The 143,324-nt window shown below is 52.1% G+C and overlaps 1 protein-coding gene and 1 long non-coding RNA gene across 2 annotated transcripts; one reads left to right on the top strand and one right to left on the bottom strand.

Annotated features, from left to right (window-relative positions):
* Positions 1 to 51,073: 51,073 nt before the first annotated feature.
* On the bottom strand, positions 51,074 to 126,084 carry LOC140594788 (uncharacterized). The gene is made up of 3 exons (XR_011996099.1): positions 125,914 to 126,084; positions 58,698 to 58,756; positions 51,074 to 58,457 (listed from the first exon to the last, which is right to left on the bottom strand). It is a non-coding gene; the product is annotated as an uncharacterized lncRNA (long non-coding RNA).
* Positions 126,085 to 127,545: 1,461 nt separating this feature from the next.
* FOXF1 (forkhead box F1) lies at positions 127,546 to 131,619 on the top strand. The gene is made up of 2 exons (XM_026004859.2): positions 127,546 to 128,655; positions 130,146 to 131,619. Exons 1-2 carry the CDS (start codon positions 127,680 to 127,682, stop codon positions 130,304 to 130,306), a joined length of 1,137 nt encoding a protein of 378 aa, XP_025860644.2. The 5' UTR covers positions 127,546 to 127,679; the 3' UTR covers positions 130,307 to 131,619.
* Positions 131,620 to 143,324: the final 11,705 nt, after the last annotated feature.

Here is a 143,324-nt window from a genome sequence, read left to right as displayed (position 1 = left end):
CACACATTTTTTCAGGACTATCCTTTCCTTAGGTGACTATTCCTGGGGGCTGGTCAGGAGCAAGGAGGTGGTTGGGCTATGCCCGCAGCAGACATGGCTTTGTCCTCAGAACAAATGCTCGGACATGACTGCTTATTCTCATCAGTGCTGTCACTGTGCCCAGCAGGCACCTGTACACAGGCAAGGGCAGGGTGGCAGAGATGTGGCATTTCAGTGTGGGGGAGAAGGGATGCCCGGGACACAGGGCTTGCTCAGGTCAGGTGGGGTGAGGAATGGCAGGCAGGGTGCAGAGGGGACCGTGTGGCAGCTCCACGAAACAGCATGGGTCCAGCTCCTCACCCCAGCATCGTGCGGCTGCAAGTGTCAGGCGGCAAGAGTGAGAAGGTCCGGCCACCGGCCGGAGTCACGGCTAGCATCTCTTGTCATCTGTGACCCCCTGTGAGGGGATGGGGCTCAAACACCAGTTGGGCCCAGCTTGTCCCAAATCGATGCAGCAGGTGGCTTAGTGAGAGGGCACCTGGAGGTGAGTTCCAGGGCACGGGGCTGGGCCTGGGGGTGGGGAGGGGTCCCACACCCAGGGTGCCGCAAGGGCCAAGGCCCTGGTATTTCATCCCTCATTCCTGCTCCCATTCTGGCACAGATGCTATGCTGGTAAATGCCCAACAGCTGGCTCTCCACGCCCCGTGGGTACATGGTGCCTGATTCCCACCACACTGACTTCCGAACAGAGATGCAGGGCCTCTGAACACAGCTGCTGGAGGCCCAAGCTGCTGGCTCCTGCACGCACTGTCGCTGCCACACCTGGTATGCAGTAGGTGCTCAGCAGTTTCTACAATAAGGAAAATATTTCTTCTTGCAGGAAAAGAAATCGGGAGGCTTAGTGGCTCCTTAGAGCCATCCTTCTATAGTGATGGAACTGGTCTTCATGCTCATGATCATATTTGGGATGCCCCCAAGCAGAGCTCAAGACGATGGCTTGATCTAGGAAGTAATTCCAGGAAGCACGGTGAGGAGGTGAGGGAATAAGGTGGCAGGACCACCGTGCCAGGGTGCTGGGTGGGCAGTGGGCTCAGCCTCCCGGGACCTGAGATGGCCTCTGAGGAGCAAGAAAGCTGCAGTGTCCCTTGGCAGCTCCTGCCTGTTGCTGGCTGAGGCTTCCCTCAGCTTCTCGAGGTTAGATGGACCATCAGGTGGAGGAGAGGGAAGCCAGCCCCCCAGGTGCCTCCCCACAGGCCAGGGGGAGGTGGGTGGCCCCCGTCAGCAGCCACGGCAACATCTACGCAGACCCCATGGCCACCCAGGCCCAGAGAGAGACAGCCTCCTTCTCTGGCTTATATATGAGGGTCCAGGGGAGGAATCTCTTCTCCCAGAAGTCCTGGTGTGGACAGGGCTGAGCTCCCTCTGGAGGCCCCAGGGGCGGGTCCTCTGGCCCTTTCCAGCCTCTGGTGGCCCCAGACGTCCCCAACTCTGCCGCTGTCCTCACTGTGGTCTGTCCTCTGGCTGGTGTCTCAGAACTGCCCGCACAGACTCAGGACAGGCTAATCTTGAGCCCTACTGCACTTATATCTGCCAGACACTGTCTCTGAGTCAGGGCATAGAGACACCTTTTGGGGGACGCTGTGCTCCCCACTGCAGTGGCAGCCCATGTTGGAGAGATGCCACTCCGCCGTCTCCTCTCAGATCCTCTCCGACTTCCTTCTCGAGGCCATCACCCCCTGTCGGGGCCGTCTCCCCATCCTGAGCTAGCACCCTTGCCCCCTGGACACTGGGCCCCATGAGGGCTGTGTCTGCTTGTCCAGCGCCTCCCCCAGGGCTTGGCCTGGCTTCCCTAGTGTGCAGCGACTCTTTGTCCTGGGGAGAGAATGCTCAAGCGAGTAACAGAACTCAAGTTCGGGGCGAAGACCCCCCACTTCCCAGGGCACACACTGCAGATGGCAGCTAGGGTTTTGCTAGTTTTCTTTTTGTGAACCATCCCTTTTTGAGGAGCCCTAAAGGCAAGTCCAAACAGCCTTCCCGCTGAGCACGGGCCACCAGGGCAGCATTTCCATCCAAAGATGGGCCCCTGGGGATCCCTGCGTGGCTCAGTGGTTTAGCACCTGCCTTCGGCCTAGGGCGTGATCCTGGAGTCCCGGGATCGAGTCCCATATCAGGCTTCCTGCATGGAGCCTGCTCTCCCTCTGCTTGTGTCTCTGCCTCTCTCTGTGTGCCTCTCATGAATAAATAAATAAAATCTCTAAAATAAAACAAAACAAACCAAAGATGGGCCCCTTCCTTGGGCCTCTAGTGTCCAGCGAGGTTGCAGGGGTCCGGATGGCTGGGTGTGTGCAGGTTCTCAGAGCAGACCCCTGAGCCTGCAGGAGGAAAACCCCAGACCCCCATCCAGCCCTGCTTCATAGGCCACATCTCCCTCCACACCCAGAAAGGAGCTCAGGACGCCTGTGGCCAGTTCTGCAACACCGCCAGTTTCCTGTCATTGCCCCTTAAAAAAGAGAAAATTTCATCGTTTTAGGATTAAGTAATCAGCATGCCATGTATTTCTCCAAACCACAATGGCAGGCCTGCTGAAGAGCCGGCATCGGCCCCAAGACAACAGCAGGCCCCACGGCTGAGCCTGACTTGGAGCCCGGGGAAGGCGCAGCTGCTCCAACCAGCCAGGCCCACCTTGCCAGCTCGGCTGGTGGCCGGAATCTGGAAGGGAGGGACGGGAAGGGCCGGCCTCAGAGCCCCTGTGACAATCCTCTCACTTCTCTGGGCTTGAATTTCTCCTCCATAGAATATACAAGCAATGGGAGCATGACAAGCGCCATGCTCCCTGCCGGCCAGACCCACTCAGGGCGCTGACCAGACTATTGCAGTTAGTCTTCATAAATGGCAGGTGCTACTTTCACCCCATTTTACCCAGATATAGCAGCCAGGGCTCAGAGAGGCTGAGGAGCTTGCCCGAGGTCACAAAGCTAGCCATTACCACAGTCAACTTTAGAGCATTCCATCCCCTCAGAGAAAACCCTCAACCACTGGCAGTCACTCTACGAATCTTCCTGTCTTCACGCCCCTGCCTATTCTGGATACTTCATAGAAATGGAATCATACACCATGTGGCCTATGAGTCTGGCTTCTCTCACTCAGTACGATATTTTCACCCACGTAGTATGTGTTGGTCCACCCTTTGGGTAGCCACCTGCAGCCTGGCAAGAGAAGACGATAGAGATGACCCACAGGCAACCCCCTGGAGGGTCTGCAGCAGAGCAAGCACGGCTGTCGCTGCAGCTGCTGCAGCCCTGACACCAGCTGACCATCAGGCACTTGGACGTGCAGAGGCAGCATGGCCCTTCCCACTGAGAGTGGGGCTGAGGACCCTCCTGACTCTGTCTGGGTGGATTTTCCTGACTGCCCTTGATTGATAGAGTCCAGCAGCACTGATACTAGGCCGGCTCCAGGCCTGGCCTGTAAGAGAACTAAAGTCTCCTTCCATCCACTGGAAGCCCCAGCATGGCCAGCTGTGCTTGCCAGAGCCTATGTTCACCACGTAGGAGGGAGGGAGCCTCCAGCCCTTCCAGCTGCTCAAGTCCTCCCAGCTGAGCCCCAGACATCACAGAGCAAAGGCAAAGCAAACTTGCTGTTTCTTTTCTGAATTTCTGACCCACAAAGGAGAGAGATATGGTGATGAAAAGCAATTATTTCCTGCAAGTCACTGGGTGTTGGGATCATTTGTTACACAGCAATTGGTAAATGTAACAGTGAGCATGGTTGTCTGCTACAGTCCATTCTTCTGGTCGCCAAATATTCCTTCTGCTTCCCCCTTCCCACACAGACAATACACTTAGCTCCTCTCTGCAAGACAACCACAAGTCCCACCAGGAATCCATCCCAGCTGGTAGCCCAAGGTCTTTGGGGACGCATGCTGGTCTGTACAACAGCCTCAAACATGGAGATTCTAGGTGGAGCATCTGAGTCAGGACAAGTTATTTGGCCTCCATCCACCTGGAAGGTTCAGAGCTGCAAGATGGGGAGGAGGGGCAGGATACCCCAGTCAACACTGCCATTCAGAAAGAGGAGCTAATCTGAGGCATTTTTCAAATCCATTTGGGAAGCCCTGGAAGATGTGTCCTGATCAGGGCTCCCTGGCCCTTGCTCTCCACACCATCTGAAAAGTTCTTCCTGGCCTTTGATCCTCCCGCGCCCCTCAAAGTAGATATTGGGGATGTGCCCTCTTCAGAGGCTATACCACTTCCCAGGGCACTTCCTGCCTATAGAAGGTTGAGGATCAAGCCTTTCGTTGGCAGCAAAACTCTCACGATAAAGCCAGTAGGCTTCTTGTCTAGCTGATTGCCGTCAGTCTCACGAGCCAATAAACAAGCCCACTTGCATTTCAAGACACAGTGCTCATGAGGACATATTTCTCTGCTTCGTCGTCTTCTTCTCTTTCTGGAACTTGTTGGGAAGCTTCCTTGGGAAGGTCTCGCCATTAATCTCTGCCATGAGTCACTCCACCCGACTGAAAGGATTTACGGGGCCGCACACCATTAGTCTGTGCTTGGCCTGGAGAAAATGTAATTAGCCAAAATCAGTTTACAAGGCCTTCCAGATCTTTGTCTCTCAGAGTTCCTCCAGCTTTGCTCTTTCTGTGGCTGAGTTGAACGGCATCTGGATTTTCAATAGTGCAAGACCTTTGATTCCCTTTCGTTTTTGGTGTAAACAAGATATTTTCTTGAGCTTGTCTCTTTTTTACTGTACTTTGCCAAGTAGGGCCAATCGCAGCATATGTGCTTTGTGTTATGCTCCAACCTCTTTCTCTAAAGATGCATGTTCGTCCTGTATGCCGAGTTCCTGCAGGTTTTATCAAACATCTGCCACCGCATGTCGCAGGTTCCATGCTTCCAACTCCAGCCTATCTCCTCATCCGCTGACTGCTGAGCAGATGCTGCATGTTTGAGGATTTTGTGATATCACCATTCCCCACTGGCATCAATTGCTGTATTAGTCCAGATGGGCCAAATCATGCTTTGGGTACAGAGTGAGCCCCCAAGTCCCCATGGCTTAACACAACATAGGTTTCTTTCTTGCTCATGATCACGTCCAGTGAGGGTCAGCAGGTGCTCCCAGTGCTCATGCAGGAACCCAAGTTCTTGGCAATACCACTGCCTTGTAGCTGTGAGGTTTTCAAGCAGCAGAGAGGCCAGCAAGAGAAGGACCTCAGGGCCTTCCACTGCCTGCACCGGGATGTGGCATGTGCTGTGCATATCCTGCTTCACTGGCCAGAACTAGTCATTCCTGATGACTGACGACCGGCCCCACAACTGCGGGGTTAGGAAGCACTTGGGACCGAATGGCTGGTGGGCACTACTGTCTCTGCCACATGGGCCTCAAAGATGGGACAGGACACATGTCCTGTGGCTTTCCAGAGCTGGCAAATTTCAGAGGGGCAACTTTGACATAAAAATGAGCTGCCTATCCCCAAACAGCCAAAGCAGTCTTGAAAAAGAAAAACAAAACTGGAGGTATCACAATTCTGGACTTCAAGCTATATTACAAAGCTGTAGTGATCAAAACAGTATGGGACTGGCACAAAAATACACACGCAGTACAGAATAGAAAACCCAGAAATGAACTCACAATTATATGCAAAAAAAAAAAAAAAAAAAAAGACAGTTTCTTATATGGGAAAAAAAAAGAGTTTCTTCAACAAATGGTGTTGGGAAAACTAGACAGCCACATGCAGAAGGATGAAACTGGACCACTGTGTTACACCGTATGCAAGAACAAATTCAAAACAGATTAAAGACCTAAATATGAGGTCTGGAACCATAAAAACCCTAGAAGAGAGCACAGGCAGTCATTTCTCCTACATCCGCTATAGCAACATTTTTCTAGATATATTTCTGGAGGCAAGGGAAACAAAAGCAAAAATGAACTATTGGGACTTCAAGATAAAAAGCTCCTTCGCAGCAAAGGAAACAATCAACAAAACTAAAAGGCAACCTATGGAATGGGAGATGATATTTGCCAATGACATATCTGATAAAGGGCTAGTATCCATAAATCCATAAAGAACTTACACAATTCAACACCCAGCAAATAAATAATCCCATCAAGAAATGGGCAGAAGACATGAACAGGCATTTCTCCAAAGAAGACAAACAAACAGCCAACAGACACATGAAGAGATGCTCCACCTCACTCGGCATCAGGGAAATGCAAAGCAAAACCACCATGAGATACCACCTCACACCGGTGAGAGTGGCTAAAATTAACAAGTCGGGAAATAACAGATGTTGGCGAGGATGCAGAGAAAGGGGAACCCTCTTACACCGTGGTGGGAATGCAAGCTGGTGCAGCCACTCTGCAAAACAGTATGGAGGTTCCTCTATCAAACCTTGGCTTCTTGGGGGGACCCAGGAAGCCCCAGTATTTATAGCTGCAAGAACTGAGCTCCCACCGAGGTCAAAAAGATGGAGATAGGGGATCCCTGGGTGGCGCAGCGGTTTGGCGCCTGTCTTTGGCCCAGGGCGCGATCCTGGAGACCCGGGATCGAATCCCACGTCGGGCTCCCAGTGCATGGAGCCTGCTTCTCCCTCTGCCTCTCTCTCTCTCTCTCTCTGTGACTATCATAAATAAATTAAAAAAATTTTAAAAAATTAAAAAAAAAAAAAAGATGGAGATACAGCCAGAAGGGACTTTCTAATTATGCAATTCAAAGAGTCACAGTTTCTAAAACAAAACAAAACAAAAACAAAAACAAAAGGCATCAGAGTTTCTGGACTCTGGAGGACTGACACCACCACAGCTGTACCTGTCACCATACCTTCTGGGGCTTGCACACTCAGATCCAACGACCTTGACAAAAGACTCTGCTGGAGACCCCTGGGCGTATCAACATGAGTCACCAGGGCTTGTGTAATCTAATTCCCACCCTCCTGTCCCTGTCTCCCCAGCTCCCAGGCCTCCACGCCCTCCCAGGCCTCCCAGGCTTTGCACATGCTGTTCCCTCCTCTGCAACACCCTTCTCCCCCCTTGAGCTCCTCTTCCTTTATCAAGAACCCATTGAAACTCTACCCCCATCCCCTGTGACTTCATGCCCAACAGTCCCCAGCCCTGCTGTCCTCCTGGGGGTCTAGGATTTCCCTCATGTCGTTGTTCTGTAAATGTTGGTCACCCCCAGGACCAGGAAGCCCTGCACATGAGCTGGGCTTTAGCACACGCAGCCTGCATCCCCACGGCCTCCCACAGGCTCGGCACGAAGCACAGGTGGGCGGCGGGCTGCCTCTGCAGCACTCTGAGTACTTTATGCCTGTGACCCAGGAGCTATTTTCATAATTTCACAAAACTTAATAGAAATTGCACACAAGTCAAAATCAGAGTGACTTGGAGGTCAAGTTTCACCACTCTGGGAACCAGTCATGCTGATTATCTCATGCTCTGATTGGCTGCCATGGTTCGAGTCATGAATAAAGAACGAGGAAGCTGCTATCATCTGGTAGCAAAAAAAGGGTTTCAAAACTTGGGATCCGAGAGGGTGTCCTACAGAGGGGGGTGCTGAGGCCCAGAGCCTCTCCTCCAGGGAGCTGTGCCACAGACCGGGGAGAGCGGACAGCTCTGGTATTAAGAGCTTTTCAAACAAGGCTGGCAAGTTTTAAAGCGACCCAAATATAATAAAATATTATAAAATGAACTTGCTTATTTCTGGGATAGTAGTGATGAGCACTGTTTAGAAGTGGCTCTAGGGTAAAATGGGTAGGATAGACTTGCAGGCTGTGGCCCCTGCCTGGGGTCACTGTCACCGTGGATGAAGCGGGGACTGGAAAAGGCTGGAGCTCTTGCGTACCTGGGCTCAGCCCCCAAAGGAGCTGTGGCTCAGCAGCACCCAACGATGTCCTCAGGGAAACACTCTTCTTTGTGCCTGTGTCCTGCTCAGTGCTTGAATGCCTCCCCCCGATGGAGAGCTCACTACAGCACCAGCAGGTGTTGGTTGGTATGTTAGGATAAGGGGTGGGATCCATCACTGTTTCCACTCTTCTCTGAACCTTGTCTCCTCTGGTCTCCCTGCTCCCAGCAGCCCTGTGGGGCTCTTCTTATTGAATCCTTCACAGACAGACACCAGGGCTCACAGAAGTTTCTAAATGACTGCCAGAAGCAAGTGGGTCTAATGCCAAAGCTCAGCATCCCCTAAGGATAAAGCTGAGTCCTTGTCCATCAGGAGCCTTATCCCCTTTATGCAGGTGGTCATTCCTCTTCCAGGGAGGAGGGAAACAGGACACAGGTCTCCGCCTCTGTGTCCTCTCCTGGCCTGATCCCTTTGCCAGGGTGAAATATGAGCTGCAAACAAACCATTCCCAGTCCGGCTTTGGTCTGAGATATCTCCAAGTTAGAGTCATTTTCATCAAAGGTGAGTTTGGATTTTGTTTATTTTGCTTTGTTTGAGGGCACTGGAGCAGGGGATCCTTTGGTGCTCAAGGGGGTAAATATGAATTTATCTAAAAGCCATGCAAAAGTGTTTCATTTCCCAGCAGTGCTGCATAAAGGGTGCACTCGGCACGCATGTGTAAAAACAGTGAGATGTCGTGTCAGTGAGCTGTGTCGTGCTGGTCCTAGACTGAACCCCAGGACAGGACGCGCACGAGGCGCCTCACGGAGCACCCTGAGGAGCAGCTTCTCCTTATCTTCACCACAGCCATGAGGCCCTATATGAGCTCCATATTTAAGTAAGGAAACTGAGCACAGAAAGCTAAGTTAACTTTCCAAAGTGGGGAAATCAGATGGGCTTCCCCCAAGCCCGCTGGACACATACGATAAGAATTTGTTGACCAAAACAACAACCAAACAAAACACGAACAAACAGAACGGAAAGGTATGATGTGGGAAGTTAACTGATTATGATCTATAGTATTATCTCGTATTTTATAAGACATTATGTAGTTTTATAACTTTTTAAAGCATATTTTTGATCCTGAACAAAAAACAATATTAACATGCAGGCGCGTGCTTGCACACGCACACACAGAAATCACTTCTTGACTCAGCACGCACTTGGCTGAACTCCTTGGCCCACGCATCGCTCAGAACTCGAAACATCCTTTCTGCACCAGCACTGACCCGGGAATTGAAACAGGACACTGAACCTCATTAACGAGTTCGGACCTGCAGTGTCTCCACTGAAAAAAACATTTCCACTTATCAGGAGATGGCATTTCCTCAAGGGACACGAGCAAGCGTCACGCTGGAGGCGTTGCTGGCTCCAAGGAGAACTCAGGCCATGCCGTCCGCAGCAATGCTGTGCTCGGTGACACTGTCAGCATCCTCTGGCTGCCGCCACAGATGGCCACGAACGGGGTGCTTAAACCACAGAAATGTGTCTCTCACAGCCCTGGAGGCAGGGGTCCACCATCAGGTGTCGCAGGGCCACGCTCCCTGGGAAGGCTCTGAGCAGGGGTGCTTCCTGCCTCTTCCAGCCTCTGCTCCTGGCCGCGTCCCTCCACCTCTGCCTTTGTCCTCACATGGCCTCCCTTGTGTCTGAGTCTCTCCTATTCTGTGTCTTGTAAGCACGTGTGTCCTCGGATGCAGGGCACGCTCCAAATCCAGGGTGATCTCATCTTGAGATCCTTAACTCATTTATATCTGTGAAGACTCTATTTCCAAATCAGGGCATATTTACAGGTTCTAGGAGTTGGGATGTAGACATATGGTTTGGGGGGACACTGCAGTGACCATGGCCAGATCGGACTTTCTCCCGAGAGAGAGGCCCAGGAGGGCGGCCAGCTCATATGGTTATCCCCACCTGCACTGCTTCAGTGTCACCCCACTCAGAGCTGCAGAGTCTCTGAAGCAACACATGAATGAATGCATGGCTTGCTCGAGGTCACAGAGCCGCCCACAGGCTTTCCAGCAGAGTCCAGGCTTTCAGGTGACCGCAGCCCCCGGCTCCGTGCCGTACCCAAGGCGAAGCGGCTAAAGCAGCACTAGAGCAGGTTGTGGGATTCGGTCATCAAAGAGGGACCCCCAGGATCCCAGGGGCACCTAGTGGAAAGGAAGCCCAGGCACCTCCAGGTCCAACCTTACCTGCCAGATGACAAACTGAAGCCAGGGAGGGGCAAGGACTTGCTCAGGCCACCAGGTCAGTAGCAGGGCAGAGTCTAGAGTGCTGACCCCACTCATCCCACAGATACCCACCCCTCCTCCCCACCTCCTTATCTGCTCCCTCCTCCCCTTCATCTCCTCTGCCTCATATCAGCCTCTTCCTCCTCCTCATCACCCTCCTCCCGCTCTTCCTCTAATCCTCCCCCCTCATCATCATCACTTTCCTCATCATCACCTTCCTCCTCTTCTTCACCACTCCCTCCTCCTCATCCTCTCTTCATCCTCCTCCTCATCATCGTATCACCCTCCTCCTCATCATCCTCCTTCTGCTCTTCCTCCCTTCCTCCTCATCATTGTCATCATCACTTCCTCATCACCACCTTCCTCCTCTTCTTCATCACCCCTCCTCATCATTCTCCTCATCGTCATCACCCTCCTCCCGCTCTTCCTCCCTTCCTCCCTCTCCTTGTCATCATCACCTTCCTCCTCTTCATCATCACCCTTTCCTCCTCATCACCCTCCTCCTCAGCATCATCATCCTCACCCTCCTCCTCCTCCTCCTCACCCTCCCCAACCAGGGCAGCTCCCATGAATGCACTCTCCTCCTGCCGGGTTCAGAATCTCGCACCCATCATCTATTTCACTTCTCCACCACCCAGTACTTTGCCCACCATCCTTTTCTTCATTTTATAGATGGTACCACAGAGGCCCCAGGGAGGAAATAACTCCTCAGCATTCTCACTTTTCACAGTAAGTAGTGTAGCCAGGATTTCAGTTTAATTTGTCCGATTCCTAAACCAGAGTTCGGGGCCAGGGGTGCACAAACCATGGCTCGTGAGGCAGATCTGGTCTGCCGCCTGCGGCCGCGGCCAAAAGCAGGAGAGTTTTCACGAGCGCACGTAGAGTTTAATTGGAACACGGCCACACCCGATCCTTAACCTATTGCCCACAGCTGCTTTCCTGCTTCGAGGGCCACGCTGAGCAATCGGACAGAGACAGTACGATTTGCAAAGCCGAAACACTGACTACCTGCCCTTTCCCGAGTGTTTGCTGAGCTCTGATCCGTACCGCTTACACTACACTATCCTATAATACTCTATTAACTATACGCATCGTTGTAGATGCTGCAACTCATACAAAGATTTAAAGGCTTGGCACTTATGATTTCTCAGTCCTTTTACGTTTGATTCTCAAGTGAAATCACTAACAATTAATTTACCAGGAACCAAGCACTTCCTAAATGTGTTGGCCTCCCCCTGGGGGGGGGGGGGGTCCTACTTCCACAGCTCCATTTTCTGAATGGATGATCCCCAAAGTGGCCAAGGAAGATGGAGAAGGAGAGGGAGGCAGAAGAAACTAAAGAGCCTGACCATTGGAACTGCCCACGGTATCTGAATCAGAAGGTCCGTTCATGCTGATTTTCTACGTATGTCAGGAATTTTAGGCCAAAAAGCGACTCTTCTACATCAATAGCGCATCTCCCCATCCCCAACGGGAAATGACATTACAAAAGGCGGAAAGGACATCAGACACGCTGGCTTGGCAGCCACATGTTCATGTGGGATTACTGTCAGAGTTCAAAGGAAGGGCTGAGAGGTGGGGGCCCCGCAGGGCAGCATCACGGTGATGCTTTTACCTCGAGGGACAATGACAGCCTGCTCTGACCGGGCCACTGGCTTCCTGACGCCCACACCAACCTGGCAGAGAGGCCTGAGAGGCTGGGACGGGTGGGCTGTGCTGCCCCTGGATGCTACCTGTTGCCCACATGCATCCCTGGCCTGCATGCCAAACAGCATTTCCAGGCATGGCAGTGTGCACTGTGCGCTGTTCCCAGGGCAGGCCTGCCCTCTGGAGCTGCCTTATTCTCTGGCTTGGCCAGGTAGGAGCCATTGTGGCTCCCCTTTTGTGAAGGGGAAAACTGTGATCACTTGATGTGCCTGCTTCACAAAGTCAGGGGAGGAGCCACAACCCAAACCCACGCAGCTCAAACCCAGAGAGTTCATCAGGATAGAGACTGTGCTTAATGCACTATGGATCACCAGCTTGTATTAACAGGATTGATGCTAACAGCAGCCAGCACTGACTGGGCACACAGCAGGTGCTAGATACTGGTCTAATAATCCTTAAAATAATCCTGGAAGACTAGTCCCAGGGACCCCCGGGTGGCTCAGCGGTTAAGCATCTGCCTTTGGCTCAGGGTGTGATCTCGGGGTCCTGGGATGGAGTCTCCCATTGGGTTCCTCACAGGGAGTCTGCTTCTCCCTCTGTCTCTCTCTCTGTGTGTCTTTCATGAATAAATAAATAAAATCTTAAAAAAGAAAAGAAAGACTAGCACCATTCCCCACAGGGGCTAGGTTCTGAAGCCAAACTAATGCCTTTGAATCCTGACCCAGCCTGTGGTCCTGAACCAGGAATCACCTGGCTTCCCCATGTTCTGGGTTCCTTATTTGTTTAAAATGGGATAATCAGAGTAGCTACCCAGGAGAATGCTGGAACCAAGTCATAGCAGCTTGTAAGCACTTAATAGTGCTCGTAAGCACTATTAAGTTTTGATGAAATTTAAAAATTTTCCATGATTAAAAATTAAATTATGTACAGTTAAAATTAAATATATTATGAAAAATAAAGATAATGAACACTCAAAACATCATTTCCAAAGCATTTTACTGCATTTTTACTATTATAGTTGCTCTTTTTTTTTTTTTTTTAAAGATTTTATTTATTTGTTCATGAGAGACACACATAGAGAGAAGTAGAGACACAGGCAGAGGGAGAAGCAGGCTCCATGCAGGAAGCCCAACGTGGGACTCGATCCCGGGGCTCCAGGATCATGCCCTGAGCCAAAGGCAAATGCTCAATCAACTACTGAGCCACCCAGGCACCCCTATTATCATTGCTCTTAGTGTATTTACAGCTATTGAATCACTTAAGCAGAAATAAGTACTGAGTCACAGTGACACCTCTTCCCAACTCTGTGCTCGGTGATCATGCACTGGTGGCCTGGAATCAGCCATAGTGAGAGTGTTTACACAGGGAAGCTGGCAGATGCTACGAATCATCATCCCCCCTCTCCTGAGAGCCACTTGTTGAGCATTCTGCAGCACACGGCTACAACTACCCCCTAGTCAGCAGGCAGTATGCTGTAGACATTATTCTTGTTACTGTTGAACAAATCACTGAGTTTAAATAACCTGCCCAAAGTATGGAAGATCCAGACGTGATCCCAGGCATGGCAGCTCCAGAGCTTAACCAGCAAGAACTCGAGGCCCACCACAGAGTAGGGATCAATACAGGCTAGTCACATGACCAAACACTAAGCTCTCTCCAATCTGCTGGCTGCAGAACTGCCCAGGGGACTTTGCTAACACAGACTCCTCACAGCATCTCCTATGCTGGGTCCCAGAATGTGTGTCTTCAGCATGTCCCAGAGGCTCAGATTCTGGATCGTCACTGTCTCCACTGTCAGCCTCCATCCCCAGCCTGCTGCCATCCAGCCTGGCAGTGACTGGTGGCTGTGGATAGGGAAGCATATGGGGGTGCAGGAACTCCACTGCCCTCTGCATGGGCAGAGGCCTGAACCAAGAGGGCACCTGAAGATGGAGCATTGTCCAGGGGCCTCCTCCTGCAGGGGTGGCAGTGATGCTGATGGGCTTAGGTTATCTGGGGCCACATTCACACATGAATCACCCACGAAGCAGGGCATTGTGTGTGCATGGTGTTAGAAAGTTTACAAAATATGGCCACATCCCTTTTGCTCTAGTATCATGATGACCCTATGAGATCATCAGAGGAAGCACCAAGTCACCCCCCATTCAGTGGCCACATGGAGCAATGCCTGAGAGTGAGCACTTGGGTCACATGGGCACTGTGCAGTTGGTGGCTGGTGGTCTCACTCAAGTCCTTATTCTCCCTAAATCTGCCTTCCCATCTATAATGGGATGAATAAAAAAAATCGATCCCATAGAGTTTTTGTGAGTATGGAATTTTAACATGAAATTTTGCCCAAGTGGAGTTTCAGCTTAGGGTGGCAGCAACTCCCAACGTTGGTGATGTACTTTAGAATCATCTGGGGAGCTTTTAAAAAAATGACATTGCATCCCACCCCAGACCAACTGAATTGGAATTGTGATGGTGACGGTAGTGATGATGGTGATGATGATGATGGTAATGGGGGTGATAGTGATGATGATGGTGATGATGGTGATGATGATGGTGATGGTAGTAGTGATGGTGATGATGGTAATGGTAGTGATGATGACGGTCATGATGGTGGTAATGATAATGATGATGATGGTGATGATGGTGATGATGGTGATAATAGTTATGCTGGTGTCAGCAATGTCCACAATAGCCAAACTGTGGAAGGAGCCTCGGTGTCCATTGAAAGATGAATGGATAAAGAAGCTGTGGTCTATATATACAATGGAATATTCCTCAGCCATTAGAAATGACAAATGCCCACCGTTTGCTTCAGTGTGGATGGAACTGGAGGGTATTATGCTGAGTGAAGTCAGTCAATCAGAGAAAGACAAACATTATATGGTTTCACTCAGATGGGGAATATAAAAAATAGTGAAAGGGAATAAAGGGGAAAGGAAAGAAAATGAGTGGGAAATATCAGAGAGGGTGACAGAACATGAGAGACTCAACTCTGGGAAATAAGCAAGGGGTAGTGGAAGGGGAGGTGGGCGGGGGGATGGGGTGACTGGGTGACAGGCACTGAGGGGGGGCACTTGACAGGATGAGCACTGGGTGTTATCTTATATGTTAGCAAATTAAACTCCAATAAAAAATATACAAAAAAAAACCAGTGATGCTGGTGATGGTGGGATGATGATCATGGTGATGGTGCTCCTGGTGGTGATGGTGATGGTGGGCATGGTGAGGATGGTGAAGAAGATGATTATGATGATGGTGATGAGGAGGACGAGGATTGTGGTAGAGATGGTGGTGCGGATGGTAAGGATGGTGAGGATGAGGATGGAGATGATCATGGTGATGGCAGTGGTAATGATGGGGATGGTGATGATCATAATGATGGTGGTCCTGGTGATGATGGTAAAGATGATAATGGTGATAATGGTGGCAATGATGGTGAGGATGCTGCTGGTGGTGGTGATGGTAGTGATGGTGGTGGGGATGGTGAGGATGGGAATGATGACGATCATGGTGATAGTGGTCATGGTGGTGATGGTGATGGTTGGGATGGTGAGGATAGTGAGGATGATGATTGTGGTGTGGATGGTGATGGGGATGGTGAGAATGTTAATGATGGTGATGATAATAATCATCAATTTCCCCTTCTCTTCCTCTTCCCTTGAACATTGTCCTCCTGTATCTGCTCATGGTTCCTTCACTCACTCCTTCAGGTCTGTACACCAGTCAGTGCCTCCTCCAGGGCCTTCACTGAGCACTCTGTACAAACTGGTGCCCCCATTCTTCAGCAGACCCCGCCCTGCTACTTTTTTCATTATGTGTCTCTAGCTCATGTTACGTCACACATCAGTTTGTGTACTACTGACGATTTCCCCAACAAATTGTAAGCCCTTGTGAAATCACAGATCACACACCAGAGTTTCTAGGTGACGTGAGGAGCTCAGGCATTTATGCCCCTCCTAACCTCAGCAGTTTAGGGTCTGCCAACATGTGGGGCAGAGCAGGCTTGGGGATGAGAGGCAACATCAGGCTGGGAGATCTGTGTGCAGGGTGTGGGTGTGGTGAGGGTCAGGAGGCAGGAATGCCCACACTGTGGGCACTGCTCTAATCTCCAAGTGTCAGTTCCTTCTCTGTAAAATGAGCATACTTGTAGTACCTAACCTGTGCCATTCACTCACAAAACAATAACTGGCACACTCACAACTACCGCCATGTCTATCCCTTGGACTTCTGACACAGGGCTGGACACCCAAAGATGGCAGAGTCTATGCAGAGGTCAGATCTGGTTAGGGGTGGAGAGCAAGCTGGGGTGCAAGCCCCCGCTCAGCCTCCGACTGGGTCACCTGAACCAGATAGCCAAGCTCACCTAGCCTTAGTTTCCTCTTTTGTAAAGTAGATAGAATTGATAAAACCACCTTATCTGGCTATTGAGAGGATGAAATTAGATGTAGCATAAGATCGCTTTGAGCAGTAATGTCTCTTCAAGCTCAGAGAGGTGATAAAAATCAGTTTGGTGAAATTCTCTCCTCTTGGTTGAGCATAGACTCCAGAAAAAGTAAGAAGGAAAAGGAAAGAAACATGAGAAAAGGAAAAGGTAGGAAAAGGTAGAAAATGAAGAAGAGAAAACTTGGGCATGTGTGCACACACGCACACGCACACCCACACACACACTGATATGCACACATGTGCGCTCACTAACATAGGTGCACACACACACTGACACTGTCACATGCACATTCACACATGCACAGAATGACACACTCACAGATGCTCAGTGACATAGGTGCACATGCACACATTCACTGACACACCTTCGCACATTGCACACATGGACACACTCACTGATACGGATGCACACTGAGACACACACACTGACATGCACTCACACACATGCACACACACTCACTGACACAGATGCACATGCACACTGACACACATTCACACACACACAGATGCACACGCACAATGACACACAACCAAGACACACATGCTGACACACTCACACTGACTTATATACTCACATACATGCACACACGCACTGACACAATCATTGATGTGCACACTCATGCATGCACACACATGCACGCACACACAGGCCAACAACAGGACCCTGTTGGCATACAAACAAGGTGGGGGTAGCCCCAAAGCCTTTCCTCTGACAGCCAGTGGCGGCAGTGATGAATCCGTGAAGATATCTAAGTTTCCACTGTTTTAATTAGAGACCCGGGTTCTGAGGCCTCGCAGCTGGCGTTTCTGTGCTGCGTTCTGTTGCCTGACAGAGAAAAATGTCTTCACTAACGTCAGCCAAGCTCTGCGCCTGACCTGAGCGAGCGAAACTTCTGGGATTCATAAACTTGTGGTTTCTGGGCAGAGTGTCGTTTGAACCAGGCCTGCCCCCCGGAACCAGGGTGGGGGCCACCATCACTGGCAGGGAGCGGGGAGAGAGCCAGGACCACGGGGTGGCCCTGGGACTGTGTGGGGGTCCTGAGCCTAATCCACAGGTCATGGAGTGTCCTGCGGTTTATGACTGAGCCCCGCTCGCAGAGGCAAGTGCTCTGCTTTTCCAGGACAATGCCTTTGATTGCAGAGTGTGTGCTCAGGGTAATTTAATTTATTGCTCATCTTCTGCCAAGTGATATTTTACGATGCTCTATCCAATGGACATGCAGCTGGGCAGAGGCTCTCTCCATCTCTCCCGGCTCCCTGGCGGCTGTCTTCCTTGTGACTCACTTTGAAAAGAGGCAAGATGGGTGGTGGCGGAGAGAGAGGGTCCCGGTGTCAGGCGCACCCACGTCTTGCCTCCGACCCGTCCCGCAGTGCCTTGGACTAGGGTTCTTTCCCCGACACGGCCTTCTCATCTGCAAATGGCAATTGGGAGGATATTGGTTGTGTCGGGAAGTAGTGGGGATCGAACTAAACGATGAGGAGCGGAGACGTAAAGAAGTTGCTAAAGTAGGGAGGACAAGAAGGCCCCTGTGAGATCCCAATAGGCTTCTGGAGGAAAATGCCTTCAATGTGCAATAAATGCTTTATATGCAGCATTGCCGAGACCACCCTGGAGCAACCCGGATCCCCCCTTTTCCAGAATGGATGTGAACTCGTCTCTGGGGCCCGTTTGAAAGCAAGTGTCTGGCCGAGTCCTGCATGGCCTCGCAGCATTCTGTCCCGCGGCGAGCGCTAATCTTTCTGTCTACATCTCAGGGAAGAAGTCAAGCCCTAGCCCGTGTACCCTGCACATAGTAGAGGCAGTGGTTGACAGTATGTGGCATGCTGCCCACACCGGGTAGGAGAAAAATGGCTGTAATTTGGTTTACTCATTGACCATGAAAGACGTTACCTCTGAATCATGAGTCCAGCCAATGCTCAACCTCCTGACCTAAAAACAACTCAACTCGGAAGCACACACATAGCAGAGTTTCACAACAGGGGTTGATGGCCTACATTCTTATTTATTTAAAAAAAAAAAAAAAAAAAACCTTGGCCCAGATTGTGTACATTCAAGATGCTCAAATGATTATTGCAACTGATACTTTTGGCCATACAAAAATTGAATGATCAAGCTGCTTCCAAGTAACTTAAATGTGTCCTAGAATAAATCTTAAGAATATTTATAGGAATACAAAAATATTGGTCGCCCAACATGGTGAGATTCACAATGTCTGGCATCCAATCCAAAATTTTCCAGTATGCAAAGAATCAGGAAAATACAATCTATAATGAGGAGGAAATCAATCCATCAAAAATAACAGAAATAACACAGACAATAGGGTTAGTAGACAAGGAGGTTAACAGTTACTGTGACTGTACTAACTGTGTACTAGGGCCTCTGCTCAAGCCCTGTCCAGCTAACAGAAGGAGTGGTCCTGAGGAGAGAAGATGGGCATCATGGGGATGCTTACACCAGTTCCCTGGTCATCAGGGACAATGAGAAGTGTTCTGGAAGGTCCAGAATGAGGGGAGGAACAAGTAGATGAGGGATGAGGGAGACACAGAGAGCTGCACATGACCCTGAGAGCTCCCACCCTACACCTCAGTCTCATCCCCAGAAACCACATCAAAAGATGTGCAGAAGGGAGACCCCAGCACTACGTGTCAAGATGGACTCAGGCTTATTACTGGCCAGATGCCTACCTCCTGGGTCTCAGGGGTGGCCCTGGAATTGGAACTCAGAGCCAATGGTGTAGTGAGAACTACATGCCCAGCTCATGTGGAGCATGCAGTTTGGGGCCTGGATACGGGGACTGCTCGCTATTCAGCACCTGCTCTCATCACCCCTGACATGACACAGTCCCACTGTCACTCCAGCTACTCAAAGCCCAACATTAGCACCGGCATCTTGCCGAGCCTTCTCTGCAGCTCAGTACGGGCCCCAGGGTTCTGATAGTCCCTGTCTTCTAGGATGATGTTCAAAATATTCATGGTGCAGACACTGGCCTCCTGGAGACCCTCCTCTGCCAGGCCTTGTGCCCCAAACTCCAGGGTCTACGTATCCAAGATGGTGACAGGCAAGCACTCAGAAAACTCAAGGCAGAGGCTGTTTACCAACCTATGTGGAACTGTGTCGATATTTTAGCAAGTGATAAGGCTGGATTGAGGCATGCAGGCTCTCAGCCCCAGTGGCAATGTGTTCTCATATTCTCTGACTCACCAATTTCCCCATGAGGACCCTTCCCAGCTCTCAGCCATGAGGTTGGATGTGGCTGGACCCATGTCCAATGCCAGGGTAGCCATTTGTCATGGCAGCAATGGACACAGGGCACCCAAAGAGAGTCAAGCTTGAGACGTGTCGGGGGCCTAGAGGATTGCTGAACTGGCAGGAAGACTGGAGCTGCCAGTCATCACCTTTGCCACCCCTTCGGAGGGACTATGTCCTGACAAATTTCTCACAGAGGAAAGCAGAGATGAGGAAAGGAGAGAGGGGCAGCCTGTTGATCATATCACAACACCTGGATCCAGCAGCACCTGAAGCTGACATGCCCTGGCCTTCTTGGGTAACTGAGCCAAGATTGTTTGTCAACTCAGCCAGGTTGAGTTGGGCTTCCTACCATTCGCAAGTGGCCAAGACTTCACCCATAGAGTGACACCCCCTCCAAGTCCCCTGTGTGTCAATACAAAGCCCATTCCTCCCTGTGGAAGCCCCTCCAACTGGAGCACTTCTCCAGTCCCATAAACCCGGATCAGGGGACCCAGAGACTCCGACGTGCACCTCTCTTCAAATCTTTATCATTCAGGATGTCTCTCCGCAGGGTCCTGCAGGGGATCATGACAGCTGGCAGCTGCATCTGTGGGGAAATGGGCAGGCCTCTCCCCTTTCCAGTTAAATGTCTAATTAAACTCAAGTGCTGAGGCCCACGACCTGAAAACATTAACCACGTTCCAGTGTCGGGTGGGGGCGTTCACGCACCCCAAATGCACCAGGAATGCACAGAACCTGCAGTCAATGGGCTGGGGCTCCGAGAGGGACCATAGTCCTAGTGTTGGTCGCATCCCACTCTGCACTCCCAGGGCTGGGCTCCAAGGGGTTCTCTGCAGCAGGCACAAGGGGGGGCACCATCGGGGCGGCAGCACCAGTGTGCAGCTGAGCCCATCTGTCCTGACCTCAATCCCTGTCCCCCTGCTGTCCTCTTCCACCCGCCTCTCTCTGTGCCCCCACCATGCTCCCTCTCCCATCTCTCCCTCTCACCTGAGGTCTCTCTTTCCCTCCTACTCTCTTTGCCTTGGTCAGTCTTGTGACCAACCATGGGACATGCCAGGCAGGGCTAAGGACCCCACCCTGGGGCTTCTGTGCTGAGCCATGTCAGGCTGCTAAATGATGCAGCAGGGGACCGGGAATGGGGGCCACACCGTCCATCTTAGCAGATCCTTGGGGGCCCAGAGAGGAGCTCTGGGCTGACTCTAGACAAAGCCTCAGTCTGGAATGATAGCAGAGCCTCTAGACTTTTAAGGCAACTGCAGCCTGCAAATATTTGGGGAAGAACCCCCTCCCACTGACCCTCAGGCTGCCCTTCCAGGCTCTTCCTGTGTCTCTGGCCTCCACCAGAGCCTTCAAGGTCTCATCTCTGGAGGCCAACTGACCAAGAACCAGAGCCTGGAATCACCAGAGCCCGTGTCCCGTGGCTTAGTGACCCCATGTGTCTCCCAGGGCTGTCATGATTACATAGCATAAACTGGGGGCTGGAGACAACACGAACATATTCTCTCGTGGTCTGCAGGCCAGGAGTCTGAAATCCAGGTGTCACGGGGCTGTGCTCCCTCTGAGGCCTCCAGGGGAGGATCTGTTCCACGCTTTCCTTTCAGCTGCCGGCAATCCTTGGCGTCCCTTGGCTCGCAGACACATCCCTGGGTCTCTGCTTCTGTCGTCACTTGGACGTCTTCCCTCTGTGTGTCTGTCTTCCTGTCTCTCCTCTTCTTATAAGGACACCAGTCATTTTGGATTAAGGGCCCGCGTCCTCCAGAATGACTTCATCTTACCTAATCACATCTGCAATGAGCCTATTTCCAAATAAGGTCACGTCTCCGGGAAGGACATCCAACCCGTCGCGTTACTGAAGGCAGTGTGTGTGGCGGAGCCGGGGTGAGGGCTTGGACCCCGCTCTACAACTGCTGAGAAGGCTGCTCTGCGTCTCTGCGCAGGGATAACCGTGTGCTGCCCGGGGAGCTCAGGGCCATTTCCCTGGGCACAGAGCCCGCCCACGGTGGACACAAGCGCTGAGGAGTCAGCATTCTCCGTACACAGCACTTTGCAGATGACCTAGGACATGCCAAGTGGCCTCTTCAGTCCCTGATCCCCTGATCACCCCCTCTTCCAGCATACTCCTTGGCTTCCATCTGTCTGACTGCTGTTGGGGAGAAGGAGATAATATTGGGGGTCCCAGGAAGGCTTTGGGCCTCGACAGTCACTGATGCCCCTTCTTTGGCCCCAGACGCAGATTCCCTGAGAGGACACAGGAGATGGAGCTGCATCCTCACAAGGTGGCCAAGGGGAAGAGAAGCAAGGGCCGCAGGGGCAGGAGGGGGCCTTCAGAGTCGGGGGTGTCCCGGCAGAGATGCTCCAGCAGCGAGCGCTCCAGGCCCCAGCAACCCCGGCTGGGATCCCAGCCCCATCTTTGACTCAGCCTGCTGTCGGCTGTTTTGTAAGATGGCAACATCATCCCGAGTCACGAGACAGTTGAGGCAGGTCAGTGGATTAATGACCTGTGATGTGGGCAAGACGTGCTAACCCGAAGTTTCCCACCTGGCCATCCTCTCCTGCACCAACACCACTGTCAAATCCCATGTGAGCAAGAGTGACATGGGCAGAGGCGGGGCACCCAGCCCAGGGAGGCGACCCCATCCACAGGAAGAGGCTGGGAGAAAGGGGCCAGAGAGAGATGGAGAAGGAAAACCATGTTGATGAGGCTGGGTGGAGTGCTAGGGGGTCTCAGCCATGAGAAACACCTGGGAGGATTCAAGATGGGAGGGAATGTGTTATGGGATGTGCTGCTTTTGAGAATGAATTGGCATCCATGGGATGACCCAAGAGACATATATGAAGCAGGGGCCAGCAAACGACAGCCAAATCCAGGTTGCTGCCTGCCTTTGTAAATAAAGTTTTATTGGAACGTAGTCATGTCTCTGGCCCCTTTGGTGTTACAGTGGCAGGATTTAGTAGTTTGTCAGAGACCCCCTGCAAGCCTGTATGGCCTATAAATCCCCAAATATTTACTATCCACCCCTTTGAAGAAACAGTCAGCTGGCCCTGAAATAAAGGTTAGAATTCCTTTTCCTGGATCACTCTGTGCAACCAGATGCTGCTTCCTGGAAATGTTTCATGCAGAGACCAGGCACCTGCAACCCTGGAATGTATCAGGGCTACAGTGTGGGAATGACTGGCCTACACACCAGGTGAGCTGGACACATAAAAACGGTGTCCGAAGACCTTTCCTATAGAAAGAAAGGAACAGGCAACGGTTTCCTATAGAAACAAAGGAAAATTGGGACACGTGGGTGGCTCAGCAATTGAGGGCCTGCCTTCGGCTCAGGGCCTGATCCTGGAGTCCTGGGATCTAGTCCCCCATCGGGCTCCCTGCATGGAGCCTACTTCTCCCTCTGCCTCTCTCTCTCTCTGTGTGTCTCTCATGAATAAATAAAATATTTTTTTCTAAAAAAAGAAAGAAACAAAGGAAAATAATGGCAAAGAAGAATGAGGAGGGACAGAAGGTGCAGGAATGGAAACAGTGTCTCTCCGAGGTGTGGCCTGGGGTGTGGCAGGCACGCAGCAGTGCACAAAGATGGGACACTAGGCTGCTCATCTGAGCTCCATCACGTTCGAGGTCCCCACGGTTCCCTGCTACACCAGGCATCCCCCTTAGTATGTGTTCCTTGTTCGAATCTGGCCCTGGCACTCCACCAGTGCAGGCTGTAAAGAGAGGTGGAGTTTCCGTCCCTCCTCTGACCTGCGTCTTAACCAGACCATAGTATCTGAGAGCTGCTGCTCTGGCCACAGGCAAGAGAGCCTGCCATCGTCAGAATCTCCAGGGCATTTCACACCGATGCCCAGGGTGTGGCGGTGGCCAGGGGACAGGGGAAGGGACAAGCAGCTACTGGCTGCTCAATGGAGTTCTAGAGAACTTCCTGGAGGAGGAGGCTTTTGATCTGGGCCTTGAAAATGGAGTAGCAATTCATGCCACAGCCTTGAGGCCAGCTGAGTCCCTCTTCCTGACTTCTTCCACGCTCTGACTGGGGAGCAGGGATTCAGGCAACCATGTGCAGCGGTACGGAACACTTAATGCTGTCACTAGGTCCTCTGAGAGTAGAAGTGTACACAGAGCAGACTCCTGAGGCTGGCTGAGAGGCTGGGAGGAGACAGGCCTGGACGGGCAAAGAGAAAAGAGGGGACAGTGCAGAAATAAAGAGGAGAAGCCCCAGACACAGAGGACTGGGGATCCCAAACTCTTAGCTTAGTTTAATAGTGTGGCTCAGATGTGCCTGGCATTTCTGTGTCTCCTATATAACCCTCACAACTCTCAGGGGGGTGCTATTATGTTCTCTGAGGCTCAGAAGGAATCAGCTCGAGGGCATGCAGTTAGGAAATCACAGAGAGGAATCTGAACCCAGGTGGTCTGGCTCCAGTGTCCTCACTTGAACACCTGGCAAGCCTCACCTGCATTACCTGCCAATTACCGACAGGATTTTCTGACACTAAGAGGTAGATGCCCATAGGGCGATGTCTGCTCGTGGCTTCCCCCAGGATCCCTACCAATGGGAATGACACTCAGAAGGTAGGAGTGAGGGTCCTGGCCAGGCTGCACTTAGCCACCATCCAGCCATGGCGCGGTCACCTCTGTCAGCCCACATGTGCCCCAAGTACCTTTGGTCCTTCTGATCTCTGCCACATTTTCCCACAGGTAAGAGGGGACTCTCAGGTTCATTGCCTCTCCCTAGCCTGCACTGCGGCTGCTGAGTCCCCACCTCCAGGGCATTGCCTGCACCTGGCACAGAACAGGTGATCATTAAATTAGATCTTCTAACCCTCCCTGAGTATCACCCCCACACACACTCCACTCCCATCGGGCCTACAAGGGACCAAGGGCTTGGACCCCACTTCTGAGAAGTCACCAGCTCCCAGCCCTGGACCAGGCTTGTTTGTGCCTTCAGGGAGCGCCATATCATCTCTAAGAGGAGAAGAGAGGCACTCCTTCCCAGTCACCAGCCGCTGGCCCCACCGGCAATTTTCCATTCTGCCTTCAGAGTGGATTGAGACCCAAGTCTAACTCCAAGAGTTAAAATAATACACATTCTATGATGACTAATATGGGGGGAAATCCAGTGCTTCTCAGGAAATAATATTCCACAGGCTGTGTTACCTTTTGCTGGGAAACTCCCAGTTCCCACCAGAGAGACGAGAAAAGCCATCCATTTCCAGGCAGCCGAGCTAGTGCGGGACCCAGGCCTCCAGCCGTGGCACATCGGCCGCACTCGGAACACCTGTCCTCCAGCAGGAACAGACCTCTTCCAAATAAACACACAGCCTTTGGGAATGAGGCCTGGCTGGGGAAAGGGGTCCATCCGCCCCGCTCCGGATATCCTGGACAACAGTCAAAACGCTTCCTTCCACTGTCTCAGAGAAAAATGGCACCTCCGTCCAGCCAATTCTTTTTTCCTTTTTGACTGGAGAACCACTCTGAGAATGCTTTCCAGAAAGCCAGAACAACCTGGATATATCTTCTGGACTTAGCAGGGTCTATGGCTTTTTTCATTCATTCCTCTATTCCTGCATTTATACATTCAACGGGTCTGTATTGAGCCAGGGCAATGGGGGATATGATATGGGATGGGGTCCCTTTCCTTGGGGTTCTTGCTGTTTTATCATCAACCCGGGCCTAGCAATGGCAGCTCCTTATCCACCAACTGCCACACTAGAGTCACCAGGAACCACACCTGCCAGCCCACCGAGCAAGAAGGTAGGACCACGGGACCCCTTGGCCAGTCCTCATGAAGAGAATGTGAGCAGACAGGGCCTAAGGACCCCGTTGATAAAGGAGCATATGTCACCTCCCTCCTGTCTACACACGGAATGCAGAGCAGTCCGATGTCTTATGGGGAAGGCAGAGCCACAAGGTGGCAGGAGTCTGGGCCCTTCCATGACTCCCCAGGAGCCCACAGAATAAAACCCATCACAGCGCCCACCTGCTGAGCCTTGTCCACCATCCCTGTTGCACCAGATGCAGCATAACCCCTTCCAAGACAGGAAGGAATCCAGGGAGCAGCCCTGAGATGGGCCTTGGTGTGTGGCCCCACTACCGGAGGTGGACCTGGGAGTGAGAAGCAGAAATCAGGACGAGGCAGAGGAGAAGCAGAGCTCAGAGATAGTCCCCAAAGGCCTCGGCCACCGCCATGGGGAGTTTGGAGCTACGCTGGTCTTTCAGAGCTGTCCCACGTCGGGCTGGGGCTGGGACATGTGCCCATGTGAGATCAGTCACTGCATGCAGCTGCCACACAAAACCAGGACGTGACACTGGTTGAGACACATTTCTCCTGCTACAGCAACCCCAAAGGGATTTGTCAGCCCCTGAAGGGAGGCTTCCCCCACTTCTTTCTCAAGGGGGCATCTGGGCAGTGTGTCCCAGAGCCCACCCATGCCCCGCCACCCCATCAGAGAGAACCAGTGATGGTCCCTGCATCTTGGGGTCACAAATTCCCAACTTAAAGTCCAGCAGAGATATGTCTGACCAGGGGGACCCAGGCCATGTGTCTACTTCTGGGCTGCAGGGAGGCAGGGACAGTGGTTGTCTGGAGCATCTATTCTGAGCTCTGCCAGAGTAGCCTACCTGGATCCAGGTAGCCACAAAGAAGGACAAGTGGTCAGTGCATGCACAGGCGAGCTAGGGGCAGTCAGGGGCCTGGCAGGAGACAGCTGAGGGGAGTTTAATACAAGGTGACTCTTAACAAAGTTTGTGGGGGGAAGTCACAGGGTGGTGCGGGGCTCAGCCTGGAGGCGGTGAAGGCAGTTACTAGTAGCCCAAGAGAATAATGTGTGCAGAGGGTCACCCTGGTGGCCCATGCACCCATGAGAGCTCTCTCCTCCCATCTGCCAAGGAAAGGGGAGTCACCACCTGACAGGCCCACATCTCTCGAAAATGAGGAAGAGCTAGCATGTACCGAGAGGGTTCACTCCGTGTCAAGCAACCTGCTGACACCTAACATTAATAGTCATTTATTCTCACACTAACCCCGAGACTGGTCCTATTCCATGCTGTTTGTGGCAGATACTCAGGGTTCTCTGCTTCTAGCCCTCACCCTGGCCCCTTCTGCGCATCGGCCCCTTTGCTCCTGGTCTTACTCCACCCCCTGCTCCCTGCAGGTGCTTCCCGTAACCACCTCCCAAAGAACTCCTCACCCAAGTCCTCATCACAGGGTCTGCCTCAAGGAGAGCCAAACTAGGTGAAGAAGCCCAGAGGGCTGAAGTGACATGGCTCAGGCCACACGGCCTCACCAGGTGGAGCAGCCAGGACCCAGGTCTGCAGGTCTCGGAAAATGGCAGTACTCCCGAGTTCAGAGACTCCCCCAAGCTCTGGGGCACGTACACGGTGAATGTCAGGGTTCCGTCCTAGGTGTGCCAGGAACGGCACACACTTCACTCTGCCAAGGAATGATCCAGAAGGAGCCTGGCATTGCCTTTTGGCTGGTAGTCAGCCCCGTTCATCCCTGGCCACTCGGAGTGCAGGGCTTCTGGTCCCCGTGCACATAGCAGATGTGTGAGGAGGGTCTGCCCAGAGTTGGGGTGGTGACTCTGGGGGGTGCCCATGCCTGGGGCTCTGCATTTGGTGCTGTGCTCCACTAGCACCCCAGCCCTGTGAGCAGCCGGTTAGAGACCCCCACCCCTCCCACCTTCCCAAAAGCAGCCCTGAGAGGGTCACTCCTTGGCCCAAGTCTTGGCCAGGTTCCCTGGTCAAAACCCCCACATCCCTGCCTCCTCCTCCATCACAGGCCCCTGTGTGGTCCTCATCTCAGGCTGGGGGGAGGAGGGGATGCCTGAGCAGGGACCACTGTACGCCTGCAAGCTGACACATATACCCGGCTGGCCTCACCTAGTGCCTCACCCTCTTACCAATGGGGAAACTGAGGCATGAGAGAGGTTGTGTGGCTTGCCCAGGGTAACGTAGCTAACAATGAGCTGGGCCCGGATTCCGTGGTCATGATATAAGGCCACTCCTGCACAGGCCACCCCTCCCGAGTGTTCAGAGAGCATCGGCCAAGCAGCCTGGCCTACATGGGACAGCGAAGGCGATGCAAGATGTTGACAAGAGCCAAGAATGGACAGAAGGGTGATCTTGGGGGCTTCCAGGAGGAGGCAGCATGTGAGCTGGGCTGGGACCGCAGAGAAAGTCTTAAATAGGTTGCAGTGACATGGCACGGCCTAAGCAAGGGTAGGAGGATGGCCAGTGAATCGGCCGTTTGCTGGAAGACCGTGCACCCGGCTCAGTTCTGGGAGATCGACCTGGTCGGTTGGGCTCCTGAGAAAGACAAGAAAGGTGGTTTTTCCAAGCTTCCCGATGGCAAGACACAGGAGCTGTTCATCAAGGGGGCCCATGTGAGCACCCATTTTTCTGTTGCGGGTTCCTGGGGCATTTTGAGTAGAGTGTGAAATCACATTTATACAGAGAGGTGGGAACCTTTCTGAGTAGCCATTTATCCCCCAAAATAGGTTCGCAAGTCTTGAGACTGTTGAGCCCATGAATACTATTTCACACAGCCCCAGGCTTCTCCGTCAGCCCGGGAGAGTGGGCCGAGGCTGGCTTCCCTTCTATTTGTGCCCTCCAACGGCGGGGTGTGCGTCCACCAAGTGGATGCATGTGTTTAGTTTGGCAGTGGGACGTTGGAAGGGGCTGGGAAGCCTTGGGGATATTTGGAACTGCTAGGGAACTGGTCATTGGCTTAAAACAAATTTGCATTCCTATACATCTGTTCCTCTGGGCCTGAGCTTGAAAAGGAGGCTTATTCATCAACCAGGGTGGAATTTGGTCCCGGGGTTACTGGCTTCCATCCCTCTCACCGGCCCATGTAATCAATCATGTAAATAGCAACTAATCTGCAAAGAACAATAGAGTCGTGTCCTGTGTTTGTAGGATCCTGGCATAGCCAGGGCTCCATGGGCAGCGGGGCTGGATGGGGTTTGGACCCAGACAGCAGAAGACCTCTAGAGTCTCACTACTCTGGATCGAATTGTGCTCCCCACAATGCATAGGTTGACATCCTAACACCCAGTGCAATAGCATTTGGAGGTGGGGCCTTTGGGGGGTGAGCACAGTCACGGGGGTGGGACCCGTGTGATGGGATTAGTGGCTTTATAAGAAGAGGAAGAGAGAGGTCATAATCTGTCCACCACATGAGGATGGGGGGGGGGGGGGGGGTAGGCGGCCCTCTGCAAGCCAGGAAGGGAGTCCTCACCAGGAACTGACGCTGCTGGTGCTTTGATCTTGGACCTCCAGCCTCTGGAAGTTTGAGGGATAAACTTGTGTTGTCTAAGCTCCCAGCCTGTGCTGTTTCGTTACAGGAGCCTGGGGGGACCCACACGCTGACCTGTCAGGACAGTGCCTCACACCACCGGAGGCCTGTGTCTCTTGTCACCCTGTGCTCCATGAGCTCTTGCAAGGTCCAGGTGCCTGTCATCTTCCTGCCCAGTCATCTTCCTGCCCAGTCACCCCAGAGGGCAAGGGCCTGGCCCACAGGCTTGAGGCAGACCCACCAGCACCACAGCAGCGCTCCAGCCTGGCAAGCAGGAGCAGAAGGGAGAGCCACCAGTGCTTTTCTGAGACGTGCCATGGAACTGCATGCCCCATGCTAAGGACACGGTCCCATGCGCCCACCAAGCTGATGGGGAGACAGGGTAGTGATGGCCGTGCACCCTACCAACACTTGCAGGAGGACTTTTGTCACTACAGGGAAAATGGGGAGCCCTCCCTCTGCCTCCACCCAGTCCTGCCGAGCCTCTCCAATGCTGATTTCCCATCCACCTGGGGTCCCCACTCACTGCCTGGTGAGACATCTCTCCACTCTCCGTGCTGCCCTCCACAGCGTGTGGGACCTAATCTCACGACCCTAAGATCATGACCTGAGCTGAAACCAAGAGCCAGACACTCAACCGGCTGCACAACCCAGGCAACCCAAGGTACATATTTCATATCTTACAGAGAATCCAAACCCGAGGTTCATGAGGTGATACTGAATCTCGCTGATAGCCTCACACTTTGATCATTTTTATCTTACTTCATTTTTTAAAATGCTGTCTTGAGGCCCTAAATAAATGTAGATCGAGGATCTGCAAACTTTTCCTTAATGCTAAGTATTTTAGGTCACGACAGGTCGGGTCTTTCTTGTTGCAGCATCTGGGCCTAAACCTCACTCACCCACAAGCTAAGCTAGAAATTCACTCCCTGAGAAACAGTCCTTCTCGTCCTGAAAGGATTTTGTGTTTATCTTAGGGGGAAGTTTGTCTTGCATCGATGGCTTGATGTAAAGGCAAGTGGGATGAACTTTATCCAGAACCAAAGCTCCCTGGGCTCATGCTTGTGCCACATGTCCCCTGAGACAGGCTGGTCCCCTTAGAGAAGCAGGGGGTGGTGTGGCATGCTCATGGCAGAGGGCCTGAGGGCCCCACGGAGACACAGAGACCTCCGGGAGCCCACTTTCCCAGAAGCCACACTGCGGAGTCAAACCGTGGGGGCTCAGTCATTCCGATCCCTGCGGTGGATTCGGATGGATGTGCACTCCGGCACCCACGGGCCTTCACGCTTCCACCTCTCCTTTTCTTCCCCGACTTCATTCCCGGATGGCCCAGCTTGGCCGAGGCTCCTGAGGTTTGACGTGTGCTGTTTGACACCCAGGTGACACGTTACAAACTCCAGGAGCCTCTGTCAGGAAGGCAAGACGGCAACGCGAGCTAGTTTCCTTGAGGCTGCGGGGCTTTTATTCCTAAGTCCACCCTTCCCATTAGCTGAACTTTTATAACTTGGAAGGAAGACAACAAGTCGTACACATTTCCAAGAATTCTTGAGGCAAGTTCCACAGAGTACAGGACTCATTAAGCATGTACCTAAGTCCCAGTTTGGGACGCAGAGACTTTAAAAGCCCCACAGAGAGCTGGGCCTGTGCCCCAGTGGCAGACCTGGGGTCGGCTCCGCAGCAGTCTGGCATCGCGGTGCGGCGGAGGACACAGGTCTGGGGCCAGGTGGCCTGAGGCCAGCCACGGCTCTGCCACTCACAGCCTGGCTCCTCACCCTCTGCGGGTCTTAGATTTCCCTCCGCAAAATGGCATAGGCACAGCGCCCGCTTCAGAGGGTTGCCACTGGGGTAAAGCTGTTAACCCGTGACAAGTAGTTAAGGACCACGACGGGCACAAAGCAAAAGCCCGGACCATTCCAGCTGCTATTTTTCATATTATCATTCTTCCCAGTTTGGATCGGAACCAGCCTGCCTCCACCTCCTAGACGGCCTTTCCCGTCCTTTCCCTTCCTCAGCCACTGTGCCTGGCGTTCTGGTGACCTCAGACCCCCGTGTGGCAAGTCACAAAGACCTGGTGAGAAAGGGCGGCTCAGGTGCTGGAGCTGCTGAAATATGTGTTATAAATCGGACCTGATTTACACATGATTCAGCTCATTCTATAAACGAGACCTGATTTGTTGGGACCCGGTCAGTTGTTCTCCCTCCCATGGCCTCATCCTTACTTATGTGTTCCCATACACTTTCTTTTTTTTGTGGTATAGGTCTTAAAAACAAAACAAAACAAAACTATACGAATAAAACAAATTAAGTGAAGAAAGATTAGAAAATACAGATGGGTGAAAACAGGAAAATGAAAATCCCTAGCAATGCCCTGAGCTGCGGGGAACCGCGGCTAGCAGGTGGACGCACATTCTCCCAGAGACATGTGGAAGATTCCATCAGCTATCTCTGTTTTTAAGACATGGCTTTTTTGATCCTTCTGAGAATTCTGGAATCCACTTTGCCCTTTTCCAGGTAAAATCCTGGGGCTCAGAATCTCTAAAGGACTTTTTCACCGTCACGCAGCTCACACAGCCAGGCAATGCCAGGGATACCTGAGGTCGAGTTTCTGGGAAACAAAATCCAAGTGGGAAACCTCGAGAAAGTGCTTTGCAGGGAGGGGGGGCTCTTGAGTGGGAGTGGGTGGGGAGGGGCTGAACCCGAGGGGGTCTTAGCGGAGTGTGGAGTGTGAGCAGCATCGCAGCTGGGGCCAGATCTTGGGCGTGGGTGGGTGCACAGCTTCCCAGACGAAGTGGCCCCCTTTCTGCATAGGCGCTCGTGCCCAGAAGGGGAGCTGAGAACTCTGAGCAGCCAGCTGTCATGGTCTCCAGGTGGGCGCCTGGCTGGTTAAGGGGATCTGGGCAGGACTACCCACCCCAGGCACCTGACATCTAGGCCAGTCATTATTTTTCTGTTCACCTTAGTCTCACTCTTGGCTCAGCTCAAGTCCGGGGACAGAGATGCTGCCACCAGGCCCTCCTGCTCTTGAGACTGGGCCGAACGTCTTGGCCTCTCCAGGAGCACCCCCTCTGCCTTGCCCCTGGGCCCAGCGTGGGTCTGTAGGAGATTTGTGGCTTCCAGCTGAGTTCAGCCCACGAGAGGCCTGGCCCAGAAGCCAGGTGTGGGAAGAAGGTGAAGTCTGAGGGTCTCTTTCCCGCCTCCCTCCCTGCAGGGTCTCCATGTGGCGGCATCCCTCAGGAGGCTTCAGCATCCTTGAAGCAGCCCTCCCTCCCCGGGAGCCCCTCTCTCCATTCCCAACTTTATCTTCCTATCTCCCAGTCCCCTTCGCACAGCCAGGTTCCTGTGGACCCTGCCCACCCAGACCTTTCCAACCAGTCCCTCTATCACTGTCTCCTGATCACCCAGCTAGGGCCTGACTGGCACAAAGTCTTGTGGTCCAGTGAAAAGATCAACGGATCCAGAAATAGGTGCCTCGAGGGGCCCAGGACCTCCCAACCACAAAGAAATAGGAGCAACCCAAGGATTGCAGGGGTCCTGCTCATGAGGACACTGCAATCACCGGAGGGAGAGATGGCTCTCACGGGGAAGAGCTACCAGCCCAGTGCCACCCTATGATGGGAGATGCTTGGGTTCCTCCAGCACACCGTTATGAGGGCTTCACCAGCACCAGGCCTCTCGCTAGGTGCTGGGCTGCCAGGGGAACAGCCAGGTGTGCCCTCCGCTGAGGGGGCTGTCATCCCAGCCGGCAAGGCAGGGTTAAGTGGCAAAGCAACAAACCAAAGAGATCATTACAGACTGTGACAGCTGCCCTGACAGCAACAGAGAGAGGGGCTGGCACCCGCGGTCAGCGCCAGCTGACCCCCAGGGGATATTAGGTAGCACGCAGTCGCAATACTGGATCGTTCACCCCACACCCAGAAGAACACATGTCCTCCCCAAGACGGAGCCTCTTTCAGTTCTGAGACTGAGTCTCTGTTCAGTGCTGACAGGCCTAGGCCTGTGACATCTCTCTATCACTGTCCCCCACAGTCCTGACACAGAGGGACGGGGCCGCCACCAGCCAGAGCTCGCTAGCACCATTCTCGCCTCTGGCGTTTACTCTGTTTCTGTTGTATGACACTGATATTCTACTTACAGCAGAGACTCGGAGCTTCCTTTGGAAATAAATGCATAAAAAGCAAAGAGGGAGTCAAGTATACGAAATGATTTGAGGTCAGGTAAAGTGGAAGCATGGCCAGATGGTCAAGGAGCCACCCTGGTTCCATGATTTCCGACCGTCTAGAATTCTATGGCCTGGGGATCCCTGGTGGCTCCGCGGTATGGTGCCTGCCTTTGGCCCAGGGCATGATCCTCGAGTCCCAGGATCGAGTCCCGCGTTGGGCTCCCTGCATGGAGCCTGCTTCTCCCTCTGCCTGTGTCTCTGCCTCTCTCTCTCTCTCATGAATAAATAAATAAAATCGTAAAAAAAAAAAAAAAAAAAAAAAAAAAGATACGTTTAGAATTCCATGGCCTGAAGCAGTGGTTCTCAAAGAGGGGTTCCCTGGGCCTATAGCCTTAGACAAGTGTCAGCCCTATGGATTCAGAAACTCCCAGAGTGGGGCCCAGGTGAGTGGGCTTATCAAGTTCTCCAGCTGATGTTCTCCCAAATATGAGAACCACTGTCCACGTCCTTGGGCCACAGGCAGTGCTGCTCCTGCTCAGACTGAACAGAAACCATTTAGAAGCAGAAATTGTGAACAAGGATTTCGGGGGGTGGCTGGACCTGACAAAGGCCTCGTCCATGCTGCTCAGGGACCTGTCAGGCTCACTTTACCCCATATGGAAGTTTGGGGCTTGCCAACTGACTCATGATGCCAGGCACAGTCATCCCTTACTCAAAGCCTGCTTTCTAGGTAGGAAACACCTACCTGCCATGTGCACTCTGTATGTGACAAGTGAGGTACAAATTCATCACCATGCATCAGGGCTTCTAAAATTTCCCACTGTGACCCACCCACTGGTAAGACACACTTTTTTTTTTTCTTTCTAGAGAGCGTGTGTGTGCACAAGCAGAGCAGGGGAGGAGCAGAGAGACAGGGAGGGAATCTCAAGGAGATTCCCTTCTGAGTGCAGAGCCCAGTGTGGGACCTAATCTCACGACCCTAAGATCATGACCTGAGCTGAAACCAAGAGCCAGACACTCAACCGGCTGCACGACCCAGGCAACCCAAGGTACATATTTCATATCTTACAGAGAATCCAAACCCAAGGTTCATGAGGTGATACTGAATCTCGCTGATAGCCTCACACTTTGATCATTTTTATCTTACTTCATTTTTTAAAATGCTGGTCTTGAGGCCCTAAATAAATGTAGATCGAGGATCTGCAAACTTTTCCTTAATGCTAAGTATTTTAGGTTTCAAGGTCATATGGTGTCTGCTGCAATTTCTCCAGTCTGCCCTCGCACCACACTCTAGGAAAGTCAACCACAGGTCTGGCAGGGTGTGATGTGCACCCCAGCTCCCCTTCAGGTCACATCCTCCTTCCCCCAGCCACTGGGAGAGCTGGCTATCGGAGGCACGCAGCCTAGTCCCTCCCAGAGGTGGCCCTCAGCTGAGGAGGGTCGCCCACACATGGGGACTGGTCCAGCCTGGGATTCAGGACAGAGGGGCTGTCCTTCTGCAGCGTTCCTCCCAGGACGGCAGCGTCATGGCCCCAGCCCCATCTAAGGCATTGTTCATGCCCTCCAGGGAGCCTCCTTCCATGGCTCAGGCCTTACCTTCCAGGGAAGCCATTGCCTACCAAAAGGTTCCAGTTGCTTTGAGAAAAACACTGAATTAACCTGCTTCTTGGGCTAGGGAGGTGGTCCCCAAAGTCCATGACTTGAGGACAGAGATATGGGCAGCCCATGGGGGTCCATCCTTCCCATAGGGCAAAAGCTCCTCTGCAAACCCAGAAGAGCCAGCCACAGACTATGGAAGTGCTGGAGCACCCATGGGAGAAACCTTTACATTGCTCCAGAGCCTCCAGTGTGTGGCAGTTTTATTAGGTGGTGTCCTGCCGGTTCATTCCACAGATGGATAATCCCCGGAGCATCTCCGTGCTGCACACCCACAATAGCTCCATCAGCTGAGAGAATACAAGTACATATCTTTCAAGTCCTGAGACTCAAGAGATGTGGACTGGGCAAAAGAAATGCTCTTGATTGTGCCTCCCACCTGGACCCCACACTGGGTGAGCTTCACTGCACTGTTGTCAAGTGGGAAGGGAGGTCATGGTTCAGGAACAGAATACCTGTTGTTTCACACAGGCAGAGACCCAGAAGTTATGGAAAACAATCACGAAGAGGGAGAGCCTGTAGGCAAAGGGGTAAACCCACTGTGGTACCTCCACACAGTTGATGCTACTCAGCAATTTAAACCAAACAAGACACCAGTGGGGCCTGCAAGGATGCAGACAGGCCTCTAGAACACCGTGCTGCATGGTGGGGAGCCAGCCCCATGGAGCACATCCTGTTTGGTTTCATTGGAGGTCAGGTTCTAGAACAGGCAAAGCCAGCCACCAGTGACAGAAAGCCAATGAGCAGCTACTTTGGGCTGGGGAGAGGGATGCAGGCTGACGGGTGGGAATGTGGGAAGCTCTAGCAGGGAAAGAAGCCATCTGTGTCTTCATCGTGGTGGTGCTAACAGAACTGCACACATGACCAAGCTCTCCAAGTCGCACTCCCAAGGTCTTTCAATAAAGCTGAGGAAGTCGTGAACACACGAACAAGTGATCTTTGGTGGTGGGATTGTGGGGGGTATTTGTTATTTATTCTCTTTTTATTTTCTGCATTTTTAGAGCTTTCTGTTGTTTTTAAACTGCCAGCCAGACTATCATCTACCTAAGGACAATGTGATGGTTTCTGAATACCTTTATATCCTCCTTTTAAGAGAGGGGGGCCAATTCCTCTCCCCTTGAGTGTAAGCCAGACTTAGTGACTCACTTCTAACAAATAGAATTAAAGGAATAAGGATAAGTGATGTGTGACCTCAGAGGCCTGGTCACCAAAGGCACTGTGGCTCCCACTGGTGTCTGATCACTCACCCTGGAGGAAGCCAGAAACCATGGTGTGAGGACTCAAGGGCCCCTCCCAGGGTGAGAAGCTGAGACCCCCCACCAATGGCCACGGAGGACCCACTGTGGAAACAGTTCCTTCAGCCCCGGCCGAGCCATTGGATAAGACCGCAGCCCTTGCCGAGGTTCCAAGTGGACCCCTGCATCTCTGGAAACACCCTGAGCACCAGCACCACCCAGCAAAGCTGATTCTGGGCTCCTGATCATCATAGACTGTGAGATAATAAATGTGTGTTGGTCTAAGCCACCAGGTTTGAGGTGATTTGTTACTAATACAGCCAGAAATATTGTTTTCCTCACTGTTGGCCTGCCCGCAGCCAGAACAGTGCCTGGTACATCATGGGCACTCAGATGAACAATTTATGGAATAAGTGAATATGTGAGTTAAACAATACTGAAAACAAACACTATCTTGGACTACTGTAGGATACCCTTACGGGAAATAAGACACCATTTGCTGTGGGCCTACCACATGCAGACATATTTACCCACATTGGCTCATCCATCCTTGCCCACAAGCCCTGAAATCAGTGGCTTCTCTCAGACCAAGTTTACGGATGTGGAGCATGAGGCCTCTACCCACAGCTCTCCCATGCCTGCAGTGATGCCCCTCCCAGCTTGTGGATGGGGCCTCAGGCACGGACCTCCTTCACCTCCAGAGCCTCTGTCCCTGAAACATGTCTTCTTCACTGCAGAATGATAGTTGGTGCATGCTCAGTTGAATCTGAAGACGGAATTATGATAGAAGGGAAGAAATGAAACATGGATGTGGAAGGTCAGCTTTCCAGAGGACACTGGGCACGGAGGTCATATGGCTCAGGCCCAAACCACAGGCTGGCCGTCACCAAAGCAGATTGAGCTCAAGGATATGACAGGTGGCTCTCACCGACGGGTTCTCCCTGTTTGTAATCACCACTGTGTAATGTTTGCTTTGCTTTAGACTGATTGCAAAGTAATATGGGTTTTGTTTGAAAAGATTAGAAACTATGAAAGATCATCCAAATTTCACATAATCGGCCTTTCTCCTCATCCAAGAAGACATCAACTATACATTTTGGTGTACATTCTTCTAAGCATACATGACATATAACATTCTTATTCAACAAGTATGGGAATTATAGGATGCATTTTCTATAGCAGGGCTTCTCAGCCTCGGCAATGCTAGCATTTGGACCAACCTGCCGTGAACGGCTGCCCTGTGCATTTTAGGGTGGCTGTCGTGTCCTCTGCCCATGCATCCCTGCAGCACCCCCAAATTATAACAACCAAAAACGTGTCCCGATATTGCCAAATGTCCTCTGACATCTCGCCCGGTTGAGAACTACTGACACTTACTCATATGCATTGAAAGGTTTCGAGCCTTTCAGCAGCTTCCAGCTCTCTTCTGAAATAATAGGCAGTTAGATCGTGTCTTATCAATGGTCATCCACCATAACTCTCACTGGGCATTCATGCAGTTTCCAGTTTTATTTCATTTGCTCTCAAAGCCAGAGCATCACTTGTGCATTTACCTCTGCTGTGGAATTCAGCCTCGGTGCCCTGTTTGGTCCAAAAAATATTTTCTTTCTTTGTACTGCAGACAGTGCTGCGGGAAGTCGAGTGGGCTGTGGCTTCTATAAGGAACTCACAGGCAGGAGGAACTGCTTTCAAAGACTTGGCAAGCGCGGCCTTCACCTTGCTGTGCGTTTCCTGTGGCGAGCGGGGGCCCTGAGATGCTAAACAATAGACCCTGCTAATAGGCCTCGGTGGCATGACCTCTTCCCTCACTGCTGGAAATCACTACAAAAAAGCTCAACTCGCTGTTCTCAACCAAACTGTTCAAAACTAATTTAAAACTTCCGATGAAGCCCGTGTGTTAAAATGGCAGCCTCAGGTTGTTCTTATTTCCTCTGGATAATTACAGAGTGACCGGTGGAGCTGGCCAGGATATGGGACGAAACTCCTCCATCAGGACTCCCCGGGGGTGCAGTGGAGGAGGCCGGGGTTGCAGGTCAGAAAGCCTGATTTCTGGTCCTGCTACGTGGGCTTGAAACACTCACAGGAGCCGCACGGGCCTCAGGCCCCTGCTCTGTGGAATGGGAATGAGAAGGCCTCCCTTGCGTGGCTCACAGGGATGCTGGGAGGATAGAAAGAGCACCATATCGGAGGTGCTTTGGGGCTGTGCCACCCTACAGGAGCACACACAACCAGGATGGTTATGTCAAGGAGCAGGCATGATGGGGCCCAAAGCTCCGTCCTTAGCTAAACTATACTGTTCCATCCAGGATCCAGGGCGGGAAAGAGAATTCACTCTTAAAAGTCAGACAGTAACAGGTGTTGGTGAGGACCTTGGTGAGACTGGTGCCCCATACTCTGCAGGCACGATGTAAATGAGACTGCTGCAGGGTCGGGTGGCAGGGGGTGGATCGTCTGGCCCTTCCTCAAACAACTTAAGGTAGGGTTGTCATAGGAGCCAGCAACTGCATGCTGAGGCATATGCCCAAGAGAAGTGAAAACATACACCCCACAAAAACAGGTACATAAAAGATTACGACAGCATTATTAGCAAGAACCAAATGGAAACGGGTCAGATGTCTGCCAACGGAGGAGGGGATAAACAAAATGTGGTCTATCCACAAAATGGACTATTAGTCAGCCATAAAACAGAAAACAAAAAACAAAAAAACAAAAAACAGGGCAGCCCAGGTGGCTCAGCGGTTTAGCGCCGCCTTCAGCCCAGGGCCTGATCCTGGAGACCCAGGATCGAGTCCCACGTCAGTCTCCCTGCATGGAGCCTGCTTCTCCTTCTGCCTGTGTCTCTGGCACTCTCTCTCTCTCTCTATCACATGAATAAATAAATAAATAATTTTTTTTTTTTTTTTTACTTATTTATGATAGTCACACAGAGAGAGAGAGAGAGAGAGAGGCAGAGACACAGGCAGAGGGAGAAGCAGGCTCCATGCCCCGGGAGCCTGACGTGGGATTCGATCCTGGGTCTCCAGGATCGAGCCCTGGGCCAAAGGCAGGCGCCAAACCGCTGTGCCACCCAGGGATCCCCGAATAAATAAATAAATAAATAAATAAATAACCAGTAATGAAGCACTGACAGTAGCCACCACCACATGAGTCCTAATGATACTATGCTGAGTGAAAGAAGCCAGACATAGAAGGCTGTGTGGTGTGTGATTCCAGTCATGTGAAATATCCAGGGCAGGTGAATCCTTAGAGGTAGGAAGCAGATCAGTGGAAGCCAGGGGCTAAGAGGACAGGGAAACAGGACAAGGATCACTGTGGGGGCCAGGATCTCTTTTCAAGGTGATGAAATGTTCTAAAATGGGCTGTGATGACAACTGCATGTATCTTAAAAGTAAGACAATGTATGTTGTTACATGCAAAATAATGTATTTTCATTTTTTAAAAGATTTTATTTATTTATTCATGAAAGACACACAAAGAGAGGCAGAGACATAGGCAGAGGGAGAAGCAGGCTCCATGCGGGGAGCCAGATGCGGGACTCGATCCTGGAACCCCAGGATCATGCCCTGAGCCATAGCCAGACACTCAACCACTGAGCCACCCAGGCGTCCCAATGTATTTTCATTTTTGACTTTTGGATAAAATGAGGATGACAACAGTGTATGTTTTTGTATATGATTCACCTGGGCATCCCCTGGTTCCTAGCATAGTGGGCAATGCACTTGCTCAAAAAATAAAGACTGTCAAATGAAAGAATGGGCAAGTGGATGAGCTGATGAAGGAAATCTTGCTGTATCTGGCTTGTTTAATGGTAATGCTCCTCTGGCGGCAATAATATGACACTAACATTCCCAGTCCCTTTCTTCATGGAATCAAATTCCATTCAGAATGTTTGTTTTACCTATTTTTAGCCCATTAATTTACCCAAAAGACAATAAAAGAACAATATTTATTTATATTTTTACATATTTCATTCATCCTTTCCTTCAGTCATTCATTCATAGAGCATTTACTATATGCTAGAGCACTTCGTGTGTATTAAGACATAAAATCCACACCAGCAATTTCTTCACGTGGGCTCCTTACTACCCCCATTTTACAAACGGAGAGACAGAGTGCCTAGTTTGCTCTAGTGACATAACTGCATGAGTCTGAAGTGATATGCATACAAGGTGACTCCCTGCAGCCCTGTCCGTAGCAGCAAAACATTAGAATAAAGTGTCCATGAAGTAGACACAACATACTTTGAGTGGAATATAACTTAGCTATTAAAAAGGAAGGAGGCAAATATTTGCAGATTTTTATGGAAATCTCTCCAAGAGACATTAAATGCAAAGAGAAGCAAGACTGAAAACAGTATAGATTGTACATTATTCTGTATTTCTTTGTGTAGGTTCTGGTTGTATCTGAAAGGATACCTGAGAGAACAGTAAACGTGGGTGCCTTCCAGAAGGGGACCTAGAGGCAAGGTGCATCAGTCGGGGGGGCTGCGGTAACAAACAGCCCCCACCTTTAAGTGGCCTAAGTAACAGAGGTCTGCTTTTCACCCACATCATGGGACAACCGGGGTTCTCTGCTCATACATCCCTCAGGGATTGAGGCTGAGGGAGCTTCCGTCATCTCAAACATTGCTGGCTGCTGGGCTGAAGAGAGCCCTGGAGGTCTTGAGCTGACAATGAGCTACTCCAGCCTAGAAATGACGTGCATCACTTCTGCTCACAAGCCCTTGGTCAGCACGTGTCACACGTCCCCTCCTGGCATGGGGCAGGCCAGGAAATGTGAACTGGTGGGTTGCCACAAGGTAGAGAGCTGCTGAACAGCATCAATGACCACTGCCAGGGACAGACAGACACTGGAGGGAGAATTAATTTCATCCAGAAGTGCTTTTAAACATTGGGACATTTTGCCATCTTACATGTAAATTCTAGGCAGAGACCATACACCCCACCAGGTGAGAGGAGGGGGAATTGTTGCAGGTCGTGGGCATCGGAGAAAGCAATGGCCGTCTGACTTTCCACCTGCATTTAAGGAGCACCTACTGTGTGCCGGGGCATGCCCTGCAATGGGAGTGTGCAGTGAGGTAGGACCTGGTTCTTCCTTGGCAAGGATCATAGTCGATCAGAGGAAAGAGAATTCTGCTGGAAGCCAGCCCAAATCCCACCTCTTCCCGGGTCTGCTCGCTTGCCTCACCTCTAACATGGGCCTCCAAATACCTACCATGGAAGGTTATGAAGAAGAATCTCTACACCAATGCCACTGAGGATCTGAACAAACGTGGATGGAGTCGGACTCTGTCGGCCCCATGAGACGCCTCATATGTAGAGACGCAGTGCCTCCCTCCACGAGGCCCTGACCTGTTCACAGGCCACAGGTTCACAGGTTCACAGGAGATGCAGTCTGGGACAGTACGCAATCTCATTTTTCTCCTTCCGTTTACTTCCTTCCTTCTGCTGGGGACCAACTCCATAGGGTCACCAGGCCATGCCTCATTCTGTTCGGTGGCATCATTTTGGGCCACCCCACTCAATAAACCCACACAAACCATATCAGAAGGCGTTTGTGGGGAGTAATCTGCTCAGTATCTCATCAAAACATTGAAAGCTGTAATTTGGTTGGGATGGGGGCATTTTAGGGCTGCAATGGGGAAGAGGGGAAATGTCAGAGTCTTGGGATTATCAGGATTTGGATTAGCAGGCAATTTCCTGAGTTCCCCGACTTCATCCGTGAGGTCAGAGAGGTCCGTTCCGAATGGAGCCCATTAATCTCCCTGTTGTGAGCGAGGAAACGTTGGAAGGTGCAGGTGTTAACAGTCTCGGTGTTATTTTTGGGAGAATGTGAATTGAACACTCACAGGAAGTGTACTATTCCCTTGCCAGCATCCTGGAGTATTATTTTAGGCAGCAGAACTGAGGCTTGTGAGCAGAAGCCGGCTTTCAACACACCTTTAAGGCAAGAAGGGTCCTTCACAGGCAAGAATTCTGGTACAAAGTTTGGGGAAATTAAAACAATCCATTTATTCTATCTGCAACAATGCTTGAGAAGGCCACCTGCAGGCCCCCCCCCCCCCAGGAGAGAAGCACCAACACCCTTGGCCAGGAGCCCCCTCGGATTCTGCAAAATACAGGGATCAATCCCAGGTCCATGGAAGGTGTGGGCTAGCATGGAACCACCAGCCAACAGATGAAGACCGCAATCAACTCAGCACGGACATATTTGCCTATAAGGGCTGTCTCCCCATAACTGGAGGAGTTTACTCTTTGAATGCAGGTAAGAAATTCTAAATTGCACATGCACAGAATCAGAGTGTACTTGGCCATCCTGATATGGCTCTGCTGGGGATGAGATGGAATGTTCTCTTTTGGCTCCTCTCACTGTACAGCAGTTTAGAGTCATTGTGAAAAGGAAAAACCTTCATGCCACACAGTCAGGCTTCATAACATCCTAGTTATGGGTGCTCTTGGGCAGGTTTCTGAACCTCTCTGGGCTTCAGTTTCTCCACCTGTAAAGGGAGGGTGGGCATGACTATAATGATGGTATCTACCTATATGGCTGTTGCATTGAGTGCATGTAAGTTAAGGCCTGTGTCGTCGCATGACAGAAGAGGCAAGAGGTCTCTTTTATAAGGGCACTAATCCCATTCATGAGGGCTTCACCCTTACAACCTAATCACCTCCCATAAGCCCACTTCCCATTACACCAGGGATTAGGTTACAACACATGCATTTGGTGGTGGGGGGTGGGCACATTCTCTCTACAGCAATGCTGATGGTGAGGCTGAGGGCCCTGTGTGTTTCTGTGTATGATACACACCAGAATATATACTGGGGATGGGTATTCACGAAGTGTGTGTGGGTGTGTGAACTGAGGCTACTAATTAATTAGATCATTTGTGGTTAGCTGCCAACCAGCAAGCCCCACTGAACAGATTTAAACCTCTCTCAAGGCTTGATGAGGGGATGCCTGGATGGCTCAGTGGTTGAGCATCTGCCTTTGGCTCTGGGTGTGATCCTGGGGTCCTGGGTTCGAGTCCCACATCGGGCTCCCTGCATGGAGCCTGCTTCTCCCTCTGCGTGTGTCTCTGCCTCTCTCTCTGTGCCTCTCATGAATAAATAAATAAAATCTTTAAAAAAAAAAAAGGCTCGATGGGAATCTGGGAGCATTTGGTGAAATCATGAGAACACAGCCTTCACAATGTATATTTCTCTGGCAAAGTCAGATCCGCAGCACATTTCCCAGGCAAAGAGTCAACTGTGCATCAGAAGACAGTTCACACAGGAGGACGGGAAGGAGAAGCAAAGAAAGAGCGTGATCAAAGTTGTTTGCTCTCCCAGTGACCAGTGAGACACACATGGGTTTCACCATGTTTCCATGATGAAGAAACCATGTCCTAGAAAGGCTAAGTGGCTTTGGTGGGGCCACCTGGGTGTCAGCAGCAGGGCCAGAGTTTGGACTCATCTACAAAAACCTCACCCCAAGGCCCGTCGAGGGGGATTCAATCACACTAAAGGACACAATGTTGGTTTCACTGTGTGTCATGGCCTCCAGCACCGGAGTCAGAATCCTTAACCTTCCTTCCAGCAAGTCTCAGACCTCTGCTCACAAGATGTTTCTTTGGGCAGATAATTAAATCTAGATTCCTGGGTCCTGGCCCCTCAGGTGTGCTGACCTTGGAGTCTGGGTGCAGGCTGGACTCTGCATTGCACCAAGCACCCAGGGGAGCAACCACAGGCCCCTTGCACCTGAGAAACACAGGCGTCCAGTCCACTGCCCTCGGTCCTCAGCCACAGTTTGGATTTTCCAAAATGGCAGGCAAGCAGAACCGAGTCAACTGTGGCTTTTTTGAGACACTTGATGTGTAACAGCACAAAGACAGGAAGGGATGGCTCAGGACTCAGGAAATGGAACCACAGGAGGACTGCACCATATCTTAGCCAAAACCTCACTTTAGGCCTCAGTCCCCTCATCTGCATGGTGGGTGCAATATGCCCTGTGCAGTTGGGATCCAGGGAGATGATGCCATGTGTTCGCCACCAGTAATCCTCATTCCTGAAACCTACAGAGTTCCAGAGAAAACCCTCCCAAGGCATGTGCTTGGCATTCTCAGAGGGGGCTAACTCGGCAGGCAGGAGACCTTGTGAGCTACACCCGAGCCCATCGGGACACACAGCTGTCCGCATGGAGGAGGCTCTAATTACCACGCTCAAGGAAGCAAATGCAAGATAAAATTACCACCGACTCCAGTCATAAATACTAACTTTCTCTTTTAACATTTTTACGATACTCCCTCTTTTCAGATGCAATAATTTACCCTAATGTGTTCCTCCCACCATGTTTTCTACTCATTTGACATCTGTTTAAATGTTGGGGCAGCAGGATGAGAGTAAATCACATTATGCTGATTACGTGTATTTTATTCTACTGTGCACCGCTGAGCCCACATCAGCCTCATGCGCCGGGGCTATGGCCACAAACACCAAACTCTGCTCTTCACATTATCTTGATGAACAGGATGTACATCGTAATCCCCACAAAGTGGAAAAATACCAAAATGCCATCAAGTTGGTCTGGCTGTTTTTTTAAGGAGTTGGAATGGAACATATTTGTCTCATCCCATTCAGCCAGGGAGCCATGAATCAGTGTCTAGTGGACCTGCCACTAAACACTTAACAGGAGAACTTTGGGAGGACACAGAGAAATGCTACTTGTTTTCTAAGATCACATTATATGGGAAAGTTTCCTGGATGGAATTCTGTTGAAGTCTGAAATCATTTAAAGAGCAAAAAGATGTTCCTATTGGGGGTAAGGTTCCACTGACTAGGACAAAACAAACAAAAACAATCAATGAGAGTGGCTTAAATGCACAATATTTTATTATTTTGCATAAAAGAAGACAGAAGTGGGTATTCCAGGGCTGGTGTGGTGCTTTCACAAAGTTGACCAAGTTCCAGGCTTCTTTCAGTCTCCCTACGTTGCAGCCCTCCTCCTTATGGCCCAATATGGCTGCGTGAGCTCCAGCCATCACATCCAAGTTTCTGACAGCAGGATAGAAGGAGTGAAGAAAGGCCATGTCTTTCCTTTTTTGAAAATAGATTTTATTTTTTAGGAGTTTTAGATTTATAGGAAAATTATAACCATGTCACAGAGTTCCCATATACCCCACACTCAATTTCCCCTATTCTGAACATCTTACATTAGTATCACACATTTCTTATAATCAATGAACCAATACTGATACATTATCAATATCTAAAGCCCATACCTTTTTTCAGATTTTCCTAGTTATTACCTATTATCCTCTTCCTGTTCTAAGCTCCCTATCCAGGATCCCACATGACATTTGGCCGTCATGTCCCCTTAGGCTCCTCTTGGCCTTGAAGACTGTTCATTCACTCTTTTAAGGAGACTTCCCAGAGATATCACAAGACACTTCCTTCGACTTCTCATTGGTATGAACTTAGTCCCAGAACAGTACGGAGCTGCACGGAGCTGCATGAGAGGCAGGGAGAGCATTGCTGGTAACCACTGCCCAGCTGAAAATGAAGGAAAAGATGGAGAATGGGCCTCAGGCACTGGGGATAATGGTCCTTGCTACAGAAGAGTCTCAGGAGACCACCCTGGCTGGCTTCCGCTTTGCTGCTGCAGTCCTAACAGCTCCATTTGTGGGGCAGCTGTCACCCAAGAAGGGTGAGTGATTACCCCAAGGCCACGCAGCCAGTCCCCAGCATGTGGCTCTTTCCACTCCACCAGCCTCCCCCCATGACCTCTTCTCTCCTCTTTGAGCTTATTTCTAAGCCAGTTCCAGCTGTCATCCTACACAAAGACTCCCTTTGGAGGATCCTCTAAGAGGGTGTCCCTCATCACTGGGCTGGGGCCAGACACCCATCCCGGGACCCCAGCCTGGATCAGATGAGCAGCAGATGAACTCCTCTGGGACCTTTGATCGAGCGTTTACTATATATATGGTGGGTGTTGTGCTCAGTGTCTTCCCAGGATACCACTCGGAATCCTCAAAGCAATCTCATAAGGTGAGCTTTATTGCTCTTCTGGGTCTACCTAAGAGGAGCCTGAGGCTCGGGAGGTTAACTGGCCCAAGGTCACAGTCAGCGGGAGATGACGCTGGGATCCAGGTCTGACCTGCAGGGGAGCCCTGGGTCGCGCTGGCCTGCTGAACGCCCGTGATACAGCGCCCAGGAGCTACGATGCAAGGGAGTGACACAGGCTCTCAGCCCCTGAGACACTCACACCCAGACACTGTGTCTGGAGGCGGGACTCGGTGGGGGTCAAAGCTGGGCCCCTCCAGCCTGGTTCTAGGGGTTCATTTCAGGCCCTCATTTGCACATTTTACAGCATTCTCAAAACCTATGACCTTGCTAATAGTTCTTTCTAAATGCCTTTGCTGCCGGGTCAGGTGGAGCTCCAACCAGGAACCCCGGGTGATCCAAGCAGGGCCTTGCTCCACATGCTTTACCCACACGACATGTCCTCCTGACGGCGCTACGGGCAGCCTGCGTCCTACAGCCAGGGACCTGTCTGGCCCCGGGCCAGCACTGCGGCTGCCTCCCTGGAGCTCACAACACCCCTGGTGGCCAGGCGAGGTGTCTATGTTGTCCCTGTTTGCAGGATGGGAGAACAGAGTCAAAGAGGCTGAATCCACCTCTTGGCGATGTGTCAGTGAGGGTAGCCTAGCGACTGGAACAAATATCCCCGGGTTCCAGGAGCTTAACCCTCCGTCACAGTCCAACACAGGACCGTGGGGTGGGTGCTCAGCTCCACGCGGTGGTTCCAGAACCCATTCTCTCAGGTCTTGGCATCTCCCGCTGGATGTTGGCATCACGTCAGTGGACGAGGAAGAGAGCCAGGCTAGATGTGCACACAGCGCTCCTCCCGCGTCCACTGGGCCCCAGTCTCAGGGTCCTGCCTGGTTGGGTGCAGAAGTGAGAAACACAGACCAGGGGAGCCCCAGCAGACGCCGCAGAGCGCCTCCCGCGTGGACGCTGCTGTGGGAGGCTGGTGTGGCTGGGGAGGGGAGAGTTGGGAGCATGAGACGGGGGAGCAAGGAAGAGGCCCCTCAGCAGACCTGTGAGCCTTGGCATCAGACACCATGGAAGGGAGTGATGAGAGCAGATTATCTGGCAAGCCCAAGGTCACCCAGAGAGTTACTGCAGCCACCAGCCCCAAGTGGAGCAGGACCTTCAGATCCTAGAGCTCTGTGCTCTTCCTGGGCACTATTATTCAGACCCAGTGGCTATTCCCTCCCCCGTCTTCCTAACACCCCCCCCCCCTCCACCCCAGGACTGTGCTTTGTCACTGCCAATTCTTCCCGGCAGTGCTTGAGACTCCCAGGCTCCAGGGGCTCGAGCTGTAGGTGGCAGAGCCGTTCACCTGCGCTGCCAGGGAGCACCCCGCAGGCAAGTCCCCGCAGAGCTGGCCGCGAGTCAGGCGGCCTTACAAATTACTCCCTTAAACCTAAAAGCTTCAGCAATCCCGGGGATTACGAGGAGGCCCGGCGAGGCCTTGTTAGGACGGGCCTCCGGGGGAACATGGAAGGTATTTACATTTGCTGAAGGGGCTCATTTCGGTGAAGGATGACAGGGCCTCGGCCTCAGAGAATCATGTGTGCATGGGCTTTTTTTTTTTTTTTTTTTTTTTTCCAGCAAACACTCAAGCTCTCAAGAGGTCAGATACAGTGCAAGGCAGAAATCACGCTCAGTTTCAGGCGGGGATGTTGTTGTGGGCTAACCAGGTGCCGGGCGCCAAGTTGTCTCTGGATTTCAGTGCCTTCGCAGTTTGGTGTCTGTGAGCTTGGCAAACATGACACCTGTCCCAGACACCTTTTCATGGGTTCCAACTGCATTCTGCAGGCGCCTTGCTGGATGTCTGCCCTGGGCACCTTCCACCACTCCCTCCAGGAACTGTCTGTTGCCCGGGGAGCATATGGCCTGGCACTTGCCCTTCTGTCCATGCACGGCCAGGAAAAGAGTTCAGGCATCATGGGGTGGACCGTTGGCCAATACTCACAGAAGCCAGTGGATAAATTTCCTTCCTTTCTCCTTGGACGGACTGTCCTGAGAAGCGGTTTGTAGGCATGGACTTTAGGAAGACGGTCCCCTAAAACTGAACAACCAAATCTCTTAACACCAAGTGGTGGCCGCTTCATCAGACCCTCCTGCTGGCTCCCCTTCCCCTCACTTCTGCTCTCTGGGATTTTGCCTCCTGACAAGGTAGTAGCACATAAGTGTTTGCCTCGGATTTTGTTTTCTGAGGAATACACACTCAGACCTCTGCACACTCACGCTTGTACACACATGGAACTGGTGGTCATCCTGAGCCTTTCTCAGTTCTGACAAGCAAGTCAAAGGGACTCTGGTTTTCTTCTACAAAATGATCAACAGCAGCAACTTCTTTTTTATGACCATGACTATCACTTCTGGGGCAGGGACTGACAGACTGTTCCCGAAGTCATTTCCCTTTCCTCCAGGGCACACGGCCCTCTGCAGTTCCCAGATGCCCTTACAGGTGGCAGGGGAGAGGACAGCCAGGTGGCTGAGTCATGGGCAGTGGGATATGACAACAGCAATGTTGACTGCTTCTGGGTCTGATCCATAAAATGCTCACGGGCAACCTTCCTCATTCTCCTTCTTCACCCACCTGCTGAATAGAGGGGTGTCCAAGGACTGGGAGAAGGGAGATCCAGAAGATGGAAGGGGGAAGTCTCCCAAATGGGAAAACGGGTGCTGGACTACAGCGTGAGCAAGAAAGAAGCTTCCGTGTGTTGAGCCTCTGAAAACGCAGGGTTGTGAGTTGCAGCAGGAAAACCATCCTCCTGAATGTGATCTACCAGACTGCATGGAGTGCATCTCTATGCACCATCCTATTTAGTCTCCACAGAGAAAGTCCAATTGTTATTAAACTAGGCTTGTGTGGGATGTGGGGCACACGCAGCAAATGGAGGGGGATCCTCCAGAATTTTAGCACTAAAAAGAACTCCTGCCACCAGAAAGAAGCCCACCTCCACTCTACAGATGAAGAGACTGGAGTTCAGGGAGGACCAGAGACCTACTCGAGGCATCACTCAGTTCATGGGAGTGCTGATCATCAGTCCCCCACCTCCCAGTCTCCCCTGTCCTAAGGCACTGGGGACTGGCAAGCATCTTCACAGTCCTTGGCTGTGTCTTCCAGGGGGACAGGGAATGGAGGCAGTGATCACAGAGGTAAGTCGGTTGTATCCTCGTATCCTCATCGGATATGGTGTCAAGAACAGCAATGTTGCAGCGAAGGGTATAGACGGGGTTGGAACTGGCTCCTCTACTAACTACCTGTGTGTCTTGGAGCAAATCTCTCCGGGCCCTAGGTCCTCACTTATAAGAGAGCTGGTCATGGAACCCACGCAACAAAGCTGTCGGGAAGCCTCAACACCGTTAGACGGGCCACCCCACGTCGCTAGCGCACGGTAAGCATCCAGCATCCTCTGTATTAGTGTCTTTTGAATTCATGAGTTGGCCCAGTTTCGGGACTATCCAAACTTAGTACCTCACACTATCCCTGCCCAGGCTCTTTGCCTTTGTTCCTCCAAAGTTCTCACCTCACTTCCCAGCTTCAAAAATCCATGGCCACCCACCGACTCCCCTCCCCCCTCATTAAACTAGGCTTTCAGGAAAAGATCTAGTATCAGTCAGATAATGTAAACCATCCAGACGCCTCGCCAGGGGCAGCTCCGCCCAAGCTTTCGATGTGGGGGCAAGCGGCAGGGCTTCCTGGGAGAGGTCTGGGGTCTGAGCCGGCAGGCGGGGGGCGGATGCAGAGGGTGGGGCGCTCCTCCTGAAGGGTCCAGTGAGCACCCCTCCCTGCCTCCTGCCCGGACACCGGGCCCTCTGGCCAGCATATCCCGGCAGGCACTCGTGGCTGAGTCACCGGATGGCTTCGGCCTTCTCTCCGACCCAAACTGAGAGCCCATAATACCACCCCAGCTTGGCTTTGTGGTTTTCTGTCTTGCTCATTCCCCAAAACAAGGTCCTCAGGAGGGGGTGGAGGCCTGGTGCACTATGATTCTGGAGAAGGGTGGGGTGGGAGCAATTATCCCTCTGGAGCCCCGAAGAAACTTTTTTTCAGAAAAGGATGTGGAATGTAATGGGGGAAGGGTGGGGGGAGACCTGCAAGATGCTTTACCAGAAAGTGCTGTCGGCCCCTGGGTTGGATGCGATCTGAGGATCCTTCACACCCATCGTCCATCCATTCAACGGTCATCCATCCACTCCCATCCCCACCCTTCCCTCTTTGCATCTTTCCTGGGTCCGTCTACCCACTCACCCATCCACCCACCTACTGTCCGTCTTGCTCGCCCATTGACTTTCTAACTGTGGAAGCATCAGATGTGGCACCAGGAACCCTGCACAGAGCAGGGCAGGCACAGACCCTTCCCCCCTGCCCTCGAGCTCATTGTCCAGGGCGCACGCACAAAGGTAAGCATTCGGTTGCTGTCTCTGTCCGGGCTCCCGCCACTGCAGACCCTGAGGGTGAGGAACGCGATGTATTTGGAAGATGACTCCAGGGAATACCCCTCGGGGACTGGAGAAATGAGACAAGGAAAAAGGGTGCCCAAGAAAAGGTGCACAGCTGAGCAGGCTGGGCCCCTGAGGGCAGCTGGTGGTCCACCCTGCCAGAAACCTCTAGAAGGCTTGTGGAACGTGACCCAGGGTCATCCCAATTACAGGACAAGAGAACCGAGGCAGCCACCCACCTCTGGTTAAGGGCTGCTCCTGGGCAGCTGAGCCCTGGGAGGGCAAAGCCAGTCCCCTGACCGAATAAGCCACACACAGGATGGGGTTGGGGGGGAGGGGGAGAGGCACCACACACTTGTCATATCTGCACAGGTGTGAAACCTCCTGAAAGGACGAGTGAGGATGGGCAACCGAAGTGTGGCGAGTGTGCCGCGGGTGAGCTCAGCATGCACCATCAACGGCCATCCCGCATGGAAGCAAAAAGGGACTGGAAGACACATTAAAACAAAGTGCAGAGTAATATGCCATTCCAGTGATTATAAAGCACCTGGGAATTACCCTTTAAAAGAAAGTGCAGAACTTTTATGGAGAAATTGAAAACTTTATTAAGAAGTGAAAGAAGACCCGAACAAATAAAAAGCGACCTCTGTTCGTGGGTGGGATGACCCAGCCGCATGGAGCCACTGTCTCCCCTCAAAGCGACTGTACCTTCCCTGACGCGCCCATCAGAATCCCAGCAGTCTGGGGAGGAACCTGAGAGCCGGATTTTCTAAAATTCGTATGAAACAGTCAACTTCCACAAACCGCTAGAAAGATTTTGAAAGAGTGCAAAATGTGATCTTTATCTTTTTGTTCATTTGAGTGTTTTATGCTGTCACCCCAGCATACACACATTTTACATATTTTTCTTTAGTTTTTACGTAAACATCACTTAACACTTAATAACATTAGTTTAAAAGTCTCATGATAAGTCATCAGGTTGCTTTATCTTAATTTCCTTAACCATAGCCTTACTGTTGACATTTCAAATTCCAGTTTTTAATCAGCATTTAAAAAAAAATCCCATGGGAGAAACTTCTTTTTTTATTTTTGAATTGTGGTAAGGTTGCATGAGATCTACTTGTCTCACCAAGTTCTTAAGAACACGATTCAGGACTGTCCACTACAGGTGCCAGCGCCTCGATACCTCACCTTGCATAAGAAGGTGTCTCCCTCCCCTGCCCCTGGCAGCCACCGCTCTTCTCTCCGCATCCGTGAGTCAGATTTTTGTAGACTCCATGTGTAAGTGAACTCACGTAGTGTCTGTCTTTCTGTATCTGGTGTTAACAACGTAATGCTGTCCAGGTTCATCCATGTTTCACCACTGCCAGGATTTCCTTCTTTTTAACGGCAGAATAATATTCCAGTTGTGTGTATATAACCACGTGTGTTCTATTCCCTTCAACCATCCATACACATTTAGATTGTTTGCATATCTTGGCTGTTGTGAACAATGCTGTAGCAAACGTGGGAGCTCGGATATCTCTTCGAGATCCTGATTTCAATTCCTTTGGCTAGATACAGAGATGTGGAATTGCTAGATCATATGGCAGTTCGACTTTTAATATTTTGAGGAACTTGTAGACTATTTCTTCAAAAAAAAAAGATTGTATCTATTTATTCGTGAAAGACACAGAGAGAGAGGCAGAGACATAGGCAGAGGGAGAAGCTGGCTCCCTCTGGGGAGCCCGATGTGGGACTTGATCCCTGATCCCAGGATCACATCCTGAGCCAAAGGCTGACACTCAACTACTGAGCCACCCAGGCGTCCCACCTTTAGACTATTTCTATAATGGTTGTATAAATTTATATTTCTACCAACGGTGCACAAGGGTTCCCTTTTCTATATATCCCAAAGAACTTTTATCTTTTGTCTTTTTTAAGATTTTAAATAAAATCTTAAAATCTTTTTTAAGATTTTATTTATTTATTTAAGAGAGAGAGAGAACATGTGCATGAGAGAGAGCACGAACAGGGAGAGAGGCAGAGAGAAAGAAATAAAGGCAGGGAGCCCGACACGGGGCTCGATCCCAACACTCCAGGATCATGACCTGAGCTGAAGCCAGATCCTTAACCAACCCCAGGGCCCCATCTTTTGTCTTTTTGTTTTTTTGGGGTTTTTTGTATTTTTTTAAATTTTATTTATTTATTCATGAGAGACACACACAGAGAGAGGCAGAGACACAGGCAGAGGGAGAAACAGGCTCCATGCAGGGAGCCCAACATGGGACTCGATCCCGTGTCTCCAGGATCATGCCCTAGGCTGAAGGCGGTGTCAAGCCGCTGAGCCACCGGGGCTGCCCTTTTTGTATATTTTTTTATTGGAGTTCAATTTGCCAACATATAGTATAACACCCAGTGCTCTCCCGTGAAGTGCTCCCCTCAGTGCCCATCACCCAGTCACCCCATTCCCCCGCCCACCTCCCCTTCCACTACCCCTTGTTTCCCAGAGTTAGGAGTCTCTCATGTTCTGTCACCCTCTCTGATATTTCCCACTCATTTTCTCTCCTTTCCCCTTTAATCCCTGTCACTATTTTTTATATTCCCCAAATGAATGAGAACATACACTGTTTGTCCTTCTCCGATTGACTTATTTCACTTAGCATAATACCCTCCAGTTCCATCCACATTGAAGCAAATGGTGGGTATTTGTCGTTTCTAATTGCTGAGGAATATTCCATTGTATACATAGACCACATCTTCTTTATCCATTCATCTTCCGATGGACACCGAGGCTCCTTCCACAGTTTGGCTATTGTGGCCATTGCTGATAGAAACATCGGGGTGCAGGTGTCCCGACGTTTCATTGCATCTGAATCTTTGGGGTAAATCCCCAACAGTGCAATTGCTGGGTCGTAGGGCAGGTCTATTTTTAACTCTTTGAGGACCCTCCACACAGTTTTCCAGAGTGGCTGCACCAGTTCACATTCCCACCAACAGTGTAAGAGGGTTCCCCTTTCTGCACATCCTTTCAACATTTGTGGTTTCCTGCCTTGTTAATTTTCCCCATTCTCACTGGTGTGAGGTGGTATCTCATTGTAGTTTTGATTTGTATTTCCCTGATGGCAAGTGATGCGGAGCATTTTCTCATGGGCTTGTTGGCCATGTCCATGTCTTCCTCTGTGAGATTTCTCTTCATGTCTTTTGCCCATTTCATGTTTGGATTGTTTGTTTCTTTGCTGTTGAGTTTAATAAGTTCTTTATAGATCTTGGATACTAGCCCTAGTATCTTGGGATACTAACCCATTATCTGATATGTCATTTGCAAATATCTTCTCCCATTCTGCAGACTGTCTTTTAGTTTTGTTGACTGTTTCTTTTGTGTCTTTTTGGTAGTAGTCCTTCTGACGGGTGTGAGGGGACATCTCATCATGGTTTCGATTTGTATTTTTTCCCTGGTGATGAGTGATGTTGAGCATCTTTCCATGTGTCTCTTGCCCATTTATATGTCTTCTTTTGAGACATGTCTATTCAAGTCCTTTGCTCATTTTTTTTTTAGTTGGGTTATCTGTATTCTTGCTACTGAGTTGTCTGGGTTCCCTATGTATTGGGGATAGTAACCCGTCATCACATTCACATGTATGGCTTGCAGGTATTTTGCTCCATACCATGAATTATCTCTTAACTCTGTTGATGGTTTTCTTTGCTGTGCAGACACTTTTCAGTTGGATGTGGTCCCATTTGTCTTTTTTGGCTTTTGTTGCAGTGTTTTGGGGTCATAGCCAAAAAGTCACCACCCAGACTAATGTCAAGGTTTTCCCCTAACTGTAGTTTTACAGTTTCAGACCTTATGTTTAAGTCGTTAATCCATTTTGAGTTGACTTTTGCATATGGTGTGAGATAAGGATCTAATTTCATTCTTCTGCATGTCCTCAATGGCTTTGTTTTGTTTCCTTTTTATTTACTTATGAGTAAATAAGTCTGCCTCCACACACACACACACACACACACACACACACACACACACACACAGAGGCAGAGACATAGGCAGAGGGAGAAGCAGGTTCCCTGTGGGGAGCCCAGTGTAGGACTGGATCCCAGGATCTCGGAATCATGACCTGAGCCAAAGGTACATGCTCCACCACTGAGGCACCAGGTGTCCCTGTGTCCTCAATGTTTTATAGTTTTCAGTGTACAAGCCTTTCCTCTCCTTGGTTAAGTTTATCACTGAGTGGTTTATTCTATTTGATGCTATTATGAACAAGAATGTTTTCTTAATTTCCCTTTTGGACAGTCTGTTGTTAGAGTACAGAAATGTAACTGAGTTTGGTGTGTGGATTTTGATTCCTAAAACCTTACATTTGTTGTGGAGTCTGGAAGATTTCCTACATATAAGATCATGTCATCTGCAAATAGCAAATTTTACTTCTTTCTTTCCAGTTTGGATATCTTTTATTTCTTTTTCTTGCCTAATTGCTCAGGTCAGGACTTCCTGTACTATGTTGAATACACATGGCGAGAGTAGACATCCCTGCCTTGTTCCTGACTTTAGAGAGAAAGCTCTCAGTTTTTCCCCATTGGATATGATCTTAACTGTGGGCTTTTCACATACTTCCTTTACTATATTGAGGCACATTCCTGAAGGACAGGAAACACTTCCAAACTCATTTTAGGAGGCCAGCATTATTCCGGTACCAAAGCAAGGCAAGGGCACTGCAAGAATAGGAGACTACAAGCCAACTCAGATGTGAAAGTCCTCAGCCAAATACTAGTGAACTATCTCAAACAGAAGGATCATACACCATGACCCAGTGGGATATATCCCTGGGATGTAAGAGTGGTCCAATAAAGCAAGTCAATTAATAGAAGACACCACATTAACAGCATGAAGGATAAACACACAATCAACTCAGTAGAAGCAGAAAAAGCATTTGACAAATTTCAACCTTCTTTCATAATAAAAATCTCAGCAAACTAGGTATAGAAGGAAGACATTTCTTGATATTAGAAATAGCTTTAAGCCTCTGAACAATGCCTTTTTTTTTTTTCATTTTATGAGTGCTATACTGTTCAAGATAATCTATTTCCCTCTAACTGTGGGGGTAAAAGAACTCAGAGTGAGATCTGTGGCCAGTGCTTCTGGGGTCATGTTGGACATTTCTGGTAGCAATTTCACTGCAGGTATCTTTTACATCCCTGCCCTTATCTCTCTTGGCTCAATATTGTTAATTAGCCATGCTAAGTCTCAACACGGTCGCATCCAGACACAGTCCCCAACTGAGCAGTCCTGGATTTGCTCATGGAAGTCGGGCTCAGCTGAGCCTGGGGAGCACCAGATGCTGCGGGCTGGGGCTAACTGATGCTGTCTCCTGATGCCCTCTCATCATTAGAAGGTCTGCCCAAACTTGTGGTGCAGGTTGCTGACTGTGCAAATGACAGACGCATAACCCATTGGTTCTGCGGGCAGGAGGAAAGTACACTTCAGCTCCACAGAGAACTGGTCTGGACATTCCTGCATGGAGGAACGGGGGCCCTAGGGACTTTTCCTTCCAGACACAGGAGGAAGGAGGAAGGTCTGGAGAGGCGTGGCAAAGCTGCTTCCCCAGAGGGCCGAGGGGTGCAGACAGAGCAACCTACCTCTTCAGGACAGCTGTGCCCCCTGGCATGATCCCTGTGGAGTCACTTTGAATGCCAAGAGTGGTTTGCCTGAGTGTGATTTTCTTTCCTCTGCAGGAAAGGGCCCTGTTATTCACACCCAGAGTCAAGATTTCGCTGCCACCACCGAGGGCTGCAGGCAGCACTCAGAGACCCTGCAAGGCCCAAAGACCCACCCTCTGCCTCCTTCCCTGCACCCCAGGCTGTGGGAGTCAGGGAGGGGAGTGATGCTGGGAGGATCATCTAAGGGACAGGAAGGCCGCACTCTGGAAACCCAAGGTTCACCCCAACTAAAGGCACTCGAAGTCACCCTGTCCCCATAGCAAACTCCAGCCTTAGTCTGGGCAGCTCATTTTCCTTTGAAAATGACTGTTTTTCACCTGGGAAACAGGCTACTTCTCAGAATGAGCCTTTCCACCTGGGCGGAAGCTGCCCGGAATCCAGCAGTGCACATCCCGCCCTCCCACCCCACAACCCGGCAAATGGCGAGAACACACCCCCCGGGGCTGAGCATGTTCTGAGGCTGGCAGAGTGGGGGTGGAAACGGGCCCAGATTGGCTGCTGAGCCCCGTCAAGCTCCCAGGCAGCTGGAGTCAGGCCTCAAAAGAGTGGGGTTCATTTCCAAACCCCCTTGGTTGAGTTGAAAAGTTAGTCCCGAGATCTTTTAGTTAATGACAAATGCCTCCTGAGTCAACATACAGTGGAATTTAAGGTTAAAAGCATAATTAATTTTTTGCTTTCGAGTTAAAAAATAAACAAGTCAGTATTCACTCATCAGCACGTGTTCCTTGAGTGCCCACCTTGGGTCCAGGCAGTGCTCCAGTGCGGCACGCAGCCGTGGGCCCTGACCTACAGAAGAAGGCATCCAGGAGGTCAGAGGACAGCAGACGTGCACATAACGGATGTGTGGCTGCGGCGGAGCGGGGGAGCAGGGGGGATGGGGGCTCCGGGAGGACCCAAGACAGCATTTGAGCAGAGGCCTGAAGGCAAGACAGCAATAGATGGGCAGGAACACAGAGGTCCAGGAGGGCACGTGAACGGGGGAGGGTGGCCCCCAAGTCAGGGGAGTCATCGGAGTGAAGGAGAGATGCAGGCCCAGGTCAGGTGGGAACTTGTGAGCTGTGGTGGTGCACTCACTAACTCACACATCTTCACGCCCACATCAATACCCCTGAGTCTCACAGAGATCTACACAAGCATGCACACAAGACACACACACATCCACACACATGTAGATGCTCGTGCACCTTGACTCACACCCACCTGCCCACATTTGCACACTCACAGGTCCTGACTCACACATACACACACACACTCTCACATTAACACATATACACAGCTGCACGTTCACACATACACGCCGCAAGTCACACCCACTGACATGTACATTCATCTGCTCACGTGACGCCACCTGACTCACGCACACACACACACACACACACACACACTGTCTCACACACCTCTCCAGCCACATATTTCCAGTTCCACCGCAGCCTTCTGTTCCAGAGATCTGAGCTGGACCTCCACTCTGCACCTCTGCATGGTAACCTGCACAAACGTGCATGCCCTCGGCCTCAGTCTCCTGCCTCTGTGTGTGCTGGAAGTGCACCCCCTCAAGGGGCAGACAGGCTCTGGAGGTGGGAGCAGAGACGGCAGGCTGAAGCCCACTGTCCCACGACACCAGAGGTGACCGGTGTGAAGTCCCTGCTCACCGGGGATGCACTGAAGCAGCACGGGGACGGGGCAGCCTGGGAGTCCCTGCCCTTGTGCCTCTGTGCCTCTCCCCAAAAAGCACACACCCAGAGACACTGGCACAGGGGCCTCAGATGCGCATGGAGGGACCCAGGGGTGACAGGTGGGTAAGGGCCTAGGGCTGCTGTGGGAGGCTGAGACAAGGAGGGAGTGGACAGGGCTGGGCACTCGGCCTAGTGCTGGATTTCACCAGAACCCACCCTGCCAACGCTTTGAAAGCTGAAAGGAAACGTAAAAGACTCTCCCCAGGCAGCATTTACGGAACGCGGCACGCTGGGGCCCTTTCACTTGGCGCTCACTGTCTTGGCGGGGGGGTGGGGGGTGGCTGGCAGCTGACGGGGGGCCACTGCGCTTCAGCAGATGGAAGGGGTACCAGCCTCTCCACGCAGAGTCCTGGACGGCTTATCTCCGGCTCCTGACGGGAAAGGGAGTTATTTACAAGGGGTGAAGTCCAGCCGCTGGCCACGAGCCAGCTCACATCCTCTGCAGAAGGCAGGGTTTTTTCAGACTTCCACGTTCTGTTGAACTGAAGAAAAGCACTTCTTCCACGGAAAAATAAATAAGTAAATGCAAGTAACAGCAGTGATTTTAATAATCAGGTTAGTGTGGTTCAAATGCCAAGATGCAAACACGGTGCCGCCGCATCCTGCTTGAGCTCTTCACAGGAGGAGAAAAAAGTCCCCCGCGGAGATACGAGCCTGAGTCTGCAGATTTGGAGGCTTTTACACCTGTTAAGTTAGCCACCGTCTTAGACGACGCTACCTCGCAGAACCGGCGTGGCCACATCGCTGCTGGGGGCATGAATGCTCACATCTGCGGGGAGAGCCGGATATACACCCGGGTATCAAGAACTAGCTTGATAGTAATTCCTAGCTACTATCTATTACTAGATAGTAATAACTAGCTTGATTAGTGGCCGTAATACCTTGATTTGGTAAAAATCTTACTTTTAGAAAATTATTCCAAGGAAGTAAGCGAATGCTCATGTTAGAAACATTTGCTGGTGTGAGAATGTTTGTGCTCATAGTTTTATAATAGAGAAAATGGAAAAACCTGAAAAATCCAGCAGGAGAGAAGCTGCGCCTTCCACATCTTGAGACGGTGACCAGCCCCTAAAAGACAATAAACAGCAATGTGAGGCTTATAATGCAGGAAGTGAAGAGAAGCACATGCACTCATTACAAAATTATAAGGGCACGGGCACAAAGCATGTAAAGAAATAGAAGAGTGACAGCTGAAACGTGAGGTCCTAGGGGAGTCCATTCCCCCCAAAGTCCATTGCCAAAGCTCAGAGGGCTACCAATGTAGTGTAGGGTCATTGATGTGGCTTCACAATGTTGACTAATTGAAGTGAAGCTAACTCACACGGATGAACCGAGGGTTGTCAGGGGACCAAGGCTCCCCGGGCCCTGGCTGTCGCACCCGCGTGCTGACCCCTCAGCTGGCAGGTGCTTGCTGGCTGCCCCTCTGCCACAGGTGACACAGCAGGTTCACCCCGGGCAGTGCCGCTGTGCATGTGTGTTTGTGTGTGTGTGTGTGTGTGTGTGTGTGTGGCTTGGTCCTCAGCATGGCAGCTTGGAGCTGGGTGGGCCGGAGATCAAAAGCCACTGGGCCCCTCAGCAGCTGCACCACCTGCAGAGTCACCACCTTCCCTGTCCTCGCATGTCCTCATCCTTAGGGCTCCTTTTCCGTGGTTGCTAATCCCGTGGTCCAAATGTGTTACGTTTGACTTGACCCGTGATTTTCAATAAAAGGTCAAATATCAACTCTCAACGCACTTCACTGTATTTTTGAGAAAAATTAAAAACAATATCTGTCCATTCTGGATGGCAGTGATCCACTTGCCTGGAGGCAGGGGCTGGGTGTCGCAGCCCCAGCTGCCTCCAAGGGTCCCCAGCCCTCCATCCTTGCTGTGTGAAGCCACAGGGGCCCCCCGCACATCCCGGAAGCCAAGGCTGAGTGTCCGGGGGCTTTTCCACGCAATATCCATTCAATTGTGTGTCTTGCTTGAATGCAAAAGCATATGGCCTTCCCACTTATTTTTTAACAACTCGTGGGCATTGTTTGGCTTTCAGTCCTCCATCCTCCAAAATCGCATGCTGGGCGCCCATAAAAATGCATAGGCACTAACTTTCCTGTTTTTCCAGGCACAGGCTCCCTCAGGAAATGCATCACTGAGTGGGTTTTCACTGCGGTTCCCAGGCCTGCAATGGAAGCTCACATTGCTTCTGAGCTTGGAGCCCCAGCTCAGTGCACCCAGATCTTTCTTCTCTGGGGGATGAACCTCGACCAGTGGGGCTACTCAGGGAACTACCTGAAGGCAGGGGTAGCAAACCATCCACTGGTCGATCCAGGTGCTCAAGCAGCAAATATTTACTAGATGTGCACCAAGTGTCAGGGATTCCTGCCTCCAGGGAGATTCAGCTTTGCAGGAGAATGTTCTAGCAAGCTGGTGCCATGTCACAAATCGCCCCAAAGCTTCGTGACTGAAACAGCAATCATTTTATTTTCTCCTCTGTTTCTTTGCTAGGGCTGTTGTAACCAAGTACCACCCACTGAGGGGCTTAAAGAACAGAAGTCTGCTTGCCTACAGCTCTGAGGGCTGGGAGTCCGAGATGAGGGTGCGGGCAGGGTGGGCTCCTGCGGATACCATGAGGGAGGCTATGTTCCAGTCCTCCCCCAGCTGCTAATGGGGGTTGCCAGTGATCTCTCATGTTCCTTGGCTTGTAGAAGCATCACCCCAATCCTTGCCTTCACATCCATATGGCTTTCTCCCTGTCATCTCTGTGTGATTTTCCTTTTCTTACAGGGATACCAGTCATAGTGGATTAGAGCCGCCCCTCATGACCTCACTTTACCTTGATTACTTCTGTAAAAACCTCATCTCTGAATAAGGTCACACTCTGAACCACTAGGGATTGGGTCATGAATGCATCATTTGTAGGAGAACACAAGTGCATCAGCAGTATCTCTCTCCCATGGGTTCTGTGTTCAGGATCCAGTTGGGTCTCCTGGCTGCAGGCAGATGTCAGTGAAGGGTGCGGCTGGCATGGCCCACCCCTGGGTAGTCTGGGTGGTCTCTCCATGTGGGGGCGCTTGGGCTTCCTCACAGCATGACCACCGGAAGCTTTAGGAGCAGACACCCCAGTGAGCAACAGGGAAGCTGCCTTGCCTTTCATGACCTAGCTCTGGAAGCCACATAGTGTCACTTTTGCCATCCTCTCATGGCCAAGTTCACCAACACGTGCTGAGTGTCAAGGGACAGGGATGTAGACCCCACCTGTTGATGGAAAGAGTGTTGAAGAAGTCACACGTGGGATGGGACTATTGTCACAGCATTTACAGCATTTTTGACAGATGCAATGGGCTACAGGGACGCTGGAACACTAAACACAGAGTGGAGGGTAGGGTGGCGACTGCTGCTTTCAGATAAGTGTAGGTTGCCATGGAAACATAGCAACTGGGCACTGGATCCCAAGTGAACAGCCTGGAGGACTTCCAGAGGTTATGCTGAGGTCTGAAAGGGGGTGGAGCAGCAGTTAGATTGACATGGGGTGAAGGGCAGAGGGACCCATCCGTTCCAGGGCTAGGAGGTGGGAGAAACTGTGCATATTCTACAAAAATCTGGGATTCCAGGAACAAGTACACTCTTCCAGGGCCTACAACAATCTCCCAAGATCTCAATTCCTTGCATGAAAAACCCAGAAGACCCACATTTTATCCAGACTAATAAGTGGCTCTTACGACACTCGGAGCCTCTGATCTGCTCTCACAGTTCCATGGCAGTCATTCTTTTTGAACTGATTGTGCCTTTGTCTAAATCAAGGATCAGTAAACTTTTTCCATAAAGACCAGATAGCAATATTTTAGCCTTTGTGAGGCACACAGTCATTGCCACAACTATTCAACTCTGCCGCTGTAACACAAAAGCAGCCCTAGAAAGTACGTGAATGGATGGGCATGGCTGTGTTCCAATAAAACTTTATTTATAAAAACAGGTGGTGGGCTACTCTTTGCTGACTTCTGGTCTAGGCTGAAGTTTGTTCTGATCAGTATTCAAGTCCCAGCTTCCAGCACTTACCGCGCATGACTCTAAACATGTCATTCAACATTTCTGAAGCTGTTTCATCTTCCATGAAATATTTTAGGTTGAACAGGCAATACTGCCTCTCTCCCAGCTGTTCAGCTCTGCCATTGTAGAGTTTGTCACTCATGACAGAAGAAAACGAAACAAAGTGTGTGAATGCACATGGAAGGTCATACAGCACTGGGGTCAGACTTGGATGTCTGACCCAAGCTTCCTAGCTGTGGCCTTGAGCTCTTTGAGCCACCAGAGCCTCAGGCTCCCCACGTATGAAACAGGAATAAATATGGACCACATGGTGTTGCAGCAAGGACCGAAAGAGAACATATAACTCTGGGTTACTGGGGCCAATTCCTTAAGGCTGCCCATTTGGGGTCAGAACAGACATGCCGTTTGGGGGAGCTGGCTAAGCAACTGGAGGCCACCTCGCCAAGTGGGGGCCTACGTTCAAGGCAGTCCCTTAGGGCAGATCTAGAATCCTCTGAGGACTCAGCCTCTCTGTCTTATCTCCTTGGTCCTAAGATGCCTAATGATCACATTTCAGCATTTTGAAACCAGAGGGCCTTTTCTGATCCGTACTCACACCTGATGTGGTGGCTGATCCTCTCCTCTAAAACAAAGGCAGTTATTAGGTGCATCTTATAGTCAGAGGTATTTGGGGATGGAAGAAGGAGTATACAGAGGTATAGTGATCCCAAATCTGCACAGGGATGCCACCCTCTGGGTAACCTTGAGCATCGGCCAGCCAGCTGGGGACAGGGTCCCAAGGCCCTTGGAGCTGGAGTTGGGGAGCAGGGACTTCACACCAGACACCCACTTCCTCCGTGGGGCGGGAGCTTCCTCACTCTCAGCACAGAGGCGGCCCCTCCTGCGATAAGGAAAACAGGGTGCCAGCCCCCGCGTGCAGAATGTGACATTCTTTCCAAACAAGCCAGTTGTTTTACAGCCCTGCCTTGGAAGACTTCAAAAACATACAAGCTCCAAAATCAAAGGCTTCCTGTTATAAATTCATTTCTACACCTCAGGTACTCGGTGGGTGGGGGGAGGGAAAAAAGCTGAGATTCAATGAAAAGTGGTTGAAAATGCTCTAAAAATACTCTTCTTGTGGAGGAGAATGGCCTGGCCTGTCTCCGAGGTGGGCAGAAACATTTCAGCTTGTCCTGAGGATTTTGAAGGCATTTTACACATTCAGAGGTTAATATTTCTGTTGTTCTAAAATCTGCAATGCCTTAATTATTTTTTTAATTTCAAGGCTTGAAAATAAATTTAAGATGCAGAATGGATCTTTGTAGTCAGATCTCCTCACCTTCTAGATGAGAAAATGCAGGTCAGACTCGACAGGGCTGGCCATGGTCACCAACTGGTTACAGATAGAACAGGGTAAGCCCGCCATTCTGGAAGGTTCCACAAGGTGAAGTTGGACTCATGGGCACCACAAGACAGTCCTCTCTTGCTTTTTTTTTTTTTCTTAAATCCCAATTACAGAAGCAATGTGTGTTTATTTGAGAAAGTCTAGAACATTCCTAAAAGCCACAGAGGAAATGTGAAATTGCCTGTGACCCTGACACCCACAAACAACCCCTTTAGCATAATTTCCACTATCTCTCCAGACCTGGACGATGACACAGAACGGTGTTCCGAGGTTGCAGAGGACGTCATGATGCCACACACCTGTGAGCTTGTCTGCGGTTGCTCAGGGCCCAGGCTGGAACCTGGTTCTCTCTGGGGGGCTGGGATGGGAGAGGGGAAAAGGCCTTTCTAGCCTTGACAACACAGGCAGGCAGGCAAGATGGACATGTGGTGAACGACAGCATGTGCTGCAGGCTTTTTGCAAGGATGGCAATGGGATCGGAGCTGGTTCCTGAGAGACCCCCGAACCGTGACAGTGGGGTCAAGACCTCCGCCCTGGCTGAGGCAGCCCCACCCTGGGGCACCCTTTCCCTATTTGCATATGGCTTGACGCCTTGGGCACTCAGCTCTAGTCAGGCCCTTTGTCTGGCACAGGGGCCTTTTTAGCCACCTGCACAGTGGCACTGGTCCCCCTGGACTTGTTCTCCCCTCCCTAGGCCTTTGCTGACACCTGCTCTACTTGTGTTTTAATTTTAGCCATGTTGGTGCATGTGCAGTGTCACGACCCTGTTCATGGACTCAGCACAGCCCAGCTTTGGGTAAGCGTCCTGTCTTGGGCTACCCCATATTTGACTCACAGTGATAGGCCTCAAGACAACACCGGTCGTGCTCTTGTTTGCAGCACGATTATTTCAAATCACTCTTATGGTTCCCAAACTTCTGACTCTAGGGCTCAGCAGCTGTGACTGTAAAGCACAATGTATACAATCGCAGCACACACCAACCACAAGCTTTTCGTTGCAACTTCCAGGCGCAAGCCTGTGCCTGAGTACCTGATGCCGAGATACAGATTAAACCTGAACGTTCCTGTCAAGCCTCCCGTCTGCTAAGGGCCAGATGTTTGGGGTCAGGTATCAAAACATCTGTTTGCTGGGATGAATTTTTTGGTTGTCACTCTCAGGTTTTGTGTCACGGAGACGGGAGCTCCGGGATAGACACGTTACATCCCATACATGCTCCAGAAACAGCCATCCCTGCAGGCGCACAGCCTCACTGGGTCACTTGGGCACCAACTAGAGCAGCAGACGCAAGCAGGCAGGGACAAGACTTGGAGGGCAGGAGCTTCCATGCACTTCACAACCTTCTGCATTTTTGAACGATGGATTTTGAATGATGTGGGTAGTGAACCAACAGGGATCACACATGATCCAAATAAGGAACACGCAAGCATACAGCAGGGGGGACAGAGTCTTGTATTAACTTTGTGAGGTGATGGATGGTAAGTAGACTCATGTGGTGACCCTTTTGCCATGCACGCAAGTGTCAAATCACTGTGTTGTACACCTGCAACTAATAGAACGTGGTACGTCAACTATACCTCAAATTTTAAAAATTAAAGAAATAACACACAAGCAGAGTCTGTCCATGGCCAGACACGCAGGCAGCACATACATATGGTTTCAAAATACAGTTGGGGCCGCAGTGAATAAATGGAATTTTGGAATGATTTGCTTTACAGTTCCCTTAAGTAACATTATCTTGTTAAAGACATTAACCTCGGGCCTTTGCTGTTATATATTTGCTTTTATTGTTTTCATCCTGGGAGCAACCTGTAGGAGAGACACTCGTCAGGGAAAGAGGGGTCAAGGGTCGTGAAAACATTGATTTTCAAGGTGGCTGAACAGCCGTCTGGGGAACACTCGCCAATTATGGAAAACAGACATCACTTTTCAGAACCTGCTTTATAATTTGAAAAAAATTATAAAATCTCCAACATTAATAACCATTTCATTGTGTGTCCGGCATGAGGCAGTCTTGAGGAACCACCTCCACTGATGCGGCTTTTCTTGGGAGAAAACTCTGCAGGCAGGTGCTTCTCCCCAGGGGATGGGGCTGTCCTGTCCGGTGGTGCATCTGGGAGCTGGACTGCCCAGCTGGGCCCCACACCCCCATTCCCTGCGCCCCACTGCCAAGACTGTTGCAAAATGCATCTTCATTTTACTCTGCAGGTTTTTGGGTAGGCTTCTCCAATAGCAGAGATGGGGGCTTGGGCTGATCCCTGTTCAGAACTATCAGACTCCCGGATTCAGTGAGATTGCCGGGGAGATGTTAGACAACAGAGTGAAGGGGCCACCAGCCACTGAAGGTAGCTTCACCTGTGGCTGATACATTGGTGTGCCTCCCTCTCTGGGCGCTCTACTCAATGCCCTTTGCCTGCTCTGTCCCAACTAAGTGGTGACATCACCAGTTCCCGCCAGGTCATCTCAAAGGCTAGAAGACAAGTCTTGGGGTCACTGGGATATAATTCATTCCCAGTGGTGACAGAGAAAACTCTCTCCCTTCCTTATAAAGACTAGTCTTAGGCAGGACAATCTGGAGGACAATATGCATGGCAAATTAGTTCTAGGGGAAGAGCCTTTCTCAAAAAATCTGTGCACCATCAAGCTTCCCATCCTGCTTCTTCTCCTGCCTTCCTCTCCAGTGCCACAGATTGCTGGCCCAGCTTCCAATTCCTGGGTAACTGGAATATTCCTCCTTGGAACATGGCTGGGGTCTTAGTGGCTAAAAAAGCCTCTATGACACCAAAGCCCTCATTAAGAAAGATTTCCAAAACTTCGTTGATCCTGCTCAGATACAGTGCAAATTTGTTCAACTTTTCTGGAAGGCAATTGAGCAATATCTACCAAAATTGCAAGTATGAATAAACAGTGACTTGAATTCCCCACTGTTAGGGATTTACAGAGAGGAAATAATTAAGGATGTGTGCAAAGAAATTTAACTCTAGGATGTTCACTACAGCGATGTTTATCTAGATACCCAACACCAAGGGGCTGAGTGAGGAAGCAGGGCCCGAAGGTGCAAGGGGTTCTGTTAGTGATGCAGAAACACAGCCCAGCTGTCTCTTATTGCACGAGACATTCTCAAAGTGTTCAGCTTCACCTCTTTGTCAGCATGCATGAGTGTGTGTGTTTGTGTGCGAGCATGCACGCATGCGTGACTGTGCGTGCATGTAGTAGTATATGTGGGTGTGTTGCATGTACAGATGTGTGTTAATGTATGTGAGTTTGTGCACGTGTGGTAGGCATGTGAGTGTTCAAGTACATGTGAGTGCGTGTTAGTGTGAATGTGTGCATGTGTGAAGGTGCGTGTGAGCACACAGACTCTGCCAATAGGGTAGCTAAGTCCCCGTCACAGCTCTATCACTCCCTCTCTGACTTTGAACAATTCCCTTCTCTTCAGCCCAATAAATGGGGACCGTAATCAGGCAAACCTGGAGGAGCTTCGGGAGGATGAAATGAGGTGACAGGTGTACCTCTTGGTGGAGAATGTGTGCTGAATAAATACAGCAAAGCATGTTTATAAAACACCCCAAAGGTGGGAGAAGGACATTTAAATATTCAAAGCAGTTATCTTTGACTGGTGGATTACCCAAAATGTTTTTCTTTTTGCTTCTCTGATTTTTCTAATGAACAGTTTTACCCTGAGGTATCAGGAAGTAAAAACACTCATATTCCTCTGCATCCAGCAACGTGAGCAGAACTGGGCTCGCCAGTGGGTTGAGTAGGTAGCGGTCAGTGTGGGGTGAGAATGGAGAGTGAGCATGGTGGGTGAGCATGGCAGGTGAGCCGAGGGGAGCACGCTTGCAGATGATGCCAGAGTGCAGCCACCTGCCCGTGGCCCCACACTGGTACTTGGCAGTGCCAGGATGAGGCTCAGCAGCGAGCCTCCTTGCTCCCCTAGCTAGTGGGCTGCACTGTTGGCTGACAGAGCATGGGCTGAGGGCAGAGCCCTAGGATTCTAATCTGTCTGAGTTTGGGTTGGGCCAATATCCCGACTTCTCTGGGCTTTGGCTTCAAGATCTGAAAAATGAGGGAAATAAGAGAGGCGGACCCATGGATGTGAAGACTGAGTACACCAGGTAAGGTGAACAAAGCCAGAAGAGGCCCTGCCCTCAAGGAGCCAACATGAGTGCACAAGGCCAAAGGTCATCATGTGATCGCCTAAATCCACATAAATTTCAGCCACTCATCTATTAATGAAAATTAATGAGTGTCTGCCCTGCGCCAGGCATCATGCCCATGTTGGGTATACAGCTGCAAGTAAGAGAATCAGCCCCTGCCTCAAAACTGATGTCTCGGGAAGTTCTGTTTTAAGTATATATCCATAAAACATGAACACGAAGAAATCCCTACCTTTCAAAATGTTACTAGTTGATGAGTTTGCATAGAATACATGAAAGTTCATAGTGCTATTCTTTCAACTGTAGGATTCAAGTTTTTCAAAATTACATGTAAATGACATCTGCAAAGACCCTATTTCCAAATAAGGCCCCGTTCACAGGTTTGACTTCAACACATCTTTTTGGGGACACAATCGACTTATAACACTGCTCAAGTCACTCAATGAGCTCAAATCTTTGTCTAAAGATCCAGTGCTGGGGGAGCGGGTCCAAATTAAGATAATATTCCTCCTTCTTACGTTAAAAGCACAAAGTGCTCACCTACAAGTATCTATGGAGGCACAATAGGATATATGTTGATATTAAAACACATACTCATGCTAGTGGCTTCACAGTCTGGACAAAGAAAGGGCACTGGGAAAATGCTGGAAGGGCCATCTAGGACCAAAGTATCCAACAAGGCAAAGAGCCCTTCCATCTAAACTCTGCCCAAGCATCTTGCAACCATGCTGGCTCCCTTGTGCATGCAGGATTTGGAGCGCTTCTTCAGATACAGAACATGTCAGGACACATAGGCTGTCAGCCAATATTTGCAGAGCCAAACATGGCACACCAAAGCAAACCTGTTGCCATAATTACAGGTGGAAAGTATTGCTAACAATGCTTTTCAAATAAGTCAAATACACACCAATCAGGTAAAAACAACAACAGCAACAAAAACAAGATTTTCTTCCATGAGCTCACTCTCAAAGCCCAGTAGTCAAACTGTTTATTGGGACCGTGTCTGCAGCTCATCCCAGACAAAGATCTACTTCTGGATGCCTTCTCTGAGCAGACTAGAGTGAACCTCACATACATCCAAAACCAGGTACAAATGCATGCTTTTGTTCCTCCAAGAGCTGCCACGTACATAACAGTTTTCTTGTCTAGGGAAAGATCAACTTTACTGAGGGCCTGAAAGTCAGCCCCCGTGAGAAGACTACCTCCGAAGTCAGCACTACCACCACCACCACCAAAACTGAAGGTCAGCGGCTTCTGCAGACACAGTACAGCTGTGCATAGCACATAATCCTATGCCTAGCACAGAGTACATGCTTAGTATTTAATGTTATTTCTCATATTAATAAATATGTAACTTATGTTTACCTATATTAAATACATAGGTGCCTGTATGATAGTGAATGAATGGATGGATGGATGGATGGATGGATGGATGGATGGATGGAAGATTGATTTCTTGATGTCCTAAGCCTCACTTGTCAGCTGCCATGCTATTGGAAAATCCAAGCAGTCCAAGGGTGAGGCCACACATAGAGAAGGCAAGACCCTCCTTGACAGCTCCGACTGAGTTCTGTGCAGACAGCCAGTTCAGTTGACACCTCAAGGAGTACACTGTCAAAAGTGGATCTCCCAGCCCTGACTGAGCTGATCCAATGGAGCAGAGCCTTCTGTACCAAACCCTGCACAAATTCCAAATCTATGCAAGATAAATAGTCAGTGCTGTTTTAAGCCACTAAAATTTGGAGTGGTTTGTCCTGCAGCAGTAAATAACTGGATGGTTTATTGAAACCAAATCTCAAGATGCCTGGGTGGCTTAGCGGTTGAGTGTCTTCCTTTGGCCCAGGACATGATCTCGGGATCTGGGATCAAGTCCCACATCAGGCCCCTTGCAGGGAGCCTGCTCCTCCCTCAGCCTATGTCTCTGCCTCTCTCTTTCGCTGTGTCTCTCATGAATAAATGAAAAAATCTTTAAAAAAAAAAAAAAGCAAAATAAAATGAAACTAAATCTCTAGAGGTTGACTCCCAGAATCTTTCTAACAAGAGCACCTAAGGATGGAGGCCTGCTGCAGCTTGAAGAATCCAGCCACAGAGACTCCTCTAATGGACGGGAACCTGTGTGGGTGAGCTCCTGGTGAGAAGGAAATGTTCCACTTTCACTGTGCAATCATCCAAAGAGAAGCAAGGTGCAGATCACTGTGTTGTGCACTCCTGTTGTAAAAAGCATATTTTTGCTTATAAATGGGTAAGACACTGTTGGAAAAGTAGTCAAAAAAAGTAACAATGGTTATCAGAGGGAGAGTTAGAGACAGGGTCTGTAGCAGAAGATCAAAACTTCATATTCTTTTTAAAAAGAAATATCCAGGTTTTTTCTCAGTTTATTTTATATTTAAATTATTTTAAGGATGGGAGAATCTGGGGTTCTGAGATTTGACCCCATGGGTTCTAGTCCTGATGCGCGGCTTACTAGGTGTGTGACTCAAAGACTTCATTTCCGCTTGCCAAACTTCCATTTCCCCCTCTGCCAGAGGGAATGAAAATACCACCTGCTTCACTGAGTGGTTGTGAAGATTAGGTGAGCTGAAGCACAGAGGATGTCTAGGTCTAGGCCCAACATACAGAACCTCCAATCAATGGCAGCCCTGGATGACACTAGACTTTCTGTACTCTGCGCTTTAGGAATGGGCCTGTGCCCACATTACTTTCTGCTGGCATCTGCCTCAGCTTTAGGCAGGTTGACTCTGAGATCTGAACCCACATCTAGCCCAGAGCCTCTTGTCCCCTTACCTTTACCTCAGGTAGCTGCAGAAAGAAGTGGGAAGAGCATCTGATTACAAGTATGGAGGGTGCAGCAACATGGAAGGGGAGCACCAATGACAAAATCCCCTTCCAGCTCCCAGTATTCCATTTTGGACTCATAGAGCCTTTCCTCAGGACACAGAGGGGAGCTATGGTGATTGACAGCATGCTGGATGGATTCAGCTTCCGTAGGCCAGGGAAGTTTGGCACCACGTGTGACAATGGGTGGATGAGAAGGACCCTCTTCAAATGCACCTCTGGACCAAGCACTCAGGAAGCAGGCTCAAGTGACCCAGCTCCAGCTCAGCAGACAAAGGACCACAGATCAGAACTGAATCAAGCAGCAGGACCCATGGAGCTGAGCCTGCAATTGACAGGAAGGAGAGTCAGACCCTGTGACAAGAAAGGTGCCCAGAGGCAGAGTAGTATGGTGGTTAGGCATCTTCTGATCCCTGTCTACATGGCCTCTGTCTTCCATAAACTTCCTTATAAAGTGGTCATGAGTTTGAGGATGAGGCCTTTCTAAAACAGTTCCCCTTAAATATGAGTTACTATTACTATCCATAGGTTACAGGGAAAGCTGGAATGAGAATCCTGGTCTCCAGAATCCCCCACAACTCTCTACCTTCTACTGGCCGAGCCCAGGATGCCAGGACAGCTCTTTTTTGTGGTCCATTGTGGCAGTGAGCTGAGGCTCGTGGGCTCTAAGTGTCCCTCCCTCTTCCTCTGGAGCATTTAGGATACGCATCTCTTCTTTCCTGTGCTCCTTACAGATGGTTGGGGACACAAGAAGGAAAGTGCAGGCCAGTCTGAGGCCTCAATGGGTTCATATTTTGGCAATAAGGATGCTGGGGCAAAGCCCTACTGGGGGTCTAGGAGTGCACCTGGAGGAGTGTGGAGGAAGTCAGGAGGACTTCCTAGAAAAGGCATCATCACTGAACCCCTTAAGGTGACTCCCAGGAGTCAGCCAGGCACAGTGGAGGAACATGGGGTCTCATGATACCAGGTGAATAAATAACACCCCCCAGATGCTCACTCTGAGACATCTTCCTTGTCATGTTGAAATATGCTCTGATGTGGAAAGGAGCATGTTCCACTGGAGGACATCCCTGCACACCCTGGTGAGCAAAGGTTGCCTGGAGTGGCCAGTGATTCTTCACCTGCAGGAATAGCTCCAGGGACATGGTGCCAAGGAAATTTCCCCCAGTGGACAAGAAGTTAGTGGTGTGATGCCAGGCTAGTAGGTGCAGGAGTGGGGCTTGGGATGGGATGGGATGTGACAAGGAGAGATGCAGTGAGGTCAGATGTGCAGCCTCAACCAAGTGACTTCATTTCTCTGATTTCTCTGGATTCCACTTCTTTTTTTAAAAAGATTTTATTTATTTATCCATGAGACACAGAGAAAGAGGCAGAGACACAGGCAGAGAGAGAAGCAGGCAGGGAACCCAACATGGGACTTGATCCCAGGTCTCCAGGATCACACCCTGGCCCAAAGGCAGCGCTAAACTGCTGTGCCACCCTAGCTGTCCATGGATTCCACTTCTTTAAAATGATGACAAGGGGACAACGGAGTGGCTCAGTCGGTTAAGAGTCTGACTCTTGATTTGGCTCAGGTCATAATCTTGGGGTCATGAGATCAAGCCCTGCATCAGGCTCTGCACTCACTGGGAATCTACTTGAGATTCTCTTTCTCTCTCCTTCTGTCCTTCCCGCTGCTCACTCTCTCAAATAAATAAATAAAATCTTTTAAAATAAATAAGTAAATAAGATGAAGACAAGATCAGTTTTAGAGATAGTTGTGCAAAATCAAACAAGACACTATGTTAGTTGGGAGTGGGTGTGTGATGGAAAGACCCCAAGTAACCATGCAGAAATGTCTGTCTCACATAATGCTCTGAGGATATATGACTCCTCCACAGTGAGCCCTGTGGACTCTGCCCTCCAAGGTGGCAGCGATAATCACCTGTGAACATCCAGAAAACACGGTGAAGGAAGGGACCAACTTGGGGGTCCTTGGAGAGCAGACTCTGAGACAGAGATTACAAATGGGAGGTTGGCTGGGGTTTGCCCAGTGGGACCCGCCCCACAGGCATGGAGACAGGTGGAGGACACGTCAGAGCAAGGGTTTGGCAGGAGGCCCAAGTGGGGTCTGTGAAGGATCTCCAGGCATGTAGCTGGATTGTTGAGTAGGTATGAATGTGCTGGGGAAACATCCAGGACAGTGGGAGCCACACCAAGGAGGACCTCGCACATTGGTCTGAGGACCAGGAGAGTGTAACCCTGCAGACAGCTCTGGGTCAGACACCGTGGGTTACACACCCAGCTCCTGCACTTCCTGGCCACACACCCATGGACAAGTGGCTTACCCCGTCTGAGTCTCAGCTTCCTCCTTCTCATAAAAAAAGAGCCAATAGCAGCATCTGCCCTTTAGGACACTAGAGAGGCTTATACCACCTGCACTATGTGTAACAAATCACCCCAAAACTTAGTGGTTTGAAATAGCAAACATGTATTTAGCCCACAAATCTGTTGTTTGGACAGGGCTCTGCAAGAATGCTCATCGTCTCTGCTCCACAAGGAGTCAACTGGGGCAGCTTGACGGATGCTGAAGGGTCTCTGTCCAAGGTAGCGTGGTGCAGGGCTGGCTAGTTGGTGTTGGTTGTCAACTGAGAGTCCAGCCCAGCTGAAGGTGGACAGCCTTGGTTCCTCTCAATGTGGGCCTCTCGGGCTTCCCCACATCATGGTAGCCCAAGAATGAATGTCCCAGTAGGATGGCACAGAAACTCTACCTCCCTGTAGGGCCTACTCCGGGAAGTCACACAGCTTTCTTTGTTTCTGCTGTAGTCACAAGCCCACTGAGATTCAAGTGGAGGACAACTAAGACCCTCCTCTGTGGGGTAGGCACTCTAAGAAGAGCATGTCGGGTGGGAGGTCTAATTGCAGCTATTTTGGAAAATATAGCCTGCCAAATGCCTGATGGAGAATCCAAAAAGGAGACCCATCATAAGCCATTGCCCTTCCTTCTCTCTGGCGTGGCTCTGCCTAAGCTGGCAGTCGAAATCACTCTCATCTTCCCACTGAGGAAATGGTGAGGACAGAATCACACCAGAGTGGGGTTAAGCCAGACTTACTCAAATCATTAATGGGTACATGTTGCCAACCAACCTAGAACTTCTATTAAAAAAAAAATTCTCAGATTGAGGCACCTGGGTGGCTCAGTCAGTTAAGTGTCCAACTCTTGATTTCGGCTCAGGTTATGATCTCGGGGTCTTGAGATCAAGCTACATGTCAGGGTCTGAGCTCAGTGCAGAATCTGCTTATCCTTCTCCCTCTGCTCCCACCCCCGTGCTCGCTCGCTCTCTCTCTCATAAATAAATAAAATCTTTAAAAAGAAAAAAATCCCACAGATCGTCCTAAGAAATGGCTGACCTCACGTTTCCAGAACAGCTAATCTTATTGAATACAATATACTCAAACCTGAAGATGGAAGATGAGCCTCTGTGAATGAACATTTCTGGGTCAAGTCGCCGACTAAAAGTCACCAAGGATGGTGTAAAGCAGAAGACAAAAAATACCAAGGAGTGAATTGTTTTGTTTTGTTTTTCCTACATGGATTTCCTACTTTTCCACTCACTGTAATCACAATATCTGCAGGTCTGCTTTTAAGCCCAGAGGACACCCAGGGCAACTGAGAAATAAAAGCGAGGCATGGGCAGCCACCTCCGAGTCCAAGGTGTGTGCTCATCCTGACCTGTGGGCACAGGGAGGGAGCGGCCCCACTCTCTGCCCTTCCCATCAGGCCCAGTTTAATGAAGGCCAAGTATCTCAATGGGGCGATGGAGGGCTCCATTTCTCCTGATCTCCCTCCATTTGGCCCCTAGAGCAGGTGTTTGCCGAGCTCAAGATCTCTCTGCTTACATAACCCTTGTTCCATTTGGAAGGATGAAAAATCTCCCTGGGGTTTATTGTAAACAGGCTTATGTTCACCCAAACACGGAGAGGAAAGGTCAGCAGATTATTCATGTACCTCTGTCTCCCTGCCTGGTGCTCTCCAGCCCCACCCACTGCACGTCTCCCCCACCCCAACAACTGGGCAGTGGCCAGGACCTGCACCCAACCTCTCCACCAGGCCATCCGGAGCATAGGGCCTGGTGATGGGGACCAGGGCCAATTTGGCAGTCCTGATGCTTTAATGGGCTCTGTTTTGGGGACCATTTACACTGGACCTCAAAGAGGAGGCAAGGAGGAGTGGGGGTGGGGAGCGGGAGAAATTTCTTGATAAGCTGCCATGAGTAGAGGCTTGCTCATGGAAAGACAATCTTTTATGATGACAGAAACGAAGCCAGGAACTCATGGTGAGGGCCAGCATGTTTCATGCAAGGGAGGGAGGACTGCTCAACCGGCCACTGTGATGCCAGTAACACCCACGCCCTAACTTGGTTGTGCACGGTATGTGTCGGGTATTTTATACACATGACCTCATTTGAGATGGTGTTATTAGGCCCAATTCACAGATGAGAAGTTGAGGTTAAGCTCAGCAAGGAAGACTAGCTAGTCTTAGCCCTACTTGACCTCAGCTGGGACAGCTTGGAAGCTGCAGGACCCAACTCCAAGATGGCATGGCACAGGGCTGCTGTGCTGGTGCTGGCTGTCAGCTGGGTGCCTAACCCCAGGTGAAGTCTGGGAGTCTCGACTAGTTCCTCAACCTGGGGCCTTATGTGACAGCCCCACTCAGAAATGCTTTTGTTTATTCTACTTGGCCCTAGTTAGATCCTCCATGTACCTACAGGCAGGACCATCTAGCCCTAAACATCATGAGGAAAGACTGGTCGGCAAGTCACTCAGGGGGTGGCTCTCAAGGTCTGGCACTCAGCCACAGTGTCACCCAGGAACCTTGTTAGATATCCTGACATCCTGACATCACTTCATCCCTCATGAAACTCCAGGGATGAGGGGCAGGAGCAGTGGTGCAGGCTCAACCATCTGTGCCTTAACACCCACTGTGGTGCTGCGGAGGCTCCAGATCAAGCTGGAGATGTGCTGCCACAGGCCAATGTCAGCTAGCCCCTACCCCACAGACCAAGGGCCAACAGCCCGAGGCCTAGGAGGGTTGGGAGGGTTTTCCCATAAGGCGGATGCAGGTGACCTCCACAACAACTGGAGGGGGTGGATGAACAAGCTCACCAGCCCGGCCCCTCCCTGGTCCTGTGGTCTTTGGAATTCAGTTTCCATCCTGTCCAGACACACAAGGGGTCAGGCCATGCTCTGAGGCTCCTTGCAGGTTTTGGTCACACCAGAGGGATAGCGCGATGGAGCTCAGGATGCCACATGTGCATCCTGGGGGCATGTAGCAAACCCACGCTGATGCAGGGGGTAGCTGGCCACAGTGGGCCCAGACAGCTTGGGGGTCACAGGGGCAGGGCAGGGGCGGATTTCAGGAGGGTTGCCCACTCTCTGTACACGACTGGCAGCTTTGACAAGTTAAAAAACATCCCCCAACCACAGTGTCCTCACCTGTGAAACAGGTGAATCAGCCCTTATTGGACACACAGAGTATCGTGTCCAGAGGGTTTTCAGTGAATGCTTCCATTGTGTTACTTTTGTTTTGCTACCTCACTTTTTAGAGTGAAGATACCCTGACCTTCCACTGGCTTCCAAGAGAAGCACAAAGCAAGGAAGTGGGGTATACCTGGGGTCCTCCTGAATGGTCCAGGCACCCACCCTGGTTACCATGGAGACTGGGGCTGGAGGAACCCCGGGCTGGAAGGGTCTGCACAGTGAAGGCACACATCTTGGGCTGCTCACCGAAACCCTGCTCCAGGGACCAGCCTGGATGGGCCGGCCAGGGGAGGGGAGCGAGGAAGGGGTGCTAGCCACAGACTCAGCTAAAGAGGGTGCAGGGCTGTTGCTTGGTTTAATATTTATCTTGTTCTTTTGAGGGGAAGACAGAAGGTACAAAACTGTCCGAGTAGACGAACAAGCCCCATCACTTGCCACCTACTCAGATGAGAGCTGGGCAGACTGCTCAGCCTCAGTTTCCCTATCTGTTTGTGGGATTTACAAGCCTTTGCCAGTTGAGCAATCCTGCATGTGACTCAGCAACTGAGATATTTGGATTCAGACAGCCCCTGGTTCCGGCCCAGGCTCCGCGCCTCACCCTCTGGCTGTCCTGTGACTGGGGGGAGTCACTGAACTCTGCAGGCCTCAGTTTCCCTGTGGCTGTAAGGTATGGTGGTGTCGCCTGCCTCAGAGAAAGGCAGCCCGGGCCAAGTGCTTGGCCACAGAAGTTACTCAGAGAGTACCAGCCACTGTCATCTCCATGGGGATGGAGATGGGTGGTCGGCCTCACTCCCGTCACTGAGTACCCAGCCTCCAGCCAGGCTCAGTCCCACTGCAGGGCGGGCTCCTCACCTCCATCATCTCAGATGGCCAGTCCCTCCAGGTCCTAGGGCGCCTCCCACGCAGCCCCCGCTCAGCACCTGCCCCGTGCCCTCCACCTCACTCTGACTTACTTCTTGGGGTGGCTAGTTCCCTAGGAATGTGCTTAAGTGGGGGGTGACCTGGGTGTCCACTCATCCTACAGAACAGCTTCGGTAAACACAGGAAATGTGGTTTTGTTCCCAATATGACCGCACGAGACTCTGATAGATGGGACATGCTCTTTCCAGGAAAAGGCCCTGCATCCAGAACTGACCCTCCCTGGACTCTAGACATTGGCAAGGCCAAACCCCAGCTCCCCAGGAGGGAAATTCCCTGGCTTGGGGGATTCTCTAAAAACCTGGGGGTAATGATGTTACACTCAGAGGTCACAATTACACAAATGAGGAAGGCATCACCCACTTCCATTCTTGCCCATTTGGAACTGCCAGGTCACTACAGGGGCAGGAGCCAGACAGCCCCAGGCATGGTTGTGAGGAGGTCAGATCCCCTCACTGCCTGTGAGAGCTCTGTGACCTTGGACAAGTCTGGATGCCTCAGTTTCTTCACGTGTCTAAAGGAGGTAACAACAGTGGTCGTGGGATTAAATGAGGTCCACATGGTGACTAATGATGATGCTCTGGGTAAATCCTTTCCACAGAGATGGATGTTTGGATAGATGGGTGGATGTGGGTGGGTAGATGGATGAGTGCATGGGTGGATGAATGGGTGGGGGGATATGGCTGGTTGATATATGAGTGACAGACAGGGATGGACAGATGGACCCGTCCAGAATAGCAAGGTGTAAGCCCTTGGACCCTTGCAAGAGTAGCAAGGTGTAAGCCGGAATCTAGGTGGGGTTGTTGGGTGTTGCTGGGAGACTCCTTTCAACCTCCGAGGCGTCTGAACATTTCCACCATAAAAGCTGGAGGACACATTGCCCCCCACCCCAGGCTATCTATTTCACAGGGAATGAAAGCTAATTTTCCCGTAGGTCCTCTGGATCCCAGTGAGTGGATTCATGCTTGACCCTCGACAGACAGCAGCAACCAGGAAGGAGCCAAGGACAGCACCCCGGGGACAGGGGCTCAGGGGACAGCCCCTGCCCAGCTGCAGGACTCCAAAGGGAGGAGACGGCTTTGTGTCAAACCTGCAGGGAGTGCAGAGGGCAGGGTGAGTGGCATTCAGCTTCTGCCCCAGGCAAGTCCAGTCCTTCATGGGCACTTTTGCTCCTGTGACTCCCCCTCCCTGGAGACCCCCATAGTCCCTTTTTATCTGCCTAAAAATTTCCAGATTCTGACTCTGCCCATCAGGTCCCCAAGGAAGGGCCAGCTGCATTCCTGCAGGGGGCCGCAAAGGTACATTGGTTAAACCTTAAACAGAGGCATTTCGGTTAATAACTGGATCCCAGAGGTGAAATCTAGTGCCGGTATAAAAGAAACTAAAATTTAAAAAAAAAAATTTTTTTTTAAGTGTCTAGGGGGATGGGGAGATGAATAGAGGCTCCTGGATCTCAGTGTGGTAGGTCTGCGCGATGTGGCCAAATCCATTTTACATCTAAAGCAGTCCTACGTGGCCCCTATGCGGCACTATGGTTATGATTCCCCTTCACGTGGGGAAACGGAGGCACAGGGAGGTGGCTTTGGTTGGGTTTCTTCTGCTGCTGGTGGTTTTCAGCCACACGCAATGACAGCGGCGGGCCTGGCCAGGATCTGAACCCAGGCAGTCCTGCCCCACATTCGAGGTGCCCAGTTTCGCCCAGTGTCGGAAGCCAACCGAGCTTCTCTTCCTTGGGCTTACAGCTGAGCAAAGGCCACGGTCTGGCCAAAGGGTACAAAACTGTCCAAGTGGACGAACCAAGCCCCCAGGAGGCTTCCGCCCCCTCCAGAGCTTGGCCACCCTCCTCCCGCCCGCCCTGAGCAGAGCGCACCAGCGACCCAGTGACCGGCGAGGCTGACCCGGTGCGCTCCACACCACGGGAGAGACCCCAGGGGCCCACGGCGGGCCGGGCCTGTGCGCCTCCTAAGCCCAGAGACCACGGCCCCGGGGCGCAAGCACCCTGACGAATCTCGGCGGCGACGCAGACGTCAGAGAGGTTTCCTCCTCCGGCAGCGAGGGAAAGGCTCACATGTGGGCGGTGAGTCACCATAAGAACCCATAGTAATACTAATAAGGGCAGGCATGAAGGCTCGGCTCTGCCAAGCCAAACAGGCGGGGGGAGGGGTGCGGGGGGGCGGGCGGAGAGTGCTGTTACTACAGTTTATAGGGTCTCTCCACCGTTTATGAGGCCGCGTGGTCTGCACCCTAAGTGGACAGTATGGTCAATTGTATTATATCTGGGCCCGTTCCAGGCCTCAGTGGTTTGAAGGAAAAGCCACCCTACAGAATAATGATGCCCTGCCCAACGTCCTCACATAGAATTTTCTGCGAATACCCCCAATCTACCCGCTTTTCGGATGGCCGTCTGCCCCAGTGCCATTCATGGGCTATAGCCCTTCGCCTGGCTGCCTGCACAGGTGCAACTCTTCACGCGGCTGGGGTCTCCTTCGGGGACAGGAGGAGGTGCTTTAGCTCACCTTAGCATCATCCAGAGAATTCTATCAGCTAGAGATGTCTGCATTGGCTCCCGGATGTTGGATTCCAGGGCTGCAGGGTTGGGCACAAGGATTGGTATTTAGAAATAGGTCCCTCCCAAGTACTGATGAGTGGGATGCTGTGGGGGAGTAGTTCTATCTTGTGGGCGTCAGACCAACCTGGGAGGGGGACAAAGGTGACTATCCCCATCTCTGGGCGCACTCTAATTCAGCAGGTTGGGGTGGGGTCTGGGAATCCACATTGTTTAGAGCAGCTTCCAGTGCAGGTATTGGGGGAAAGTGACCAGCGTGCCCCCCCTGGCACTGGAAGTGTCCCCTGCAAAGGAGGGGATGTGGTCTGGCACCAGCTTCCTTTCTTTCATCCTAGCCTGCCTTACCCCGCCCCAGCTTTCCCTCCCCAGTCACTTTCAGAAGAGGGTCTCCAAAGTGAGGTCCCTGACTGTAGCAAGGCGGCACCCGGCAACGTGTTAGAAAGGCCAGTTCTTGGGGCCTGTCCCAGACCTACCAAACCACAAACCTGGGGTGGGAAGCAGCCTTCTGCTTTAGCAAACCCCTCCCCACTGTTGGTGGAGGTCCCAGGTGGTGGATACCAAGACCTGGGGCCTCCTGAAGACACATCCCCACTCACCAGCTGTGTGATCTTGGATGAGATGCTTACTTACCATCTTTGTAAGAGAGCGTCGCGTTTTGATCTGTGTATGGCCCTTTAGAGCAGGGGCACCTTCACCAATTTAGACTGAGGTCTAAGAAGCTCCAATCCAGGGATGTGGCAGGGTGGGTTTTGCTGTCGCGCACCGAGTTCAGATGAGAAAACCTGGAGCTCAAGGAGAGCAGCATGATGGGTCCTAGCGCCCTGAGCAGATACCAGTGGGACCAGGTTCTAATCCTCTCCCACCCTTCAGTGTCAGCCTATCATTCCCAAGTCTACCGAGGCTGGCTTTCCAGGACCCCCCAGGCCACACAGCACCCCCAGGGCCACAGGCAGTGGGTGGAGTTGTTGGAGGTGCCCTAAGGCCAGCAGCTAAGCACCCTGCTCAGAGCCCCAGGGCTGTGCCTGGAGGTAGGATGGGATGGGGGGGCTTGCCTTCCGCCTTCCATGGTTTTCACTAAAATGTTCACAGCAGGGGATCAGACAGGGGTGGCTGACCTTTAGGGTGGGGCCGGGCTCTCCAGCAGGGCTTTGTGCTTCCACCACACGCACCACCGTGAGCATGGGATTCCAAGCACAGGTGGCCCCCTCTTGGAGACCCTGGCAGAGAGGATACCATCCTGTCCTGGGGGGGGGGGGTGTTGTGGGCGGGAGCACACCATCCAAAACTACTCCCCTTGGCCAGGGCTTTGGACAGGTAAGGCGAGTGGGATGCTTGCCTCAGGCCTCATACTTAAATGACACCTCAAAACTCGAAATAATACAAAAAAGCCACAATGAACAAAACATCGAATTTCAAGTAACAGCAGAATCTGATCCTGAGCTTGCACAACCCTGCCTTGCTTGCCACGCTCTCATCTTGGCCCTGGTTCCAATAAAACTTTATTTACAAAAGGGTCAGGCAGCAGGCAGTAGTTTGACAGTTTATTTTCACTGTTACGTATTATACTAAAATGTTACCCAGATTTTTGGCATTCCCTTGAAGTTTGCACCCAGTCCTGCCCCTGCTCCACCCACTCTGACGAAACTGCCCTGGGCCAAATCGTCCCCCTATGATGTGCTGCTCCTGAGCCCGTGAGCCAGCGTCCTGAGGTGCTGGGTGCCCCAGCAGCCCCAGGGAGTCCTGCTGTCCCCGGGCGGCTCCCCAGTCTCCCCTCACTCAGCGAGACTGTATATTTGCAGTGAACATTCCCGAGCACATTGCTGCTGACGGAGCAGAGCCTTTGCCAGGGGTATTTGCATCAAAGTCTTTTCAACTTTAATGGTGTATGACATTTTTGAGACAAAATACAGTTCAGCTGATCATGTTTTAATAGCTCTACCTTTATAAGCAGCCTGACTTGGAGTGTATACAGTAATATTTTAATTTCTTAGCCTTGATGAGCATCGTTCTCACCAGGTATTCAATTTCCCCATTTATAAATTTTGCTCTCAGATGTTGGATGCCAGGGAACTCTACAGAACAACTATACAAATATAATATTTAATATTGGATGTCAGTTTGGGTGTTCCACTCAATTTCCTGGAAAGAGCTCGAAACTCCTCTTATTTTGGGCAGACTATCCAATCAGTTCCATACTCCGAGACCCGGCCCAGACTGCCATGTAATACCACGTAACTAAGCTCTCTAATTTCTGAAATGCAAATTTGGAGCAGATGTAGGAAAAGTGTGTCATTTATTTCCAAATGCAACAGTTATCGGGCCGAGCAACCAGGAGGGATAATTAGCAAGGGCCAAGCTCCTGCACTGGCCCTCCCTCTTGCTGGGTGTTGCACCCTTGTGCCTCGTGTCCGCCCCTGATGTGGGGAGCTAAACTGGACTGTGGCCTAGAACAGGCCTTGCAATTGACTTCGAAATAAAAAATGAGTAATGGGATGCTCATGGGGGGAAGGTGGGCGGCACGCAGTCTCTCCCCTCGTCTTAAAGAGGGAGTCCCCTGAAGCTCAGAACGTGTCTGCAGTTGCCATGCAGCCATCCTGGTGGGAGACCTGCTTCATCAACTCTCTCAGTCTAGCTCACTCAATTTGGGGACCATTTGGTCTTCGGAAACTCGGAGTTTCTGTTTGGGGTCGTGCCTTCTCAGTGACTCTGACGTGTGCTGTCAGCTGAGGAAGAGCTCCCAAGGTGCGGAAGGAATGCAGAAGCAGTGCCACCGGCAACCAGTGCCTCTGGGGACCTGGAGCAGCCCTGAGTGGTGGCCAAGGGAGGGCCATCTGTGGGTTGGAACACATCTTTCCTGGGATGTCACTCATGGACTCCTCCCTCCCTCAGCTCCCCATCCAAAGAAGGATTGCAGGATCCCCACCAGGCATTCCTCTGCAAGGATCTGAATGGGGTGTAGGAAACTATGAAACAAGGTGCTTTGAGCCTCCCAGTGGGAAATCAAGGTAAATTGCTCAAGTCTGGGAGGCGTGCTATTCCTGGCCCAGGCATACCTGAAGCACAATGACAGCCCCTTCCGAGGGACCTAAGAAGGACACCCGTGACCCGGAAGGCAGGCAACCTTGGGCCTAGTTCCAGCTGTCCTGGGACCGTGGGTGACACGTACCCCTCTCTGAGCTTCCCCTCCTGTCAGAGGAGGAGGTTGGACACTGTAGCTGCAAGATCCTTCCAGCTCTCAGGAACCCCCTCTGGGCTACCCAGGGTGAGCATGGAGGATGCAGACAGAGCCGGGGGAGGGGACAGCCAGGAACGTGGGTCCTTTGCGTGTTTGGGCCCCAAGGAGAGCTTAAGGAGCCACAGCTGGGATGCCATATGGGGGAAGTGTGTGGGTGGTTCCAGCCTTTCCTGCCTCTTCCATTCATGGTCCAGCCAAGTCCAGGAGCATCCTCCCCCCTTCCCCCCCCCACCCTGCAGGAGGGTCAAGACCCCTCCCTCCGCTCTCCTCTATCCTTCCTCCTTTCCAGACATCCAGCAGCCTACCCTCCACTACAAGGACCCTGGCTGTGGGAAGCAGACTGCCCCAAGTCTCACTGCCATCTGGGGGGTCTCCTGCTAATTGGGTCGTAAAAGATGATCCCGCAGCACAGCTGCCTACAAAGCCGGGGCCCGGTGACACAGGATAAATGAAGTGCAGACAGTCGGGTGGGGATACCTGCTAAAACTCGGCCAGCCCAGACCCAGGACTGGGAGAAGGCATCGGGCACTTAGATGGGGCAGAGCAGAGGAGAGGCAATTGAGGGACTCCCCCAGAGCCCCTGGGGGGCTGCTCCATCCCCCGCAGGCCTCCTCATGCCCCGGCCTCTGTGAGGCTCTGAAGTCAAAGCTGCCAGACGCTCTTTGCCCCTCCGATGGGAACGGTACTCCCCAGGGCAGCTCAGCAGCAAAGCTGGGGGAGTCTGGGGCCTACGGTCCCGTGAGGCCCCATCAGAGGTAAGCCTCACATCCAGGTCCCACTGTCGGCCATGCATCCACTCACCCGCTCATTCAAACATCACCACTTACTGAGGATCTCTGACAGTCCTGGCTCAAAACTGGGCAATAGGAAAGCACAGACCTCCTTGTATCCCATGTCTGTCATCCCCCTCCATGGGAATAGAGCCTGTGTTCAAACTCCACCCTCTCCCCACTCCCTTGCAGCCAAAGGTGGCCAGGTATGATCTGGCCAATGAGATAAACAGAATGTGCTAGACCCTTCCTTAAACAATGGCACAGCTGACCCAGGCCCTCTGCCCTTTCTTCCCACAGGTCTTCTTTCCTGCTGGCTGGAATGCAGATGTGATGGCTGGTGCTGAAGTGGCCATCTTGAGCAAACATGGCTTTGGGCAAACAGCGATATGTGGTGGATTAATTAGACAGAAGAAGCCATGTCCTGAGGATGCTATGGAGGAGAGGCACTGCCACAGCCCTGACTTGCCTTCCTCCAGACTTTGTTGTGAAAACAAAACTAAACTAAACTAAACTAAAGGGACACCTGGGTGGCTCAGTGGTTGAGTGTCTGCCTTTGGCTCAGGGCATGATCCTGGAGTCCCGGGATTGAGTCTCGCATTGGGCTCCCTGCATGGAGCCTGCTTTACCCTCTGCCTGTGTCTCTGCCTCTCTCTCTCTCTCTCTCTGCATGTCTCTCATGAATAAATAAATAAATCTTAAAAAAAAAAAGAAAAAACCCCTAAAGATAATCAAAACCCATGCAATGGTAATGTCACTATTCAGGAGCATGAAGTACTGGCTGTACAGAGGGGCCCCATGCCTGGTCCAAGGAGGTTGTTCATGGCTGTGATCCACAGGGTGTGTTGGCCTGGGGAAGGCAGGTGGCAGTGGCATTTCGGGGAGAAGGAAGGCTGGAGGAAGTGCAGGGTGTGGGGGGAAGCACTGTGTCCTTCAGGGAGGTGAGGGACCCCCTGCCACGGTTCTGTGAAATCTGAGTTGGCATCCTTGATTCAGAGGGAGAGAGGCTCATCACTCATAGCACAGCACAAGGCCATGTGGTTTGTAGGGCTGCCGTGTTGCCTTCTGATTCTGAAGACTAGTAGACACCTGATAACAGGCTCATGTAGAAAGTCACAGCTCCAGGAGCAGCTTCTCAGGTCGGTCCACACTGCCTTCTTAGCCCTGTGGTCCAAAAGTTCCGTGGCCAGATGGTCAGTGCCCTTCTCTTAGATTCAGACAATCCCCTTCTCTCCAGAATGCCAACAAGCTCCAGTGTGCTAGCAAGCAGGAAGGGCCAGAATGAAGCCACCCCACTGTCTGGCTCTGTGATGCTGATGGGAATCCTCCAGAGCATAGGATATGCTGTCTAATGGGAGGGATCCATCCCACAGGGCCAGGGAGCCAGCTCTGCAGCAAGGACCAGACTTCCTTTTTTTTTTTTTGACCATACTTCCTGGTCCTTTTGGTCACTCTGTGTCCTGTGACCATGTCAACTTTCTGATCAGAGAGCACTCCATGAGGTTACCTGTATTCTCAAAGAATACCCGGTGCGATCCATCTGTGTGGAAGGGTCACTGTCCTCCTAAGTCTGTGGCGTGTGATCAATATAAAAATCTAGGCTAGGGTGCAGCCACCACTGGGGGCCGAAATAGAGACAGTAATCCCCGTTTCACAGAGAAGCTGTCCACAGCTACCAAGTACCAAAGACAGACGCCGTCTGACTCTCACACCCATGCTGCTGCACACTGTCAGAGCAGAACTCTGCATCACTCTGTGCATTTCAAAGTGGGGATGATGATGGCCAGTGTACACTGAGCACGCAGTGTGTACTGAAGCCACTAACCCTCACAGCCGAGGAGGAGGTGCCGCTGCCGGCTCTCCAACACTTGCAGGTCTGGGAAATGCATCTGGATCCCAAGACCCAGGAGCAAGCAGAGAGGACTATGTCATGTCCCACATACCATGTCCTCCCGAAGAATATGAGATTTGACGAGCTATTCCCCTCACCAGGATTTGATCACATATCTAAGGCTGCTCCCACAGGGAAGTGGCACCGAGCGAGCGAGTAGCAGAAATCTGGAGACACAGCTGGCTGTACATATACATCTGGCAGCGTCCCTGGCTGCTGGCGTGCATTGTCATCCAGACAGAATAGGAGCTTCCCTGCACTTAGAACCTCCCTCATAACGTGTCTTTTCCCATCCCTCATTCTGGTTATTGCCAGGTAGCAAAGCTCAGCATTTGTGGGACCATTATAGTCATTCACCTAAAGATGCTAAAAGCCCCCAGCAGTCAACATGAACACCCCAGCCTGCTGCCTCCCGAGGCTCACCAAGTCCAGTAAACAGTGGCCAAGTGCATCTGGGCTCCCGCACCCGGGTTGCCGAGAGGACTCAAGGTGACACTGCCCCCAAAGCCCACCCCGGCCAGAGGGCAGTCAGCCACCTGAAGACACACTCAGTGCAGTGTGGAGCGAGCTATCTGCAGGACGCCCTGTGGGAAGCCACCCCAAGACCCTCTTTAGTGAAGACGGGATTCGACACCGTCAAGAAGCAGGAATGCATGGCTGAGCTCAGGCCACTTCGGATGCATTTTCCTTTTGTGGATTATTAAATTACATGCATGTTTAACCAAAAACGATGATCTCCTCTGTTGGTTTTGGAGGACATATTTAGGAGAGGTATTTCAACTCTGTTGACGTTTAAAACTAAAAATCAAAACATCATTTTTGATGTTCAGCCTGTTTCTTCTGCAGAAATACACACTGTGGTGTGTTACAATCATTTCTCCACCATTTCTGCTTTAGATGTACGTGTAGGTATGTTTATTTGGTTTTCGACTAGTTTTGTTTTTTTTTTTTTTTTTTTTTTTTTGCTGAAAAATCAGGATCACATGTCTAATCTCGAAGGGTGGGATAATCCCAGCTGGGATGTAAATTTGGCAAACGTTCCAACTGGCTTAACATCAACAAATGGCATCCATGGGGGGAGCAAGGACAGTTGGCAGTTTTATATTTTGCAAAAGATAGCTTTTTGTTGCATCCCCCGTATTGTTAGGAAGAAACTCCGTTCTTATTTGAAAAAAAAAAAAAAGCCTACCCTTTTCTGGGAAAACCAGTACGGCTCTGTGTATATTATTCCGCATGAAAGCACTCTGGCCTTCATTTGTGGCTGCCTGATTACAAAGACAAGATCTTTAATTAAAATTGGTTTGGTTATGTGTATTTCTTTCAAAGAAAACCATCGAAATAGCATTTGTGACTCATTACCTTCTTAACAGGGATGTTAGCCTATCTGCCTCATTATTTAGCCTGTTCTGATGGGGATGCTGACCCTGAACGGCAAGGGAATGTCCCTACAAGGAGCCCTGTCTGCACCCCTCAAGTTGGCTTTCTGGTCCTACAACTCTGACTTGGTGTGATCGTACCTCAAGGACATGGAAACGCAGGGACTTACGCAGAGTTCGGGAGCACAGGGCGGAGGCTCGTGCAGTCCAGCCGGCATCTCTAGGGTGGGCCCAGGGCTGGAGCACTAGGGGATGCCCCCACTCGGCTGGGCTGAGGGCGAGGGAAGGCAGGAGCTGATTTCCTCATTACCCCCACATGCCCAGGGTGGGTTTGGGATCACATGGCTTTCGGGAACTGTTTCCAGCCGAGGAACAAGATTGCCTAGATCCGAAAGGCTGTCTAACATGTTAGCAAAATTAGTGCTTAGCAATATTCTTGAGAATTCTGCGGTTTGGGCATTTTGTGTTTTTTCCTCTGCCAAAACAAGCTTGCTAACTTCTCTGCTTCTCTGTTTGCTGCAAAGAAAAGCAAAGGGACTCCAAGTCGTTTGCACATCTCATGCTGACAGTGTCCTGCGTTAGCACGATCCTGCAGGCACATGGGTAGGTACCTCGGCTTTTATCAGGGCGACCCAGGCTCGCCCACTCACCCAGGGTTTCCCACCTGATTCCAGCAGCAGCTGCTCTTCCTCCCGCCTCTCCCATGGGTCCAGCGCCTCCAACAATTGCACAAGGTGAATTTGAATCTCTGCCGTTTCTTAGTGTACCGGTATTTTCCACCTAGAGAGACTACCCATTTTCCAATTCCTTGGGCCGGTAATGATGACAAGAGCTAATATTTAACGATCACATATTAGGTACCTGGCCCTTGCCTGAATATGTAGTGTTCACTGATGGGTTTGATCCTCACGATAACCTGGAGCCAGATTGTTTGCTGGGACTGAATGCTGGCTCTGCTGCACTGTGTGACCTTAGGCAAGTTACTTAACCTCTCTGTGGCTCAGAATGATTTACCACAGGGCAGATAATATGACCTCTCTCATAACGTTGTCAAGTAAGTGAGATTAAAAGTGCAATGCTCTTAAGAGTCATGCTGACTACATAATGAGCACCCCCTTAACGTGTTAGCTATTACTGTTCCAATGCCCCAAAAGTCATTGCCAAAGGCACACGGTGAATTAGTAGCAGAGCCGGGCGCCCAGGAGGTTCATCACTAGACTACAGGGATGAATACAGAAGCAGTAGCTGCAAAATACCACCGCTCTGTTCAGGGTATTTGCAAAAAACAACTCCTTATACAAACATTGTTCCTGGGCCTCTGGGGGTGGCTGTGTGCAAGTGCCATAAACCCTGACCCTCCTGGAGGGCGGGACCCCCATTTGAGCCCTGTGACAGGAGGAAAATGTTAAATAAGGAGTGCTCACGATCTCACTCTGTGAAGAGGGTGGCGGCAGCAGCACCGTGCAACAGCCCATGCGTCACCAACCAAATCTCCCCAGGGGGGTTGCTAGCATCACCACGTGAGGGGGCCCTCGCAGCCGTCCCAGGGAAGCTCCACTGCGCTGTCATGCAAACAGCACCAGGACAGTGTTATGGGGAAAAGGTACATGCAAAAGAGCACATATCACATGCTAACTTTTGTGCAGGGGGGAATAAGGACGTATATATTTGCATTTTCTCTCTTGTGTATAAAGAAACTTTGGAGGAATAAAAGTGGGTCTCTGGGGAGGACAGAGGAACAAGGTGATAAAAACTGGACACATGGGGCACAGAGATGGCAGTGAGCCCTGTATACATACACTGCATCAGTATTTAGATAAACAACATTTGTGCAGCACATATCATGATTCTATATACAGCATGTGTCTAGTATATACATATGTATTACTCTTTGTATACATAGTAATTAATAAATATATATTTTAATCTTTGTGAATAGGCAAATGTGCAAACACCTGATAAACAGTGCTTCAAAGTATCATGAAGCAAAATTTTATAGTTAAAAAAAAAAAGGAGCAATGAAAAACTCTACAGTCATAGCTGGAGATTCAAAAATCCCGCTCCCAGAGACTGATAGAATGAGTAGGCAAGAGAAATAAGCAAAAATATAAAAGATTGGAACAAACCTGTCAGTCACCTTGACCTAACTGACTTTACAGACCACTCAACAGCCCTGGCACACTTGCTCCTGCTGAGCACATGTGAAATACCCACCCAAAGACCACGTGTGGGACCATGAGATAAGCCACAGGGTCTGTGGGGACCTGAATGTGCAGACTGTGCAGTGGAATTAAATTAGAAACAAACCACAGGAAGATCCCTGGAAACATCACAACCCACTTGGAACGTAAGGAACACACTTCTAAATAATCCATGGGTCACGGGAGTCACAGGGAAAATTACAAAATACTTTGTGACAAAGGGTGATGAAAGCAAAGCATCATATAATCTGCAGCATGCAGCCAAAGTGACCCTTAGAGGGAAATTTATAGCTGTGATTCTACATCAGTAAAGAAGGAAAATCTGAGGTTAATAGCCTCAGCATCCATGGTAGAAAGCTAGAAAAGGCATAAGTTGAACACAAAGTAAGTTGAAGAATAAAAATAAGAATAAGAACAAAAATCAAGGAAATAAAAACAAGAGAAAAATTAAAAGCCAGAAGCCGATTTTTGGAAAGATTAATACAATTGATAAACGTCTTGCTCAATAATCAAGCAAAACATAGAGAACACAGGAATGATTGATACCAACTATTAGTAATAAATAATGATTATTAATTAATGGGGGAAAGGATGGCTGTCTTAACAAATGCTGTTGGAACAACTGGAGGTCCTTAGGGAGAAAAAAAATGAATTTTTAAAAAAGATTTTATTTATTTATTCAGGAGAGACAGGGAGAGAGGCAGAGATACAGGCAGAGGAAGAAGTAGGCTCCTCACAGAGAGCCTGATGCGGGATTCGATCCTGGAAACCTGGGATCACGACCGAGTCAAAGACAGACACTCAACCACTGAGCCACCCAGGTGTCCTGAAACAAGTGAATCTTAACAGTGATCTGACTCCAAGCAAGACTGTATTTGTCATGGACTGTGCACCTGAATGTCAGTAAGATGCTAGACAGAGCATGAAGTATTAGAGAGGACAGTGAGAGCACTAACAATGAAATTAAAGATTTCTGAACTGGGGGGTGCCTGAGGGGTGCCTGGGGGGCTTAGCAGATTAAGCATCTGACTCTTGATCTCAGCTCAGGTCTTGATCTCAGGGTTGAGTTCAAGTCCCATGTGGGGCTCTATGCCGGGTGTGGACCCTAAGTAAAAAAAAAAAAAAAAAAAAAAGATTGCTAACCTGTACTCCACCAAAACTTAGGACTTTTGCTCATCAAGAGACACTATTAAGAAAATGAAAAGGCAAGCTATGGGTTGTGAAAAATATACATCTAACGAAGGACTCATATCCAGGATACAGGAACTCCTACAACTCAGTAATTAAAAAGGCAAACGACTCCAGTTTCAAGATGGGCAAATGACTTGAACAGGCCTTTCATAAAGGATGATAAGCAGGTGGCCATTTTATCACATGAAAAGATGCTCAACATAATTGGTCACCAAGGAGATGCAAATTGATACCATAAGGAGACAGGAACTCACACACCACAATAGCTAAAATCTACACCACAGACCGGCACTAGCAAATGGTACCAAGGATGTGGGGGGCCGGATGCTAGCATGTCACTGTGAGGCTCTAAATGGCATGACCGCTTTGGAAACCAGCTTACAGTCTTATCAAGTAAAGCACGTGCCTACCCTTCAGCCCAGCTGTTCCACTCCCAGGCATTTACCCAAAAGAACAGAAAACAGATGTCCCTAAAAAGACTAGTACCAGGATGTTCATAGCAGCTCGATTCATAACAGCCAAGTGTCCTTGACAGGTGAAAGGACACACACATTATGTGTAAATAATAGGATGAGAGGCAATTTTTAAAAAAGAGTATTGGTGTACACCATTTGATGGATGACATTCGAGAGCATGTTGACCAAAACCAGCCAGACACACAGCGGCTGCCCTGGGAGCCTGTTACATGGAGCTCAAGGACAGGTCAACGAGCATGGAGGTGGGAGGTAGAACACTGGCTTTGTGGGGGTCCAGGGGCCCTGACCTCACAGAGGCATGGATGAGCTTTCTGGGTGCACAGGGAACCCCATGGCTGTAAGATTCATCCAAATCACTGAACTGTACATTTATTTTTTAACTGTACATTTAAAATCTGTATATTCTATTGTATATAAAATATATCTCAATAGAAAAAAACATGAGTATCAAAAAGACTCCTGGCCAAAACCCTTTACCCCATACTTCCAGAGGTTAGGGACTAGGGATGAGGGTGGGATGGGGCTGAGGGTGCTTATAAAAACAACACCAGAGACCCTTATGTCACTGGAGCTATTCTGTGTGGTGACTCCATGAGGATCCCCAGACCTACACAGGCAGGGAAATGGCACCTAAAAAAATACACACTCATGGAGTACAAACAAAGCTGCAGAAATCTGAATCAGATTGGTGGGTTATGACAATGTCAGCATCCTGGTGGTGATATTGTACTGTTGTTTTTCAAAGTGTTGCCAATGGGGGGAAGGCCAAGTAACAGGTTTACGGGATCTCTCTCTATTATTTCTTACAACTGCATGAGAATATAAAAAGTTTAAATGAAAAAACAACTATTTGCCCCTTTTCATCCCTTTCTCTCCTACTAACTGGAACATAGATGAGATGGCTGGAGATGATGCAGCCATTTGGGACCCTGAACTGGACCTTGGGAATGGAGGCTGCTCACAGTAGAGCAACAGGATAGGAGGGACCAGGCCCCTGAGGACTTCCTGAAGCCAAACACACAGAACCAGACCGTCTCCCAGGGCTTTTTCATTCATTTAAACCCTTGCTGCTCAGAATGTTGTCCACAGACCAGCAGATTTGACGTCATCGGGGTTAGAAACTGGTTCTAACAGGGTTAGAAACTAGAAGCTGGCTAGAAACACAAAATCTCAACCCTGACCCTGGACCCACTGAATCAGAATCTGCATTTTTCACAAAGATCACTGACTGATCCATGCACAGATTAAAATTTGAGAAGCACAGATTCTAGCAATTGCTATTGTGCATCTGTTCATTGTCAGCCGATGCTAACTATCTCAGGTAACTTACCGCTAATTTTCATAATAACTGTCCTTAGAGATTCAGCAGTACTTGTGGTCTCTGAGAGCTACTTCTCAGACTGAGGGAAGATTTGCAAAGAATCAGCATCTTTTATGCATGAATATATGGGCAGGTGTGCGTGGCCACCTGAGTTTACCTGCAGCTACAGACATACCTCCCAGTTGCTGACAGCATCCCACCCAACCACCTGTACCTCATCCTCCCCACCTGAAGATGGGGAACCAGTGAAGGATGAGAGCCTTGGATAACTGCCCAGCCCTCCTGTCTCAGGTGGGCTGACTCCCTCACATCTCCCAGAGGGTCTCCAGTGGGATGATGCTCGTAATGCATCCACATAACCTTATGTTCTTTTGCCCTCCCTATCTTGCTGTCTCCCCACTCTCTCATTCCTTACACCTGGGATCTCCCCCCAAGTAACCCCAATCTGCTTTTTGGGGGCCCAAACTTAGACACCTGTAGATGAAAAGCCAGGAACCCCAGCTTACAACACTCAGGGAACTGGCTTATTTCATCCAGTGTGCCCACAAGGGAGAGAGACTACATAACAATGTGTGAGTGGCTTCGGTTTAGGGGAGAATAGGCTGCACTTTGGGAGTTGTTGCCGGGAAATCACACAAATTCCCCAGACACCTTGGAGAGCTGGCATGCCTCAGAGGTCAGTGTCTCTGTGAGAGTGGCAGCCGATGCTGGGCCCACGCACCCAGTCTTAATGGAACAGCCACTGTACCCTTCCCTGTCGAGCACCTGCGATGACTTCTTTCCAAGGGGGCCAAGAGCTCAAGCCAGGTGTGGGGGATGCAAGCCTGAAATCTATACCTCTGATTTCCTGACAACCAATCCTGGTCACAAAACAGCCCATGCCATCTGTGCCAGTCTCCTAAAGATGCCAAACTGGGACACCTGCCTTTGGCTCAGGTCGTGATCCCAGGATTCTGGGATCTAGATAGTCCTGCATCTGGATCCCTGCAGGGAGCCTGCTTCTCCCTCTGCCTGTGTCTCTGCCTCCTCTCTGTGTCTCATGAATAAATAAATAAAATCTTAAAAAAAAAAAAAGATGCCAAACAGACTCCAAGAACAGAGAACTCTGGCAAAGCCTCAGAAATTAAACCATATTCTTTGTTCAAAATTTTTTTTTATCTTTAAAATGACAAGTAGCAGAAGAACCTCAGGATGTGCAATGACTCTTTCCTTTCCACCTGTTTCTACCCCACTCCTACTCCAAGGTCACCTGTGTTTATCACATGGCCTTGTGTGTCTGCACACACTTTGCTCCATTGACACAAATATGCACAAACATATGGAGTTTTCTTGGGGTTACAGAATGGGGGTGGGCAGCACCATAGTATAGTGGTTTCGTGCACGGGTTTTGGGGCCAGGCTGCTTGGAATCCTTGCCAGGCCACCCACAGCTGTGCGTCCTGGGGCAAGCTTCTTGGCCTATCTGTGCCTCCGTTTGCTCCTGTGATAGTGGTGCTTGCCTCGAAGTGCTGCTGTGCGGGCGGCATACAGAGCCCAGCACATGCCTGGCAGGTGTCTGCTAGTATTTCCACCATGCGATTTTCCCTTCTCATCTAAGAAATGTTATGGCCATTCTTTCCAGGTCAACAGATGTTCCCTCATGACATGTGTCCCTTTCCAAGCTGGCAATGACTCTCTATGGGAGGTGGGTGTTTTATCCCTATTTTACACATTAAAAAATAAACTGGCTCAGAGAAGTTAATTAATTTGTCCGAGGCCACAAAGTGAGAGGCCATTACGTGACAAAAAGGGGAAACAGAATAATCCTTATAAACATCCTAAAGTATGTGTTAACCTTTTCTTTCTTTTTGTGTGTGTGTATTTTTTTATTGGAGTTCGACTTGCCAACATACAGTGTAATACCCAGTGCTCATCCCATCAAGTGCCCCCCTCAGTGCCTGTCACCCAGTCACCCCATCCTCCCACCCACCTCCCCCTTGTTCGTTTCCCAGAGTTAGGAGTCTCTCATGTTCTGTCACCCTCTCTGATATTTCCCACTCATTTTCTCTCCTTTCCCCTTTAATCCCTGTCACTATTTTTTATATTCCCCGTATGAATGAGACCATATAATGTTTGTCCTTCTAAAATTGACTTATTTCACTCAGCATAATACCCTCCAGTTCCATCCACGTTGAAGCAAATGGTGGGTATTTGTCGTTTCTAATGGCTGAGGAATATTCCAGTGTATACATAGACCACATCTTCTTTATCCATTCATCTTCCGATGGACACCGAGGCTCCTTCCACAGTTTGGCTATTGTGGACATTGCTGCTATAAACATCGGGGTGCAGGCGTCCCGGCGTTTCACTGCATCTGTATCTTTGGGGTAAATCCCCAACAGTGCAATTGCTGGGTCGTAGGGCAGGTCTATTTTTAACTCTTTGAGGAACCTCCACACAGTTTTCCAGAGTGGCTGCACCAGTTCACATTCCCACCAACAGTGCAAGAGGGTTCCCCTTTCTGCACATCCTTTCAACATTTGTTGTTTCCTGTCTTGTTAATTTTCACCCTTCTCAGGCGTGAGGTGGTATCTCATTCTTTTTTACATTCTGAAGGGACCCATCCTTGTTCCTACGCCGCCCCAGGCCCCACGCAAGCCCCCCTTGGAGTTCCTCCTGGAGAGGGCTATCCAGCCCCCCTGTGGTTTTCATGGGCACAGCCCTGTCACTTCAGGAAGTCTCCCTCTCACCCAGCACTCCTGTACCTACATTTTGGTCATTTTTGTTATTATTATGGGGACTGGGGTGGATCAAAGAGCCAGGACCCTCGTGTCACCAGTGATGAAATATTGGCTTCAGCATATGTGTCATCGGCTGACGACTGGCACGCAGGCCCGTCGGCCCAGATGCACGTGGACTGATGTCATCAGCCTGGCCATGATGGTGGCAGACGTTCCAGCGGAGCTTCTTGTCCCACTCTGCCTCCTTCCTCAGCCCCCACAGGAGGTGCAGCCAGGGAGGCAGGGGCAGATGCCTGCTTGTCCTGCTCTGGAAACCATTCTGGTGAGTGAAGAGAAGCAGCACTTTGTCCAAGGGAAGCGGCACAGGCACCCGTGCACAGAGGGCCACTTAAACCCTGGAAGCTCGCAGCCCCCTTGGCTTCCTGCACCATGGGGTTGTGTCTGCAGAGTGTGATACATGTGCCATTCCCAGGGCCCCAGCAACAGCCCACCCGCCCATGGAGACATCTTTTGGGGGGTGAAGCCACTTTGGAATGACCTTGATGCTCAGGTGGTTCCCTGGCCTCTGGTAGACAAGGGCAGAGTGTGAAGAGTCTTTCCCTGCCCCCCTTTCTCTGAGCCGCCGAGGTCCCCATATGCAACCAGGACTGTCTGTCTGTCTCTCGTATCCTTCCAAAGCTGCTGACACCATAAATCTGCCCATATTCCAGAAGAAATCCACTTTCCCAAAAGGGAGGCAAGCCTCTGTACCGCCTCTGGTCGTAGTGGCCGGGACAGCCCCCCATGAAGGGTTTGTCTCGGCCACGGCTGGTTCCTGGTGCTGCCCGGTGGACAGTGGCCACTGCGCCCAGAGCTGCCTCCGAGCAGGCCGCGGTCCTCCCTGTCCCGGGCAGCAGCCCCAAAGGCCCCCTTTGTGACAGAGGAGCCACAATGCTCTCCTGTCGGGGTGTCTCCTGGAACGGCCGCAAGGTGGGCAGCTGGTGGAGCAGAGCAGAAGGAGGGGAGCAATTCTGTGGTGGTTCCCGCGGCCCAGTGGCCCCGGCGGAGGCGCTCGTGCTTCCAGGTCTGGGTGGAGCGCGGGCTCCTTCCTCGAGCACACCCAGCCTTGGCTGCGGGGAGGCCAGGCTGGAGTCCCGGGCACCGGGACGCTACCCTCCCTGGGACACGCCGGCCTGGAGGGGGCTGGGGACACCGGGAGGCCAGCGTGGCCGGACAAAGGCTGCCCGGGGGGCATGATGGCCAGGACAAGATGTCAATCTGCAGTCACAGGTGATGCCCTTCTTCCTGTGATTCTAAAACTAAGTGCTTCACACGTTGGGGAAGTAGTATTAAATGCGGTCTGCTGGACGGTCTGTGGTTGGAAACCATTTATTCCAGTTTGCAGAGCGTCGAGTTACCCGTGAGAGCCCTCAGGAGGCTGTCAGAATGGCCTGGACTGCAAGGCAGCTCGAGCGGTTCGGCGGGCCCCCCTCACCCTGCGCCCGGGAAACCTGCGAGTTCCTCCCCCCCGAGGACCCCTCCCTGTCTCTCCTGGTGGCATTCGAATGTGAACGCCAGAGCACTGGCCCCATCGCTGAGAACCTAGCACGGGAATTATTTTTGTTCACTCTGCTGAGAAGGAAGTTTGGGGCTTTAGGTTGTCTCAGGTTTACTCCAAAGGCAAATCTATAATCGATTAACAACAACAACAACAACAACAACACACACACACACACACACACACACAAACCTGGCATTTAAAAAAATTCTTTTCGTGTTTCTCTAAAGTGTCTGATAGACACAAATTCTTGAAACATTCCGGAGAAGACAGAAGGGGATTATGCCATTTTGGATAAGTAGATACACACTTTTCAAGAGTGGAATGAAGTTCAAATTTGTCAAAAGAAAATTCGGGTCAGGGCTAAGACTCTCATGTGTCTGTCCTGCCCCCAAGAGTGACACCCTAGGACGGCAGGTGCTACAGGCTCAAGAGACTGGATTCTGGAGCCAGAGGGAGTGGGTTCGGGTCTTGGCTCCTCCATGTGCTAGCCACATGACGCTAAGCGCCTTACTGAGCCTTTCAGGGCCTCAGTTTCCTCATCTGTAAATGGGTACATCTGGCCGCACGATTAAAGGGGTTAATACTTACAACGTGGTTAAAGGCTACTGGTGCGTAACAAGTGCTCAGTGAACAATGCTATGGTTATGCTCCCTTCCTGCACATATGTGATGGCCCTGCCACCAGCTGCAGGGAAGGGCCCTACTCTATCAAGAAGGTGGTCCACATGTCCATTTGCCCAGTGGCAGAAAGGCCAACAAATAGGCACAGCTCTGATTTTTTTTTTTCCTGCCAATTGACAAACTCAGACAAGGAGAATGATTGGCTAAAACCTCGTCGGCAAGTCTCTTAAGATCATTCTCAGTGGCCGGGCTGAGCATATGGACCCAACAAAAGACACCAGCAGAGTGGCTTACAGCCTTGTCTGGTCTCCAGATCCCAGCCCTGCAGGGCAGGGTGACACAGCCTGGCACAGTGTGATCAGCTTTGTCAGGTTTGTGTGTTGGACTCGGCCAGGCTGCAGTGCGCAGCTGTTCAATCAAATACTCATCTAAGTGTTGCTTTGAAGGCATCTGGTGGATGTGGTCAGCATCCAGAGTCCATCCGCTTTAAGTAAAGGACATAAGCCTCAATAATCTGAGTGGGCCTTGTCCAATCAGGCGAAGGCCTGACAAAGCAAAACAGGTTTCCCAAAGAAAAAATTCTGCCTCAAGACTGCAGCCTCAGCTCCTGCCCGAGTTCCCTGCTGGTTGTTCAGATTTCAGGCTTGCCAGCCCCGTAATGGCGTAAGCCTAGTCCGTGAAGTCTCTTTCTATATGTTTTATATAAATATCAATATATAAATACATAGATTTCCTACACATCTTACTCTTACGTATATCACGTTTATATCCTATATGTACATATAACCTCCTATGCACTCTGCTTTCTGGAGACCTCTGACTGCTGGGTGGGGGCAGGAGGGGACCTTCTCATTATTGTAATAACCACAGGATGACTAGCCACTGCTGTTCCATCCGTGCTGGTGGGCGCTGGACACAGAGCTAAGGGACTCCAGAGATCCTCTCATTTAAGCCAACCAGCACCTTCCTTTGTTTCTGAAAACTTCCAAATAAGATTCTGGGGCATCAAGGATGCATGCATCTAAATGTTCTGTTTTTATAAATGCAACTGCTCCAGGGGCCTCAAAGAAGTGGACTCACACAGTGCTTGTCCTCTCATGACTGGCTTCTTTCAGTGAGCGTGATGTCCTCCAGGTTCATTCAGGTCGTAGCAGGTGACAGAGTTTCCTCCTTTTAAGGCTGAATAATACCCCGTTGTGTGTTTATTCCACACTTTGTTTATCCAGTTTTCTGTCAATGGACACCTGGGTTGCTTCCACTTCTTGGCTATTGTGAATAATGTCATTATGAATGTGGCTGTGCCAGTACCTATCTGAAACCATGCTCTCATTCCTTTGGAAATATACCCAGAAGTGAGGCCCACTCGATTTTTTATTGGCATTTCCTCAAGAATCCTCAGGAGGCCAGAACCATCTTCACATCCTTGTAGGTGGGTCCCCCATGGTTTCCAACATGACGGCTCCATGGTTCACAGTGCTGTCTGGCCACAGGGGCACATGCTGCCGGCCACACAGATGATGCCGGGCAAATTCTAGCACCCGGCCTGGCCCCTCGGAGGGACTCAATACATACCACGTATTTATCATTTGCTGAGTGAATTGAAGGGTGAGCTGGAGCACGGAGATGAAGGAACACCCCGAGCCCCGCAAAAGGCAATTTCATTTCCCACGTCCACTGAGTCTCAGAAAGCAGGATGGTGAAATGTTTGGTTTTGGGGTCTGGCAGGAGGCTCTGAAACAAACAACATGAGGGGGATGTTGCCAAGGAACGCAGGTGGTCTTGACTTCCTGCAGACATAACCTCATGAGCCCTGCTGGGCCACATAGCATCCCGGAGCAGCCGGCAGGCCCCCAGAGGCCCTGGGCTGGCCACTCTGGGGGAATGTTTGCGTCCTATCTTGCAGAGGGCTGTGGGCCAGAGAGCTCCCACAGCTTCTCGACATGCATGACACAGGGGGGTGCCCGGGGCAGTGCCTGGCAGGGTGGCCAACATCTCCATGGACAGAGCAGGACCCTTGCCATGCTGGGGGTGTCAGCTGGTACACAAAAGAACAAAACCAAGCCAGCCATCACCCATAGCTACTGTGCCAAAGGACCCAGGAACACAGAAAAATCTAGGGCTTTTCTAGGCAGACTCATCAGCTTTCCTCCAGCAATTCCCAGACAGCTAAAGAGTAGGGAAAAGCTGAACCTACTCTCAGAATGCCAGTGCCCTCTTTGCAGAGATGGCTGTTGTCAACAGTGCCATTTCCCCTTCTTCTGAGGGGTGAGTGGCCACCTCCAAAAAAGCATATACTTGTGGACTCCCCCCACAGCCAGCTGTGGTCACGTGGTCAAGTGCCAGCCAATAGGATGTGAGTGGAAGTGTCATGTATTATGCCTTCAAGGGGAGGGGGCCAGGAGAGAAGCCCAAACACTGAACAAACAGTCCAGACAGGCCCTGCAAAATCAGAACACATGCTGACTGCAAGGAGTGCCCCCGGGCACCTGGGACGTCTTCATTTCCTGCTGAGTAGAGTGTGGCTCTGTGTACAAGCATAGGGTGAGTGGCCCAATGTTCTCAGGCCCCTGTGTCTTTGAATGCACCTACCTGCCCCCAGGGAGGGCCGCCTCCCTTGGCCCTCAGGCTTCCCAGGTCCTGGGTGTGGGCAGGGAGATCCTATGCTGGGGGGTCCCCAGCCTGCCCTGGGGGTCTCGCCTTGGAGAAGGCAGGGTGGCTAGGACGTAGGAAACACTCTTGTGTGCTTAAAGCCTCTGAACTGTCAGGAGGCTGCAGACTCGGAAAGCCTGTCTTGGAAGTCAGAAGCTTTCTCTCTGCATTCCTACCATAACATCCTAATCCCCCTGTGGTGGACTGCTGCTTCTCAAGGAAATGCGAAAGGTCAGACACTGATGCATGTGGAGCTGCTCCAGCAGAGAGACCCAAGCAGAGAGGCTGGGACAGACAGCCTCAGTGTCTCAGGCCCACACACTCAGAGAAGTCCACGTGAGGTAGCTCCAGGGTGGCTTGGAAGCAGCCAGTCCTTGACCCCTCCGCTCCGCTCCCCTTCGCACAGCAGTCTTCATGTCACAAGACGGCTGATGATGCCGAGAATAGAGGTGACAGCTTGCCCTGCGCCAGACCCTTCCCTTGACCCAGCCATCTAGTTCCCATGAGCCTTCAGAGCTGGCCCTGTTGTACAGAAGAGAAAACTGGCTTGATGCATACATTCTGTCCTTTTGCACAGCAAGAAACCTACAGGCAGGTGGCTCCATGGTTTGTGATAATAACACGAGGGACTCGTTTCCTTCATTGTTCTGCTCAGCCAGGAGCTCTCTCCTCAAGCTCACAAGATGATTGCACAGTTCTGGCCATCACATCAGATACAAGCATGTCAGTAAGCACAAGTGGACAGTCGTACCCACTCATGCACGCGCACACACACACATGGTCTTGTCAGAAGCCCTTCAGAAGGCTTCCATTTAGGATCTATTGACCAAAATCAGGTCCTGTGTCCATGCTGTAGCTGCAAGGAGATTAAACAAAGGGAAATGAAACATCTTCTGACACAGAAAGCTCTTAGCACCATGCCCACCACACAGTGACAGCAGGACAAAAGGGCAGGTTATTTCAGAGTGTGTGCTTGGGGCCTTACAGACCTTGAGGTCCAGAGCCAGGTTGTCTACACTGGACAGTAGAGGCATCGGGAGGATGAAGATTCATGGCATGGGAATGAGGTGGAGTCCCAAGATGGGCAGTTGGCTGCCATCGAAAGATGACGGGGAACCACCTTGCACTGCATGTCTTTCCAAGGACCTCGGCCCCAGGAACACCTGCTGCTGGCTGAGAGCAAAGAGAAGATGGCAGTTGTTTTCCTAGCTACCTGATTACAATGCCTGGTTTTTAAAAAATGTTTGCCAAAGCCCAACCAAACCACAGCTCTGAGGGAATGTATATCTGATCCTTACCTTCCACATACATACATACATACATTTTAGAAACTGATGCCGTAACATAAAAATACATCTGATACCTTAACTTAGATGAGATGATCGCGAAACAAATTTGCCATGATATGGAACTAATTTTCACAACACGTGTCTTAATGTGGGGTCCATCAGATCCAGAGAGGAGGGAAGCTGCTCCGCTGCCAGCATGCAGGCAGGTGGAGTGCCCTCGGCCCCAGGGCGTCAGCCTTTCTGCTCTTCTTCCAGTGTTTGCTGAGAAGTTAAATGCTCCTTCTCTTGACATGAAGGCTTTGTTGTGGGTCTCAGCCTTCCTGCCACACACCTTTGGGAGTCTCTGTCCCTGGTTTCCACCTCTCCCCGCACCATCTATGGGAGGGTAGCAGAGCCGTGGGCCGCAGGAGCCAGTGAGGAGCCACGGAGAGGCCGTGTGCCCACGGACCCGTGACGGTCCTTCCCTGTGTAGCAAGCCACCTGGGAAAGCCGTGGCTTGGGATGACAGGTGCTTGTCTGGTTTGCAAATGGATGGGTCTAGCAGGGCCCTGAGGGGAAGGTTCCCCAGAGCCAGTGGTGGACGCCCTGGACCCGCTCCCAGCTTGGCGGCCCCATAGGGCTGTGGGCTACGGCCCCGGGGCCTCTCCACAGGCAGCTTCCTCGAAGCTTGCAGGCTGGGCTCCAAGAATGAGTATCCCAAAGCCTCAGAAGTCACATCTTGCTCCTCCTGCTGTCTCCCTCTGGCAGAGTGGCAAGGCACGGACACTGGACACTGGTGGGAGACACTGGACGCCCCATCCCCCCCTGCATCCAGATTGACCTGGGCTCAGAGCCCAGCTCTGTCGTGTCTCAGCTAAGTGACCTTAGGCAAACTCCTTAACTCTTCTGAGTTTCTGTTTCCCCAAATATGAAGTGGGGTCACTCTACCTGGTGCTGGGGCCATCAGAGGAGGTGGATGCCTGGCAGGCTGTGGTTTCCATATATGTGTCAGCATGCCCGTTTGTTTCCCCACTGAGATGTTCACTGTTCCAGAGCAAAATCACTTCAGAAACTAGTGAGCTCCTGCACAACCGTTCGCTTTTATTGCAAGTCCATTTCATGAGCCAAACAGGACTCCGCAGAGAGCAAGCAGAAAAGCTCTTCCCTTTCTCCTCTTGACCCCACTAAGACATACCTAGTCCTCTGCTCTGGATGAGCTCTGGGTGTGTCTGCTGCTCCAGCCTGGTCTGGCCCCATAGGCAGTCCCTGTGGGTGGCTCGGTAAGTCCTGCTTGTGGGGTGTCCTGCTTGGATGGCCTCACCTCATGGGGAGACCAGACACTTCTCACCTGGTTTCTGGAGCCCGTCCAAAACCCAAGACAAGAAGACAAGCCCTCGGGGTCCTGGGAGCACCATTCTGGACGCCCTGACAATGGCAGCAAGCCTTCTGGGGCGGTTCTCTCACAGCTCCCACCCTCCAGGCCAGACTGGGGGCTCAGAGCCAGGGGTGCCCAGAGTTCCATTCACCTCTTATTGTGTCACCGCCTCTCAACGCCCAACTTCCTCATTTTGAAGTGGGGTAACTATCCTATTATTGCTGAGGGATCAATTAAGAGCCACAGGAAACGCGACTGGTGGGGGGGGGGGGCATACAAACATGAGCAGCTGTGGCAGCCACTGTGCACCTGTTCTCTCCAGATTCCTGAGGTATGGACCTGATTTGCTCCTGCGCCTCCATCAGGGCCCAGGACGAGGGCGTTCCTTTCTGAGGATGCAGGTATTGGGAGCCGGGCTCTGTGTGGGGGCAGCACAGGGACAAGGGTGAGACAGGACATTCAGGACACGGCTGTCCCAAGGGGGTGTCAGATGGAAAACAAAGCACACAACTGGATCACGAACAGCGAGTGAAGACGACAAAGCCACACTGTGAATTGGTGAAGGCTGGGCAGCCCCAAGGTGCAGGTGACACCTGTGCTGAAATCCCGCCAGAAAGCAGCTGACCTGTGGACAGATGCAGGCAGGGCCAAGGGTGACTCCACTGGGGCTGCTCCAAGTCCCACTCCGCCGCCCCTCACCCTTCCCCAAGGTGCTGAGGGTCAAACAGTGGGTGGGCACCGTGGGCGCTCTGGGAACCTGGCCCTGCGGGCATCACTGTGGGAAAGTGACTCAGCCTCTCTGCGCCTTGGTCCCTCACCTGCTGAGTGGGGACCTGCTGGGTGGGAGTGGACGGCAGGCGTTGGTACTTGGCAGATACCGTGACCACGACTCCCAGCATTGGGGGATCCTGGTGGCGCTGGTGAGTTCTCGGGGACTCAGGTGTCCCTTTTTCTGCGCAGGCGGGTCAGCGGCAGGAAGTCCCTGCTGGCATGTGATGAGACTCAGGGACAGAGGGGGTCACCAGGGATGGAATCCTGGCCTGGAGGACAGAGGCTGGGACAGGAAGAGGGCCCTGGAAGCTCCACACCCCGAGCCAGCGGCACTGTGAGCATTTCTCGGAAAGGGTTCCCACTCCCTTCTCTGCAAAGGGCGAAACCCCAAACTGCACAGACGCTGCCCCCCACACACAGGACTCTGCCTGGAGCCCCAGCCTGTTTCCACGCCGGCGGGATGGTTTACCCACTGAAATCACTGAACCCTTTCTGTTTGTTTCGTGAAAAAAAAAATGGTTCTGTTTGTTTTAGCCACATTGTTTGTTGTTTAAAGGAATGAAATAATTAAAACAAGAGGAACCCTCTGTGGGCTTGGATTTTTATCTTTATGAGCATGTAAAACGTATAGATAATGTTCTATCTCTCTTTTCTCTACCAACACAACTCCATCAGTTTTATTCACTGCCCTATTGATTTATAATGCCACGTCTTTTATTTAACAAACACAAATATGAAAAATTAGATATCTAAAATCCGCATTAGCTTCCTGGGGCTGCCATAACAAAGCACCACTAACTGGGTGGCTGAAAACAGCCTGCCTCTCGGCTCTGACGGCTGGAAGTCTGAACCAGAGTGTCCACAGGGTGGGCTCCTTCTGAGGCTCCGGGGAGAATCACGCCAGGCCGCTTCCAGAGTCTGGTGCTGGCAGCCAAGCTTGGCGTCCTTTGGCTTGTGGCTGGCTCTCTATGTCTTCCCTTCTATCTTTTTAAAAACTACTTTCTTGCCATCTTTGTCTAAGTTGGATAAAAAAGCAAAAAACAAAAAAAAAAACAAAAAAAAACAAAAACAGAGGGACCGGCACGGATGTGTTCTGCCCCAGGACACAGGCATCCTCGCTGAGCCGTCTCTGCTGGTCTAGCTCTTTGCCGTTAAGCAGGGCCCCCCCCCACTCAGGAGGCACTCCACATCCTGCTGCACCCCTCTCCCTGCCACTTGCTTCTGGGGACTGCACATGGGGAAGGTGAGTAGGTGAGAATGTAAAAACCAGGGAGGATGAGTAAGTTGCCCAGGGCCACGGTCGGCAGGAGAGTGGAGATTCAGACCCTCACATTACAGATCCAGGGTGTGAGCTGCTACCCTTTGTGGGGCACTGGCTCCACCCTGGTTCTACATGTCCTATGTTTAGAACTTGTTCCTGTTGCTGTGACAGCTTTCACAGCTGCACAGCAGCCCACCACATGCACACACCACACTGCTCCCATCTATCCTGAGAGGAGTACCAACATCGTCCCCACTTCCAGACTCCCCAGGCCTCACGTGGATGAACATCTTCATGGTTCCTCGCTACACATCCGTGAGACTCAGTTCACGGCCAAGTGGGTGCTGACCTGCAGGCTGCGTGTCTGAGGCCCATTGTGGGCACTGTGCAACTGTCAGGTCAGGTAAGGTGCTGACTCACCTGCTCAGGACTCACAACCAAGGGCCCTGAGAGGACAGACCTTTCATGCAGAGGCGGAGGTAAAGGTGAGAAGGGCCCTCAGGCGATTCTTTTTTTTTTTTTAAGATTTTATTTATTTATTCATGAGAGACACAGAGAGAGAGAAGCAGAGACACAGGCAGAGGGAGAAGCAGGCTTCCTGCAGGGAGCCTGATGCGGGACTTGATCCCAGATCCCGGGATCGTGCCCTGAGCCAAAGGCAGACGTTCAACCGTTGAGCCACCCAGGCATCCCTCCCTCAGATGATTCTTATATCCCAGTGGACTCTGACATACAATCCACTCTCTACCACTAGGCTCCAGACTGTACCCACTGACATGCCCTCCACCCAGAGACAGAGCCCTCCCCTGGAATCTGGGCTGACCCTCCCACTGCTCTGGCCAGTGGAGTGGTGTCTGTGCATCTGAAGCCAGGACTGAAGGAAGGCAAGAAGCCTCTACTTCCTCCCTCTTGGAGCCATTAGGAGTCAGAGCCACATGGCGTGGCCACAGGGAGGAGTGTGAGATGCTCTTGCGCAGAGTCTCACCTGTGCTCCCAGCAGCAGCCGGCACCAGCTGCCAGCCAGGAGAGCAAGCCAGCTCGCATACCCAGCCTGCTGGTGCAGGTGAGCATCCAGTGGAGCAGAACTGCCCACCTGAGCCAGGCCGTCCACAGAATCCTGAGAAAGAAGAAATGGTTGCTGTTTTAAGCCACCTAGATTTAAAAAAAAAAAAAAGTCTAGATTTTAGGGGGCTGTCTTTGGTGTTGAGAGGCAGTGTGACAATATCCAACAGAAATGCACATATAGGTTCGCCCAAAGACATGTACTAGAGCATTCACAACAGCACCACTGACAATTGTCTCAAATCAGAACCCCAAGGTCACATCCCTCAGTAGTGGGAGGAGTGGAAGGCTTGGGCTGGCGTGAGGGATGGGATGCCCTGTGGCTCCCTGCAGCGGCCTATGGGGGTCACTTAGGTGTGACACAGAGCAGGAGTCACCAGGCCACACTGTATGATTCGATTTACACAATGTTCACAACAGGGCAGGACGATCGGCTGCATGGCGGGAGGAGGATGGTCACCTTCTATGCGTCGTTGGCTTGGGCGGCTATGACAAAAACACCATAGCCTGGGCACCTTACACAACAGATACAGATTTCTCACAGCTCTGGAGGCCAGAAGTCTAAGACCTAGGTCCTGGCGACTCAGCGTCTGGTGAGGACCCGAGTCTTCAGTCAATGACGGTGCCTTCTGGCCAAGTCCTTGGGTGTGGCTCTCCAGGGCCTCTCACAAGGGCACTCATCTCATGGCGAGGCTCCACACTCACGTCCTCATCACCCCCGATACCATCACACAGGGGGTTAGGATTTCACACACTAATTCTGGGGGACAGGGATGACAGACCTTCATCTATGCACTGCTTATAGAGGGCACTGCCTTTGAAAAAACTCACGGAGCTGGGACGCCTGGGTGGCTCAGCGGTTGAGTGTCTGCCTTGGCTCAGGTTGTAATCCAGGGGCCCTGGGATCGAGTCCCACATTAGGCTCCCCGCGGGGAGCCTGCTTCTCCCTCTGCCTATGTCTTGGCCTCTCTCTGTGTGTCTCTCATGAATGAATAAAATCTTTAAAAAAAAAAAAAAGAGGGGGGGGCAGCCCAGGTGGCTCAGTGGTTTAGCACCACCTTCAGCCCAGGGCATGATCCTGGAGACCCGGGATCAAGTCCCACGTCGGGCTCCCTGCGTGGAGCCTGCTTCTCCCTCTGCCTGTGTCTCTGCCTCTCTCTCTGTGTGTGTTTCTCATGAATAAATAAATAAAATCTTAAAAAAAAAAAACTCACTGAGCTAACTTGTGGCATTTTCTGCTTATATGTTCTATTTCAATTAAGAATGTACATTTAAAATGTAAATCAGACTTTTCCTGATTATCTATTGCTACACAATAAATCATGCCTATGTGCAGTGACTTTATTATTTCTCGCGGTTTCTGTGGGTCAGGAATTGAAGAGGGGCTGGATTGGACAGCTCTGGAGCGGGGTCTCTCGTGTGGCCCCACACATGGGGGCTGAGCTGGGGTCCTCTGAAGGCCTCGTCACACATACTGTGGCCTCCTTCCACCGCTGGTTCCCACTCACTGCTGGTTTTACTCTCTTCAGGGCACTTCACTCTATTAGATGAACTTTCTTGCTGATTTGCCCTTCCCGGATGCTCACCTTTGCATCTCCCCACCAGGATGCCCGCTCTTTATGACCACGAGGACGACACCTGGTGCTTAGTAAATATTTGTTGAGTGAAGAGGTGGGGACATAGTGAATGCAAAGTGAATGTGTCCTTCCAAGCATGTCCTTGGTGCTGTCTAGGTCCTGGGGACCGGGACAGATGAGCTGCAGTGAGACAGTGAATCACAGGCAGCCGGACACGGCCTCTCCTGTGTTGAGCCGTGTTGCCTATGATGGGCTCCCAGCATCCCCTCCCCTCTTCTCATGTGTCTCCAGGTCAGGAAAGTAGAACAACTACATTTCCCAGACTCCCAGCAGCCATCGTGCAGTGGGGAATGAGATCCAGCCAGTGAGGCGCAGCTGGCCATCACCCGGAGGCAGAGGGAGGCAGCCTGGAGCAGGTCCCAGCATCTGGCCAGCTGCACAGGTGTGCGGGCACCGAGACCCGGGCGGCATGCGGCAGTGGGCCAGAGTCCAGTCACGCGCCATGGCGAGTCCAGAGGCAGTGGGTGGTGACTTCCCAATCCTGGCTGGCAGGCGTAGCTGTGGTCCCGACTTGGGCAGGTCCGGTGCTACCTCCTGCCTCCTGCCCGAGGTAAACACGTAGCTATCTCGGCAGGCCAAGTCTGCATTATGCGACAGTCCGTTCTGGAGGCCCAGCTAGAGCACACACCCCTCCCGCGGTCTGATGATTTGGGATGCCCTGAATCTACCCTGTGTTAAGTCCTATTGTATGCAACATACTTGGAGAGCATTGTCATGTCACCTGCCATGGCTGGGATGTCTGAAAAGAGGATGTGAGTGTTCAGCATCCAGATATTTACAGAGATTTCCACAAGTCCCAAAATGTCCTGAGAAGACAGGACTCCAGCCCACCAACTAGAGGCTGCAGCTACGAGAGCACAAAGCTTCTAGGTTTCTGGAACATCCAGGTGGCTCATTGCCTCGCTCACCTTTTTGTCCACGTGTCTAGTGTTAAGATGTGACTGACAGCTCACTTCTGTGATTTCATAAAACTGTGAATACTGAATGCTTTTCTTCTGCTACATGACCCAGTTAAAAACAAAATGAAACAAACGTTTTTGTCTTCGTGCGATCTAGTCCTGACGCTACCACCAACATTGCGGTGCCACACTGGGTAAGCCACTTACCCCTCCTGGTCTTTGTGTTTGTCACTATAAGAAGTCAGAGCGAGCAAAACCACATCAGGCTTCTTTTCAGCTTGAAATGCCAAGAATTCCTTTCTGCGTGTGTTCTGCGTGAGTGCGTGCGTATGTGTGTATGCGTGTGCACGTGTTTAATGCATCTTTAGGACCAGTGAACTCTAACTCTCCCCCAGGCCCTACCCTGCCATGTTGGTCCCTATGAGCTCTGGAAATGCTATTTTAATTTTTTAAAAGAGATTTTATTTATTTATTTATGAGACACACACACACACACACACACAGAGAAAGAGAGAGAGAGAGGCAGAGACACAGGCAGAGGGAGAAGCAGGCCCCATGCAAGGAGCCTGATGTGGGACTCGATCCCGGATCTCCAGGATCACCCCCTGGGATGAAGGTGGTGCTAAACCGCTGAGCCACCCGAGCTGCCTTTATTTTAATTTTTTGAAATACTTTTACTCTGGAGAAAAGCAGAGCACACAAGAGTAAAGACAAATCACAATGCCCCCCACCTGCCACCGCCCTGTGCCCGGCTCCCACTGGTTCTCAGCTTACGCCCGATCTCATTCCCTCTCGGCCCCTTCCTCCAAGCCCCAGGCCCCTGGCTTACTGGGAGGTAAAGCCCAGGGCTCACATATCTCACTGAGTATCTTTCAAAGGCAAGGATGGAGCTGGGTGTGCTGGCGGTGCGGCTGTTGGTCAAATTAAGCATTCTGCATCCCAAAGTCGAATCTGGGTCACCTCTTCACAAACCTTGTTTGGAAGAGTCGCCTTATCGAGAACAGATGCTCCAGATGTCTCACAGACACTGGCACACAAACCAGAACATTCCCCACCCCCCGACACACACACATTTTTTTTTTTTCTTAAGAAAGCAATTTTTAGAACATCAGGAGTGATTTCAGGGTGGTCTGAAGTCAACTGTTTTCAGAAAACTATGAGCTCGATATGGAAGTTAGGCAATTTATGTTCGCACCTACCCACACTGCGCCTCAAACTCTGCACCAGCTCCTCCAGGATGCATGGGCAGGATTCCCTGCCGTGTGTCTGTGTTCAAGGTCTGTGGCAGTGATGAAGGCTCCGGCAGGTCTCTAAGGCCTGAGACTCTGCAGCTGGATCCCATGTCGGCCCCTGGCTCCACCAGTCGGAAACATGTGACTGTGGACTAGTCAAACTTCCCTGGGCCTCCATGACCTCATCAGCAGAATGGGAATCATGATCTCAAAGTCTCTCATGCACTGCTTGGAGGATTCACCAGGTAACAGAACACTCAGCACGGAGCCTGGCACAGAGGATGGGCCGACCACACTGCTGTCCTGTCTCCCAAACCAAGAGCAGGGCTCTCTCTTGGCGCCCAGCTCCCTCCAGGTGAGCCGTAGGCATGCATGTGAGGCTGACATCAGAGACCAAAATGAGATCCCAACGGGGAAAAGTTGTGTTAGTTGATCCTTCTGGATCTTCAGCCATTTCCTCCACCGCTTGAGCAAGCCTGACACAAGAAAGGCATTCAATCTCATTTTCAAAGGAGAAGAAAGCATAGGAAAGAAAACATTTTTTAACAGAGAGAACTTAGTCTGTGCAAGAACCATGATCTCGAGGCCCCGGAGGACACAGTTGGAGCTTTGTTTTTGGGGCTCCTCACTGGAGCAGCCGGCTCGCCGGACAGTAAACACGCTTCTAATGAAATAAATGTTTTGGGCAGCAGATTCTCTCGCTGTGAGTAACAGTCAGTGTGCTTCCAAGAGTGTGTCAGGCTAAAATGCATTTGTCATCTCAGATGGGAGACCCTCCCAGCAACAGAACAACCTGAACAGTAGCAAGGAAGCCAGCACTGGGCAGGGGAGTGAGTCCCTGCTTCTGAGCCAGTCCACGGTTTGCCCAAGCCAGTGCTTCGGATCCACCTGAGGCTGATGAGCAGACTCATCCAGCACTGACACCCTGGCTGCTGGTGCCCCTTCCACCCGATGGAGCTCCTCAGTTATACATACAGTGTGCAACCCAAAGAACCTCAAACCCTCGATGCATGATGTTGCATAGCAATAAGCCACATGTGTATTTATATTAGTCAACCAACAAAAGTCCCATCTTACAATACCACTCGATAGGGACTCCCTATGATTAAATCTGTTGAATGTCTCCCTGTGCCCCCACCCCAGTCCTGAGCCATCAGAGATGCCTGGATCCCAGAGCCACCTTGGGATTAAATGCCTGTGAAGCACCTGGCACAGGCTTCATGAAGGTGATGGGGTTAGTGATGCCCCCAAAGAGAGACAAGTCAGTCAAACCAAGCAGGGTCACACCCTCAAATATCAGAGGTAGAAGGCCTGGCCTTTGGCATGTTAACACAGAATGCCCATCCCCCCAAGAAGAAACTGTGGCTTGGGGGCAGGACATGGCCTGCCAGCACCAGCACAGCATCACCTAGCCATCCAGAGCTCCCCTCACAACTGCAAACACCTCTAGAGTTGGCCCTGATGCACAAAGAAAGGCTGTGGGTACCCTCCCCTTGCCAGGACCTAAGTTCAGAGGGACCCCAGAACTCTGCCATCTCTGGAGAGTGCTGAAGAATGAGACAAGGAGACATGGGTGAGCTGAGAGGATAGCACCTCAGGGGAGTGGGGAGGCTGCCCTAAGGAGGCAGTGACAGGTGCTCACTTTGGCAGCACATATACTAAAATAGGAGGCAGTGACAGGGATCTGGTTGGGACGTGTGTGTGTGTGTGTGTGTGTGTGTGTGTGTGTGTTGTCAAGAGGGGAAGTCTACAGAGAAGAATGGAGAATGGTGTCCTGCCCAGCCCAGAAGCCAAGGAAGTCGAGCCTTGGTCAGTGGGGGTGGTGGCCACAGCCTCTTTCCTCTACGACACACCTGTCCTGCCCCGATGGGGCCTATTAGCCCTGGGATTAGTTTATTCCCTCCCTCGGGGGCCTTGGGCAAACGTTTAGACTGGGGCCTCCCTCTTCGTTTGTCCAAATATTTGTAGCTTCTGGGTCATGCGGTCACTTTCTGAAAGGCTAAATTTGGGGTGGTTCTGGCCCAGACAATCTCCACCCCGTGAGCACTGCCAGGGCCAAGGGGAGCATCCTCAGCATGTCTGGAAGCTCCTGGCGACATCTGGGATGTTGAGGAGGAGAGACAGGGAGTGAGACAGGTGTGAGTGCCTCCTCTTAGCACAGCTCTGCATTGGGGACCCTGCCGCTGCCTCTCAGCTCCTTCTGGACGTGAGGAGCCACTCTGAGGCAGGCAGTGTCCAAAGAGGAGGACCCTGGGGCCTGAGCAAGGGAAATGTTACCCAAGCCAAGGGAACAGCTGGTGATGGTCTGAGCCCCACCCACTGGGTCTGTCTCCAACCTCCGCTTCAGAGGGCTTTCCTTCATCATTCAGATCCGCAGCTCAGAGAGTCGTTTTATCAATAGCATCCTCGTGAGGTTTCCTTTGGCCACGGTTTACTGAATTCCTCCCCTCGTCAGGAGTGGGGCTACAGCCTTCACATTCATATTTGACTTAATTCTCCTGAGTCTCCTGAAAGGGGGTCGGACTTCTCTCCCATTTTATAGATGAGGCTACTGAGGTGTGGAGAGGTTGGGTAACCACCCCCCAAGGCAGCCCAGGAGAGGTAGAACCACACTGGAAGCCGAATATGCTGGACCCACCACTCTCCAGACCATTCCCCAGCACAACTGCCGTGCCACCTCCCTACAGTGCTGCCATGGGCTTTCGGGGGGCCAACCAGGCCCCTGGGTTTGAGGGGGGTCTCCAAACGTGGGAGCTGAGAGCAGACGCAGTGGATGTCAAGCGCCCCGTCACGGAGAAGCAGATTCCTCCCCAGCGGCGCCTTCTGGGCCTTGGGAAGCAGCAGGGAGGCCGCTCCTGCCAGGCCCGGGTGGGGGCACAGGAGAAGCTGAAGCGGAAAGGGCCTGGAAGCGCGGCTCGTCCCGCCTGGGGTCGCCTGGAAGCCTGAGGCTGTACTTAGTTCTCCCTGCTAAATAACAGCTCTGGTTTCTGCTAAAAGGATTCATTCCCAGAGCACAATAATTTTCATCTCCTCCTTGCTACAACCCATAGTTTATGGCTAAATATACGCCATAATGAGCCGCTGGCCTGATAGCGTCGTTAAGGAGATATTTGACCTCGGGTTTAATTGCAGGATGGAATAAATGGCTGGGCCCGCCAGCTCGCAGGCGAGTTCAGGGCTCCGCATCTGGCACCGGCTGCCCCGGAGAAAAGCCCCAGAGAAAGTGAAGCAGGCGGGGAAAGCGGCTCCTGAGGCGCCCGAGGCACCTGGAGCTGCTGAGTGGGGGGAAGGCTCAGGAGCCCCGTGGGGATGCCTCCTAGGCCGGGCTGCCCCTGGAGCTGCCTGCTTGAGCCAACCAGGACGACCGTTAACCTCTGAGAGCAGCCTGCAGGAGACGGCCCCCTCTTTTCACCTGATCTTCTGCTTTCCAAAGCCCCCCAGAAAAAAGCCACCTCCACCCCCTTGGGCAGGATGCAAGGCCAGCTGGCTGGGCGCGGGGTTTGAGATGCGCGCCTTGCCACCAAGCTCGACAGACTAAACACCGGTTTGAAGTGTCCCCAACATAAACCTCCCGCTTGCGTCAGGGCTGGTGATGGGCGAGGGGAGCTGGGAAGGAGGACACCTGGGCACCTGCAGAAAGCTACCAGGACAAGGGAGCTCGCTGGCGCTGTCACGCAGCTGCTGAGCCGGGCCACAAGTAGGAGGGGCTCCGCACAACAACTGCGCCAGGTCTCCTGCCTCTGAGCCCGCGACCCCAGCACTTCTGCGAGAAAAATGTGGCCCGGCTGGAGCCGTGACACCCACCCCCAGCCTGGAGGACCGGGGTAGACTGAGGCCTGTAGAAGACCATCCCTCACCCTGGTCTCTTGGATTTTTCCCTCCACTGCACAATGTCAAGGCCACGAAACCCATCAAGAGAATGTCAGCCAAGCGCATGGGTTTGATAAATGGCAATTCTTTGAAAGAACAAGGGTACCAATAACCATAAATGAGGTTCAGTTTGTTCGAGCTGGTGGCTCTTACCTGGGAGGGAGTATGTCAGGGATTTTGAGCAACCAATGAGAGCTATGAGGTGCTACCCCCAAATGCACCCACACTTTTGCACCTCCCACCTCGAGATCCTTTGATCTAATCAAACCCAGGGCTTGAGCGACTCCATGACCCCGGTCCCTGGAAGCACGCACAGATCCAACCTCCCAACCCTGGTTTCCAGGGGTCCGCATGGGGCCCTGAGGAGGCAGAGGAGAGAGACGGCTGGCCACGATGTCCTTAAACAGACATGCTCCCTGGAGCCGGTCACCCCGACATGGGTACTCTCTACCTAACTAGGAAGTAGAAGGAACCATCCTAAGAGCAACTCGCCCTGCGGAGGGAGAGCTCACTTGCAGAGCTGAGCCTTCAAAGCTTTTCTGAGGAATGTGTCTGCCCTGTAGTGATGGGGAAAGAGAGGTTTGACCTGAGGAACGGGAACGTGGTGCTGGTAGATCCGCTAGCCAGGATGGAAGCGCCAGGCTAGGGTGCTCCCTGGAGTGACACCTAATACCTGCAGCAGCCGGCGCCCTGCACACCGGAGCCCCAACGGATCGGATCGGGAGCTGCAGGGATGGAGAGAGCGGGGAGCTGCGTCCTCAAAGCACGGTGTGGTGAAAAGCCCAGGAAATGTGTGGGAAAAAACAAAATCGCCCCCGTCCAGTGTCCTCTAGGAAAGGACTAGACGAGGCCTGACATTTTCCCACTGTTTCACTTTGCCTGTGGAGACACAGGGTAGTGTTTGGAGGATGGGGGTGCATTTCCACGGGGAAACGTGGGGCATGGAGCCCGCCTCGCTGCCGCCCTGGGCCAGAGACAACCATCCGTCTGGCCGTAGCCACAGCCAGCCTCCAAGCCTCCCTGAGAGGTCAGAAGCCCCCGACTTGGGCCGTGCTGTGTCCTGCTGGGTCCTGCTTTCTTCTCAGTTCTCACTGAGTTAAAGAAGGGAGGCACTGAGGATTTCCCACTCTGCAGAGGAACAGCAGGCTGTTGAGTGCTGGTGGAAAAAGTTCCCCGAGGTTGGGGAACCTGGAGATCAGAAGCAGAGCAATTCCTTTTCCCCAGAAGGACATCCTGGGCCAGGAAGCAAATAGAAGAAGTTGTGGGCTGGTTATATTATTTTTAAAATAAAGAAGAGGTAAGGGAAAGCCAAGAGCTGAAGAGAGAAGGGAGACTGAATTTGTCCCCACCCCAGTGTTCCACAAGAGTTATCTGGGTGCCCTTTAAAAAAGGCACTGAACGACTTAAATTAGGGTTTTCCTTCACCCAAAAACCTGATCGTGCTACCGCGGGTTTGGGGGCGTGATTCCAAAAGGAGAGTTCCAGATTACCGGCGGCTGGGGGAGGAGGCACGACAATTTCACCCCTGGGGGGGCTCGCCGCTCGGCGGAAGGCCCCCCCCAACCCCGGCGCACGCCCTTTGATTGGGCCTGGGACACCAGCACCGCAAGTGCCCCGCGGCCGCAGCGCGATCGGCGGGCTGTTTGTAATTCCATCCTTTTTTCATTAACATAAACACCACTTGAACAAAAATATACACGGCCACCTACTTCGCCAGGAGAGGCGGCCCAGCGCCCACCGGCCCGCGCTCGCCCACCCGCAGGGCCCCCCACCCTAGCGGCGCGCCCCAGGCGCCCGGGGCCACGCAGTCCAGGCTGTGCGGGCTGGCCGAGGCCGCCTGGGTACGGCTTTGAAGCCTCAGGCCGCCAGGCTCTTGAGCCGCCTCCCACAGCTCCCAGCGTCACCAGGCTGGCCGCCGCCCCCGGTGCCCCACGGAGGTGCTGAGCTGTCAACCTGAATTCCTAGTTAAGCCTCTTGTTGATAAAGCCTCGGGGCAAATTGGTTCCTCTTTACCTGCCCACCCCCGGCCTCCGCCCTCCTGGCGCGGCCCTCTTTCGGCAGGAGCTGCTCTCCGGCGGCCCAGGCAGCAAGCTAACCCAGTTGGAAGCATCGTGGTCTCGGCTCAGCTAGACGCTAGGCGAGGTGCAGGAGGGAGCCAGAGGCGCAGGGGATGGGGCCGTCCTGCGAGGTGAAGGAAGGATCCGGGGGACGCACCGTCCTGTGAGGTGGAGCAAGTAGCCGGGCCCCCTGGGGACACACCACTGTGGATCTCCGTCCTGGGGTTGGAGGAGCCCCACTCTTGCTGGGGTGGGCTTCTGGTGGAGGAAGAACAGTAGTAAGGGTGGGGTCTCTGCCATCCACACAAGTGGTGCTGGCGACCACCTGGCAGTTCTAGATGTTGCCCCGACGTCCTGTGTCCCTGTTCACACAGCCCCGATCCGAGGTTCGTAACCCCCGAGCACGGACGTTTGCATGTGCACGTGTTCCGTGGGCCCCTGCAGTAATCTCCTCCCAAATCAGAGCTTATCAGAGTCAGCCGGAAGTCCTGGGTCTGCCCTTCGCCCTCCATCCCCCCACCTCGACCCCGCTCCCCCTGCAATTAAAAATCAGGAGGGTTTTGGAGATGGCAGTCGGCCTGACTCACTCAGGGATCCCCTCTAGGCTGTCCATACGGGCAGAGGCAGGTGGAGCACAGAGCCAGTTTCTCGGGTTATTTCTGCTCCGCACAAGGTAGCCAGAATGGTCCACGTAGTAGACCTTTGATGTGCTTTTTCTCCTTTCGTTACTGCACAATTTTTGGTATCCTGCTATTTTTCCATCATCCTATAGACATGTCCCAAGCATTCTTGCAGTTTAAGTGGATTTCCCAGTTTTGCGGGGGTGGGGGGCAAAAGAGAGAGAGCCCCACTCCGGACACCCCAATGCACGGACCTTAGTTCCGGTCTAGGCGTCCCCCTCTAGCGGTGACCTACGATGCATCCAGAGTCCAGCGCTGAGACCCTTCCCCTCTGCCCCCCTCCCTTCGTGTGTGCCCGGGGCCGCCGCAGGATCCGGGACTGGGCAGTCCCGCCACGGCCAAAGCGGGGCGCTGGGCCTGGAAACCCGCGCGTAATTGGTTTCCAGAAGGCGCCTCTCCAGGAGTGCCCTGAGACCCCCAGCCTCTCCCTTCAGAGGCGCGGGTGGAAGAAGGCTGCATGGGGCCCTGCGGGTGAGAAAGGGGTGCTCACTGCCCCCATGTCCCCAAGCCCGACCCTTCCCGGGGCGGGAGAGTTTTCAGTCTGCAACTGCAGCATCCGTCACCGGCGTCCGGGTGCACACCCCCTCCCCCGGGACGATGGAGGTAAAATAAACACCGCGTTCACGCAAGCAGAACCCATCATTAGCCCAAACCAAGGTTAAAATAATTGCTTGGTCGCAGAAGGAGAGCAGCAGTAACCAGCCGGGGCTGCCCAGGACCCTCGCACGGACGCGGCCTCGGTGCACGCGGAGCCGCCGCTCAGCCCCACCAGTCCCGAGTCGAGCCAGGGCGCACCGGGAGCCCCGCGGCCGCCGGGGTCCGCGCGCGCGAGAGAAACCCGGGCGCACCGCCTCGGCCGAACGCCAGCGCTCGGCAACTCTCCTCGGGGAGGCCACGTAAAGAATGCTCGAGTCAGGCTCGCCAAAGCAGAGTGAGTCTGGGCAGCTTCAAAGGAGAGAGACAGAGGCCGAGCGAGAGGGGTTAGGGGCAGGTAGGCGGTGGTGCAGGGCAGCTCCCCTGAAGCCAAGTCCTTCCGAAAATGCTACTTTGCAGAAACGCGGAGAAAAACGTGGGGGTGGTAGCCGGAGGGGCTGGGGAGGGGGGGGGTAGGCGGTGTTAGGACACTCATTACTGGTCTCTTTAAAAAAGAGCGAATTTGATTCCTAATTGAATTACTTTTCACGGTGAATTAAACGGGTCTTAGCCCAATGCAGGGGGGGGGGGTGACCCCGGGGGGCAGCGGTGCCTGCAGCCGCCACGTGGACCTAACTCATTCTCCAACTTTCACAGAGAAAAGGCAGGTGGGAGGAGGGAGATAAAAGCGTCGACTTTGACCTTGGGAGTATAACAAAATGTTTAAAATACTTTTGGGTTTATGCTTTTAAAAATAGCAGGTTACTTATACATCTTCCCATGGACAGATAGGATTTTTGTAGGTAATTGCTAATAAGAAAAAAATATGCCCAGGATAAAGATTAATTGGTGCCCGGCAGAGACAGGGGGTGCATAGTGAAAGCCTAGTGCCCCTAGGCAAAGACCAACGGAGGGCTAGGATCCCCGTGGGACAGAGTTGTTCAAAGACACGGAGTATTACAAGCATTGAGAAGATATGTTTCAGAATAAAAGGACTAGAAAGCTTGAGTGGCTACTTTTTTTTCCTCTGTTGGATTTTTTAATTCTGTAGGGTAAAAGCTGCCCCTTGGGAACAAGTTAAGCACGGAGAGGCAAAAATAATAATAGTAAAAAGGGGACACAGCACATTTGAAATGAAGGAGCTCCGCAGGCGTTAGGCATGGGGAGTGGCGGCTGGATGAAGGGGAAGAGCTATGGAATCTCCCCAGGGAGAGACCTGGTGCCTGGGCCGGTCAGGACCCCACTCCCAGGAATTCCCGGGAGGTCCGCTGCTGGGAAGCAGGGACCCCTTTGCCTCTAAAAAGCTGAGCCAGGGCTGCTCCAGTGTCGGCCTTGCTCCAAGTCCTCTGCCCCAATTTTGTGCCTCAGCACACTGGGAGGGAGCAGTCTAGGAGCTAAATGAGCCCCCACCCGCAGCAACACGGACACCCTGGCAGAGTGCTCAGACCAGACGTCCACGGTGCCGGGAAGGGGGATGGGGGTTGGTGGGGCTTCTGCGAGGGGCTTGGACTTTCCCCTCCTTGGCTGGGGGATGGGGTGTTACAGGGCTATTATTTTACTGTTTTGGAGGGCGCAAAATGGGGGTGGTGACAGTCTCCCCTCTTTTTCCGGACTGGCCAGTGGAGCCCAGAGTTGGGAGCCCATATTGACCACAGGGGAGGGAAGAAGATGCCTTTCAATTGATCCCACATTTATGGAGCTCTCACTGCCTGTGCTGTGCCTTGCTTTCCCATCTGTGAAATGGGCTCCACAGCAGCAACCCTTTAGTACAGGGCTGGTACACAGTAGGTGCTCAGTGCTTCTCTAACCACAATGCTTATTCCCATTCAGTGTCCCCTCGGGGAGATAGCTTTATTTTCACCATCATGCAAAGGTGAAAGGGGGCCCAGAGAATTTAAGAAACTTTCCAGAGGTCACACAGCTGGCCAGCAAGGAGGTGGGACTCTAACCCAGGTCATTGGCCCACCAGGCAACCTGCTCCAGAGGCCACCCCATGAGTGTAGGGAGCCTCTGAGGGTCTTACTGACTGCAGAGGGTGATCAGGGCCTAGGTGTGGCCAGTGGGGTGTAGGGTGGGGAGGAGCACACCTGAGAGAGACTTCATCATCATTCTGTATCAGAAAGTCAGCTCCCGTCCAGAGGCAGTTCTCCTCCGACCCTATACTCCTCTCCCTGAGGTTGGGGCCAGGATTCTGAGCCACTTTCACATCCATACTGCCCAGGGCAGCCCATTTCACTGACGGCAAAATGGAGACCATAGAAGAAGGGATTTGTCCACTCACGTGGGCTGATTCCCCAATTTGTGTTCACTCCACCAAATCTCTGGTTCTGTTAAACCAAGTCCCAAGGCTGGAGCTCCATAAACTTTTGGGACCTCCAGGAGAAAAGGACAAGGAATCTCAACCCCCTAGATCCTCAAACACCCTAAGTGAAGGAGCACCCCCAATAATAACAACCATGGTTAACAATTGCTCATGTAGCTAATCCTGTCAGTACCCAGAAGGAGGTGCTGTCACTGTTCTTCTGCAGATGAAGAGACCAAGGCACAGAGAAGTAAGGCCACCAGCCCCGGTCACACAGCCATGGAATCGAGTCTCAATCAGGCAGTACTTGCACTCCCAACAGCTCTCTCTACCTTGGTTCTCATTCAGAGGTCCCTCTTACCTCACCACCCTTCCCAGACCCTATATATGGGGCAGTTCCAGCATTTCTCATCTGGTCCTCAGGCCAGCTCTGTAGATGGGTACTGACCTTATCCTCTTTTCAAAATGAAGAAACTGAGGCACCCAGAGATGAAGTCATTTGCAGAGGCTCTCTTTGTTCTACTCTGCCCATGACTTCCTCTTAAGGCTTTACTCAAAGCTCCTAGGGCACCAAAAGGGCCCCCCAAATACCCTTCCCCACTCTCCTGGGAAAACCCCATTCCAGGGCTAAAAGGGAATGAATACTCCCAGGAATACGATCTGCAGAGAGAAAGTTCCGCGTCAGAGTGGCCCCCACCTGCGTGCTCCGAGCCCCGGAGAGAAGTCTGCTCAGTGTGTGCCTAGCTGAGGCTGCACCTCCAGACACCTCTCTCCCTCCCTGTCTCCCTGCCCCCCCTCTCCCTCCTCCTCTCTGTCTCCCTTTCTGTCTCAGTCTCTGTCTCCCTCCCTCCCTTCCCCTGCTCGCTCCCTCTCTCCTTCGTACACACACATTCCTCACTCGGGTCTGGAGCTCCCTGCCTGACCCCCTGGAGGCGGAGGGCTGCTAGTGTTCTAGATGCCCTCCTCCCGGAGCAGAGTCCGTCCATCCTTGTGAGTTTTGTTTCTCCAGCTCAGCCTTGGCTTTGTTCTCAGTCTGTTCTGGGCTCTCCCGGGTACGTGAACTGATTGTCCCAGGATCCCGAACGTGCGTCTTGAGGTCTTGCTCTCCATGTCTCCCACTCTAAGGTGTCTCTGGGTTCTAATAACTAAATATCCCTGGGGCCCTCTCTGAGGAGGGGAGCGTGTCTATGTCTCCCAGGCACCTGTGCCTCTGCTCTAGGTGCACAGGCCAGGTTGCCCAGCAAGCACCCCACCCAGCTCTGACCTCCCAGGAGCAGTCACCTTTCCCGAGTCCCACACAAGAGCCACCCCTCCAATCAACCCTACAGGAAACGGGCTCAGCAAAGCGATGTGGGTTCCCATGCGCACACACACAAAGCTTTCCAGGGTCCGTGGCAGCTGACTTAGAACCCGGCTGGGACAAAAGGAGCCAACCAGATCACGGGGAATAGTGGAAAGAGGGAAAGAGAGTATCAGCTCCATTTTCTCAGCAAACCCTGGCTTGCGGGGCTGAGCCCTCAGGCAGGTAAGCCCCCCGCCTCTGCCCACCCCTCCCTTCCCAAGCTGTGCCACGGCTGGGCGGATTTTGATTTCTCCCCGGAAATAACACTCGTTATCATCATTTTCAACGCTCCCTGAATGGGAACAGACAGCACCACTAGCTAGAAGTGGAGATCAACAGGCACATTTTGATTGCACACGCGGGTAGCTTTCTGGGAGCAAATTGCTGCTTTTGATTAAGGAACAAATCTGAGCGCCCCCTCCCTTCATCTCCCCACCTTGCCCGGTCCCCAATTCCCAGACCTCACTCGGTTCGAATGCCCTCTTCTGCACGCACGGGCTGAGTGTGTGTGTGTGTGTGTGTGTGTGTGTGTGTGTGAGTTATCTTTCCTTCAATTCTAAGAAACACAAAATACCTGGCCCTTGAAATTTAATTTATATTTTCCTTTTGGTTTGTTTCTTTTTAGAAACTCTTACAGAATTCATTTGCATTTTCCCTGGGCACTGCTCCTCCTATTTCAGGATTTATTTCTACCGGGAGCCCCAACCTCGGAGTAAGTGCGGGCCCAAAGCCCCTTCCACCCGGGTGCACCTTCTGGGCATCAATTCTCTCCTGTGTGGATCTTTTGTTGGAAAACTAAATCTGGGAGGCATCCTCTCTTCCCCCCCCCCCCCCACACACACATCCTCACACGCACACACGCGCCTGCCAGTGTGAAAAGGAACATCTTCATCCTATCTTTCTGAGTACAGCTGTCCCGGCAGTGAGGGTAAAAATATATCAGGATGCCTCTGTGGGAAGAAGGAGAGCTGCAGACCGGCCAGGCATCCGGAATGGGAGCACCAGGACGCTCCGTGTCCCGGGAGCAGTCTCTGTGTCTTAGAGCAGTATGTACTGCTAATGCCAGAAAACTCCCAAAAATCTCACAGGGGAGAGAGCTGTAAATTCCTAGGCTGCAGTGTTGTCAAATATTTCATTGAAGAACGTCATGGAAAATGTGTGCTTTTGGGTAAAGTGCCCGAACGGAGGAGCGAGCTCAGGGCAGCAACAGCCCAAATATGAGACTTTGTTGTTTTGGGGTTTGCTTTTTTTCTTGATCAAAATGTGAAAGTGTCTCTAATGTGCAGCTGACAGGAAGACAGCCGATCTGCCAGGGTTGGGTGTGTGGCTGACTCTCCCCACCGGCTGCTCCTCCCACGCGGCCCTGGTGGTCCCCATAGGTGGGGTTTCCAAGGCTCATCTGCACACAGGGCGCTGCCACTCTCTCCTCTTCATCTTGGGGTCACCCATGAAGAGTCTCAAAGGTAGGGGCCAGAATCTGGCCTGTCGCTGACAGGAAGGCAGAACAGGGCCACCGAGGTTCAGAGTTTAGCTGGGTGGTGATGAGTACAGATAGGGACAGCCCCCCTCCCCAAATGACGTGTGCACTGCAGATCAGTTTTTCCAATGGCCCCAGCACATCCAGGCATTGGGGCTTTCCACAATTCACCTTCCAGTGCTCATTCCACATGGTCCTGAGCTCACAGCTTCTCTGTGACAAACACAGAAGCACTTTGTCCCCACGTCTCCAGTCCAGTCCAAGAACCACTCACCTTTGCCAGCATGACAAAGTGCATAAAAGTCACTCTATCGCCAGAAAAGTAAAGTAGGAGAGTCACTTCATTTCCCTGGGACCTGAGATGAGCGAATCACCTTCCAGGGTTATGGGCTCATGAGCTAGTGACTGGCCGGGGCACCCAGGCACACAGCGTTAGTGGTGTGAGCACTGCAGGATTATTCTGCGCGTTGATCACACCCGAACCCCCTGACGTCTGTCCCTTTACCTATTTGCACTCTGCGGAAACACACTGCCTGCTGCAACTCCTTGTGATGTGCTGCTGTCCTCAGGACGAATTGCGAATGTCGCACCAACAACTCTCCCAAGATAATCTGTGCCCACAGGCATCAAAGTGTACACATCTTACAATGTTCGTGTACATAACCCAGTAGAGCACATGCATACCTACAGCAGTCTATGTAATTCTGTATCATATGGTCCAAAGAGCCTATAATGTTCCGTGTCTGGAACCCATTACATCGTATATGTCCTTAGACTGTTCTCTGTGTGCAATGTGCTATGCTATACACATTTATAATTGTCTGTATATGGAACACCTCATAGTGTACTCGAATATTCTACACACATAACGAGTTCTACTGATTGAATCTTACAATATTAGTTACACGGGAGGCTACCGCACGGCACTCACATCCTGTGATGTTCAGCACAGAAACGAGTTAGATGTACACACCTCACCCCGTTCTGTGCACAGAGACCTGATCTTATACACCTGCCTGACACTGTAGTGCCCAGAGGACATGCCAGCACGGACTTCGCCTTACCCTACTCTGTGCCTATTTCTTGCAGGTTTTTCTCTCTCTCTCTCTCTTTTTTTTTTTTAAGTAAATTCCATGCCCAACATGGGGCTCAAACTCATGACTCTGAGATCAAGAGTCACATGCTCTACGGGCTGAGGTAGCCAGGTGCCCCTATGTCTGGACAATATTCTACATGTTGGCATGCATGATATGTGTGCACATCTGGCATCTGCAGAGAAACATACCGCGTATTTTGTGCACAAGTCATCATATATAACCCAGGGAAGGGGCGATGCCCTGTCTCCTGACCCTGACATTTCTCTCCACAGTCCCCTGTCTCCAGGGCCACATTTTCACCCACAGATACCCCACCACCACTCCCCACTCCGGGCCTCCCTACTGACTCTCCTAGGCCAGGAGGCTTCCCTAAGTGCCCGGAGCCCACCTCAGGTCTGGGGCCCAGCCTGCCCTACCTTGTGTTGCCTTTGGACATCGCCTGGAAGGGGTTTGAGGGAGCAGGGACAGGGGAGGCTCAGGCCCCACGATAATGCAGAGCAGGGATAGTGGGGGACAGGGTGGCTGCCCTCTCCGTGGGTGGTCGGCTGCCGCCTTCGCCTCCGCCCCCTCCCGCTGGGCTGGCCGGGCACAATCCGAGCTGGATCTGGTTCCCTGCTCGGGTTACGGCGCACTCTCCGCCGGGGCGGCTTCACTTAAGCAATTAGCCAGTAAAAATACCTTGGGCTTGGGGAGTGGGAGACATGGCAGCCGTGTCTGTTTTTACACGCCCCCCCCCCCACCAATTTAGGATTCCTGGGGCCAAAGCTGGGGCGCAGATTTGATTTAGGATGGGAGGGGTGTCCTTATGGATCTTTAAGCTAAGAGCCAAAAACTACCCATATCCCCGTCTATATTTTTTCCGTCGGTCCCATGAGCTGGGCCCCTGAGTCTGATTGTTTCTGTCTCTATGATAGCCTTTCTCCGCACACTCTTACCCAATGCTCACAATGGCCCCGAGAAATAGGTGCCATTATTTTAGTTCCTTTTATTTATTTTTTTTAAATTTTTTTTTTTTTTTATTTATGATAGTCACAGAGAGAGAGAGAGAGGCAGAGACATAGGCAGAGGGAGAAGCAGGCTCCATGCACCGGGAGCCTGACGTGGGATTCGATCCTGGGTCTCCAGGGATCCCTATTTTAGTTCCTTTTAGATGAAAAACTAAGGTGCACAGCATGATGATTAGCTAATAATACTTATCATATTATCAAAATATATCATATATTTACATGTTGCTAAGACAGTAGATCTTAAATGCTCTCACACACAAAAGAAACGGTAACCACGTGACAGAGGTGGCAGGGAGAAATGCATGGTTGTGATCGGGTTCATTTTTGCAACACGTAAATGTATTCAATCAATATACTGTAGGCTTTAAATTTACACAATATTATATGTCTGTTATATCTCAATAAAGGTATTAAAAATCAACCAACAGTCACTGCCCCACACCAAAAGAAGCTAAGGCACAAATAGCTTATCCCTGTGTGGTAAATGCTGGATTCAAATCTGGACCACGACAATTCCCAGTATGCAGACAGAGGGTCTCTGCCTCCTTTTCCGTTGCAGACCCCCGCTCGCCCTGTGGCTTAAATGCTGGTTCTGCAGTCAGATCTGGATTTGCATCTTGGCTCTGCAGGATGACCCAGGGTGTGGGATAACCAGGGCGGGGGACCATCTGTAAAGGGAGGGATAACACTGACCTCCTAGGAGCTTCTGTGAAGATTAAACAAATATCTTCGGGGCATCTAACCTGGGTCCTGGGTTCACAGATGGGAGGTAATGGGTTCATGGACAGGCTCCAGGTGTTTGGTGAGAACTTGAAAATCATTCTGTGAATGGCACAGGTATGTGCAGGTATGTGGGTGGGAGGGTGGAGAGGATCTAGTTTTCAATAGTCTGTCAAAGGGATTCACAGCCCATGGAAAGGTTAAGAACATCCGAGGGGTGTTGATAAGGCGGCATCAGCACTTGGCGCAGCCAGTGGTTGAGAAGACCTATTAATGGCACCGTCTGTGACAGCTGTTACTATTTTATCACCTGCTCTCCAAAGGGCCTCTATGCGCCTGGGAAGCTGGGGGCTTCGGGGGTCCACAGAAGCTTTCCTAGATTCTCTCTGCCCTCCACCTGTATTGAAGCTTCTGGGGGAGGGTAAAATGCAATGAGTCTGTCCTCGGAGGTAGAGAGAAAAGATAGGTGTTCGTCTGGCAGTGCTGGTTGACCCAGGCCAGGTCCTTGGTGGGCCTCAGTTTCCCCATCTCAAAATGCAAGATCAAGTGAGACTTCTTCAGACAACTTAAGAGCTGAGAGCCTGTCTCTGGGCATACACAAAAGCCCTTTTGCTATGGATGTGGTTTTTCCTAGAATTGAAGGGGGGGTCCCCTCCAAATTAGAGCTGGCAGCTCATTTCCCCTCCTCTCCTTCTCACACTCCCACCTTTACCTCCTTCCTGGGTGGAGATTAGGAGTTGGGAAGAGCCTCTATCTGGCACATTGCTGATGATCCAGGCCAGGAGGCCCCCTCTCCTTGGGCAAGGTAACTGCTGCCCTTTCCCTGCAAAGCCTGGTTTGCTGTCGAAGCGTGAGGGTTAAGTGGAGGCCAGGTGGGGCCCTGACTCCACACTTCCTCTCCAGGAAGGCAGAAGCTCTCCCACCCCAAAACACACAGGAGCCCCCCCTAAGAGCCAGTGAAAGACCTGGAGGGAGGAAGTGATCTGGGGGGGGGGGGGCTCAGCCAAAGATGGCATCTGCGGCCCCCTTCCGAGTAGAGAGGACCCAAAAAGTAAGAGGCTGTTGGAAGAAGCCTCCCCCATTCTATGTTCTATAGAGCCCCCTCACTTGGAAGGTGCCCCATCAGAGAAACAGGCATTACTATCGCTTTCTGGGAGCCACAGGGCACGGCGGCATCCTTAGGCTGGAGAGTGGGGCAGCCTCTCCCGCTGGCCTTTCTACTAAACGCCAGATGTGCTCCCAGCAGCTGGCGGTAGCGACCCCTTCTCGGGAACTTCCCTCTCCCGGCACCGCCAGGGCCTCCTAGCCTGCAGCTGCCGTTTGGCCAAAAAAAAAAAAAGAGAGAGAGAGAGAGAGAGAGAGAGGGAGAGAGAGAGAGAAATAAGAGAGAGAATGTAAGAATGTGTGCGTGAACGTGTAGGCGTGAATGCAGCGGCTGTGCGTGGGCGAACACGCAGTGCAGGAGTGTGTGCACTTAACGCAAAGCGTGTCCTCTGCGGTGGGCAGGCCTGTGCTTTCGGGGGAGAGTTGGGGCTCCCAGCTGTGCGAGGGGTGTTCGCCGGGAGGACGCATTGGAGGCTGTGCGGAGCTCGGGGGCTCTGGGCGTGTGCGTGCTGCCTGGGCTGCGCGGGGTGGGGGTGGGTCTGCCGACGCGCCTCCACCTGCGCGAAGGTAGGGCCACACACCCTGTCCCCAGGCCGCCGAGCCCGGCGGCAGCGCTGCGCGGGGAAGGCGACTCTCGGCTCCGCGAGCGCCCCTCGGCCTGGGAAGGCGGGGACCGCTGGGCGCGCTACTCCTGCGAGCCCCCCAGCTCCTCACACGGACGTGCCAGGCGCCCCGAAGGCGACGAGGCGTCTACCGCCGAGGCTGGAGGCGTCTGAGCGAGGAGGGGGGACCGCGGGGGACGAGGAAGCCAAGGAAACCCGAGAGGAGAGGACGGTGGGCTTTGAAAAGCGCCGCGGGGCGGGCTCAGTCCGAGCCTCCCGGCGCTCCCGGAATCCGTTTCTGGTCCCGGCTCCCGCCGGCGCAACGCGTCCAGGCTGGTCCTTGCGACCCTGGAGAACAGCCGGCTCCTCCCTACAGCGGCCCGGAGAGGCTGGGCCGGGTGCCCCGCCGCTAGCGCGCGAACGGCACTCACCTGGGTGCCTCTGGCCGCCTTGCGCTCCGCTCGGTGCGGTCCCCGGTCCTGCGAGGGGAGGCGAGGCGAGCGCGCGAGCTCCCGGCCCCGACCGCCCGGCGCGCGAGGGCCGCCCGGGCCTGCGCTCCCACCCGCGCAGGCTGCTTTCCGGAACCTGGCCTGGCGCGCAGTGTCAGAGGCCCCGCGGCGGCGGCAGGCCGAGCCCACAGGGGCATTAGGCCAACTCCCCCCGCGCACGCGGAATTCTCTATTATTATTATTAAAGAATCCCCCAGAACGTGTTTACGTTGAGCCGTATAAACTTCCTGCCAGGGCCTCTACCATCTATGAGACATCGGAACCTGTTCTTGGAAAGTGGGGACACCGGAGCTGCGGGGCCGAATGGGCGGACTTTAAGTCTGTGCCAGTGTGTGTGGGGGGGTCCCCTGGGCAGCTTGCGGGTTCAGATCGGAAGGCGGGTGGCAGTGGGTGCGAATCCGCTCCGGGGGGCCTGCCGGCTGTGCGCGAGGGGGGCGCGCACTTGGGCACGCGCGCCTGAGCGGGCCGTGCGCGTGAGGGGGACGCGCGCAGGAGCGCGAGTGTGCGCTCGGGGGTCTTCGCGCTTGGCGAGGTGTGCACGTGCACCGAGGCGTGCGGGCGTGCGCGGGCTGCTTGCCGAGCGGGGGCGGCCCGGCGGCTCCGGGAAGCCTGTGCGGCCGGCCGGGGTCCCGCCGAGCCCGCGGGCCTCCCTCGCCCCCGCTCGGCCCGCGGCGCCGACACAGAGCGGCCGCGACCCGCCCCGAGCTTTCGTTTTCCGCCCGCGCTCGGCTCCCGCGGCGGCCCGCCTGCTCGCGCGCTTCTGGGCGAGTCCAGCACGTCCCGGGCGCAACGCAGTCCCTCCCGGGGCGGGGAGAGCGGGTAGGCGGTGCCTCCCGCGCACGGGCGCCCGCGGCCGCGGGGACCGGTGGCCCGGCCGGGTGGCCGCGGGGGCCGCGGGCTGTGCGCGCCGGGCAGGGCCTCGGGCGCCCGCGGCTCGGGGCCGGGAAGGCGGGGGCCCGCGCGGAGCGGGGCTGAGCCGCGGGCCCAGGGCGCAGCCACACTCGCTCGCCAGGTCGGTGGAGGCGGGGCGGGGCGGCGCGGGAGGGGGCCCTTTAAGCGCCCACCGCGCGGGGCGGGGGAGGGAGGAGGGGACTCCGGAGGGTCCCGGGCGGCCCGCGCGACGCCGCGGAGGGGAGCTGCGGGCGCGGCGGCCTGGCTGCGGCGGCGGGGCCGAGCGCCGCGGGGGGCGGGGGCCCAGCGCTGCAGCCCGCGGGGGCGCACGGCCTCGGCCCCGGAGGCGCTGCCTCCCCGCCCCCCGAAGTCGGCGGCGGGGGCGGGGGCGGGGCGGGGTGGGGGGGCGGCCTCGCGGCCTGGGCCGGGGCTGCACAGAGGCCGCCCTGAGCCTCCGCTCGGCTCCTTCCCCAGTGGGAGGGCGAGAGGGAAAGAGGGAGGAGAGAGGGCGCGGGCGCGGGAGGCGGGGGGCGGGAGCCGGGGAGAGGGGGGCCCGCGCCAACCGCCGGCCGCTCCCGCGGCTCCCCGGGGCGGACGGGCGGGGGAGGGCGGGCGCGCCGAGGCCCGCTGCGCGCAGGGGCCGCGGATGACGGCAGAGGTGCAGCCGGCCCCGCGCGCGCAGCCCCCTCCCCCCGCCCTCCGCCCCCCCTCCCCTTCCTCCTCCTCCTCCTCCTCCTCCCGGCCGGTCGGCGGCGCAGAGCAGCGGCGGCAGCGGCGGCGGCGGCAGCAGCCACCCGATGTCTTCGGCGCCCGAGAAGCAGCAGCCACCGCACGGCGGCGGCGGGGGCGGCGGGGGCGGCGGCGCGGCCATGGACCCCGCGGCGTCCGGGCCGGCCAAGGCCAAGAAGACCAACGCGGGCATCCGGCGCCCCGAGAAGCCGCCCTACTCGTACATCGCGCTCATCGTCATGGCCATCCAGAGCTCGCCCACCAAGCGCCTGACGCTCAGCGAGATCTACCAGTTCCTGCAGAGCCGCTTCCCCTTCTTCCGCGGCTCCTACCAGGGCTGGAAGAACTCGGTGCGCCACAACCTCTCGCTCAACGAGTGCTTCATCAAGCTGCCCAAGGGGCTCGGGCGGCCCGGCAAGGGCCACTACTGGACCATCGACCCGGCCAGCGAGTTCATGTTCGAGGAGGGCTCCTTTCGGCGGCGGCCCCGCGGCTTCCGAAGGAAATGCCAGGCGCTCAAGCCCATGTACAGCATGATGAACGGGCTGGGCTTCAATCACCTCCCGGACACCTACGGCTTCCAGGGCTCCGCCGGCGGCCTCTCCTGCCCGCCCAACAGCCTGGCGCTGGAGAGCGGCCTGGGCATGATGAACGGCCACTTGCCGGGCAACGTGGACGGCATGGCCCTGCCCAGCCACTCGGTGCCACACCTGCCCGCCAACGGCGGCCACTCGTACATGGGCAGCTGCGGCGGCGCGGCGGCCGGGGAGTACCCGCACCACGACAGCTCCGTGCCCGCTTCCCCGCTGCTGCCCGCCGCCGCCGGCGGGGTCATGGAGCCTCATGCCGTCTACTCGGGCTCCACGGCCGCCTGGCCGCCCTCGGCCTCCGCCGCGCTCAACAGCGGCGCCTCCTACATCAAGCAGCAGCCCCTGTCCCCCTGCAACCCCGCAGCCAACCCCCTGTCTGGCAGCCTCTCCACGCACTCCCTGGACCAGCCGTATCTACACCAGAACAGTCACAACGCCCCAGCTGACCTGCAAGGTGAGTGGGGGAGACCCGGGCTGCCCTAGGCCTGGGGGACTGCGTCGCCTGTCAGAGTTGGGTGCTGAACCAACCGGGCCCCCACCCCCACCCCCACCCCCACCCCCACCCGCTGACCGGCCCTGCCCTGGGCGAGAGCTTGATGCCACTCCTGTGGGGTGCCAGCCCCACTGCTTCCGGAGGTCATCAGCTCTCCAGAGGGTCTCTCAGCCTCGCATGCCCCCCTCTGCGGGGTGAGTGCAGTTAAGGGGGGAGGGCAGATTTGGAGCAAGATAATTGTTTCACCTTTTCAGTTCCAACTCCCAGCTGCTGGTAGACCCCAGCCTGCCCAAGTAGGCCCCTTCCTCACCAAAAAGACTCGGCCCCCGATATTGCACATCCCTCTAAATCTTTAGCCCCTCACACCTCATCAAGTTCCCAGGATGGAGCCAGAGCCCAGCCCTGGCCAGCTGGCTGGGCCTCCCCTATATTCGCCACCACCGGAAGGCTGCCTGGGCAGAAAAAGAGCGTTAGGCCCAGAGCTGCCTGGGCTGGGTGCTCAGAGGCCCCGCACCCCAGCCTCCCAGGGAACCAGGCCTGGCCGTGGAGAGGTCGAGTTGGGGGACATTTTGTGGTGACAGGGGCAGAGAGGGACTGTGGCCAGGCCCAGAGCAAGAGTGAGAGGTGCAGGCCCCACAGACTCTTTGTTTCTGAGGATCCAGGCTTTCGGTTCCCCAGGTACACTCCTCCCCACTCCTCTGAGAAGGACCAGGCAGGAAAGGCTTCCCTCCAGCACTCTCCTCTCAGCACCCACCAGCGTCTCTGGGCCTGGTTCTGGAAAGAGCTCGGAAGGGCTAAGCAAGGCCTGTCAGGGCTCAGCTGTCAGCCTCCCGCGGGAGGCAGGAGCCGGCCTGGAGGTTGGAGGGCCCCCCTCTCCGCGGGGATCTCCCTGTTTGGACTGCTTCAAACTCCCAGCGGCTGCGGCTGCCTCTCCACCCCCTGGCGGAGGGGGAGACGGCTGTTCTCCAAGGGGCCTTTCCCCCTGGAGAAGCCTCCAGCCGTACAGCCGTACAGGGGCCTCCGCAGGCTTTGGGGTTGGGAGGTGAGTGCCCCAGCCCTAGGCACAGGCCTTGGGCTGGCCCTGGAGGTGGAGGCCGGCTCTCCTTGAGGTCTGCCGGCCCTTGGCAGCCCCCTACCCCTTCCTCTTGGGGCTTCAGGAAGCCCCAGCCTGGAGCTTGGTGCCTGAGGCGGGAGAGGCCCACGCCACAGGCACCCAGGAGCAGGGGTCATCCCTGGGGTCCCGGGATCTTCTGCTGGAGCACAGAGCCCAGGGCCCGAAATCCGGGGCCGCCCGGCCCCGCCCGAGGCCGGAACTCCGGGAGTCTTGCACCTCGGTGGGGCGTAGGGAGGCAGCGGGCCGTGCGCCGGAGCCGGGGAGCGCTGCTTCTCCGCCAGAGCCCGGGGCGCCCACCCTAACCCTGCTCCCTGCCCTCCCGTTGCCTCCTTCGCAGGCATCCCGAGGTATCACTCCCAGTCTCCCGGCATGTGTGACCGCAAGGAGTTCGTCTTCTCCTTCAACACCATGGCGTCCTCATCCATGCACTCGGCGGGCAGTGGCTCCTACTACCACCAGCAGGTCACCTACCAAGACATCAAGCCCTGCGTGATGTGAGGCCGCAGCTGGCGGGGCCCTCCAGGCACGGGCGGCCTGGCTCGGGGACCCCCGGAACCCATCGCAAGAAACTGCTTTATTCTTGAGGTATAACCGTAGGCAGAAGACAAGGGTTTGACCCCTACCCACCCGGATTATTTGGAAAGGAATCCCCAAGGCAAAGACCCAGCGTGGTGGTCAGCACCTCCTCCCACACTCCTTCAAAAAATTAATAAATGGTGGCTGTGGGGCCTGCTCTGACTACAGCTGTTGGTAGAAGTATCTATTTTCGATCCAGTGGAAGCCGGCTGAGAAGGTGCTGTATTGGGGGAAACCCTCGACATCCAAACAAGAATTCTGCTGAGGCCTCTCCCCGCCTCCCCTCCAGTGGCAAAAGTGGGGGAAGGTTTTCAGAAGAAAGGCAAACATGTGAGACCATCATTATCAAATACTTTTATTTTTTGGTTGAGTATTTATCTTTTAATTTTTTTTTTTTTTGGAAAGAATGTCTTGGAATGCGCAAGTCTCCTCTTAGAGCCGTGTTTTGCAGGGAAGGGGGGGCAAGAAATCACGTCTTCCTCCCCATCTCAGAAGCCCTCCAGCAACCACAGGTGGATCTTTGTGCGGACTTGCATTTCTGAAGCCACTGTTCGTCTTACAAAAGGAAACTAGAAGGAGCCCAGAAGCAGGGGCTCCCCGGGCCTCTGCCGTCCCCTCAGCCCTCCTCTGTCTTCTCTACAGTCCTTTTTGGTTTTGTTTCGAATTGCATTTTGACTTTTTTGGCGGGTGTTTTTCTCACAAGACCCGACTGTCTCCCGATCTCTACTGTAAAAAAACGTGCTGGTGTGAGAGCGAGGGGAACACAGCGCGGCGCGGGGGCAGGGAAGGCCGGTGAGCGCACGAATTCAGGATTGCGGCGACGCAGAAAGGTTAAGGCACTTTTTTAAACTATAGCAAGGCTCATCCTGTTATTTATTCTACTTTCTTTCCCTAATAATCGAAACACCGCATAGGCTCCTCCGTTTATCAGTATTAATGGTGTAACTTTGTTGGCAATATTTGCCGCGTAGAATTTTTTTTTTTTTAGAGAACCATTGTAAATTTGAAACAAAGTCCGATCTGTGTAAAAACAAATTTCCATATGTTTATATAAATATATATATAAAATGAAGGACTACCCCCTTTTTTTAGTATTTGGCTGCTGGGGTGCAGCATTTGTGACACGTATTTCAAATTTCCTTCTGCACTGTATAAAATGACAATTTGAGGATGTTTTGCCTTTTGTGTATTTTTTCCTAAAAAAAGAACAAAAATAAAAATGTATAACATTTGTACATGGCCTTTAACATTGTATCAACTAGAAATAAAATCGCATGAGTATTTTATTGGGATTGGGATTGCGGAGTATCTTCCAAACCCCAAAATATACACAGAAACCAGCTTGGGATCTCTAGACTTGTTTTATATGTAAAATATGCGTTATTTTGAATACTTTTTTCTTTTTTGTCTCTCTTTTTTGCTAATCCTCCTCTTTCCATCCTTCACTTCCCGCTGAAGTGAAATTTGGACATGCGTAACTATTTTTCTTGGCTTCTGTTTTTTAAGAAGAGCCCTCTGCCCCTCTAAATGTCATTTCTTGTTTTAAAGAAATAATCAGATGTTGAAAGAAAAACTGTGTCCCTCCTTCCTCCAGGGAAAACCATATAGATATAAGAATATAGATGATTTTTTTTACCTTTTTTATTTTTTTGCCACCAATGGGAGTTTATTTGGAGTTTCAGGCTTTACTGTTTCCATATTCTAGCTGTTATAAATTGTGAAACTTTAACTTTTTTGTACGTGGAGTTTGTTTTTTGTTTTTGCTTTTTGAGGGTTTTTTTGTGGGTTTTTGTTTGTTTGTTTTTGGTGCTCTATACTTGGTTTTCCCCAACTTAGAAGTGAGTAAAATTTAAGCGAGAAAAGAACCATTGGTGGGAAAGCAAGGTGACAAAAACATTTCCATTCAGGAACACTTTCCTGAAAATGGGGTGGGGGAACACTGTCTAAAACCTGCATCTCCAACCCGACCACCCTCCTTCTATTTCAGTTCCCGCCTACCTAAGAAAACAAACACAGTAAAGTCACATTGTCGGTGCGCCCATTCAGGACCCACCGCAGTTTCTCCGCGTCGTGGGGTCCCAAGCCTCTGAACCTGGTTCTTCTCAAATTTGACATTTTGGACATGAGGGTAATTTCTCCAGTGCTCTGTTACATCAAAATTATCAAACTCGCCCAGGCAATTAATGTCCCAAACTAACCGCTGTCTATAAAAGCGAGATAAAGGGTACAGGAAAAGGCTGGTGACTCCATCCCTGGGGTCTCTGGTGGGCCGAAGCGTCGGGCGGCAGTTCTCCCTGGGCGCAGCCGCTGTCGCTGGCATGCGCCTGGCCCTGCACTCCGGGAGCACATTGGCAGCGAGGGGAGAAGGCACTGTCCTCCTGGGGTGGAGGCCACCACCGCATCCCACCAGTGCCCAGGAAAACCAGGCCAGAGAAAATCCCCCAGGCCTGCAGCGCGGAAACTGCGCTGCGCTTGGAACCGGGCAACCTCCACAGGCAAGAGTGGGCCTCATCCTCCCTCCCCGGCCACAGAAACTGCACCCAAGTTAGGGCCGAGGCTCTGGTAAGTGGGGATGATGAGAAATCCAATGCCAGCTCAACCGGCACCCTCCCCAGTCTCCAGCAACTTCTCCAGCCTCCGTCTGCGTCTGCACCCGCTCCTTTGGCCCCTTGGTGTGCCAGAGATGCAGTGCGCCCAGGCTGTGATTGGCTTTGGTGCGGCTGGATCGGAGTCTGGGGCGGTGAGCCCGGGCTTCCTGCTCATCTCCTTGGCCGCACCTGCGTCTCAGCGGGCTCTCCTACTGCTCCCACATCCTGGCCGGCTGTGTGGGAGGCACGAAGAAGGGCCGGTGTAGGAAAACCGGCCAGGGAGCCCCAGGCAGGGCCTGGCCTCTGTCTCCCGGTCTGCCCCAGAGCCTGGGGATGCGAGAAGAGCCTTTCCCGGGAGAAAAGGTTGGCTCAGAGAGGGCCTGAATACTGCAGGCAAAACTGCATCGGGACCCATGTTCAAGACTGCACGCCGCCGCTGCTGCTACTGGTGCCCTCGGAAACCAGAGTGCTTGGGTTGCGTCTGCTCCCGGCCCATCTCATCCCTGCTTCGCACAGGGGCCAGTACCTGAAGCTCCCACTGTGGTGCGCCCCCACAAAAGCAAGCTGTGCATATGCAAGTTACAATCCTAAAAATGTAAAGGTGTTTCAGAGTCTGTTGCAAACCCACACATGCTATGTGCATAAATGGGTATCATTCTGGCACAGGGGCATTCTAGGTAGAATTAATTTAAGAACCTCTGCGCATACCTGGGAGGGGTTGTCTTGGAACAATGCAGCCAAGTTGCCCTAAGTGTATGAATCCTCTTAGGTAATAAAATACCTGGAGGTGGAAAGTGGCAAGAGTCATATCATAGGGTTTCTGTTTGTGGATTACACATCCCAGGGACTCCAGGGTTCTACTCGGGGAGGGGGTGGACATCCTGGGTGCACCCAGCCTTAGCCGCTGGGCCATCGCAGACGGCAGCAGGAGTGCCTTGGCATCCTCCCGGCTCCCAGTCCCAAGCGGGAAGGAACTGCAGGCCCAGCTAGCCCCCACCCCATGGAGCTCACCCCCTCCCTCTCACCCACCTCTGGTCCACATCTGGCCGGAAGGCACTCAGGGTATGTGCTTCTGATGGGAAGATGCCTGGCCCGTCAAAGCCCATCTGTCCCAGTTTTCTTTTCCCTTTGGGGCTGGAGAGCTGGGGAAAAGGATGGGAGTAGCAGTGCACAGAGGCCTGGCTCCCTACCTTCCAGGCACCCACCAGCCGGCAGCTAACCCAGAGGTAGTGGCTGTCCTGCCACCACCGAACCTGAGCACACCCTATGACCTCTGAGCCTGTTTCCTCATCTGTAATAATACCATCGTCCTGACCTACGAAGGGCAGTGGTTCAGGGGCGAGGCTCCTCAGGAGCTCTGCCGTACACACACAGGAGTGGCCACAAGATCCACACGTCTCACCCTGCTTCCCTAGAGATCTGAGTGTGTGCATGTGTGTGTGTGTGTGTGTGTGTGTGTAGCGGGGGTGGATGCCATTCAAGATGCAAGATTCCATACTTCACAGGGCCCTAGACTTGGGGGTTTCCAATGAGCAGTCTGGGAGCCAGTGAGCTCCCCATCTCCTAGCACGCTGCGCCTGCATGGACTCTCCTCCCTTCCCAGGGAGACCCTCCTAACTTCCAGGCCAGAGGACCCTTGAGCCCAATGACTTCACTTCTCACGGTGATTCTCAGTGTGGAACCGCCCTCCTAAGAGACACTTGAGGTGTCTGCTGGCACTGCAGACTGGGGGGCGGGAGTCGTGCTGGGAACTACTTGATTCGACTCTCTGGAGGTGGGACCCGGGACTCCAGTCTTCATAGATTTCCAGGGGTCCTGGTGAGCCGAGTTTGAAGTCTCTCCTGCAGTGTTCTCTGGGCTCCTGAGAAAGCGCCAGTGAAGGCGGCTCAGCCTGGCCTCTGCTGCCCCCTCCCGACCACAGCTGACAGACCTGCAGAGCCCAGGCAAGCCGACGTTCACGTTCACAAGGCATGCTGCTTGCTGCCCTGGCAAGCCCTCGTCCCACACTTCAGCCCTTCTTGGGATTCCCTTAGGGAGGTCCTAGGACTACTCCTGCCTTCCAGAGACAGAAACTGAGCATGGTCAAGTGAGGGGGCTTGCTCCAGACACTGCAAATAAGAGCTGGTATTTGGACACAGACCCAAAGCCCACATCCCTAACGCACTGCGCTTCATGGCTCCTGGTCACCCACTTTCCTCCAGCCACCAGGCCTAGTGAAAAGTTGCAAACTGTTCATGAGCAGCTTCTGCTGGGGTCTCTGAACACAGGGCCTCTCATCACCCCTGCCTGAGCCAGCAGCCTCAGCTCACATCCCTGACATCTACCTCCTCTGGCACACCAGACCTCAGTCCCCCCACGCCCCTCCCCACCGGAAGCCCCCCTCACTTCCTTAGGCCCCCTTAGTCCAGCGGAGAAAAGCTCAAATGAAAGCTGAAACTCAAGGCAAGAGAGGCCAGCTAGGGTAGCCTGTAGGGCTGTGCTTCCTCCCTCTGCTTCTGGAATCTTCTGGGCATCAACATGTCCGAACCCTGGGCCATTTCAAGGAGAAAGGCCTTTGCTGGGCATCTCCAGCAGACAAACCATATCCATTTACAAGGGTACACAGATGGATCTCAGGACTGAGACGAATCACGGCCCTTGTCAATGTTGACACATGTGCTCTGAGAACGGGCAGAGGATGTCTCCAAGTGTGACAGGGAGAGAACCACCATGGATGCTGAGTACCTCCATGTCTGCCCTTGCAAGGGGCTAGACTCAGTGGTACACACACCCCAGTCATCATGGGTCAACAGACTAAGGCGGAGTTTGCAGCACCAGGAACCATGGGGTTGTGTCGACACGCTGGAGAGACGTCACCAAGGCCAGGGCAACCCTGGGCCCCGAACAGAGGCAGAAAGCCCCAGCATAAGCACGATCAGCAAGGGGCTCCCTCCAACTGTTAGAGCATAGGCTTTCTGTGGGGGACGCAGAAAAGGTGCAGGCCATGCCCTGTGGCTTCGGAACAGTGGTCTGGGGAAAAGCAATGGTGACTAGCCTCTCCAGGCGTCTTATTGAAACTACCACACCATGGAGGGGACATGGGCCATGCATCCTATTGTGTCTAGGGCTTGTGGCCACAGGGAAGCATGCCAGGTCCTCAGTCGTCCCCTAAAAAAGGGCAAACTGTTTCTGTACTTGGAAATGACCCCAGGGCGAGCCACAGATCAGCACACATGTCTGGGTCCTGCAACACCTTGACATGGCCATAGCTTGTGTGACACAAGAACAGCTGCACCATCTCTGTCCAGATGGTCAGGGCCTGGCAAGGTGGCAGCAGGCATGAGCAGCGAGGTGCCAGTTCACTCTCCGGAAGCCTTCACTGCAATGCCTTCCCCGTGGAGAGGGGACTCTCTTTGGGAGAGGAGGCAGCCCCCTGCAGCTGACCCACTCCAGGAAGTGCACCCTTGGCGGTTTCTCCATAAGGTAGCAGCGCCACCTGCTGTCCACCGTGCAGGGCTTGTGTTGGACCAACAGCCAACTTCCCAATAAACCCGAGGAAAACAGGTTTCACTGGAACGTGGACAGATGTGTGCACAGATGAACCTGATTTTGAAGATTCAGACCATTTGATCTTTGTTAAGGGGCACCTAGATAAATCAATTTAGCCTTTCTCTAATTATACAAATGATACTGCTTATTTAAAATAAACCTTGGAAAAGTGAAAAGAGGGAAGCAAACATCACTTCAAACCCTGTCCCGAGACAGCCATTGGTCCCCAAAGATGTCCCTGTACACACAGACCCCAGGGCTCCTGAGAAGCAGGTATCAGAGGTTGTGGTTGAGAGAGCAGGAGTCAGAGGACCTGAGTTAACGTCCCGACGAGGTGAGCTCAGGCAGGGCTTCTCCCCGTGCCTCCGCTTCCCCATCTGCGGAGATGTTGGTAGAAGCACGTCTCTCAGAGCACTGCTGTGCAGCCGAAGTGAACTTAAAGCCTTTGAAGGGCTTACCAGTGAAGAAGCCGAGGCACAGAGAGGGAAAGCATTTTGCCTGAGAACACACAGCGAGGACGTGCCACAGCTGGATTCACCGCAAATCCTGGTGTGCACAGCTTCATCGCCACGTTCCTCAACCACAAAATCATCTCTCTGTGGTGTCCCCACAAGCTGCTGTGGCTTCCAGCTACCCGAGGCCCTGATGGTGGCCAAGAGATGATCCAGCAGCACTTCCCCGGTGGACAGGCTTCTCCCCTGTCCCATCTTCCTCACCTGGGACATGGGAGTTTAACAGTACATTCTTCTGGAGGTTGAACGAGTTAATTCATCCTCTGAGGTGGGGAGGGATGTTTGTTTTGCTCATAACTCAGCACTTCAGGGCCTGAGTTTATTGCTTCCAAGCCATCCAAAGTGCAAAACGTCCACTTTACATGGTCACATGTCAGCTCCCATTTTAACCTTTGTGATTTATGGATGTTGAAAATAAAGGGTTCCATTCACAGGAAGGAATCCTGCCCTGTCAGAGGAACAGGAGTGTGAGCCCGTTTGAAAGATCGCCCAGGCAGTCTCTGGTGAGAACCCAGGACGATGACAAGGCCTGGCAAAGTGGTCGGGGCCCACTGGGGACAGGGGCAGGTGTCCAGAGGGGCCGCACCACACACTGGGAACAAGCCACCACACCTCACTGCCTCTGGTTCCTCACCTACGAATGCCAGGAGACACTGGCCACTTCAAGCAACAGAGGCCAACCTGGCTCAGTGCCCATCACACCACAGGCTTGCAACAGGGGAAGCTGCTTAGTGACGCACAGATCAGATGTGATGGCAGCAGGAAGACACGGCACAGAGTGGACAGCACCCAGGGGGCCAGAACCCAAGGTTCCCCCATAGGCTGCTCAACAGGCCTGAGCCCAGGTGTCACTGTGTCTCTGGTGTGCAGTGGGCCTTGGGAAACCACATCTTTCCCATTCCTCTCCTAGAAAATGCCCCTAGTGTTTTCTGCCCCCGTCTACCTCAGATGACAAGGTGAAGGCAATCCATAGGCACAGAAGTCAACAGACTGCCCTGGCCTAGTCTGTAATCAGTGACAATTTGACAGCCTCACTGCTGACCAGCTGGGGGCTAAGGGCAAGTGGATTCCTCTCTACTTTGTTATCAGTTCTGTGAATAGGGAGCTCCCCCCAAAAGGACTGAGGATTAGGGGAAACTATGAATTTGCTTATCTATGTATATAATGTTTCTAGATTTTATCTTCATGAATACGGATAAATACAATTTATATATAATCATGATATAAATTAAATTATGCAACTGATTAATAACCACCCTTGTCCAAACATAAAACATCAAAAATCATCCATTTCACTCCTGACCAGTCTGGGCAGGGCTCAGTGGAAACAGCCCCTCACTGCATCAGGAGGCATCTGTGGAGACAGCCCGGCTGGGGCTGGGGGACCCAATTCCAAGGCAGTGCACCCACAAAGCTGATGAGGGCGGTCATGTTAGTCCCTCTCTGAGTGGGTCTGGCCTGGGACAGCCTGGGCTTCCTCACAGCACGGTGGCTGGATTCTACGAGCCAGTGTTCTAAGAAAAGGCCGCAGTGGCCAGTGTCTTAGCCACCTCCTACAAGCCACCAGTGTGACTTCTGTGTTAACCAGGCTGTCCCAGAGCCCAGATCCCCTCTCTCGACAGGAGTGTCAAAAAACCTTTGAGATCACATTTTACAAATTCCACAGCATTTAAAACAGCTCAATAGTGGGTACCAGGCTGGCTGTCAACTGGCTCTGGTAGGTAAGAGCACATGACTCGAGCTCAGGGGTGTGAAGTCACACCCCAAGTTGGGTGCCAGGATTACTTTAAAAAATCTTAATAAAACAGCTAAATAAATCTGGGCTATTATCAGGAGGGAAGTGTCAGCAGACAACATAAGCCAGTGTAGGCTGAGGATGCAGTCTTCTCCCTCACCTGTTGGGGAGAGGGAGGGGTCAGATGGGTTGCACCCAATTAAGACTGGTGTTGGGAAATGACTTCCAAGTTCACCTGCACAGTAGCCTCCTCCTCCTGCTTTTATGCATGGGGTTCTTGATTTTGAAGGCTTCCCTGGGACCCCAACCCCCTAAAAATTGTTTTTGAAAATGACTAGAGTCCATGGTCCTTAAGTTTCAGGAGTATCTATTCTTTTTGGAACACTGGTTGGAGTCAACCTGGATAAAGGGGAAGTATAGCAACTTTCATTTATTTCTTCAGGGAACAGAGGGTGGAGACCCAGAAGACATTTTGAAGAGTCCTCTGCAAGCCAGGTGCTTCCTGGGGCCTATGGGGTAATGTAGATGAGAATATGGGGCAATGTTTGTTCCCCAGGAAGATTAGAGGTGGCAAAGGGAAGCAGTCCTCATTTTCGCACCTCCAGCAGAAAGACAAAAAGCTCCATGATCAAGGGCCCAGTAAGACCATCTGGCCTTGGTTCCTAAAGTGCAGCATGAAGGTCTCCTGAAGAGGTCTGCTGGGGTGGCATGCAGGCCTCAGGCTTACCACCGCTAGACCTGGTTACCGCTTCCCTCTGCTGCTCTCCCCCGACATCTCTCCCTCTCTAGTATCCTGTGGCCCCATGCCAACTCCTTGTGCCTTCAGGTGTGCGGTCTCCTCTTGGGCACATTTGTTCTGAGCCTTCTTACCTGCAGTCCCGTGTCAGCACAGGTTCCCTTCCCCTGATGTGTCTGGAGTGAGGCACATGGTGTCTGGAGGATGACTACCCAGGTCCCAGGGACAGTGGGAGGACAGGGGGCAGCTGGGCTCACGGGCCAGATTTTTATATAAGCTAGTGTTTAAGAGGCTATTTGCTGCATTTGGCAGCATTAAAAAAAATACCAACTATGTAACTGCATAAAATGCACTGGTTGCTCTTACTACTCAGGAGTATTCAGAAAGCTTGCTGTGGACATCCCCACCAAAATCTGACATTCCAAGGGGGAGGGGGAGTAAATGAATAAATTCTTTAAATTCAGGGTCCTTTTTTTTTTTTTTTTTTAAATGATGCTCTTCCCTATCCCAACACTGTAGATGGGATAATACATTCTCCTGTATTATCTCCAAATTCTTTCATAATTCCTGTTTAGATACCCAACTCGTCTGGAATTTACCTCTATGTGCAGTAGGATTTAGGAACCTGAGTGCTGTATGCATCCTTCGAAGCAGCAGCTGGTAGGTCTCACTCCATCCTACAGGAGTCCTTCCTCCCCTGCAGTCACTCTCGTCCCAGCTTCCCACCTGCTTCAGAACTTTCTTCTGCCTCACTGCTGCACAAACTCATGGAGAGCATGCTGCTGTAGGTTCTGGCCTCCGAGGGCAAAGCCCCTTTCCCTTGCTCCTGCTCACTCACTGCCCACTCACAGGAGCTCCCTGAACACACACTGCTGGGTTCTGGCAGGGATACAATGTCTCACTACAGGGAGAACTATTATCTTTAGAATACTGGACTCCTCCAGCTGGAACATAGCATGTCCTTTTACTCAGATCTTTCCATTTTTTCAGGAAGTTTTATCGTTTTATCCATCTGAGCCCTGAACAGCTCATTAGGTATACTCTCAAGTACCTAACAGTTTTTGTTGCTACTGCGTTAAAAAGTTTCAGTAAGTCACTGAAAAGTCAAATCTTTCTTCAGCTCAAGGAAGTTTTAACTCCTCTCCCTTCATTTCACACTTCTCTGTTCCCTTTGCACTGATGTCAGAAAGAATCAATCACATGCCTTGATCTTCCAACTCACTGTATGTGCTCCTATCTGCCTTCAGCTGGACGGTCTGCTTCATTTCTAAGAACTGAGTATTTTCCTTACCAGTTTATTCTCTTTTTAGCAGGTTAAGATTGCCTTCAAATCACCTGATTCCTGTACTGGTATTCCTACAAGGGTCCCCAGCTGACTGGGGACTCTGACACGTGCCTGTTTGCAGAGGCACCCCTCTGAGAGAGGGCGCATGTGCCTTACTACAGACAGGCCAGGCTCCATGCTGACTCTTACAGTGGGGGTTTGAGTGGCTGTGGCAGCCTGGTCTCTCGTTCTCTAGCCTTCTTGCTGGAGGACTCCTTTCTTCTGTACATCACATCTTCTAGTATAAATTTCAATGTCACACCATGTATTTGTACATTTAAAAAGTATCTTATCCCGCTCGAGATCTGAGCAGAAAAGGGCAAAAATGTATCAACTTTTTCAGAGAAACATGGAAATTGTTTCCCCAAATTTTTCAGGAATACAGAGCAGATGTGGCCTTGAACTTGTTTCACGGAACAAATCTTTTCATACATGCTCTTCCTTCACACTTCATGTGTCAGGTCCTTCTATACTGACACAGACTTTCAAAGGTCCTGTGTTGATCTGCTTTGTTTATTCACCAGTATGTGGATTGCATGTTTTCCAGAAACTGGCTAAGTGGTTTCTCCTCAGGTTTTGCTTTTTCATTGTGTGGTCATACACTTTCAGATCCCAAATGGGAGGGACTGCTCCTAGTTCACCGATCTAGTCACCCGGGGGCTGGGGAGGGGCTGGGCCACAGCTTCTCAGGCCAGGGAACATAGACTGTGTATGCCTCCCTCTGTCCTGGGAGAAGCCCATACGCCAGGGTGAGACCACACCACACCCAGCCTCCTCTGAAGCAGAAATGGCTGCTTTTCTGGGGTCTTTGTAAAGGGTGTCCCAACAGAACCCCTTCAGAAACATGCTCTCCAGCAAGCTCAGCAATGCTGCCTTCCTTGCCCACTTCCACTGGTCTCGACACTTATGACACTGTCACCTGAGAAGTGGCTCCAGGGCCATCACCACCATTACTGACACTCAAGTCTTGGGAACTAACTGCCAGATCACGGAGCAAGTGCCTTATACTCTGAGTGCTCATCCTAGAGGCCCTGAGACACTGTCACTCCCAGGCTGTTCATGACAGGAGGAGGAGAAAAGGCGTGCAGGCCGGTACGTTTGAGATACCTACATTTCAGGCACTTGGGTCTTGGATTTTGCTTATACTAAACTATTTCCCACAAATATAAAAACAATGAACTCATTCAGATAATTTGTGTATCAACACACCTAGAATTTTCTGGCTGCAATGGACAGCAAAGCCAAGTAAGGTGGCCTAACTGGGAAGGATGACTTAACAGACCCAGGCAGGCTGGGTTTGGTGGGACCCACTCCCATTGCTGTGATCAGGAGTGCTCCTCCCTCTCTTGGCTCTGATGCATCCATCCTCGGTGCCCATTTTTCATGGGTTGCTGTGTATTTACTAGGTGCCCTCGCAGCTGGGGAGCAGTGCAGAATGAACAAGATACCAACAGACTCATTTCCTGATCTCCCAGAGTACTACTTTAATGGTGTAAGATCAATGAAAAAAAAAGCCAACAAGGACTGAACAAAAACATGTGAAATACAGGAAAAAATTATGAAAAGAAGAAAAAAAGAAGGCAACCCCGCCCCCAAAATCCAAAAAATGTGAGGAGTTAGATGAGGAGATTCCGACTCTGATGTCTGAGCTGAGCACCAGTGACAAAACAAAACCAGCCACATGGACAGGACAGATGATTCTAGTAGAGAAAAGGGGGCCCAGAAGCCCGAAGGAAAGGTGCTGACCTGCCTTCAGATATTTCTGCTCTTCATTTTATTCACGATGTCTAGGGAAAGGAGCCTACGCTTAATGAGCAACCTAAGGGCAGACTTACTTTCTGACACCTCTACGGTATTTTCATTGTAAAGCCAAAGAGAAAACGCTTTTACAAAGGGTGACAGTGCCTCAAAGTTTTCTTGAAAGCATATGCAAGGTATACCCTCTTGAGGTAGGATTATGTGCTTAAAACATGCTCAGCAAGACCCTCTGATGAAAAAATTAAAATTTCGAACATATATACATTTAAAAAAAAAATAGAATCTCTAACTCAAATGCTTACTTTGACTTTCTGCCCAGGATCAACTGCAAAAGCACTTCGGATTAGAAAAAAATAGTTTAGACAAAATCCAGTTTTGTTTTTTAGGAACAAAGAACCAGAGGAAAAAAACCCCAAGAAACATCAGGCATTAGGCAAATCAGTGTGAGTGTCTCTGTCACTGTCTGTGATGTAAGTTGGGACAGCTTTCTCCATGACCAGTACCTCCAAGGTAGTGCAGAGCACAGGGTATTCACCCAGAGATGAGGGGAGGATGGGAAGGCAAGGAGGGCATAGAGAATGACACTAGCATTGAGCTATGACAAGCAGTTTGCACTCAGTGAACCATAATTCTTGGCTTCTGTGATTTGATTACAGCTCTCCCCCTGCAGTCATACCAGGACAAGGATCCAAGAACAGCAGGGCGCTCTACTAGGGCCTCCTCCTTTAATACCCCCTCCTCCAAATCCAGAGCACAGGC

Source organism: Vulpes vulpes, chromosome 12 (assembly GCF_048418805.1).
Source record: "Vulpes vulpes isolate BD-2025 chromosome 12, VulVul3, whole genome shotgun sequence".
Classification (NCBI taxonomy): Eukaryota; Metazoa; Chordata; class Mammalia; order Carnivora; family Canidae; genus Vulpes; species Vulpes vulpes.
Note: the sequence above shows the minus strand (reverse complement) of the source record. Positions and strands in the feature narration are given on the sequence as shown.

Excerpts from the sequence above, each read along its gene's own strand:
- FOXF1 (XM_026004859.2), top strand. The coding sequence starts at position 127,680 with ATGTCTTCGGCGCCCGAGAAGCAGCAGCCACCGCACGGCGGCGGCGGG. Across the intron at positions 128,656-130,145 it reads CGCCCCAGCTGACCTGCAAG|GCATCCCGAGGTATCACTCC; the intron begins GTGAGTGGGGGA and ends CCTCCTTCGCAG.